At 45.5% G+C, this 140376-nt stretch overlaps 9 protein-coding genes and 1 long non-coding RNA gene across 14 annotated transcripts; 4 read left to right on the forward strand and 6 right to left on the reverse strand.

The window, feature by feature from the left end:
* Window positions 1-421: 421 nt before the first annotated feature.
* Window positions 422-3516, reverse strand: cldn10a (claudin 10a). Its single transcript, XM_076723687.1, has 5 exons — window positions 3297-3516; window positions 1985-2146; window positions 1766-1847; window positions 1578-1682; window positions 422-542 (listed from the first exon to the last, which is right to left on the reverse strand). Exons 1-5 carry the CDS (start codon window positions 3514-3516, stop codon window positions 422-424), a joined length of 690 nt encoding a protein of 229 aa, XP_076579802.1.
* Window positions 3517-7484: 3968 nt separating this feature from the next.
* LOC143315768 (ATP-binding cassette sub-family C member 4-like) lies at window positions 7485-26973 on the forward strand. The gene is made up of 31 exons (XM_076723159.1): window positions 7485-7694; window positions 8261-8371; window positions 10708-10828; window positions 11302-11526; window positions 11764-11853; window positions 12961-13124; window positions 13459-13584; window positions 14446-14695; window positions 15090-15197; window positions 15334-15423; window positions 15537-15728; window positions 18159-18253; window positions 18711-18797; window positions 19312-19408; window positions 19893-20090; window positions 20839-20976; window positions 21136-21173; window positions 21261-21358; window positions 21442-21588; window positions 21838-21917; window positions 22154-22304; window positions 22398-22517; window positions 22593-22703; window positions 22824-22924; window positions 23157-23504; window positions 23682-23771; window positions 24094-24266; window positions 24435-24540; window positions 24997-25131; window positions 25214-25678; window positions 26578-26973. Exons 1-30 carry the CDS (start codon window positions 7621-7623, stop codon window positions 25301-25303), a joined length of 3954 nt encoding a protein of 1317 aa, XP_076579274.1. The 5' UTR covers window positions 7485-7620; the 3' UTR covers window positions 25304-25678; window positions 26578-26973.
* A 272-nt stretch (window positions 26974-27245) lies between these two features.
* On the forward strand, window positions 27246-33276 carry LOC143315694 (uncharacterized). Its single transcript, XM_076723025.1, has 8 exons — window positions 27246-27319; window positions 29139-29338; window positions 29606-29731; window positions 29965-30105; window positions 30210-30288; window positions 30429-30657; window positions 30812-32469; window positions 32572-33276. Exons 2-7 carry the CDS (start codon window positions 29175-29177, stop codon window positions 31150-31152), a joined length of 1080 nt encoding a protein of 359 aa, XP_076579140.1. The 5' UTR covers window positions 27246-27319; window positions 29139-29174; the 3' UTR covers window positions 31153-32469; window positions 32572-33276.
* An 816-nt stretch (window positions 33277-34092) lies between these two features.
* On the forward strand, window positions 34093-38703 carry LOC143316253 (uncharacterized). The gene is made up of 7 exons (XR_013076272.1): window positions 34093-35729; window positions 35882-35938; window positions 36273-36453; window positions 36650-36694; window positions 36804-36868; window positions 37577-37656; window positions 38563-38703. It is a non-coding gene; the product is annotated as an uncharacterized LOC143316253 (long non-coding RNA).
* Window positions 38704-39467: 764 nt separating this feature from the next.
* Window positions 39468-50989, reverse strand: LOC143316247 (ATP-binding cassette sub-family C member 4-like). The gene is made up of 31 exons (XM_076724104.1): window positions 50782-50989; window positions 48660-48770; window positions 48385-48505; window positions 48035-48259; window positions 47870-47959; window positions 47550-47713; window positions 47338-47463; window positions 45303-45552; window positions 44948-45055; window positions 44764-44853; window positions 44486-44677; window positions 43965-44059; window positions 43773-43859; window positions 43508-43604; window positions 43144-43362; window positions 42900-43037; window positions 42653-42690; window positions 42458-42573; window positions 42229-42375; window positions 42060-42139; window positions 41826-41976; window positions 41597-41716; window positions 41384-41494; window positions 41186-41286; window positions 40901-41092; window positions 40667-40822; window positions 40492-40581; window positions 40223-40395; window positions 39948-40053; window positions 39685-39819; window positions 39468-39564 (listed from the first exon to the last, which is right to left on the reverse strand). The coding sequence occupies exons 1-31, from the start codon at window positions 50871-50873 to the stop codon at window positions 39547-39549; spliced, it is 3939 nt and encodes a 1312-aa protein (XP_076580219.1). The 5' UTR covers window positions 50874-50989; the 3' UTR covers window positions 39468-39546.
* A 1996-nt stretch (window positions 50990-52985) lies between these two features.
* Window positions 52986-58852, reverse strand: timmdc1 (translocase of inner mitochondrial membrane domain containing 1). Of its 3 annotated transcripts, none has more exons than XM_076723026.1 (8): window positions 58672-58852; window positions 57202-57533; window positions 56515-56680; window positions 56323-56411; window positions 55965-56032; window positions 55226-55304; window positions 53795-53905; window positions 52986-53699 (listed from the first exon to the last, which is right to left on the reverse strand). In XM_076723026.1, exons 2-8 carry the CDS (start codon window positions 57510-57512, stop codon window positions 53549-53551), a joined length of 975 nt encoding a protein of 324 aa, XP_076579141.1. In that variant the 5' UTR covers window positions 57513-57533; window positions 58672-58852; the 3' UTR covers window positions 52986-53548. The 3 variants fall into 3 exon arrangements, with proteins under 3 accessions (XP_076579141.1, XP_076579142.1, XP_076579143.1); XM_076723027.1 differs by having other exon boundaries at window positions 58305-58839; XM_076723028.1 differs by having other exon boundaries at window positions 57202-57595; window positions 58672-58759.
* A 156-nt stretch (window positions 58853-59008) lies between these two features.
* Window positions 59009-73932, reverse strand: poglut1 (protein O-glucosyltransferase 1). 2 transcript variants are annotated; one of them, XM_076723655.1, is made up of 11 exons: window positions 73755-73932; window positions 73297-73387; window positions 72990-73133; window positions 72744-72879; window positions 72528-72649; window positions 62852-62911; window positions 62542-62641; window positions 62356-62414; window positions 62095-62262; window positions 61947-62003; window positions 59009-61867 (listed from the first exon to the last, which is right to left on the reverse strand). In XM_076723655.1, exons 3-11 carry the CDS (start codon window positions 73079-73081, stop codon window positions 61711-61713), a joined length of 951 nt encoding a protein of 316 aa, XP_076579770.1. In that variant the 5' UTR covers window positions 73082-73133; window positions 73297-73387; window positions 73755-73932; the 3' UTR covers window positions 59009-61710. The 2 variants fall into 2 exon arrangements, with proteins under 2 accessions (XP_076579770.1, XP_076579769.1); XM_076723654.1 differs by having other exon boundaries at window positions 73847-73923.
* Window positions 73933-74393: 461 nt separating this feature from the next.
* LOC143316308 (calsequestrin-2-like) lies at window positions 74394-80442 on the forward strand. The gene is made up of 10 exons (XM_076724194.1): window positions 74394-74873; window positions 76280-76364; window positions 76620-76720; window positions 77382-77490; window positions 78174-78247; window positions 78544-78720; window positions 78836-78890; window positions 78974-79074; window positions 79237-79311; window positions 79398-80442. Exons 1-10 carry the CDS (start codon window positions 74532-74534, stop codon window positions 79605-79607), a joined length of 1329 nt encoding a protein of 442 aa, XP_076580309.1. The 5' UTR covers window positions 74394-74531; the 3' UTR covers window positions 79608-80442.
* A 2259-nt stretch (window positions 80443-82701) lies between these two features.
* Window positions 82702-122083, reverse strand: LOC143316223 (vang-like protein 1). Of its 2 annotated transcripts, none has more exons than XM_076724030.1 (9): window positions 121949-122083; window positions 113319-113587; window positions 107072-107198; window positions 95550-95981; window positions 94869-95044; window positions 88939-89072; window positions 85942-86089; window positions 85582-85816; window positions 82702-85454 (listed from the first exon to the last, which is right to left on the reverse strand). In XM_076724030.1, exons 2-9 carry the CDS (start codon window positions 113387-113389, stop codon window positions 85194-85196), a joined length of 1584 nt encoding a protein of 527 aa, XP_076580145.1. In that variant the 5' UTR covers window positions 113390-113587; window positions 121949-122083; the 3' UTR covers window positions 82702-85193. The 2 variants fall into 2 exon arrangements, with proteins under 2 accessions (XP_076580145.1, XP_076580144.1); XM_076724029.1 differs by having other exon boundaries at window positions 88912-89072.
* Window positions 122084-132114: 10031 nt separating this feature from the next.
* LOC143315717 (helix-loop-helix protein 2-like) lies at window positions 132115-134325 on the reverse strand. Its single transcript, XM_076723056.1, has 2 exons — window positions 133739-134325; window positions 132115-132931 (listed from the first exon to the last, which is right to left on the reverse strand). The coding sequence occupies exon 2, from the start codon at window positions 132890-132892 to the stop codon at window positions 132521-132523; it is 372 nt and encodes a 123-aa protein (XP_076579171.1). The 5' UTR covers window positions 132893-132931; window positions 133739-134325; the 3' UTR covers window positions 132115-132520.
* Between the last annotated feature and the right edge of the window lie 6051 nt (window positions 134326-140376).

Below are 140376 nucleotides of genomic sequence, written 5' to 3' on the forward strand. Positions count from 1 at the left end.
AAAAATGCAGTACAAATACTTTGACGTCTGTTGCAGCCTCCTTTAAATGTTGATGTTGAATTGGCCTTTGACTCCAGGGATAGAGAACAGAGATTTGATATGTGTCCAGTGACCAGCTTGTTGAAGGTGACCGCAGACTTTGAACAGTGTTTTGTGCCAAATCAAATTTCCTGCCCTAAAAGAAAAACCAGCTTATCTTTTACATACGGGCCAGTGACAAAGGTGTCCCAAAAAGCTGCTGTATTCAGAGAATCTGACCACTTAAAATCAACAAAATATGTACACTATTACACTTTCCAGCCATAGAGTTCATAAAAGTAAAAGCTGCACTTGTTTTTACTGCTGAAATGTTTTCTGGTGACCACAAACTTTGATGATAAATCCCACAACCAAGTCCCTGAACACCAACATTTGATTAATTTCACACGTAGGCGTTTCTGCCAAACTGCCTGGACGGCTCTCTCTGCAGGCTGTTGACTGCTTTGCTGTGCTTGTTGCGTGTTGTCACAAATGATGCGGCTCCACTGTAGGAGTATTCAGCTCTGCAAAAGCCAAAAAAATAAAAGGACCCTGAAATCAAGCCCCCTTCGGTATGCACGACTTACGTAGAACAATCAGTGAGCAAACATGTCATTTCAAAGCAGGGATGCAATGTCAAAATGCCTCTCAGCTTTCTTGCTGTATCCACAATGTAACCCCAATAATCCGCCTGTAAGGCACAACTGAATGCTAACATCACCATGCTAACATGTCCACAATCACAATGCTAACCTGCTGAGGTTTAGCAGGTATAATGTTTACCGTGTTTATGATCTTAGGTTAGCGTGTTAGCATGCTAACAAACCGTTGTGTGGGGATGTAATTTCAAGAGCGGTTGTCTTGACACAGTTGTCAGCCATGAAATCTCTGGAAAAACCTATTTCCTCCCTCTTTTCTATAAGAATAAGAGTCTGCAGTCATGCTTGCGGCTCTGTAAGGCCATACAACTAAATGCTATTTAGCATATGCTGCTAGTGTGGCTAAAAGGTGTTCATCCCCATTTCATATAACTTTAGTTGGACAAAGAATCCTGATGAATATTTCTTTATGTCTTCCCTGCTCTCCATTCCTCTTAGTTTTCTTGCTTTATCCACGATATAACTGTACACTAAGTAGGAGCGACTGTTCACACAAAGGATGGATGCCGATGAAAGAGAAGGCTGGCATTCTTTGCCTGATGCAGCTCTTCCCTATAGGTGCCCTGAGTCAAGGTGACTTTCATTTCGAAAAGATCCTTATTACTCGACTTCAACAAAGGAAACATTCAGCTGTCCACGGCTGCACAACTAATCAAAACCACGACGAAGCAATTTGCCTCGTAGGTTTAGCAATTATGAGACAAGATGTTGAGAGAGATTACTGGATGTTTTCGACTGTAACGTCTCTCCATCGCAGTTAAAGTAATCATTCAAATTGCCCGATAGAGTTAGCAACTCAGCGCAGTTAGAGTCCGTCCTAACCAGATTTCCTCTAAGCCCGTGACAGATGTGGGATCACATTGTTAGCATCCAGCATGTCAGAAAAATCAAGCCACTTGCCTGATGCTGAAGCCTTCAGACAGGGAGAGACAGAAGACGAGTCCTCCGAGGATACACAGCACAGATCCAGCCCAGCCAATGAAGAGAGCTGCTCCCAACTCGAACCTGAAGGGTGGAAGTGAAAAACGAAAAATTACCACTGGAGCTCCTTTCATCCAAACGTGGTTTTGATCTGCTTGAATACTAACTTCTGAGCAACGAAGAGGGGGTCAAAGAAGTCGGTTGTGATCCTGTGAGCGTATATGGAGCAGGCAGTCATGGAGCAGAGGCCTGCAGACAGAAGCAAGAAGATTTCTGCTTTAAATTCAGAGCAGAAGGAGCTGATTTTATAATTAATTTGAGCACTAATTCCTCCCAAAGTTGGATAGCAGCGTGACATAGAGAAAGGTGAGCGGCAGGGGCTTTACCGCTGAGAATGAAGTGGAAGCCAGAGAGGACGGTCAGGCGAGCCTTGGTGGTCTCCGAGCCTCCTATTTTCGTGCACTTCATTCCTACCAAGGCGAGGATGGCACCAAAGAAACCCAAACACACAGAGGCGATCATCAGACCCCGACACACCTGGATATAGGCTTCATGACAGAGACAGAGAGCCACTTAGCTTAGCGAAAGGACTGGAAACAGGGTGAAACAGCTAGCCTGGCTGTGTCCCAAGTTATCGAAGCTCTATGGTTCACTAATTCATACCAGAACTTAAGATAAGTTAAGTTAGCTAAACTGCAGCTGTTTTAAGTGAAAAGGCTTTAATAAACCCAAATGTACTCCAAATACTCAGCACCAAGCAAAAAACAGAAATTGGCGACGAGCTGGTGAACATAGTGGAGCATTTAAAGAGCCCGATTTGTTTCCGAGGAGCAGGTGGAGACCAAACCAGAGCTAAAAGGAGAAAAAGTGCCAAACACAAGCACAACTTCAACTGAACGCTAATGTGGCTTTGTTTCTACTGGACCACATCACATCAGCTGAAAGGATGGTGATAAATCGATGGTGTCTTCAAGGCTCAGTTATTAAAAATCAGTTATTGTAGGTTTAAAGTTATTTCATTTATTTTAGGGGTTTTTAGAGGCCAGGGGAGGTGAAAGGGTCTCACATTTCACAAGAAAAAAAGCTTTGAAATTAGCAAAAAACTGTGACAGATTTATCTCAGCACATTTTAGGAACTAAAGCCTTGAAGGAAGAGGACGGGGGTTTAATGGAGTTTAAATCTGTGCTGGAGAGCCCAGCACTATATTTTCAAGTGACAGCAGATAACAAGTGGGATCTTTGAAACTGCACCAATGTCTCAAATTGCCTCAAGACATTAGAATTAGAGCATCTACAATCAGTGCTTTTCCTCATTCTTACTAGCAAGTAATAGGAAGTGACAAGTGACCTCTGTATGACTGTATGACTTTCTCAGATTGCTTCATTCGGATCCATTAGGAGGTCATATCAGTCCAGCTCGGCTCATTCCCTGAAATATGCCTCTGGTGGCCTTTAGCTTTAAATGTTTGTGCCCCGAAGCCAAAGTCGGAAAAGGAAATATCAAGTTCCAAGTGCATCTGTTTACAATGGTGGTCATTCATCCAAAAACAACTGGTGTTTTTGGGCATCAGTGTTTCAGTCAGATGTCGCAGCTCCTCTGAAAAATGCACCAGGACTGATATATTTCTGTTTGCTCTCTGGCTCTCTGAGAAACTCAACATCACACACTGCCACAGCAATCGTCCTCTCAGAACTCACCATCCAGAGCCAGCATCGAAGGAAAGTCCTTGCAGTTGGACACACCAGTGGAATCAGTCACACATGTTTTCCACAAGTTGGACCAGAAGGTGGCCGTCGTGATGACCGTCCCGTCCACGGAGGACACCTTCCAGTAGTCTGTAGGCAAGGTGGACGACACCAGGATCCACCCCGAGATGGTCAGGAGAAAGGCAACAATCTCTGTTGCCATGTTGCCCATTTTCTGTGGCGTGGAGGTCCGGAGTGGGACAGGACGGAGGTCTTTCCCTCTGGAGTGACAGAATGAGGTGGGAGGGTCGGTCCAGGACAGGTGCGTCAGCAGGATTCTACGTCTCAGCCAAGCATCTACGCCCGAGAACCAATACCTTTAAGGACATGTCAGTCACTGAAGCACAATCAGTTGTTGTGTATTGTGTTTGTGTGCGGTGGTGACAGGGGTGCGCACACCGGTCATCACTCCACACGGCGTGCACAGGGTCTGCAAGCGGATCTGCAGGAGGAGGAAGCCTTTAATTGAAAGGATCTGAAAAGTCTTTGACAGGGAACAAACACAAGATGAGGAACAGAGATAGGAGGCATTTCCACGTTGGACTGAATGAATGAATGAATGAATGAATGAATGAATGAATTATCTGGTTGTCTTCTTTTTCCATTTCAGTTTATTTGTTCATGTTTTGAATCTCTGCACCTTGTCACAATGCGGCATCAGAGTTTAGTGATCCAGGACTTCAAATCCTAATTAAAGCAGCAGCAGCTCATGAAGGCAGTGCAACTTGTCAGACTGTGATTCTACGCTGCTTTTACAGAACGATGGCTCCATCAAGTGGTAGAAAGGAGAGCACATTGTTGCATCGGTGATTATAATCTAGTGCAGTGCTTCCCAACTTTTTGCTGACTTCATGACTTCTGTTTTTGTGCCCCCGGGCCTGTGTTTTACCCTTCGCTGTTGTCCTGTAATCACCACTGGTGGCCACAGGGGTCACTGTTCAGCAAAAGTCATATAAAGTCTCACTTAAATGCGTTAGAGCTGCCTCAGGTTGGTGTCACGCCACTATATGCAGTGGTGGAAGAAGCACTTGGAGCATTTAGTTAAGCAAAAGTAAGCAATACCACACTCCAGACAGCACAAAGAGTACAAATTCCTACTTTGAGGTTTTGGCAACAGAGAGTACTCAGAAGTGAAAGTACTCATTGTGAAGAATTTGGTTTAAATTATTATATTTTTGGGTCATGTTACCTTTACATGTCAGCAACACTATGATGAGTTGGAGCTAACAGGAAATACTAAATTGTTCTTAATGTAAGTGCACTACTTAGTGTGTACTTTTCTTGTAAAGTCCCTCTGCCCCCTTCCACACAGAATAACACCATTTCTTACAGTTTATGTTTATCAGCGATGCTATATTTCGTTCTGTGGTGTCTTTGGTTGTCTTAACAGCACACTTCAGCACACATCATCTGACTGGAGGATTTCATTTAGTACTGTAATGATCATGACCCGAAACAAGCCGGGGAGGCTCAAGTAAAAGCTACCGCCACTGGCTGAGTTACTGAATGATGTAATTTCCTCTGGAAGTGAAACAAGCTGATGACAGATGTGTCTCAGTTCGATAGAAAGGGTTGATTACAGCAATGAGTTTTAAATGTGGAGGAGGGAGGGTCAGAGTAAAACTCAAATGGTGAAAATAAATTTCCAAGTAAAAGGCAAGCGTGGCAGCAGAGGCAGCGCTCTGAGCAGAACCAGGCCAGGCGCTAATTAATTAAGGTACTAATCTTTCCTGAAAAACTGTTTACAGAGTTGCGGTTTTATTGTAGAGCCTTTTTCAAACGAGGATTAGATCTAATCTCTTTTTGTGGAGAAAGGGGGATTGTTTCCGGGGCAAATAATTACCCAGAACATTTCCAGACACTGTTATCTTCCCCACTGACCCTGATCCCGGGGTGCTTTCAGGGGTCACAGAGTGGGCACATTCGCCGTGCGCCCATATTCATCGTCCCATGAAAACTAAAGCCAGGTGTTTTACTGTCAGTAAACAGCAGCGCGAAGGTGCTGAGGGCATTGTTGGCTAAATCTCCAGACAGCTGATACCTGGATGGGTTTCCATGGTCACTGTCGCTGAGCAATCTCAGAGGGGACTCTAATAAACCTGCTAATGAAAGGGAGGCAGCTGGAACAGCCTGTTCTCTGTGTTAACTTGTTGATTACACTCCATTTTGAGCTTGAGTTTGATAAACTGGTGATCCAAACGTTTCCATTGGCTGGTAAACACAGTCTTTTTCAAGAGCGGCCCAATCAAAATCCACGTCCTTGTTAAACCTGCCAAAGACCAGGCTGTCGGCATTGTTGTGAGCGTGCCAGTATGCTGATGTTAGCATTTAGCTTCAGTGCCATTGTGTCCATGTTATAGCCTCACAGAGCTGCTAGCATGGTTGAATCTTATTCTTTTTTTTCTCGCTAACATTAGCTTTGGTTGATGAATTTATGTTTATGTATGCCTAGTTAGCATTTTCATTTGCATCATGTGTCGTCTAAGTCTGCGGCTTCCTGACCTCCCTATGACCTGCGTTTTATCTCCTTATCAGTTTTTATACTGTTTGTAAAAGTGAAATATGCCCTGTTGTATCTCCGGATGTGTCTGTACTGTTTTGTATATACCGTTCATGGTGAAGCCAGTCCGTTTGGACTGACAAATGTTTTCACACAGTGCAAGGCTAATTGTAATAGTTTACTCCATCCGAGCAAAAACAATAAGACATGCTGCATAAATCCACAGTGTCTTTAAATTGAAAGTTCTTCCTTTGTGCTCATTGAAGGGAGAAACGAACCTGGCATCATGTGAGGAAAAACTAGGCCTATCACACGCCTGGGGTGGCATGGGAAAGGAGTGTTGATCCTCTGCAGATGAATGTTATTGGGCCCAGTTCAGCTGCTTGTGATAATCTCCTGCTGGCTTTCCTCCTTCAGCCAGTTCCCAGTCGGAGCTAGCTAAACATCAACAGCAGGATAACGTGTGGGGTGTGGGGGTCAGGGGCAGTCCAGTCTGTTATCATTAGACTGTCAGCGTCAGGATAATAGTTTACCTTGGTTACATGTGACTGGGTTTCTCTGAATGTTTCCTTGAGCATTGAAAGGGGAGAAGGAGGGTGAGGGGAGGTGGAAGCAGGGAGGAGAGGTGGGAGACGTTTTAGCCGCTCCGCTCGCTCCCAGGTCTTTTATTTCAGTGCAGGAAACACCTGCAATGTGTCAGAGAGCATCTGTCATCTCAAGCCTGCTCTTTATTTATACGATATCCTGTGTGTGTGTGTGTGTGTGTGTGTGTAAACATCACGTGTGTCTGTGTGTTTGTACAAAGGCCCAGAAAGATGGTTGGAGAGCAAGCAAACAAAAATTGATCTTTTGGGAATTCTTATGCAGTCATTTCCTTTACCGTGGATTAATTATGATTAGAAAATTGCCCAACAGTCTGAAATTCAAGTCAAGTCAAGCTGCACATGTTGGGTTTGGCACGCTGCACTTCCTCTTATCCAAAGTGACACACATTACTCTGTTATTCTAAGATTAAGTCTGGCAGTGAAGCTACATGACTGTACAAATGTGTGTGTAAGACAGACAGTTGTGAGGAACTGGAGATTTTCCCAAGCAATACTGATGAGATCACACACCTGACAGAAAGCTTGAACACCTTTATAACTCAGCACTTCTTCTCAATGACAGCTGTGATGTCACTCACTGAATTACAGAATTACGGCACACCTGTCCCAATAATTAAACATGAGCTATAACACGTGTCATTGGCAATTATGCACAGTCACGTGGGAACTTGTGCGTTCAACAGCGAGTTCATGTGAATTTCAGGTGTTTTTAAAACACATTTTATTCCCACTTTGTGGAACAGTTTACCTGTTTTTATCCACAAAGCTGTCACGTGATACCGCACATCGTGGCAGTAATTCCAGCCCACGCCTCAGTCAGATTTTTGCAAATAAATCAAGGTAAATATGACTCAAATTAGTTTATGCGGAATACGCAGCGGTGGTCTAAGCCAATCGCTTGAGCGCAGGGTACAAAACGGAGCCAATGATGAGGGGCGATCATTCTTTTCAACCAATCAGGTGTCTCCGGGGCCGACCCGCTCAAGGTGTTTTTTTTTTTTTTTCCTTTTTTATTCTCTTCAGAACAGCTAGCTCGTGCAGGTCAGAGAACACGTAACGCGGAGGACCGACCTAACATGTGTGCGCCCCGAAGTCACGCCACATAACCCGGAGAAACACTTTTTAAAAGGGGAGAAAGTTGAAGGGAAGTACCTTGAAAGTGCGGACTACCATGGACGAAGTCGGTAAAGCTGACAAGACCAACCCGGTAGCGACGGCGGGCTTTTTATCGAAGATATTTTTCTGGTAAGTCGACAGAAAGATAGCGGTTGGAAAACGCTGCTAGCTAAGTTTCTGTTAGCGGGGAATTCAAACGCTCGCGGACACGGTGTGTTAGCTGACACGTAAGGTGTTTATTAGCCGATTTACTCCGCCGTGAAACGGACAGACACTCCGTGCTCGTGATGTTGAGCTTACCCCAAATTTCACATGTGACAAAAGTTGTTTCACTTTGAGAGGAGACCACTGATTTCCCCAGTTTGTGCAATGATGGTTTCCTGTTGAATCACTGGCTTTGGTTCCTCATCTAATGGGGCAGCGGGAGACGAAGTGTTGTGTTCGCTGTCCATCAGAAACACGGGTCACACTGGCTGCTGTCATGCTAGAAATGACAGCACACTTTACACAGTCCATGTAAAGAGTATGAAATCACACATTAAGTCACATTAAGGTGTCGGACACGTGTTCGTGGTTGTAGCACTGCTCTCATGTCACCAATCATCTGAATAAAGTTATGAATCCTTGGTGGACTGTGCTCCTCTATCTCCATGGCAGCTCTCCTCCTGACTCCTCTGATTTTTTTTCTCCGTCAGGTGGCTCAATCCCTTGTTCCGCATCGGATACAAGCGCAGGTTGGAGGAGGATGACATGTTCCAGGTGCTTCCGGAGGACGGGTCGGAGACACTGGGCCAGGACCTGCACAGGTAGATGCCTTCAAAGTCACGTCACTTAACTTAAGGTGCCTCCAATTACACCTTGCCTCGCTGTTAAGCTGTGTTGAACCTCAGTTCGTGGCGAAGGTACCACCACTCTGAATCACTTGTGATTAAAGATATCTGCAAATATCTCAAACCTTCTCAAGGCAAAAGATGTCCCAACAAAGAGATTAAAAGTGGTTTTGGACTAGACGGACTGCTGCTGTAGATAATCAGACCAGCGTCACTGGAGAGACGGTCGTGTTGTGTGTATCAGGAAATAAAAGATTTGTTATTCTCAGTGTTCCTTTTGAAGAGCTGTCAATATAACGAAGCACGCCGTCACTGCGAACTCTTCATCATGAGCTCCTTTCCTTGGCAGAACAGCCAAGGCCGGGTGTCACAGTTGTACGATGCACACCTCAGATATCTAAAGATATGAGTTTTGATGAATTAAACAGGACTGCAGATATGTGTAATTATCATTTGGTAAATGACACAAGCTGCATTATGACACCTACGACTGCTTATAAAACAGCTCTCTCTTTTCACCTGTTTTTGAGCTTACAAAGCGTTTTCAGACTTTTCCTGCTGGGGACAAAAACTACTACCTCAAGCAGAAGATGCTCCTTATCCTCAAATTAAAAGGGAACCCTGAAATACGAGAAATACAGAGTGAAAATCCCTCGTCTGCAGTTCTTGTCTGTCAGTCTTTCACTTTTTTCCCATCAGGCTCATGTATGTGTCCTTAAGGTCTAACAAGCGTGATCAATGCGTCGGCTTCCTCATGGAAAGCTGTTTATTTTTATTTTATTTAACTTTGAATCCAGTGTCAACATCCAAATTTTCTTGCGAGCAGTCTTCCTCAGCCTTTTCTCAGCTAGACACCTTGCAGCTGACAAAACAGGCCAAGCAGACTTGAAGAAACGTGTTAGGCAGCAACATTAATTAGGCAGCCCTGAATGGAGTCAGTTCGAAGATAAAGTCGTTGTCACTGTAATAACTCTCCAGAGATTTAAAATCCTTTCTCTGCTGTAAACCTCTGTGTCATGTTTTGGCGTTTATATACAGTGTTCTGTTACTCAAACTGGATTTGCATGGTTGTATTCCATTGAGTCACTGGTACCCGAATAATACATATTGCAAACACATACAGATCAGTTGTTCCCAGCCTTTTTAGCCTCTTGGTCTCTTGCCTACTTTCCATCTCCCCTCTGCCCCGGCGCTGTTTTCTGTGCTTGTTTATCTGGTTAATTTTAGTGGCTTGAGGAGAGAGAATGAATGAGTGATTTACAAGAGAAATAAGCAAACATTAAGATAAAGTCTGGATTTTGTGCAGCAGAAATCTGTTTTTTTTCTGCTGTAATGTTCAAATCCTCTCATGACTTCTTGCGACCCCAGTGAGGGTCCCAGTCTCCAGTGGGAACCACTGGTGTAGACAATCCAGTGAGTGTTAAAATGACTTGCTCTGATGTGTGCAGTGTGCCAAGACTGAACCACAAGAAGAGGTTAATACTTTGTTTCTTATAAAAACAAGTTGTAATTCATAAATAAGCTTAAAGGTAAATGGTGGGTGCAATAATCACCCTTGTCAACTCAAGTCAAACATTTCCAGTGTTATCAGGTTACTCAGGCTGTGATCTTTAACAACTTTAACAACAGGAAAACAGTCTGTCAGGTTAATGAGGAAAACGTTTTTTACAACGTGTGTGGGAGCAAACAGTGGAGGCCACGTATGGTTAGCTTCCAATCCTCCAGATGGAGACCAGTCTGTAAATCAGTCTTCTTTTTACTAACAAGTGAATTTCCCCAGTGTGGGATCAGTTGAGTCTAGTATTGTTAGAAAAGACCCAAGAAACAATGATTATATCCTACTAGCAAGTGTTTTTGTGTGTGTATCCAAAGCCTGGTGTGCCATAGAGTTCCACTGTTGTCCAAAGAACTCTTGAAAACACATCAATGTGGATTAATCCGCCACTGAAAATAGTCCCCAACACATTTTTATGAATGAAAGTCTGTTGGAGCACCTACGTTTTCCATAGCAGCTGAGCGGGGATGTGATTTTTGGGCCATGAAAGCACCTCAGCTTTGTTACTGAAAGCACCCCATCCCACCCCAAAGACTAGGGGCTGTGGATATGAAGGGTGTCGTAGCAGGTTTGAACTTGACCGCAGTTCGCCTGACTATTATCACTCTAGCTGTCTTCCATTAAGTGAAAGGGAAGCCTCTTTTTGATTATGCAATTATGTGAACGCTGCCTCTCCAGGCAAGTCCGGACTTGGCCGGATGCAAGGCTCCACTGCTTATTACGCATGCAAAAATAACATGGCACCTGTATGTGACAGATACTGGGATCATGAGGTCCAGCTGGCTACCAAAGAGCTACGGCAGCCTCGACTCTCAAAAGCCATCATTAAGTGCTACTGGAAATCATATGCAGTGCTGGGATTCTTCACCCTCATTGAGGTAAGTGTGTTGAGCTTTGAAAATGAGCTGGAAAGGGCAAATAATGTGTAACAAAGCAAGATCGTTTTTAACTTTACAAGCATTTGAAAAAAGCAGACCAGATGTGAAGCTACATGTCCGTACAACCCCGATTCCAGAAGAGGTCGAGACGCTGTGTGCTGTTCACATGCAAGGACGGGGCGAGGTTCACATGATCATATAAAAGATATGAATACGATGCCTCGAGACAGTTTGTTTGCAAATGATCGCATCCTGTTATTTAGTTTTGCACAACTTTTTTGGAATCAGGGCTGTGTTAGCAGCATATTTAAGACAAAACTAACAGATATTTAAAAACAGTTCGTCCAAGCAGCCAAAGCACTGCCCCGTTCAACAGGTTTTGATGCGACTGTGCTGTGGTTTGTAAATAATCGTCCACTGTAGTCAGCGCGCGGCGACCCTCACCCTTCTTCATCTCCCGTCCTGCATATCAGGAGGTCATCAAGGTCGTCCAGCCCGTCGTCTTGGGGCAGATGATTCTGTACTTTGAAAATTACGACCCAGACGACACCAAAGCTTTTCACGAGACTCTGGGCTACGCAGCGGGCTTGTCCATATGCACCATCGGCCTGGCACTGCTCCATCACCTCTACTTCTACCACGTCCAGAGAGCGGGCATGAAGATCAGAGTGGCGATGTGTCATATGATCTACAAGAAGGTCAGTAGGAGGACAACTTACCTCGCATGTGCAGCGTACTGAAAGTAAATCCTGAATTCTTGTCCGTGGCACAGCCTGCCAAGTTCTGTCGTGTAATCCTTAAAGTAGTGTATTTGAGACAAAAGCTGGATAACACGATATCCTTTGAATGGATTTGTTGAAAAGCTCTGAAATGATTTTCAGTTTGCATTTCATGCCTCTGTCTTTCCGCTGACGGTGATTCCCGTCTCTCTCCAGGCTCTGTGTCTCAGCAGTTCAGCCATGGGAAAGACCACCACGGGCCAGATTGTCAACCTCCTTTCCAATGACGTCAACAAGTTTGATGAGGTACATGAAGTTTAAGGCTTTTAGCCACCATGAAGCAAAAGGGCTGCTGGTTCTGCTGCGAGGCAACAATAGCACACACATGCAGTGCAATTAAAGTCGAGTGTTTGCATGTCTGCATGTCTCTCTCCTTATTGAAAATGCCTTAAGGGGGCAGTTGCAGACTTGTCACCAGAGATGTTGTACGTCTCAGGGTTTACTAAGGGCGTGGCATCCTTCACTCTGTGTTACTTGTGTTTTATTTTCTCTTATGTTTATTCATCATCTTTTAGATCTGTTACACTCATGCTATTCAAGCTGAAGATTGTGATGTAATTGTATGAAAGTAAGCCTCATAGTTTCCCTCATGTGGAAATGAATTGTTCTGTGAGCTTCTTTTATTAATTAATTTGCACAGTAAAAACACAAGCAAATTGTGCAGGTGAGATCTAGAAATGTAGGTCTAATTCTAGACCTGCTGCTCACCTGGATGGCTCACAATCCGTTCAGACTATTACCTGGATCATGTTATTTATTACGTGTGAGAAGACGCCGCTGTCTGGTGCCATAAACTCGAGGAACGCTCGTCAGACGTATTTTTTACAAGTCGCCACTTATGAAGCATTTGAGCTCTTGGCGGGAGACACTGTTCTGGTGGGTGTGGCATACTTTGAAGCGTGTATGGTTGCGGCGTCTCACATCAGAGCTTTATTGACTGCGTTCAGTCACTGAAACAGTGGCGAGCCTCTCCTAGCGTGAGGCTCAGGCTTGATCGTGCTCTCAGCCTTTTGTGGCAGCAGACCCGGCTCGTCCCGCTGGAGTGTTGTTTCGATTTAATCAGTAGGTCAGAGCCCGCTGTGAAGTCTCCACAGTTTCTTCAGGTCATTTTGTTTCTTGGCAGAGGAGCTGTTAATTAGACATTACGCCATGCCGTCCTGCTGGTTTGGATTAAAGTCTTTTGTATGAACCTGTCAAGTGACTCTGCCGCTCGCTGTAAAACCTGCCCTGGGCTGAATCTGTGGAGATGATTACACATACCTCTTCAGAGCAACCTTGGATCTGAGTGATCACTCTTTGAACGCTTTGTTTTCCTGATCATTGTGCAAATCATTCACGATAGATTCTTAACAGGTCACCATCTTCCTGCACTTCCTGTGGGTAGGGCCCCTCCAGGCAGCGGTGGTCGTGGGGCTGCTGTGGATGGAGATCGGTCCGTCATGCTTGGCAGGCATGGTGGTCCTCATGTTCCTGATGCCTGTGCAGACCCTGTTTGGAAGGCTGTTTTCCAAGTTCAGGTTAGCCCACATTATCCTCTTTCCAGTATGTTTTTTCTGTTTTAAGTCTTCTTTAAAGATGCCTGTGTTTTGGATTCCTTCACCTGTGATTCAGCAGGTGAGCCTGCAGCCTGTCGAAATGATTGAAACCAACGTGGTGCCAAATGACATTGGCACCAACCGCATGCGGTTACACTTTTACAAAGCACGAGCATGAGTAGGCCCACATTAAAGAGGAGATGGCGGATGGCGTCATTCTGTGTAAATTCTCTCTCTAAGAATAGAAAAAGTTGGCCACACCGGCTCTATGCACTGTTCCCCCCTCTCAATGTCCGCCCTCTCAACTTCTTTGCAGGAGTAAGACGGCCGTTCTGACGGACAACAGGATCCGCACAATGAACGAGGTGGTGTCTGGGATTAGGATCATCAAGATGTACGCCTGGGAGAAACCCTTCGCTGCTCTGGTCTCTGATGTCAGAAGGTAAAAACATGAAGGGTCTTGTCACAGAAAAGATTTTTAAGGTGATAATGATGTTTTGGGTCATTAGTCAGCATTGTTGGTGATGCTGTTGGGATATGTCGTTTTTAGCTGCTGCACAAGTAGCACATGTTGTTTTGCATGCCAGATTGAAGCAGAGTGGAAACCACACCCAGCTGGTCCTGTGCCAGTCGGGATCTGAAGCACGCCCACCGCTTTCAACTGGGTGTCTTTGATGTGCGATCCACAGCGCTAGGCTAATCGATGTTTAGAGGAGCTGCTTACCACTGCACTTAAAACATATTTCAACGTAAAACATCCCATTTACGTCTGTGTGCAGCCCGCATTTCAGGCAGAACCAGTTACAAAAACCACACACAGTGAAATATGAGATTCATCATGGCTGTCAGTGGGCTGTTGAAACAATCCAGTGTGTGTGATGCAATAATAGCGTTGGCATCTGCTGTATGTTTTCCCAGTGCCGCGGGCAAATCTGGCAAGAAAACGCTGCTAATCTGTTCCAAAATTAATTATAAAAATGATTTGACAGTGATAAATGATGAAATATGCATCGCATGCTTGCCAGCCCTGTTGAACTCTATGCCCCTCTCCCTGCTCTTCTCCTGGAGTTTCAATTCCCCTGTTCCCACTGGCTGTTCCCGGTGTTGCCTCAGGTAGACAGGAGGCAGGTATTAAAATCCTCTTCTGCCAGAGGCCTCATACCTTAAATTTCCCTCTACTGTCAAGAAGCAGATTGAATTTGTTGGCAGGACTCGGCTGTTCATTATTCCCATCCATCCATGTGTGATTGTCCCAAAAGTGAACCTGGTCATGTGACTGTTGGATCTCTCTGTGTCATCTTAGCAAAGAGATATCCAAGATCATGAAGAGCTCCTACCTACGAGGCCTCAACATGGCCTCCTTCTTCTGCGCCAGCAAGATCATCGTCTTCGTCACCTTCACCCTCTACGTCCTCCTGGGAAATACCATCACGGCCAGCCGTGTCTTCGTGACCGTGTCCTTGTACTCAGCTGTGCGACTCACCGTCACGCTCTTCTTCCCCAGTGCCGTCGAGAAGCTCTTCGAGAGCCGCGTCAGCATCCGCAGGATTCAGGTACGCTGCTGTTGGCCCCTCTTTATTAAAAATGGAAGGAGGGGAAAAGACCTTGCTTCCTAATTGTAAGATTAAAACATGAGCTACATTATTAGATGGAGGCTTGGATGACTTTTGATATACTGGTCTTCAGTCAGTCTTTAAGGTCTTGTCCCATCTCTCTTCAGTGAAAGCAGCTGTGTAGATGCAGATTAAAGTCTAACTGTCTCCCTCCTCCTCTTGTTTTTTTATTAAGATATTGTTAGCTTTAAATGTAATCATAAACCTGCAGTCATGAAACATCACGAGTTATCTGCATGAACGCTGCAGCAAACGACCAATCATGGCCGAGAGCTTTTGATATAGCCTTGTTATAAGCTGGCGCTGACTCTGTTTTAATTTTTTTATGGTCAAGGAATTCTTGTTGCTGGATGAGATTGAAAAAAACCACCCTGCACTGCCACAGGATGAGAAGAAGGACGCCTCAGTGGAGATCCAGGACCTGACCTGCTACTGGGACAAGGTCAGACATCTTGTGCTTTATGCTTTGTGCGCAGTGCAGCTGTGTTGTTAAAGGCATAAAGAACAAAAAACAATGTGCATACAGTAGTTGCATCTTTTCTGGGTTATTATATTATAATGTCTTGTGCCTCCTGCAGAGTCTGGATGCTCCGTCGCTGCAGAACATCTCCTTCACTCTGAACTCCAATAAGCTGCTGGCTGTAATTGGACCGGTGGGAGCTGGAAAGGTCAGTCAGTGAGTCGATGCCTGAGTAAGAACAGTGTTTGGATGGAGTAGTTCAGGTAGTTTGTGTGCATTGTTCAGCTCATGTTTTATCTTTGTGCCTGCGTGTCCGTCCAGTCATCACTGTTGAGCTCCATCCTGGGAGAGCTGCCTGATGAGAAGGGGGTGCTGAAGGTCAAAGGTCAGCTGACCTACGCCGCCCAGCAGCCCTGGGTGTTCCCAGGAACCATCCGCAGTAACATCCTGTTTGGGAAAGAGCTGAACGCCAAGAAGTATGAACAAGTCATCAAAGCCTGCGCTCTGAAGAGGGTGAGAGATTGTTTAATTATTGCTCAGAACTGACTCATTACATAAAGAGAAAAGGTCTTACACAGACTTCACTCTGACTACAGTCAGACAAGACTGACTAAATATAGAAAATGTAGACTCTGTACACTCAGAGAGCAGCGCTTTGTCTCACACAGCAGGCTCTCTGTTCAGCCTGGCCTTATCAGTCACTGGGTAATAACACTACTAACAACACCAGAGCAGAATATTTACTGCATAATGAATTGCAGGCATAAAAAGATAAAAAGTAATGATGCATTCATGCCAGAGTTACAAATACTAACCACAACATGACGACGGCTTTCATAGGTTTTCCATCCATAGGTGGGAGAAAAGTTTTAATGAAGCAGCTTCTTACTGTGAGTAGCTGAGGTGTTTTTGCCATCTTTAGGACACTTTTGGAGGTTTCAACCACGGCCGGAGGCATCATGTTTTTGGGTTGTTGGTCCGTACTTCCGTCTGTCCCATTCTCGTGAACGCAGTGTCTCGGGATTAAACGTCCATTTGAACTCAAGGATGAACTGCTCAAAGATGGAGCTCACTGTGACCGACGGAGCACATTTTCGGCCATAACCATAGAATTAATCCACTAATAGCACTTAATACCTCATTAAGTCCCTTCAAAGGCAAAGGCATTCAACCACGAGGCGGCAATTCAAGTTTATTCTGCAACAGCAAACATCTGCTCTGTAAATATGAATGTGCTGTCCTTTGAGGAAAAATTCATTTGACAGGATATCAGTAACAGTTCTGTCAGTGTAGACCGAGATCTTATATTGACAGAGCAGCGTTCGGTCACAGGCCACAGACTCTGATCAACAACCCTCATTAGCTTTCCTGTTTGTTTACTTTTTCTCTCCAGTGGAAGTGCTTGGGGTCAAAATCCTCTCGCTGCAGAAATATGGTCCAGATGAAGAGGCTAGTTCCTCCTCGTTAGCGTCAGAGAAACTTCCACCATTGCTTCTTTCTCACTGTTGTGGACCTGTCCCTTATATGTCAATGTATCTGTGAATATATGTTCTAAACAAATAATTAAAGCCAAGTTTTCAGGGGCTTTAAGATGACCCATGGATATTCAGGTATTGATATTATCTGACACGAGCTGAGACTATGAGTCTGTAAGTCTGTACTGTATGTGAAGGGTGGTGTGGAGAGCAAAGCGTCTTAAAGTACGAGCTGCCTCCGCTCTCTCACGTGTCCGACCAGCAGAAGCTGTGTCCAGTAAATCAGTCACCTGTGAGTCTGACTTTGTCCATGTGTAATAAGAAAATAAACAGTGTGGTTCTGACGCAAACCAAATGCAACGATCATCTTCTTTTATTGGGCCCGTTATGGTCTCGTTTAATGTATGACTTATCCGTATTCCATAAAGCATTTCCCTCCTTTAATATGCGGTTATCTAATGTTCAGTGGCAACGTGCTGTGTGACTCCCGTTCTCATGCATGTGAGTCCCTTATCGTCAGTTTGTGCATTGATTTGAATTAAAAGCTGATTTCCATTCACTTAACTGATTATGGACCCTGTTTTCCCATGTGCTTGTGTCCAAGTGACAAACAGTTTATGAAGGTTTTTCCAGTATTGAATGAGAGCGCAGCAGCAAGAGTAAGATCCGTTTAGTTTAACCAGACACAGGCGTTTTATCACTCACCAAAGCCACCAGACTCCATTCACAGAAACAGTGATTTAATCACCATGAGACACACTTCAGTTAAACCTTCTGGGCTCATCTTTTCACTACTCCAACAATTATCTCTCACTCTGGGGTGACTGAAGTGAACTATAAACTCACTTTTCAACAAATTGGCAGAAAGAGGGCGGACGTCAGAGAAGCAGCGGCGTGTAGGGCCGGAGTATTTTCATGTCTAACTTGTGAATTATTTTCACAGGACATTATCTGTGGAGAGATTTAAGTATGTCAGACTTCAACAGACTTTCCCGGAAGAAAAACCCAAACAAAACAGTAATAACTGCACACGGGAAAGTCTGGTACACACAGTATACACATTTATGTTTGCCATTTTTGTTTGAAAAATTACTCCACCTGAGTGCAGCGGCAGCAGCAGCAGCAGTATTACACTGTAATGCATGTTATTCCCATATTTCTGTAGGATTTAGCTGACATGACAAGAACCTGTTTATTCAAGCTTGTAGAAGGGAAGATAATGATTATGATTAATGTCTAAATGTGTCTAAATGTCCAACTCTAAGTGTCCTGAACTTCCTCGCTGACATTGTTCTCATCATTGCGACACAGCTTCATCTCAGTTTCCTCTTTTCTGCTTTCATGCTTTCAAAGAATCATGTTGTTGCTCCTGACCTCCATTAAGGAAGTGAAGGCCTGTCATTTCACACCGCTCTTTAAAATATATAATAAAGTTCGGTGTGACCGTCCATTCTGTCCATTTGTGCAGGACATGGAGCTGCTCCCAGAAGGAGACCTGACACTGATCGGGGACAGAGGAGCCACACTCAGCGGGGGACAGAAAGCTCGGGTCAACCTGGCGAGGTCAGAGCAGAGTCCATATCCATGAAACAGTGTCAGATACCTAGAAATATAATAAAAAGAAAACAATATATTGATATGACTGCAGACCTGTGTCCCACTCCTTAAATCTGTTAGACGCTACATGAGCTGCTACGAGTTTTAGCACAACATGAATCAGCTAGTTTTAGCTAACAGGACAGCTGCCTATCATCAGTGTAACAAAGCTAAAATTTCACCCCAGTGAAGGCTCAGCACAAGAGATGGGTGCAGAGGAAGAAGGAATATCTGCACGTTAGCAGGACACTGAGTGCCAACAACATCCATGATGCAGTCCAAGAGAATAGAAAGATCTGCTGTTTCAAAGGCAAATAGTAAGCAGCAAGTGAACGGCAACAGCTGAAACTCTCCGCGTGGTGTTGTAGCTGCATGTTGTCTTGCGTAACTGTGTGTGTGTGTGTGTGTGTGTGTGTTTCGTCAGGGCTGTGTATCAGGATGCAGACATCTACCTCCTGGATGATCCTTTAAGTGCTGTGGATGCTGAGGTCGGGAGACACCTCTTTGAGCAGTGAGTGACTATATGTAACCGGTTCGGTTTGCATGGTTTTTCACTTAATGTGTCCACATGCTCTCCTATCAGAGCAGCAGGTTAAGGTCTCACATGCTGTGAAACCACAGTGGGGGGGGGGGGAGTACTAAACTGGAAAGTACTGGAGTGTTCTGGTCATAGAGAACCACAAAGCTGGAGCAGAAAGTTCTCGTAAAAAGAGGGGCGGAAGTGTGTCTGCATTGTTGCATAATGTCGCCAAGAAGATCAAGAAAAGGTTCACAGTGTTTGAAAGAACTGAGCCTGAGCCAGGAAGAGGTGCGGTGCTGCTAGTGTCAGGTAGACAATTGAAACTGGCCCCACTCTTCCTGTCGCACCGTTCCTCTTTGACAATAGTCAGTCCGGAACAGTAAGGCACACACAGAAAGAAAAACAAATCCCTCATACATGTACTGTGTCTGATCCTAACATACTGCTAAATACATGCATCAGTGCTAAAACCTGACATGATCTTCACTGTATGCTCTTGATTCAGGTGCATCTGTGGCATGCTGAAGAACAAGCCTCGTATCCTGGTCACCCACCAGCTGCAGTACCTGAAGGCGGCCGACCAGATCCTGGTCCTCAAGGAGGTTGGTTCCTGTGTAGCTGGACTTCACTCCATGTCCAGTATTTACACTCTGAAGAAAGACATGCAGCAGATTGCTTCACTCATGCTAGAACCACTCATATTCCTTCGTGTTCTCACATCAGGTCCTTATCATCTTCTCTTCCTGTAAAACAAAATATGGTGTGTGTTGACGCAGGCTTGAACCAACCGCTGTCACAGTGTTGTTTTATTTGGACTTGAAGAGAAAGTGCAGCAGTCATTCATTCATAATTAATTCTCTCTTGGTACAAATGAAATCTGAGCGGTCCAGACCTGCCATATGAGTCACGTACAGGTAGTTTAAGTAGGATATGGAAATCAACATGGCTGCTAATTTACAGAGAGCTTCAACAGCTTTTTATACAATTCAGTAATTCAGACTGCATTTAGCATTTAGATGTTGGCAGTGTGATGTGAACACAGCAGCAGCAGATGTGCCGTTTCCTAACTCCGTGTCTACACGTCAGGGTCACATGGTGGCAAAGGGGACATACACAGAGCTGCAGCAGTCTGGACTGGACTTCACCTCCCTGCTGAAGGAGGAGGAGGAGCAGCAGCAGCAGCCCACGCTAGACAGCCCCACCAGGAGCAGAACTCTGTCCCAGAACTCTGCACTGTCACACACCTCCTCTGTGCACTCGGTCAAAGATGGAGACCAGTTACCGGTTCGTACATCATTTCTCCTCTTTCTTTGTCTGAGACCGTCTTCTGAATCCTGTGGTGTGTGTTCAGTCTTTCTGTGGTTCAGGGGGGAATGAAGTGTGTAACTGCCATCAATTGAAGTCAATATGGTTAAAGGTAATATTTGTCTTTATCAAGCTGATACCACGCAAGTGTTACAAGGCAACAGGACTCCTACTTCAAAGTGGTTACAATCAATATTTATACTATACATCATAGTATAAATATAGCATAGCATACTACATCATAGTATAGTATGGTTTTCTATAGCAGAGTACAGTATGATATGGCGTAGTTTATCATGGCTTAATATAGCATAGCAAAGCATGGTTTTAGTATAGCATAATATAGCATAGCAGAGTATGGCATAGCATAGCACATCATGGTATGGTATGGTATACCACTGCAAAGTGTAGTGTATCACAATAAATCAGTAATAAGTAATGAGTAAGACGGCTCCAGATGAATGGCGGTGTTGCTCTGTGACTGCATCAATAAGCAACTGTTTCCTAACAAGTTCACCATAATAACAAAAAAGGTACATCAGTGTTATGTTTGCAGCCTGTGTCTGCTGCCCTCAAGTGGCCAAAGAGGGTAATAAATCAGCTGTTGCAGGTTTAAGCTGACAAACCCTTGGAAGAATACTTTGATTTCCCTGTAAGTTCAATCAGATTTATTCTGTGTGGCTGTCTTGTTGTTGAATATGTCCTTTTTCTGGCGTTGTCCACACAGGCAGAGCCGGTGCAGACGGTAGCAGAGGAGAGTCGCGCTCACGGAACCATTGGAGTGAGTCTGTACGTGAAGTACCTGAGAGCTGGAGCCAGCGTGCTGGTCCTGGTCATTGTCATACTGATGAACCTTCTGGCTCAGGTATGCAAAAAGCCCAGCAGAGGCCGGTCATGAATGTCATTTCACTTTCTGCACGTTAGCTCAGTGAGGACATGTGAAAGGAAGTTTGCACGATGAGTGAAGGTAAGAATGAGCGCATAAAGAAACACACTGACATATTGTTCATTGTTTACCTTCTAGGGAGCGTACATCATGCAGGACTGGTGGCTGGCTTACTGGTAAGTAGGAAAACCACTAGATGAACAAAGCATCTTGTAGATTAACATTCAACACAACACACATGTTCTAACTTTCTGACTGAATAGGGCTGACGAGCAGGAGAAGCTGATTCCTACTAACACCACCATTGTCCAAAACGTCACCAAAGAGCTCGATAGAGACTTCTACCTGGGAATTTATGGAGGTAATCTGACGTCACATGTCGTCATGTTACTCTGCTGTACACACTGTACTGTTTCAGCAATAACCTGCTGTTTGTTTTTCCAGGTTTGACTCTGGCCACCATCGTTTTTGGATTTATCAGGAATTTGATGCTGTTCAACGTGCTGGTGAGGTGCGCACAGTGTCTGCACAACCGCATGTTCTACGCCATACTCAGAACGCCTGTGCGCTTCTTTGACATCAACCCTATTGGTAAGCGAATTTAGACATTACCCTTAGTTCATAAGAACATCTTTCTCATATTTTGGCCATTAGTTTAGATGTGTTTCTCTGTAGGTGCTTGCCTCCTCAAAGTTGTTTCATCTCTTTGAAAGGCAGAAATCCTTGCCAACATTTGAACAGCCAGGTTGACCTTCATTAGAGAATTGTTGGGTTACTCATTACGAAAAAAAGCTTGTATTATTTCCACAGTATGATATTCTGTATGTTCTCTCATCTCAGGAAGAGTCCTAAACAGGTTTTCAAAGGACATCGGCCAGCTGGATTCGAACATGCCGTGGACTTTTGTGGACTTCATTCAGGTGAGGAGAGATCTCAGAGCACTAACACAGCCTTTCATTACATTTTGTTACAGGAGTAAGTGGATCCATTTACTCGTATTTACAGTCAGCATTATTATGTGAGGCCTATAGAAGACTGTTGAAGTCGAATGAAACGCTTCACAAACAGCACGAGAACAAACTGGAGTTAGGACGTTAGCATGTCGAACAGTAATGTGGTTTCAAATCTGAGCTCGTTGTTTGTTTGCTCTGCGCAGGTGTTCCTGCAGATTCTGGGTGTGATCGCTGTGTCGGTGTCAGTGATCCCCTGGATCCTCATCCCTGTGGTCCCCCTCCTTGTCATCTTCATCTTCCTGCGCCGCTACTTCCTGCAGACCTCCAGAGACATCAAGCGCCTCGAGTCCACCAGTGAGTGTCCCGCAGTGCAAGCATCATGGCTAGAACGTATCTGTGTCATGACAGCAAACCATAATATGTGCGCGCTGTGGTTTTCCCCTGCAGCACGGAGTCCAGTCTTCTCCCACCTGTCCTCGTCTCTTCAGGGCCTGTGGACGATCCGAGCCTTTGGAGCAGAGGAGAGGTTCCAGAAAGCCTTTGACGCCCATCAGGATCTGCACTCAGGTCAGCCTCAGCACCGTCCATCAATAAGACGCTTTTGTGAGCCGTGTCAGTAACGTGCGTCCTTGTCCTGAACAGGGGCCTGGTTCCTCTTTCTGACCACCTCTCGTTGGTTCGCTCTCCGCCTTGACGGCATGTGCTCCATCTTTGTCACTGTCACCACTTTTGGCTGCCTGCTGCTCAGAGACCGTAAGGAAGATTTTCAATCTGTGAACATGCGACACGTGAATAATAAAATGTTGTTCAATGTTGACTGAAGAGTTTGTCCATTGCAGTAACACATGAAATGTCTTTTCCTGCTTCTGTCAGAGCTGGATGCCGGCTCTGTTGGCTTGGCTCTGTCCTACTCTGTCACACTGATGGGTATGTTCCAGTGGGGTGTCAGGCAGAGTGCCGAGGTGGAGAACATGGTAAGATACTCCTTTTTGCACAGGGGACATCAGCTGGTACGTCTCTTTGCACTGCTGCAGTTGTGGTAGACTACTGTTGAAAATGGTGATTAATACGGGGGGAACATGCTGAGATAAAGACAGAAGAACCATTTATACAACCTCTGTGAGAATATGATGTACAGAAATGTGACAGAAAAAATGAAAGAAAAAGATGTGAGATGAATGTTTGCTGCATCTCTCCTGACTTCAGATGACGTCAGTGGAGAGGGTGGTGGAGTACACTAACCTGGAGAATGAAGCACCATGGGAAACCAAGAAACGTCCTCCTCCTGATTGGCCCAGTAAAGGCCTGGTGACCTTCGACCAGGTCAGCTTCTCCTACAGTGACGACGGACCGATGGTGCTGCATGGCATGAAAGCGATGTTCCGAGCCAGAGAGAAGATCGGCATCGTGGGAAGGACGGGAGCTGGGAAAAGCTCCCTGGTCTCAGCTCTCTTCCGCCTGGCAGAGCCTCAGGGGAAGATCTACATCGACGGTGTTTTGACCTCTGAGATCGGCCTCCATGACCTGCGCCAGAAGATGTCCATCATCCCTCAGGTGAACAGAAGCTGACACAATGAATTCCATTCCATGAATTCCAGCGGTTGTCTGTTATCATTTTTAAAATGTTTAAAATTACTGGTGCCTGCACAAGGTCAGTGTAGAAAACAAATGTATTCAACCTTGTTACTGGTGTAACATCTGACACCCCCCTCCCTGCCTCTTGTTTTCCAGGACCCAGTGCTGTTTACAGGCTCCATGAGGAAGAACTTGGACCCTTTTAACCAACACACAGACGAAGAGCTCTGGAACGCTCTGCAAGAGGTCAGTCACCAGAAAACATCACAGACAATGAGGAGCACAGGCAAGATTGAAATCGTCTTAACTCAGATCAAAGTACAGACTTCAAGAAGCTGAAGGAGGAAAATAAACCAAACTCCCCTCATCTCTCTGCACATGCCTCCACTGGGGACCCTGATACATCATGTAATTCTAGTAATTTGTCTGTAAAATGATTTTACAGACCCGATAAATCAGAGCAGTAGCACAGACTGTCGGGAGGAGGCTTCAGTCCCGCTCGTCATGGAGCAGCAGACGATTGCACACTCGTACAGTAACGTGCTGAGCTTCTCCACGTTCCCCACAGGTGCAGCTGAAGGCTGTGGTGGAGGAGCTGCCCGCTAAGCTGGAGACCGTTCTGGCCGAGTCGGGCTCCAACTTCAGCGTGGGCCAGAGACAGCTGGTGTGTCTGGCCAGAGCCATCCTGAGGAAGAACCGCATCCTCGTCATCGATGAGGCCACGGCCAACGTGGACCCCAGGTACTGCTGACACCGCTCACTCCAGTACAGAGCAGGTCACTGCACCAAAATGGAAATACTTCAAGGAAAACTCACACTAACACCTGTTTTTTTAGCAACTGCTTTATTGATGTTACATGTGGTACAACAAGCTGCAGCTGAGGACGTGTCTCTGACGTGTCTCTGCAGGACGGACGAGCTGATCCAGAAAACCATACGGGAAAAGTTCAGAGACTGCACTGTGCTGACCATCGCCCACCGCCTCAACACCATCATAGACAGTGACAGGATACTGGTGAGCCCCCCCCCACATTCATGTAGGCCTCACTGAGTGTTTGAGAGCACAGAGTGTCCCATCACAGTGTCTCCTATAGACAGGTGTGCAGGAAACACAGCAGCATGCAGAGCGCTGTGGTCAGAGGAGGTGAATCGAACACTCGGCTGTCAGTTTATTAAGTCAGTGCAGCTAAAAAAGCATGTTTTCGGTACATTGAAAGCATATTTATCCACTTGTCCACCCTGAGGACAAAACACCCAGACACAAGCAGAGCAGTGTAGTTTATGCAGCGCAATGCAGCGAGGAAAGCACAGACTTGTACATGGGACAACACAGGAGAGCCAACACCTCGACATCTCGAGGACAAGGGACATTCCCTTGAGGATGATGATGTACAATAATAATACCAATAATGTGCCTGAAACAACATGGCGTACTGTTTACATGCAAACAAACATCTGGTTTTGTCTCCAGGTTCTAGACGCAGGGAAAATTCACGCCTATGACGACCCTTACACCCTGCTTCAAGACCCAAAAGGCATCTTTTATAAAATGGTGCAGCAGACTGGCAAACAGGAGGCAGCAGCTCTACATGAGGCAGCTAAGCAGGTGAGTTTCACCCTCTGAATCACTTTGTACACCCTCTACTGTGTTTGCTTGGAAGCGAATCTGACGGTCGATGTCGTTTCAGGCTCACGACGGCAGAGGCCATCCCAGCATTTCAAACGGACACGCGGAAACCGCAGACGGTAACTTGGTTATCTTTGAGACGGCTCTGTGAGCTGCTGCCTCTCCTGAAGACTTGAGAAAGCGTCTGGGCTCGTACTGCGCCCCTCCAGCCTGTGGTGAGATTACACAGCACCTGGACAGAGAGGCCTCAAGCTGTTTTTGAGGAGAGCGTGAGGATCTGGAGATCCTCCAGCGCGCCGCCTCAGCGCTGCTGATCCGTCCAACTACATGCCCGTTATGCTGTCGTTCCCATCGAGCTGACACGGCTTGGAAATCACTGCTGTACAAACTGTTGGCATAGATCACTATTTATTTTCTATGCTCAGTACTTATCTCGAGTTAAATTGCTGCTCAGTATACTGTTGCCTCGGAGAAATTACTTTTAAATGGTCGCATAATCCTTCAACAACTAAGTGCCTTTTTTACGGTGGCCCTGAAGTGCAAAACGCTGACGCAAAAGAGAAAACACGAACGCAAAAAAGAAAACACAAACACAAAAGAGAAAACACGAACGCAAAAGAGGAAACACAAACACAAAAGAGGAAACACAACAACATTAACTCTAACAGAAGAGGTAGGTACCTTCGGGTGGCATGACTTGACGCTGATTGGACGACGTCTCCTGAACAATCCAGCTTCCTTTAAACGACTCTTCAGTGTACGCAAACTTATTTTAATGTTGTGAAAAGTTGACAGCATATCTAGTATGACGTCATATGTATGCCCGGCATCAAAGTACTCTTTGATAATACCAACTAAGTCTGAATCACCAATCGCGCTCATGTTTTGAAACCGATGCGTTGAGGTAGGTTTACTTCCTGGTAAAGAGACGGGCAGTGACGTCGTCCAATCAGCGTCAAGTCATGCCACCCGAAGGTACCTACCTCTTCCGTTAGAGTTAATGTTGTTGTGTTTTCTCATTTGCGTTCGTGTTTCCTCTTTTGCGTTCGTGTTTTCTCTTTTGCGTTCGTGTTTCCTCTTTTGCGTTCGTGTTTTCTCTTTTGCGTTTGTGTTTTCTTTTTTGCGTTCGTGTTTCCTCTTTTGCGTTCGTGTTTTCTCTTTTGCGTTTGTGTTTTCTTTTTTGCGTTCGTGTTTCCTCTTTTGCGTTCGTGTTTTCTCATTTGTGTTCGTGTTTTCTCTTTTGCGTTCGTGTTTCCTCTTTTGCGTTCGTGTTTTCTCTTTTGCGTTCGTGTTTCCTCTTTTGCGTTCGTGTTTTCTCATTTGTGTTTGTGTTTTCTCTATTGCGTTTGTGTTTTCTTTTTTGCGTTCGTGTTTTCTCTTTTGCGTTAGCGTTTTGCACTTCAGGGCCACCGTACTTTTTTAAAGGTTTGCACATGTGTTAATTTAACCAATGATAGACTCTATGTGTATCCAAAGTTGCCTTTGTGTTTTTGTGCGCTGTTGCACAGCGCTAGTGATTACCAAATCTGACATGACACAGCACTTTCTGTGATCTCAGTAAAAATGCATTTTGTACGTTGATGTGCTGAATTTTCCTGACATTTTAAGTTTTTATACTTTGTGTTCACTCCACTGACTTCCAGGTTAACAGGGAGGCATCAGGTGGCAGTCTGCTCAGCTGCTGCAACTGACACACTGCAATCAATTACTGTTCCAATTATGAGACTTTTTGGTATTTACTATCTTACATGTTAATGCTTTGTTGTTTCAACTTGTCCATTTTTGTTTTGTCAAATGTTGCATAAACACCTACAAATCTCACTGTGGCCATGTCCTTTGGATCAAAGTAGAAATACAAAGAGTTTTACCGTGTTAAGGGATATCTTCTGGTTCTTGCTATTGTCTGGTAAGAAAAAAACATGACCAACAAGACATGGACCAGAGCTTAGGTAAAAATGGAGAGATCTTTATGAGACGGGAGTTCATAAGAACAAAGCACATTGTGACAGTTAGTTTAAATCTGTCATGTCTGTTCAATGACGTCAGATGCTCCAGAATGTTTCCTCCAATGAGGGAGCAGCACACGCACGCGCGTCCCGCCTTCTGTTCCCAGTGCAAAGTTTGTGTTGGTGTCTGTTACAGCGGTGACGCAGCTTCAGTTTTTCAGGTAAAGTAACGCCGTTTTTCACCTGTTTACTCTTTAATGCCTCTTTGCTCCTCTTGTTATTCGCTAACCGCCGTTAGCTTGTTGCTGTAAAAACAGCAGAAAACTTTGAAAAGCGTCAACTGAGAAGCAGCAGCTCACAGCGGCGCTCCACCATGTTGGATTTGGGAGTGTCGAGCAGTGACGGGTTTAAACTAGGGATGCACATTTTGGATTTTTTTTATGACCGTTAACCGACGCCCTTTAACGATTAATAACCATTAACCGATAAGATTTAAATGCCCTTCCATGCTGCCATTCCGACATACCACCATCCCGAAATACCGCTATTCCGACACACAAACGTCCCACCATTCCGACAAGGCTTTCCATGTAAGAAAGGTTGGAATCAGAGAGTCACTGACTCGGCGCTGTCCGGTGTTGAACTGCAGATTTACAATGACGGCAAATAGTTAGATTCCTCATCTAAAATGTAAAAAAAAAAAAAAAAGCTACAAGCGTTAGATATAATTCACAGTACTGTAGGCTTCAATCGTCTGCTATTGCTTTTTAAATTATGTCGAGAGCGAGCGCGCTGGTGATTTCTTTAATTGTGTGTTCTGCTTCATTTCCAAAATAAAGTTTGAGCTTCTGAAATCTGATTTTTAAACAGTTCTGATGGAGCTCAATGTTTATCTGGATGATGCGGCTTCATTCCGAACAATTTTACTGTAAACCTGGACGACCCGCGACGTGTCTGGAGATAAAAAAAAATAATATTCAATGTAATGTGTGTTTTGTGCGTAATTGCATACAAGGATACACACCCTCCCCTACTGTACAACACGAAGGAGACTGGAATTAGTCAGTGACTTCAGGTGTCATCTGCAGAGCCGTCATTGATATCTGTAATATTAATGTTGCATGTGATGCCAGCGTGCATGGAGACACGCGCCACGCGTCACACTTTCTCCCGGCCATCAAGGAGGGCAAAGTTCGCTGCGATGGTCCTCCATCGTCTGATGCTGGATGCTTGTTTCTTAAGTGGTACTGCATTGTACTCGTACTACTGGAGTATTTCAGTGCTGTACCGCATAATTTGCAAATGACCTCCTCCCCTTTCCGGTCGAAATTGTCCCACACAGAACTCCTTTTTGCCCTCTTCGTCTTCGCTGTAAAGTGGGCTGTGATGGAAAGCACGTGATGGCATGTGTTGCGCCCCCATGAGTTGATTGAATTACGTAGCTTAAAAACAAAATTGACCGTTAGTATTAATCGGTTAGAGTTACTGTTATCGGTTAACGGTTAAACGGTTAACCATGTGCAGCCCTAGTTTAAACGGTGGAATAAGAGTAGAAGTAGAGCGAGTTGATGCTCAGGAGGTGAAAACGGAGTCGGTATTTCCGTGTAGCACCACTCCCTGGTGGCCGAATCAACCTGTTGAAGAGGCGGAGACGAGCCGCTGCTCTCCCGCTGGCTGAGCCTGTGAGGGCGGCTTCGCTCGGCCGGACAGCGGCTGGATAACGGCTGCTGGTGTCGGTTAATGCTCTGCCAGTAAGGTTCCACCACAGGGCTGATGTGGAGGCTATTGACAAAGACAATAAACAGCACGAAAAGAGCCGTCAGAGCTCCTGACATGATGACATGACTTTTACTTGAGTCTGAGTTTGAAAGCACATTGTTGTATTGGTACTTCTTCCTCAGTGAAGCTTCTTGTTCTTCAGATATGTTGAACTGTGTGTTTGTAGGTGAAGGTCACATGTTTGACTCTGTTGGTCACAGGAACTCAGCACTTCATTTCAATTCATCCATTGCAGATGAATGATTTGTGTTTCCTCTCCAGATCAAAGTGTGTGTGAGCTGGTGTGAGTTCAGCAGCATGAATCAGTGTGAGCACAGAGGGGAGGGAGTCCGTCCCTCTAAAACCAGTCTGTGTGGATCTGGACCTGGACTTGGACCTGAACCCAGCTGTGTGTCCTTCAGGAGTGACCGGTCAAAGGATCTCCCCATGTCTTTTAAACAGCAACATGTCTCTGAAAGACAGTAAGTTGTTCTCACTGTTAAACTCATGTTGGACAGTTTGACCTGAAATGTCCATATTTCTCCTCATGTTGTCCACTGCTGATGTTTGTCCTCATTAAATCCAGTCTGACCAGTTGTCCTGAAGTTCATGTTCTCCTAGAATGATGATGAAAGTTAGAGCAAGATGAGTATTAAAGGACATTCTGTCCCTAAACAGCACTGACATGTCCACATGGACAGTGAAAGCTCAGGATAATGGTGGTCTTGTGTGTCCTGTGTGTCTGACAGGATCTATGGCAGGCAAACCTCTGCTGAATCTGAACCTGAACCTGGACCCAGCTGTGTGTCCTTCAGGAGTGACCGGTCAAAGGATCTCCCCATGTCTTTTAAACAGCAACATGTCTCTGAAAGACAGTAAGTCCTCATGTTGTCCACTGCTGATGTTTGTCCTCTTTAATCCAGTCTGACCAGTTGACCCTCTGAAGTTCCTGTTGTCCTAGAATGATGATGAAGGTTTGAGCAAGATTAGTATTAAAGGTCAGCTTTGGTTCAGTATTTGATGGAAAAATGAAGCGATGATCATTGATCGTTTCTGAAGAAGAAAAAGTCAGTTTCCATCCCTGGTGGTATTCCTCTGTGTCTGACAGGTTCTGTGGACGTGGGCCTGAATCTCAGCCTGACCCTGAACCTCGAGTTCAACTTAGACCCAGCTGTGTGTCCTTGGCGAGTGACGGGTCGATGGGTCGTTTCATTGATTTTCAAGGAGATCAACTGTCTGGTATAAAGAGGTAAACTAAAGCTTGTGTGACTTCAGCTCAACGGACCTTCAGCTTGTCTTTGTCTCTGTGTGGACGGACATGATGTGAGCTAATTCTTCATGATTCCTCCACAGAGTCCACCAGGAGAGCTCAGAGGGTCCCAGTGCTCAGTCTGCCCAGCAGCATCAGACTCACCTGGACTCCATGTTTATGGTCTGTACATGTACAACAGCTGCTTTCACATCGACTCCATTCAAAATAATCTCCACGCTGCACTTTTTAGACCAGTGGACCATCAGTCTGTCCAACATGGATCTGATGTTTGCTTCCATTCATATCATCTTCTGTTCCAGCTGCTGGAGGAGAACATTGTCTCTTTTGTGAGGAACGAGCTGAAGAAGATCAAGACCGTTCTGAGTTCACATGACCCAGAATGCTTAGAGAGTCAGGGGGAGGATGAGGAGGTGTTGGATGGTGAGGATGAGGAGCAGAGGAGGAGCAGCAGAGAGGCATTTGTGAAGATCACGCAGCACTTCCTGAGGAGAATGAAGGAGGAGGAGCTGGCTGAGCGTCTGCAGAGCAGTAAGAGGATTTCTCTAAAGGTTTAACTGCTGGATCAGTGGAACATTCACTGAGTCTCAACAGATGGAGGGAAATGTGTATATTTTAGGACATTAAATTGTCATCTGAACTTTATCAATCACTTATTGATCTTATTTGTTGTGTCTTCATTCAGAAAGTCCTGTTGGTGTTGGTCAGAGGAAACTTAAATCTAACCTGAAGAAGAAGTTCCAGTGTGTGTTTGAGGGGATCGCTAAAGCAGGAAAGCGGACCCCCCTGAATCAGATCTACACAGAGCTCTTCATCACAGAGGGAGGGACTGGACAGGTCAATGAAGAACATGAGGTCAGACAGATTGAAACAGCATCCAGGAAACCACTCGGACCAGAAACCACAATCAGATGTGAAGACATCTTTAAACCACCTGGACGAGATGAACCAATCAGAACAGTGATGACAAAGGGAGTGGCTGGCATCGGGAAGACGGTCTTAACACAGAAGTTCACTCTTTCCTGAAACCAGAGAAGCAGGAATCTGCAGGTTTGAAGAGTTCAGGGTTTTGTTCATCCTTGACGGTCTGGATGAGTGTCGACTTCCTCTGGACTTCCACAGCAATGAGATCCTGACTGATGCTACAGAGTCCACCTCAGTGAATGTGCTGCTGACAAACCTCATCAGGGGGAGACTGCTTCCCTCCGCTCGCCTCTGGATAACCACACGACCTGCAGCAGCCAATCAGATCCCTCCTGAGTGTGTTGACATGGTGACAGAGATCAGAGGGTTCAATGATGAACAGAAGGAGGAGTACTTCAGGAAGAGGTTCAGAGATGAGGAGCAGGCCAACAGAATCATCTCCCACATCAAGACATCAGAAAGCCTCCACATCATGTGCCACATCCCGGTCTTCTGCTGGATCACTGCTACAGTTCTGGAGGATGTGATGAAGACCAGAGAGGAAGGAGAGCTGCCCAAGACCCTGACTGAGATGTACATCCACTTCCTGCTGGTTCAGTCCAAACTGAAGAACATGAAGTATGATGGAGGAGCTGAGTCAGATCCACAGTGGACTCCAAGGAGCAAGGAGATGATTGAGTCTCTGGGAAAACTGGCCTTTGAGCAGCTGCAGAAAGGAAACCTGATCTTCTACGAATCAGACCTGACAGAGTGTGGCATCGATATCAGAGCAGCCTCAGTGTACTCAGGAGTGCTCACACAGATCTTCAAAGAGGAGAGAGGACTGTACCAGGACAAGGTCTTCTGCTTCATCCATCTGAGTGTTCAGGAGTTTCTGGCTGCTCTTCATGTCCATCTGACCTTCATCAAGTCTGGAGTCGATCTGCTGTCAGAAGAACAAACAACCTACCACGAATATGCAGAGACACACTTCTACCAGAGTGCAGTGGACAAGGCCTTACAGAGTCCAAATGGACACCTGGACTTGTTCCTGCGATTCCTCCTGGGTCTTTCCGTGCAGAACAATCAGACTCTCCTACGAGGCCTGCTGACACAGACAGGAAGTGGCTCAAAAAGCAGTCAGGAAATAGTCGAGTACATCAAGAAGAAGATTGAGGAGGCTTCCTCTGTTGAGCAAACAATCAATCTGTTCCACTGTCTGAATGAACTGAGCGATCACTGTCTGGCGGATGTGTGCCAGCAATCTCTGAGTTCAGGACAACTCTCCACAGATAAACTGTCTCCTGCTCATTGGTCAGCTCTGGTCTTCATCTTACTGTCATCAGGAAAACATCTGGACATGTTTGACCTGAAGAAATTTTCCCTTCCAGGAAATAATTCTTTGTCCGTAGCCTCAGCCAGAGCCAGCCTGAAGACTCTGTAAGTGTGTAGAAAAATTGTGTATTTCGGAATGCATGACGTGCTGTTATTGATTCAAATGGACAACATTTTCTCCTTTTCTGCTCATTATTTCCTTTCCAGACAATGCTCTTATGAAGCGTTCAAGAGGATCGTTGAAAATCTCAGACCTGGGGAGTTGAGGAACAGGAACCTGCAGAATTCAGGAAATGGGCCGGTGCCGCTGTTGTCGCGTCGACGCATACCCCCAGACACCCCCGTAGCCTGGCACCTCCAAGAAATCCTGACTAAGTGTCGCGTCGACGGAGTAATACCACCTCCACGACTCCTCTTCGCGGCAGCAAGAGCCCCCCGAAACCATACAAAGACACAGCCACACCCCCCTAGCGGCTTGGCGGTGAATTGCGGAGCAACGCGTTCCCTCGACGCAGAACTATGAATGCTCAGTGACAGCGTCGGGTGTACGCCATAGGTACGGCGTCGCCGCGACGCAGTAGCATAAACCAATACAGAAGTATTCCACGGGAAGTTTTGAAGCCTTTCGCCAAGGTTCCAGTGGGCCCTGCTGTGACTGACAGTTGATCAGTTTCTCCAGTTGCAGCCAAAAATCTTGTATGTGTCAAGAAGATGCCAGTCCCTAAAGATGGAAGCTGTGATCGTTAAATTGTGGAAGTGCTGTTGACTTGAACCTTCTGTGTGTGTTGATTTGTTCCAATAAAACCTGATGTGTTTGGATGTGCTGAGTGCTTTCCAAAACAACCTATTTCTCACAAAATATTTTCATGTTCTGTGGGAGCTACAGAAGAGTCTCAAGGTGAGTCCATTTATAAAAAAAAAGAGAGATAAAAAGCAATCATGAGGACAGTGTTCATGTCTCCTCAGGCCGTCGCAGTTCACCGTAACTGAGGCGACAGGGGGCGCCTCGTGCCTCGTAACCAATCTGCCAATCTCAGTCCCACCTGTGCACCTGTGTGGAAGCTGGTGAGTGATACGCACGTTTCTTGGCTAGTTCCAAGCTAGCCGCTAAGCTAAATTGCGCTGTTTAAGATGAGATAAGTGTTGTGGACATAAACAGCTGGTTTGTGAGATGTTGTGTCATGTTGCCAGTGTGCTTTGGCGCGTGTTTTTTCATTTGTGAAATGTTGTGAAAAGATTGGTAATAGCGGGCGAACGCTAGCTAATCGCTAAGCTAATCGTTAGCCGTTTGTACGTTTGTGCCGTTTGTGTCGAGTACATCACATTTGCTGTTAAAGCTGAGGTACTTTTCATAAAACCTCGTTGTTTGTGAGGTGTTGTCTCATGTTTCCAGTCTGCTTTGGCGCGTATTGTTCATTGTTGTAATGTTTTGGAAAGGTCGGTAGTAGCCGGCTAACGCCAGCCGCTAAGCTAATCGCTAGCCGTTTGTGCCGTTTGTACCGAGTACTGTGCTGTTAATGTTGAGATACGATACGCCGATAATACAAGGAGTGTGATTCTCTCAGCTGTTCTATGTTGTTTCACTGTAGATTGTTAAAAGTTTCTAAATCTTACACAGAGATTGGATCTACAAATTTGAATGTCATTTCATCTCTTCAAATAAAACAAGTATCTTACTGTTTTCCTTAATACTCATACAGTATGTGCTTAGAATAAACAATATAAAAATTACCCTTATTTTGTTTTTTAGAAAACTCAATTAACTTATATGTTCACCTTAGTGACTTCTCAGTAGTTAATTACTCTTTGCATTTTATGCAAAAATCAACAGTTTTAGTGAATTCAACTGCAATTGCACTTCAGTCAGATATTATTTAACAACCAAGTCTTCAGTCCACTCAGTCTTCAGTTAGTTAACGTGTTTATTGGCTAAACTGATAAACCATTTATACTGATAAGAAATTGTTGAACAACAGTTGAACTGATTCTTTAACCGTCATTTTTCCTCCACCTCCAAATTTGTAGTACCGTGTTTAGTATGTTGGTTCACGAGATGAAGTCGCTCTACTCTTCTCTCCCCTTCCCTGCTGCAGCAGGACTGCTACGTAATGTCACTTGAAGGAGCGTCTGTCATCACCATGGTTACCGCTGCAGAAACTCCGCTGCATTTAAAATTTAGAAATGCCGGGGAAATGTAGTAGAGAACTGATTTTCCCCATTGGTCCTGTGACATGGAGGCGCGCAAATAGTTTTTAATTTGTTTCAACTTTGAGAAGCTTTGCTCGGCCGATGCCACCGTTACTGGAGAAGTCAGGATCCTGAGTTTGGGGGTGTTAAATGTGTTAAGATTTTATTTCTAAAAATATGAGAACTACATAACAAATATAATGCTCATATTTACAGTCTAAAACACATTAAAAATTCATTAAAAAATAATATTAGATGTGTTCAAATGCAATAAAAGAGGTGTGTGTCATATGAGCTATAATGCTCATATTTACATTATGACAGGTATAAAAAATTCATTAAAAATACTAATTGTGTCCAAATGCAATAAAAAGAGGTGAGCATGGTATCTTTTAACCACTGAGGGTTGAATCGATTTATTTTTGGATCTCAGGAGGCAGGCCGGTGTAATGAAGTGACGAAGATTCAGCGTCAGACTCTGTAAATGCTGTAGTCCTATTTTCCTCCAAATGGTGTCTTTTATGCTCCTACTGAGGTAGAACGACAGAAAAATACCTCTTCATTGTGCTTGAGTCTTCTTGTTGTTCTTAGTTGTTGCAGTTGGTTTGTTGCAGTGGTTTCCCAGCACCTTCACAGGATAGTTTTTCAAGGCTGGAGTGGAGTAGTGTGGCTGACTGCAGACTTGTCATAGCCGCTACACGCAGACCGGTGGCCATTTCTTCTTCTCTCTCTAATAACTTGCTTTCATCTGGTGTTTACTCAGTTATTACAACAACTGTACTCATACTGCCACCTAGTGTTCAGGCTGAAGCATTGAAAGTTTGAGTAAATTACTATTTCTGCAGTCGAAATACTGTATGTGAGTGTGTGTGTGTAACTGAGACAGTTAATCTTGTCTTCATTTCTCCATCCGTGGTAATAAGTTGTATTGGCTGTTTTCTCTGTTACAGGATAGATACTCTACAGATGAAGGGAAGCATTAACGCCATTATGTCGACCGTTTGCTTTGATGACAGCTTTGCCTTCACTCTGCGGTTCAACTCATGGTCCAAACCATCTCCATTGGATTTAGGTCAGGTGATCTGACAGACCCATCGCTCTAGAGGGGTAGCCATGCTGGTTAAGTGTGCCTTGAATTGTGAATAAATCACCAACAGTGTCACCGTCACCTCCTTCTGGTTTGTTTCACAATTTTTGGTTCATTCATTCCATATGTTTGGATGTCTTTATTAATATTAATTATTATTAATATATTAATACGAATCTACAATTGAGAAAATAAGACTGACACTCATGATTATTTTATTGATAGTGGTTTTATAAATTGCAGACTTGGACTCGGTGCTCAGGCGCTGGAGGCTTCAGACGCTGAAAACACAGCTCACAGGTAAAATTGAAGTGAATGATTAAAGTCAATTGGTTTTGGAATCAGTTTGTCTCTCATTACACTGCATTACACTGATGAGAGAAAGACCACCATTCCTTTAAGATGGAAGCCTTATCAACAGTTAAGATTATAATCCTGCTTTATTTTTGCAGTCTGTTTATTTCAATTTTTTTTCAGTTTTTATTAGATGATGAAGCTGATTCTAGTTACTGGAGTAGCCAGCCAATAGCCCCCTGACTGTAGTAGTATTGTAGTTACTGGCATATGCCCCTCCCATACCCCCCATCATTTAATGAGATTAATAAAATATCACCCGGATATTGTTTTTTTTCAGCATAACCAGGGGGCACACGCCAATACTGTTACCCCCCACCCTCCGCTTCAGGCGGGTATCGAACCAGGATCTGGTTCTGCCTCACTGAGGCAGGTACTTCAGGTGCTTCCCAAGCGCGAGAGATACCCACCCACGAAGCCGTTGCATCAGAGACTCTCCACTCATGGAGTTTGACTCTGAGGTGAGTGATGGCCTGTGAAGCCGTAGACTTGTGTCTTTGTAGTATTGATGGATTTTGACTGACTGTCATAGTAGTAATAGTATTGTAGTATCTGGAGTGGAGTGTGTGTGTTGTGTTGTCCATGATTCATTGAAATTTTCTGGAAACAGATGCAGGTGTTTATTCTCACATTAACTGTGATGTTTGCCTGTTCCAGGAAATGGTCATTGATGGAAACAGCATCTGCAAGTCCGACATTCAGGTGACACAAACGACAAATGTTAATGTTATTCTCACTCTGCTATATCCAATGATCCATACACAGGTGATTGTCTCTGAATAGTCTTTTTTCATTTTTTTCATTGTCACAGTTTGCAAACGCTGGTCTTGTTCAGCCGATGATGGCGGCAGCAGTGATGGCGGCTCCAGTCTGCAGGTAAGGTTGATTCAACTCTGATGTTCATGTCCTGTTGTGTCAATAAGTCCTTCATTGACTGTTCCATCAGTGTTACACGGCACAGGTCAGCTTGATGTTTTCAGGCTCTCTCCTTGGCTCAGTGGTGTCTCCTGTGCTTGAAAGCACCTGCCTCCGTGAGGCAGAAGGCTGTACCTGCCCTTCCCAATGCCTGAAGTGGGGGGTGGTTATGTGTAACTGTATGCTGAAAAAGTTGCCCCCTGGGTAACTACTCTAGATGTGGAAGTTGAAGTGAAAAAAAAACAATATCCAGATTTTATATCTATTAATTGATCTATTAATTAATCTCAATAATGGGCTTAATAAAATGTCATCTGGATATTGTTTTTTTCAGCATAACCCCCTACTTCCACATCTCCAAGTTACCCAGGGGGCAACCGCCCCCTCCCGTTACCCCCCACCCCCCGCTTCAGACATCGGCAACCCCGGGTATCGAACCAGCTTCTGCCTCACTGAGGCAGGTGCTTCCCAAGCACCAGAGATACCCACTGAGCTACCAAAGCTGTGCATGAGGGAGCCGTCACTGATGGAGTTTGACTGAAGGGCTGGTTGTAGGAGTGTCGTCTTGTAGTGAGATGTTTTATCAATAAAACATCTGTCTTTTATTAGAAGTTTTATTGATTGATCTCAATTAATGAGCTTAATAAAATGTCATCTGTTTTTTTTCAGCATCCCCCCCCCCCCCCCCCCCCAGCACTTCAAGCATGAGAGACACCCACTGAGGCCGTCACTGATGGAGGTTGACTCAAGTGAGTGATGTCATATTATCATGTTTCAGTAGTTTTATTATATTTTATATTTTATTTTTATTATATAGAAGCTGTAACAATAGTAGTAGAAGTTGTAATAGTCACAGTAGGAATAGTAGGAGTTGTAATAGGAGTAGTAGTAGTAGTATAAGTTGTTGTAATAGTAGTAGTAATAGGAGTAGTTGTAGTAGTAGGAGAAGTTGTAATAGTAGTAGTAGGAGGAGTTGTAATAGTTGTAGTAGTAGGAGTAGTAGAAGTTGTAATAGTATAAGTTGTTGTAGTAGTAGTAGAAGTTGTAATAGTAGTAGTAATAGGAGTAGTTGTAGTAGAAGTTGTAATAGGAGTAGTATAAGTTGTTGTAGTAGTAGGAGTAATAGTAACAGGAGTAGTAGAAGTTGTAATAGTTGTAGTAGTAGAAGTTGTAATAGTAGTAGTAGTAGTAGTAATAGGAGTAGTTGTAGTAGAAGTTGTAGTAGGAGTAATAGTAGTAGGAGTTGTAATAGTTGTAGTAGTAGGAGTAATAGGAGTAGTTGTAGTAGAAGTTGTAATAGTCGGAGTAGGAATAGTAGGAGTTGTAATAGTAGGAGTTGTAATAGTAATAGGAGGAGGAGTAGTAGTAGTATAAGTTGTAATAGGAGTAGTAGAAGTTGGAGTAGTAAGAGTTGTAATAGTATAAGTTGTTGTTGTAGTAGTAGTTGTAATAGGAGTAGTAGTAGTAGTATAAGTTGTCATGGTAGGGGTAGTAGTATAAGTTGTAATAGTAGTTGGAGTAGCAGCAGTACATCCATTTCACTGTAGTGTTTGACAGTGAATCAGACGGGGGGGGGGTAGAATTTATTGAGATCCTGTACAGCACAGTACACAACATGTGATACTTGACCAAACTCCTCATCTCTCTGCATGCAGGGCTTCAGTCCCATCAGACACGTGCTTCTCCATGTTCCACGCAGCTGACGGTGGAGGAGACGTCCTGAGGAACGTGATGCTCGCCGACGCCTCAAGAACTTCCAGTTTTGAAGGAAAACACTAGCATGTTTTTATCAACCACTTTTTTTGATCTTACTTGTGGTAAAATAGCTGCAGACATCACCTACAGGTTAAAACAAAAGAAACAACTGCTGCAATTGATCCAGAGAGTAGTTTGACATTTTGGGAAATTCTATTTTTTTCACTTTGTGGCAAGCTAGCGATGGTTAGCTTAGCATAAGGCTACAGAAATGGCAGGCTCGATCTATTGAGTCACTGCTCTGACAGCACTCACACAGCTATTAACACACCATTACTCCCAGTGAAAAGTGTGTGAGCTCTGCTGTTTGTGCTCCACTGATCCATTCATTCACCTCCACCACAATAAGTGACAGTGCTCAGACTGCAGTAGTTATTACTTGACTTGCCTGTAGATGAGGGTTAGGGGCCCATCACAGCCCAGCCTGAAACAACATCAAACAAATATCTAATTTTGTCTCCAGGGTCTAGATGCAGGGAAAAATTCATGCCTATTCACATACAGGGAGGAAGATCACTTTTTGGTATTTAGTCTCTTTGTTGGCCATGTTCCCATCTTCTGGACAGGCTCTGCAAAAGGCTTACTGTCTAATTAAAAAAAACAACATGACCAACAAGACGTGAACCAGAACTCAGGTAGAAATGGAGTGATCTTTATGAGAACAAAGCACACTGTGACAGTCTGTATTACAGCTTAAACCTGTCATGTTTGGGTTTCCAGCACAGAGCAAACACATGATCCTTCAGGTTAACAAGATGTGTTTGTCTCTGAGTACGATGGATGAAAGCCTCAGGTGGTTCAGGTGTTCTCACACTACTTACATCTGGACTCTGTTACACTGCAGACAAGCAGTCTGAATGTTTAGCCCAGGTGGCCTCAGGCTGTCAGGACCGCTGTGCTCCCTTCAAAAATGTGGAAAAAGATGATTTGTACTTTCAAATAACAACGCGGCATCTCACCAGAAGCACATTTTACAGACAGGAACATTTTCAGACATGTTTAATGTGGCATTTCCACCTCACCTGTTTGGCAGCCTCCAGCAAGGCAGCGGCCTCAGCCTGACCCGTCTGCTGCACCATCTTGTAGAGAGCACCCTCTTTGTTTTGCAGCAGGGTGAGGGGGCGGTCTAACTCCTGGATGGTCCCACTGTCCAGCACCTCAAAGCAGAGTAAAGACAACAATCATTAACCTTTGGTTTAACAGCTCAAAGCACAAAAACTAAAATATTTAGTGGATGAAAAGTAGTTATGACAGTGAGTCAGAAGAGGGGGGGGGGGGGGCTCACCAGTATCCTGTCGCTGTCTATGATGGTGTTGAGGCGGTGGGCGATGGTCAGCACAGTGCAGTCTCTGAACTTTTCCCGTATGGTTTTCTGGATCAGCTCGTCCGTCCTGCAGAGACACGTCAGAGACACGTCCTCAGCTGCAGCTTGTTGTACCACATGTAACATCAATAAAGCAGTTGCTAAAAAAAACAGGTGTTAGTGTGAGTTTTCCTTGAAGTATTTCCATTTTGGTGCAGTGACCTGCTCTGTACTGGAGTGAGCGGTGTCAGCAGTACCTGGGGTCCACGTTGGCCGTGGCCTCATCGATGACGAGGATGCGGTTCTTCCTCAGGATGGCTCTGGCCAGACACACCAGCTGTCTCTGGCCCACGCTGAAGTTGGAGCCCGACTCGGCCAGAACGGTCTCCAGCTTAGCGGGCAGCTCCTCCACCACAGCCTTCAGCTGCACCTGTGGGGAACGTGGAGAGCGGGTCAGGGGAAACCTGCAGAGAGAGAGTGTGTGTGTGTGTGTGGCCAACAGTGTGAGAGCGGATTGGACACCTGCCTCCTCCAGAGCCTTCCACAGGTCTTCATCAGTGTGTTCCCTGAAAGGGTCCAGGTTTTTCCTCACCGTGTCAGTGAACAGCACCGGGTCCTTTGTTACAGAGGGAGCAGAGGCCACGTTAAGACTTAAATACAACACAAGCTGGAGTCTTCAGAGGACGTCAGCATCTGTTCACCTGAGGGATGATGGACATCTTCTGGCGCAGGTCATGGAGGCCGATCTCAGAGGTCAAAACACCGTCGATGTAGATCTTCCCCTGAGGCTCTGCCAGGCGGAAGAGAGCTGAGACCAGGGAGCTTTTCCCAGCTCCCGTCCTTCCCACGATGCCGACCTGACACACAGGAAACACAGACTATGACTCAGCGTCCATCCCTGTGAGAGCAGACTGTGGTGTCATCAGATGGCTCACCTTCTCGTTGGGTTGGAAGGTGACGCTGATGTCTTTGAGGACCGGCGGTCCATCGTCGCTGTAGGAGAAGTTCACCCGGTCAAAGGTCACCAGGCCTTTGCTGGGCCAATCAGCAGGAGGACGCATTTCAGTTTCCCAGGATGCTTCACTCTTCAGCTCCGTATACTCCACCACCCTCTCCACTGACGTCATCTAAAGCCAGAAGAGATGCAGCACACACAGGTGACGTACTGGCCGTTAACAGCGCCAATGAGAAAACTGCTGAAGTCGTCACTCAGGTCTCACCATGTTCTCCACCTCTGCACTTTGCCTCATCGTCCACTGGAAGTTTCCCACCAGGGTCACAGCATATGTGAGCACCAGGCCCACCTCTCCAGCCTCGAGTCCTTCCAAACACAGAGACACCAGTTAAAGACCACACGCTTTATGAGAATCAGGGCTGGATGTGCCTGAACAGTGTTTCTGTGTGCCCACGCTGCTCACCGTCTCTGAGTAAGATGCAGCCAAATGTTGCAAAGGTGATAAATAAGGAGCAAATGCTGTCGAGGCGAAACGCAAACCAGCGGGAGGTCATCAGGAACAGAAACCACGCCTCTGACACAGAAAGCACAGAAACGCTCAGCAGACAGTGGAGGTGGTCTATGAAGAACATTATCATTCAAATTGCAAGTCACAATGTTAGCTGTGAAGGAGAACCTGAGTGCAGGTCCTGATGAGCGTCAAAGGCTTTCTGCAACCTCTCCTGAGCTCTGAGGGCTCGGATCGTCCACAGGCCCTGAAGAGACGAGGACAGGTGGGAGAAGACTGGACTCCGAGCTGCAGGAAACACGACAGAGGGGGGGTGGAAGCCAGCTTGTAACTATTTCTAAAAGCAAGAGTCAGCAGATCTTTGTGTTGGTGGGATGATTATGGTGTGAATGCGTACTTGTGGACTCCAGACGCTTGATGTCTCGTGATGTGCGGAGGTAGAAACGCCTCAAGTAGAGGAAGAAAAACATCAGAGGCACGACAGGGATGAGGATGAGAGGGATGACCGAGGCCGCCACGGCGACCACGCCAATGTTCTGCAAGAATAACTGCAAAGCACGACACACCGTGAGAACACTGAGGAGGGTTTGGGAGTTCAGAGCGTGTTCTGCGTCTGGGAATCATTTCTCACTTGATAGAAGTCCACAAAGGTCATGGGGAGCGTGGAGTCTATCTGGCTGATGTCTTTGGAAAACCTGTTGAGAATTCTTCCTACAAAGCAGGAAAAAAAGCAAAGTCCCTCAGAGACACAGTCTCTACTTCAAGTCTTTAAGTGTCAGCGGCTCTCTGAACTGGCTCACCTATGGGGTTGACATCAAAGAAGCGAACAGGTGTGCGGAGGACAGCCCTGAACATGCTGTTGTGCAGAGTCTGAGACGATCTCACCAGCCCGTGAAAGATCACTAAAGTCCTGGCATAGCCAAACACCACAGCAGCCGCGGTCAGACCTGAGAGCAAACGCAGCACGACAACCTTTAAACGCGTGGTTTGAAGCAGAGCGGAACATGACCGACTGCACGGACGGCTCACCTGAATAAATGCTGAGGTAGAACGTGAGATCGAACCGTTGATTCGAGCAAGTAGCATTAAAGTCATGTTTCACAGTGACAGCGCCGGCTGTGCTGTTAAAGAACTCCTCTTTGGCCCTGTGGGTTCACGACACAAACATGTCAGACGATAAAAGATTTACTCAATTTCCCATCAATCAACAGGTAAAACACTCACCAGTGAACCAGCCACCAGTCCTGCAGAACGTATGCAACCTGTAAATAGAGACAAATATGTTTCAGCCTAAAAAGCATTTAATGTGAAGCAGAAAGATGACGCATTAGAAAATAAAATGGGTTTGTGTTTTCATTTTATTTGCAGCTGTTGAAGTCAAATCTCTTTCGAAGGGTAAGCTCTTATGATGGAACCGTTCAAATATCGTCCATGTTCAAGAAGCAGCGTGATGCTGGAGGCCGGGGCTTACCTCGGCGATGACACTGAGCAGCACTATGAACACGAACAGCAGAAGGCTACAGTGTGCAGTGAAGTACTGGAGGTAAACGCGGCCGCTCACGTTTCCTTCCACTCGAGACTCCTCTGCCATGGCGTGAACTGTTTCGACCTGCAAGACTAGTCATTACTGCTCAGTGCAGACAGTCGAGGACAGACTGGGTCGAATCATGGTGGGATTAGTTGAAGATCAGATGTTATTCTGAAAATGTACCTACAGGAAGCTGGTCAGAGCAGCTGCTCTCAGGTGGCAGGAGGTTGCTGTTGGAGCAGTGGGAACCGTGCGAGCGCTCCGTCCTCTGGCTGTGTAACGACAGTGTGTCTGGGTCAAACGTTCGAGACCATCGATCCTGCTCCTCGTCGCTTCTCAGCAGCGACGCCACGTCGAGGTCCAAGCGCTGCAGCTCGCTGTAGCTGCCCTGAGCCACGACGTGACCCTGGGAGACAAACGCAGCTGAAGATGTCAGCGTGACAGGCAGCATATTTGTCCTCGCTGGAAAAGCGTCTTGATCGCTGGGTTTATGAGAAAATACTTGAAATGTTCAAAGCAGGAGAAATATTTCCCTCTGCCGGGGCACGAACCTCCCTCAGGAGCACAATCTGGTCGGCTGCCCTCAGATGCTGCAGCTGGTGGGTGACCAGGACACGAGACTTGTTCTTCAGCAGGCCACAGATGCACCTGATGATGCGCACACACACACACACACACACACACACACACACACACACACACACACACACACACACACACACACAATTACTCTAAAACTGTTTGACTGATAAGTAGAAATTGATGGTGGACAGACTGAATGTGGGATGGCTCTGGGACACAGAAACGGCCGCTCACTGTTCAAAAAGATGCTTCCCGACTTCAGTGTCCACAGCACTTAAAGGGTCATCCAGGAGGTAGATGTCTGCATCCTGATACACAGCCCTGACACACACACACACACACACACACACACACTCAGCATCAGTAATGTCAGGAAACAAAATTCATTTCTAGGTGGTTTCTTCTTCGTGCTTTCTGTGCTCTGACCTCGCCAGGCTGACTCGAGCTTTCTGTCCCCCGCTGAGTGTGGCCCCCCTGTCCCCGATCAGCGTCAGGTCTCCATCTGGGAGCAGCTCCATGTCCTGCGCTCAAAAACAAGGGAGGTTTACCACAAACGCAACATGCGTGCATGAGACGATATTGCTGTGGAACTGATTATTAGTGTCCCCAGCTGGAGCTGAGCGAGGTGGTCCTTTTTGTGTGAAGCACTTCTTGTATGAAAGACACTTTGAAAATACACTTTGTTATTATTACTGGAAGACCTCTGTGGATCGCTCCTCATCTCTGTTTGAGGTTAGGCTACATTAGCCACCATTAGCATAACACTAAGTGTCCATCTCACAGTGCTACAGCATGAAAAGAAATACGCTGAGTGGCATCAATATGTTTATATTACACTTCTCTATTAATCCCTTCTCAGATGCATTGACAGGGTAAAGCACACGCTCAGTCAGAGGACGTCCAACATGGCCACCAGAGGGTGTACCTACGACTGTGTTAACGCTCACCCTCTTCAGAGCGCAGGCTTTGATGACTTGTTCGTACTTCTGGGGGTTCAGCTCTTTCCCAAACAGGATGTTACTGCGGATGGTTCCTGGGAACACCCAGGGCTGCTGAGCGGCGTAGGACAACTGACCTTTGACCTTCAGCATTCCTGTGTCGTGAGGTAGCTCTCCCAGTACGGCGCTCAACAGGGACGACTGGTGGGAACACGTGCAGCACAGTTTCACACAGTTTCCTTTGTTAGTGCTCAGATGAACTGTTAATTAAAGACAGCCGCACCGACCTTTCCAGCCCCCACCGGGCCAATCACAGTCAGAAGCTGGTGTGTCTTCACTGTGACGGAGACGTTCTGCAGAGATGGAGCATCCAAACTCTGACAGGAAACAAAGAAATACTACTTTAAAGAAACCTAAGCAGCCTTTAGGCAGCCCGCGCTCTGGACAGTGACATTCCATCACTTTACTCACCTTGTCCCAGTAGCAGGTGAGCTTCTCAATCTCAATCGAGTTTTCCTTCTTTTCTTCTAGAGGTATTTCAAGGTTTCTCCTCTCAAGGTCTTCCAGCAGGAGAAAAGTCTGGGGGGGGGGGGGGGGGGTTGATGGACACACATGCTGTTACACAGTGATCCATATACTCACAGCCCAGACAGTGCGGTGTCTGTGTTTTTTTTAATCATCGCCATGCTGCAGTTCTCACGAACATTAACTCCCAAAATGAATGTCATAATGTTCTGGAGACACAACGATTGACTGTTGGCTTTTACAGTAGGTCGAGATGCAATTAAGACTAGAAACAGCTGCTGCGACTCATGAACAGAATTACCTTAATCCTGCGGATGCTGACCATCGTCTCTGACAGCTTCTCGATGGCCAGTGGGAAGAACAGGGTGACCGTGAGCTTGATGGTCCCGCAGAGGGAAACGGTGACAAACACAGTGCTGGCGGCGATGGTGTTGCCCAGGAGAACGTAGACAGTGAAGGTAACGAAGACGGTGATCTTGCTGCTGGCAAAGAAGGAGGCCATGTTGAGCCCTCGTAGGTAGGAGCTCTTCATTATCTGGCTGATTTCTTTCCTGGGAACAGACAACATATGCAGAAGAGTGAGCGCGGAGAGTTCAAGTTCCAGGAGGTTTCAGGGCTGCATGAGGAAAAAGTGGCTGCATTGGTGAACTTTGTTCAGTGCCTAAATGGTGTTTTACCTGCATCCTTAACATTTTTAAAGAGTGCTGAACAAATCCCATTAATATTCGTACTACAGGCTCTGGACTGGATGCACCATTGGGTTAATCAGTTTCTGTGTGTACATACTTGTATGTATGTTTAAAATGCTCCTCTGTTTTCAAATGAGAGCAGGCCTTGTTCTTGCAGGCAGCCCCTGACAAAGTCCACACTGTTAACAGAAGTGAATGAGCAGCGAGGAAGACGAGGCGTGCTTCGATTTGTTTTTTTTAAAGGTCTTCTGCTGTTAAAGAAACTGAGAAACGGCAGCAGATTTCTGCTCAAATTTGGAAATAAATGAGCCATTTTAGGTTAAATGAATCCACAGTGTGTGTTTGGGTGGCAAACGTCTTCAGATTTCAAAGAGTTAATGTGTAAATGAGGACGACTTCAGATGAGACTGAGCGCTACCTGTCATTCATTATCCAACACTCATCATCTTCCAGCTTGAAAAGTGGCCGTAAAAGGTCGTCAGCGCAGTAAAGAGGCTCAAACCCTGCAGCTTAATCCACTTCAGCACAAATATGTTCGCAGCGTTCAGCGCTAAAAGCTCAAACTTCAGTCCGAGCGTGATGTACTTTGAGTGCACTGTCCCTTTAAGAGGTTTCCTGGAAAGATCTGCTGTGTTAGCAGATGATGTATTAAAAGTATAAAGGGTTATCATTAACAAAGAAAAACGATGGGAAAGTTCAGCAAAAATGAACGGCTGAGCATCTCTGTGAGACCACCCAGCTGGTCCTAACACAGCAACAAGGAATGTTCCACAAGCTTATTCCAAAAAGTTGTAACTTTGATCTGAATAATCCTCTTATGCTCTCAACAGCTTAATAAACCCAAAAAGCCTCACACAATTTACATATCAGACTGGAGAGTTTGTTGTCTTCATTACAAAAACCCAGATGAAGATAGATCAGTGGATGTCAAGTCACGATGCGTTTGAGGATCTCTCTGGGAGCCGTTTGTCTTTTCATGCCATAAAGCTATTCTGTTGACGAAGACACGCAGCGTAAATCTTCCACCGGCTACTTTGAAGTCCGTTTCATGCTCACTATGGCAGACGACTAAAGCCAGTTACAGACCCTGCAGGACCTGGATTAAAAGGATAATAAAGTCTAGACTGTTCCACCACAACAACTCTTAAAAGGCTCTGAATGAAAACAAAAAATGCCTTTGACTGAGCAGCACCTGAAAGGCTTATTATGCATGTGCAACGGGGGGGAGGGTGGAGCGCTCACTTGAGGGGCCCAGCAGTGCCCCTGGCCACACTGTGTACTGAACAGCCTCTGCAGTGGCTGCGTCTGATGACAGATGGTAGTGAAGATGATGATTTCTCTCACACTCACACACACACACACACACACACACACACACACAGACAGGCTCCACAGTAAACCTCTGAATCTACCATAAAGTCTGAGTACCTCTCTGATGTCTCAGCCTTGACTGAAGAGTCCTTTCTCACAACTGTACTGAATACTGAACCACGACTGGCTTCCCAAATATTTGCGATGTCACAACTCATGGCTATAAACCTGCCTCTTAAAAATCATCCTACACAGAGAGGATTTTTGAGGGGAGGAGGGGACTTGAAACATGCCCCACTGCTCCCAGTAAAAGTAAAGAAAAGATTTAATCTTTACCTTCTGACTTCGCTCAGCAGAGCTGAGAACGGTTTCTCCCATGCGTACATCTTGATGATCCTGATGCCGGACACCACTTCGTTCATGATGCGGATTCTGTTGTCAGTGAGAACGGCTGTTTTGCTCCTGCAAACGTTGAAATAATAACAAATTGAAAAAAACTCGACCGCACTGTTAAGTGGACAGATCGGCCGTCTCATCGTGTTCCCGACCTGTAGATGCCAAAGAGGTTTCCAAACCAGGTCTGCACTGGCATCATGAGGGCGATGGCTGCCACACCTGCCAGACACGAGGCTCCGATCTCGTACCAAAGCAAAACCATGATCGCCGTCGCCTGAAGAGGTCCCACCCACAGGTAGTGCAGGTTGAGTGTAATCTACAAGATGGAGACGATGAAATGCAACGTTATCCTGAATGCAGTGATGGATTCCTCCCAGTTTGGAAACATTTGGGATAATGTCAGCACACTCAACAACATTTCTAAGTATACCGAGACCTTTCAATGTGCTAATGTGAACATGCTGTTCTGTACCTCGTCGAATCGATTGACGTCGTTTGAAAGGAGGTTGACTATTTGTCCGGTGGTGGTTCGGCCCATGGATTCACTGCTGAGGACGAGAGCCTGAAGAGAGAAACCGGGTCAGGCCGCAGAGTACGACTGCAACAGCTCACGCCATATTTCTGAACCTTGGCTGACCTTCCTGTAGATCATGTGACAAACAGCCACTCTCATCTTCATGCCCGTTCTTTGGACGTGGTAGTAGTGGAGATGTTGGAGGACGGTCAGTCCGAAGGCGGAGAGGGACATCGCAGCAGCGTAGCAGGACACTACGCTGAGACTCCTCTGGTCGTCTGGGTCATAACTCTCAAAGTAATGGATGATGTTCCACAGAAGAAGCGGCTGCACGACTTTAATGACCTCCTTCACGAGTGTGAGAAAAGACACGAGGGTCAGATGCTTTCAAACCACCGCAGCGCCGTCAGGATTCAAAACCAGCGCGTCTAACCAGTGAATGTGACAAAGGTGAAGGAGACAGCCGAACATACCAGCGAGAACACAAACAGCCCGGCCACGGCGAAGGACTTCCCGTAGCACTGAATGAGAACTCTGCTGAGTTTGGGCTTCCGGAGCTCCTTTGCAGCCTTCCTGACTTCATGATCCCAAAATCTGGAGCAAAGGGCAGAAAACAGCATGTTGACTGTGAACTGGAGCAGTGACAGACGAGCCATTCACCTGTGATTAACGGGGGGTGGTCACAACAACAGGTGTGTGTGTGTGTTAGCCAACACCTCTCAAAGGGCTCATAGGAGTAAAGGAGTACCTCTGCAGTTCCTCTCCCAGCACTTCAGACTGATCCTCTGGAAGAACGCGGTACATGTCACTCTCCTCCAGCCTCTTCTTTTGGCCGAGGTGCAGCAGCGGAGTTAACCAGCTGAGAGCAGGGAGGATTTCAGTCAAACGACACAAACACACAAGCAGTGACTAATTTGGGTCAAGCAAAAGCGCAGCTCACAGGCTTTCTCCCGGCGCTTTCTTCCATGGATGCAGTGCTAAAACAGCTAATTAATTGCTTTGTACTGATCAATCAAGGGCGTCAGATCAGCGTCGTACCTGACTCATCTCATACCTGCGGTAGGGAAAGGCAACTTGTTTAACCTGCAGCTTGAAGATGGTTGCTGTAAACACTTGACAGCTTGTGGAGCAGGTTTTGATTTGCAGGCAGATATTTTGAACATACTGTCATATTTGCCTTTGATATCAGGTTTAAGGGCAAAAACAGCAACATGGTGCTAGTTAAAGGCACAGTGTGGACGACATGGCCACCTGTTGAAGGTAACACGAACAGTTAAGCTCATCTTAACATTTCCACCGGGAGCGCATCCGTGACCGTGTGTCCAACCTCCCACCGGCCGATTTTTGAGCTTCTACAATGGGTTCACAGGCTTTGTGGTTAAATGATCTCTTTTTTGTCTGTTTTAATCACATTTATTGTTGCTGTACGATCGGGAGTCTGTTTCATTTCCTGTGTCTGCCTGCCTGCCTGGCTCAATCGGCTCCGTAAACATCGACGCATGGCCTGTCAAAAATGGACTCTGAAACAGAGACGCATTGAGTGAAATGGAACATCAGCTGCTTCTAATCTGCAATGCCAATAAATCCTCCAAACTGAGCCTTAAATACATCTGAGGAAAGCCTCATTCCTATCCTCTTTACACTGAGATGTAAGCAGGGCGGTTAAAGGTGTTTGAGTGTGACTTCCTGAATGCTTCAGGTAAACCACCAGCCTCCAGATATGCAGATTTGACTTGCTTGCTTGCCTGTTCAGGGAATCCTGCTTGTCCCTGCCTACAGCTCATCTGTGGTGTAGATCTAATCAAAACACACAAACAGCAACAAGAATGTGTGGAGCTGATCTAATCAGCCCATCCAACGCCTCTTCTTTGTAGGGACTAATGAAATGTGGTTAGGAGCTCGCAGATTCACAACTTTTAAAGCCACAAATATAAAACCTCAATCGGCTGACACTGTGCCTTTCGCTCCTGCAGACCCGTGTCAGAGTGAAGCACACTGAACGGATGCAAAGGTGGACTTCCTTGACCTGACTTGTCCCACAGCTAATCATTAACGAGGACCGTTTCTACCTCATCCCCTGCTGTGCACCACCGCGTCCTGAGGCAAAATCTAAAACGCAAAGTTTCGAAGCAGCAACTTGTGCTCAGGGTGCTAAAAAAGCGTCTGTTGAGCCATCAGAGAAAGAAAGACAGAAAGTCACCTGTCAACTCTCAGGCTTTGATCAGATAACGGCTTCATTAAAGGTTATCTACCAGCGCCGCCCGTAAACACATTCACAACTGTAACCTTTCAAACTGCAACTACTTTTTTTTACCTGGGGACGACCGTAGGTGTCATTGAGTTTTGCCTGTTACAGGTCTGCATCTCTCTGCCGTCCATGTCTCACTGAACGTTAGATATTGATTGACCTGAAAACATGCTGTGAACCCTGACTGAGGCATGGTTTCTCACCAGTGGCCTGAGTCCAGACTTGTTCTTTGTTCTTTGACGCTGATTTTGACTGTCACACACAGACTGCCGACACAGGAGGCAAAAACATTCTGATGTTTCCTTAATTAAGAAGTACTGTGCGGCTGGAACATACATTCCCCAGATAACGAGCAGAATGCACTTCAAGGGCTTGTGGGCAGAGACTTCAGCTAAAATCACTTTGCAACGGAGCTGCAACAAGTGGCTGAATGTGTCAGAATAAACTGTTTGTCTACCAAGTTGTTTTGCACCACAGCACTGATGCATTTAAGACCAAATCAGCTGACTTGATCACCACCCTCACTGTTTGGCTCATCTGCTGCCGGCGTCTTCTCAACCTCTGCTCGTTCAACAATCACAGCATGCAGCACCATTCAACACAGTAACGGAGAAGCACTCACCACAGAAAGAGCCTGGATATGAAGCTGGCAGCTGCCAGCGGAGATTGCCTGCCATCTGTCTTACGTATCGTCATGGTCGTCTGGGCATTCATTGAGGTTTGCTGCGCCCCCGCCTCAACGCAGACAACTCCACATGTGCTGGACTTCAGTAGTACTCACTCCCAGCCTCAGGCACTACATGCGCACTCAGCTTTCCTCGCGCCAACTCGGCCAATAACATCGCTGCAGCGTCTCAGGCTCGAGTCGTGTTCAGGTGCGGCTCGACGCACTGTCAATCCGAAACGGTGACAGGTGAAGGTGTCACTGTCTGAGACGATGAGACGTTGAATTTGGAGCGTGGTTGGTTGTTCAGTGAGTTTAGATAAGATAAAACGTTATTGATGCCACGTGGGGGAAATTAAGTAGTTCGACTCAGCAATAAAAAAAGGACACACAGTAAAACCAACTGTACACATTGTACTAAGAGTACAAAAACACCCTCGCCTTGAGAGAGGATGGCTCCGTGCCAGTTATCAAAAAAGCCTGTTCATCATTATTATTCATTTATACTGTTACTGTTCACTGGTAAGCAGCGTTAGTATTCTTAGTTGGCCCTTTGTTAGATTTCTTTTGTCTGATTTGCTTTCACCAGCGGGGATCCAGCAGAAAGTAAAAAAGGAGAAGAAGAAAAGTTTCCGGGTCAACAGCATTAAACTTCACGCACGCGCTATACGTTGGAAAGCCCTTATGTGCGGACAGCACTTGAAGGCGGCATCACCGATGAAGGCGTCTTCACGTGCTTTAACCGAAGTTTACAAGCGTGGGCACGTGGGATGGAGTCCAAGCAACTAGTGAGTTGAAAGTGGGAGGCGGACGAGTTGGATGGCTTTTCTGTTCCACGCGCAGGTTGTTCAGGGTGTGTGTGTGTGTTCAGTTTAAATATAGTCTAAGTATTACGTTTAAATATAGTCTGGAAACGAGGCCTGTGTGCTCAAGTATCACTACATGAGAGTATTATACAATCATTAATGCTGCTTCCATTACACACACTATATTGGTTCAGATATACAGTTTGACTGGTATTAACGCTGTCCTGTGAAAACATTGTCCTCATGCCTTTAAATGCATGAGATAAAGGGAAATCTGCACGTGCTGGCTGTGAATAACTAGTTTGGGTTGAGATAGTAGGAAAACTGTGATGTCTCAAAGCCGCAGAGATAATGTGCTATCATCACCTTTCATTTTCATTTTAATTTAAAGAGCATGTGCAGTTTCACAGAGCCACCACTAGAGGGAGGTGAAGGCCCGTTTGTAAATACTGAAGCTCTGACAGCCGCAGCCCCTCCCATCTACATTCAGCTGCGATTGTGCCTCCAAATGCTCTTGTGTGGTTTCAATTTGTGTCATTTTAGTTTCTCTATTTTATCGTATTTCTGCCATTGTGCTGCTCGGGATCATTAGAGGTTTTTATCTCTTGTGGAGAGGATGACAACAGTCTGTGCTGACATTGTTCTCATGTTGTTCCACCCAGATGACAGCGGGGACCAGAGTCCATTGAAGCCTGCAGGTTTTGACATTTTTAGCTAAGGTTTAACCAACACTGCCGCTCAAAGGGAAAAGGCCTTAAATTTAGATATTTGCATCCAGATGTTCCCCTCTCAGGGGAACTAAAAATAACCTAACTGCATGTTCTAGTGTATTAAGTTTACCTGAAGATCTGGTCACTGACCGTGCTGGAGTGCAAGGCTTCCTCAGTCTGTTTCTACTGGCTGTCCACCTGCATGTCAGCAGTCACTGCTGCATCCTGGCCCCAGCTGCTGCTGTGTCACATCTTGTTTACACCAGGGACCAAGGCTATGTTTGACCTAGTTGTTGAAAAGCCCGAGAGGCACAGTCAAAAGCACACTACACATCACACAGACATGAGAAAGAAGCCGCTTTGTAACAGACATGAACTGACGTTTGTAAGAGTCGGGTGTCGTGAACATAATGAGTAAACGTCAGGAGGTCGGTCGGTGTGAGTGTGGAGCACTTACTCACTTACCTGAGAACAGGAGATGAAACAAGGCACAAAGTTCATTTATGTATCATTTTACACAACAGACAGGTATATAAAGATTTGTCGTAGCGTCTTATCTTGATGTTTGTATTGAGATAAGTTTTCTCAACTTGATCTATTTGGAGATCAGATTGAGATTCTGATCTCAATACAGGAGACGCTGTGCTTTCAGGGTTTTTATTAGGTTGTATGCGTTACAGTGGTGACTTTGGGTCACATTAGTTCAATACTGTATCATATCAAATCAAGTAGAAATGACAAATACAATCTTAAAGTTCAGCCGCCGTCGATGGAGTCCAATTAAAGCTTCAGAATCGCAATGACAACATGAATTCGTCTAAAAGAAGCTGAACATGTGTGGTCTTTTTTGTTTTAATCAACCTGCCTCACCCTCACACAAAAAGCTGTACAGCTACAATTGTGAAGACCTTCAATCACTTCATGTGCTTCCTCACCTTAACCGTAACAAAATATCCTCATTTTCCCCAGAATGTCCTTATTCCCAGTGTCTGACACTCAACACAAGCACACTCACACCAGTGCAACCGCTGTCCCCTGAGCAGCTGGAGCTACTGACGAGCAGCGGCTTTTAACTCTGATGTGATGCAGTTTCCATTCAGTCAGAAGAGAAGGTGTGTGGAGTCCAGGCAAACAAGTGAACCATTTATCCCCACAGATGTGTGAAGTCCCACCTTCAACGCGCATTAACGGGCAGTAAGGCAGCTACTGTCATTGGCTGCCGGAGTCTTGAGTCACGTCCTCATTCAGTGGTGAACTGAGAAGTTCATGGATCCTCTGCAGGTCCTTATTGGTTTCCTCCGCCTGAACGCTGGCACTCAGATCCCCAATCAAGTCATCTGTCAGCTGCAGACGCGCCGTCCTTAGATTTGAAAGGAGGAGAGCGACTGGTGAACATCGACAGTAAAAGCTGTGAAATATTCCACAAATGAGTGAAAACAATTAAAATCTTCTAACCATTCTTTCTGTCTGAGTTCATGGAGCTCCCTGCGTTGCCTCCTCCTCCTCTCTCTGACAGCTTCTCCTGCCAGAGACTGCATGCCGATGATCAAAGCACCAGTGGGAACCCTGAGCAGAGGTGAGTTTATATAATCAGGAATTATAGAGCACATTTGCATTCAAACAACACAAAGCAGAAAAAACACTTAATACTTCTATTGCCTGAACAGTTTTTACTCCCTGCAAGCCAGACAAAAACATCAACTACTGCACGTGCATGAAAATAAAACTCAACGTATGAAACCCTTTCTCAGACACGTCCACACTGGGGGAACAGGGTATGCAAGAGGTTCCTCAAGCTCTTGGATCCTGATGGCATAATCTGTTTTGTAGCAAAGCGAGCTGTCACATTATTGCCTAAAACCTTTAACCACCTTCTTCCCACGCTTTTTTTGAAACTATAAGAAGTCTTAAAAGTCTCAGCCTCCTCTGCGGGCCTTCAAGCCCCACCCAAACCTTCCAGTCACACCTCTGCCACATGCCTGAATGAGGGGCCGATTGTGGGCTGAGATCTGGAGCGTGATGTGCTTTCCGATTAGTTCCCCGCTTTCTTTTCACCCTTTCTGCCCCCGCTGCACCTGGCGTAGCCGGGGCTGGGGCTGTTTGCACACATCAAATGCTCCAGGTGGCTGGTCCCTCAGGCAAACACTGAGAGGGGGAGGGGGAGGAGGAGGAAAAGGAGAAGGCAGTGCTAGTATGGAGCCCACAGGAGGGCAGAGTGAGGCTGAGCCAACATGGAGCTGATGATCAGAGACAATCCAAACCAGCCTCCCCAGTCTGTTACACCATCAAACACCTCAGAATCAATCTCCATTACACGATCACATTCAAATCTGTTCTTGGCTCTGCTCTGTGCGCTCAGCTGAAAGTGGCCAGACTGAAAAGTGGGACAGAGCGAGAGGAGAGGGTTGAGGAGAGAGAGGAGACTGAAGCATAAGTCCAGATCAGACTATGGTTGATGGAGATGAGAGGCTGGAATAACAGAGATGGTATAAATGGAGAGGGGCAGCTGCTGCCTTGGCCTGCTTCCTTGCTCTAGTACCCAAAACATGGCCCTCTGCATCGCACATGAGTCCCTCTGGCACTGTGAACAGAACTGGAGGTGGGGGGTGGGGGTGGGACGGGGTTCAGCTGGGCAACAGAGGGTAGCTGGGAGGGGCGCAGCTGGCTGCCAGAGTGCTCACTGCTCTCAAGCACACGGACATGAACGTGGATACATACACACGAACAAATATGCACGTCTGTAAAAAATAACAGCTTCTGACGATGTCGCTGGAATCTGTGACGACGGCTGAAAGACTTCAGGGCACAAACTACAGCATCTGTAAAAAGCTGAACATCTGGGTGATCGATGGACAAGACCGGACTGGATGCAGAGGCCAACCTTACCCCAGCGCTGTGCCGATGACTGTCCCCGCCACCAGCCCTCGCAGGCCCAGGTTGAGTCTGAAAAGGCCTCCAGTCACAGCTGCCCACACACACAAACACACACACACACACACACACACACACACACACACACACACACACACACACACACACACACACACACACCAGAGGGTTTCATTGTCATAACTCAGTGTGCTGGCATGTGTGCTCCACTCGACTATTTGTCATAAGGTTAAACAAGGATTACAAAAGTTCCATCACCACTGTCAGCAGCAGAGAGCAAACACAATCTCTGCACAATATAAACTCACATTTTCCGGACAGTGAATTTCTGAAGCCATCTTTTGTTATTCATTATTTTTATTTTATGCCTTTATTGAGCAGCTGCAGCAGAGAGATGACAGGAAAGGAGGGGAGAGGGAATGAGGTGCAACAAAGGGCCTCAGGCACAGGTGAGGAGGGGAGGTGGAGCTCATGGCTGGCACCCTAACCCTCACCCGCCCACTCATCTGGTCTCGCAAGGAAGGAAAAATGTGACTATTTTGCTCAAGTTAAAAATTCAGGGGTTGTTTGGGGCACATCTGCTCTGAGGACATGACCCACAGTGGATTCACTCAAAAAGGCTAGACCCATATTACCCATAGTCACCAGTTCACTATTCTGACTGGAGTCGCACGTCAGCGTTTGAGCCTGTCGGCTTTCCTTGGATAAATAAAGATTTAAAATATGTGTGACTCACCTCCAGCTGCAGCGTAGTGGCTCAGGGTGTACTTGTCTCGGTAGACAGACAGCCCCGTGCTGACAGAACTACAGAGGGGAGGGAACACAAAGGGAAAGAGACTGAAACCACCAGATTCAGGGAGGATGATCACTGGAAATAAAACTAATCCAATAAATACACAATCTAATATAAATTAGATTTTGCTCAGTCTTATTACAACAGACCGCAGATCGAGCTACAAACATGTGACAGCAACTTATTTGTGCAAGATGTTTAATGTCTCCTTTGCAAAAGTCCCTTTACAAACACAAACAAACAAAACTCCCTCTCAAATAAAACTCTAAACCGAACTGGTGTAATCGACTTGTTTGCTTACTTGAACAAGGTGACAAAAGCAGCCACTCTCCAGCTCCACCTCCATCCATATCTCACAAAACCACGGATCGCTGCATTGTGGGCTGAGCGCTGATTTAGACAGAAAGGACATTTAACATATCTTGCTTCCTGGAAATCCTCTGCAGCACAAATGCACACTCAGCCTATTTCCTTCATTCATTCACCCACTTACCACTGCGTCCACTCGGCTGGTGTAGATCTGCGCCTGGCTGGCTTGGATGTACCTCTGTCTGGCCTCTCGAGCTGCTGGCAGGCCTCCGTAGATACAGCCTGCGAGTGCGGCAAATACACCGCTCTTTATCACATTGGTCAGCTCCTCTGGGTAATTCTGTGTCGCACTGCAAGGAGACATGTAGAGTACTTTGAGAATCCACTCAGTGGCACCTGCCCCTCATCTTTAAACATTATTAAAAAGTACCTCTCACAATTGTTATCATATCAATCAGCAGGTGAGCCTCACAAGACAAGAGTGCACTGCATTCTAGTGTAGCACTGAGGCATCTCTGCCTCTTCCACGATGGCTCTCTCCCTGAACTACTGCTGAAAAGGTGTGTTTCGAAATAAACACGCCTTGACACCCACAGTCTCATTACTTTTGACAGGTGAGGGATTTGACAAGGCCTACTAACAATTCTGCAGCTGTCGATAAAACGTCATCAAAAAAACAAATGTAAAGTAAATTCTGCACACTTGAATATGTGACACTTGTCTTAAAAGAGGCATTACTTTCATAAAAATGGCCAAAAAAAAGAGATCCAAACAAACTTGTGTCACTTCTGTGGTGAAAGTCTCAGCTCGACAAAACATGACAAGATAATGAGTTTAACACCACAAGTCAGGAAGAAAGAGAAATACTAACTCTTTGTTAAAGAGGTCCTTGATGCGGTCCCATCCTGTGTCTGGGAATTCTGGACTGACCATGTTGCTTGGCATGCTGCGGGGAGAGGGGATGGGTGGAGAGGCGGAACTGGTGGAGGAGGAGGAGGAGGAGGGCATCTGTGCAGGCCCCACATCAGCTGCGTGGACCCTGGGGAGCAGGAAGCAGAAGGAAGGAGGCCTGGCGCTCTGGATGAGGCCCTGCAGTAGGCCGGTGCTCAGCGTGCCCCGGGGGGCTGAATCTGCCTGACGTCTCTGCAGGGCGAGGCCAGTGCTGTGCTGCTTTGGATGCATCACGCTTCAGCTGGCGCTGGGCTGCAGAAACACATGGCCACGGGTTGGGATGTTGCACTCACTACCTCGACTTGAGCTCCAACCTCAAAATAAACAGCCGTGAGGCAAATGAAATCCTGGCAGGGCTACACAGGCCGTCCAACTCAGCAGCTGTTGAATGGTGCAGTCATATCAAAACACACTGGGCACACAAGCAGACTTTCTGGGAAAGGATTTCTTTCTCCACTTCAAAATGAGTCATGGAGCTTTTCATTTACTGCTGGGACCCTCAGGTCCTCTGAGCAGGCTGTGTTGGCTGGTCCAGGGTCAGAGATAAATATCTGTAGCTTTACTAATTTGACTTTCAAAGACTCAGGAAAATTATAATCTCTGTTGTTAAAAATGATATGAGAGCAACAACTGTGAAGCATTCTTGTTAAGATAAGAGTGAATGATAAGTATTTCAACATGTGCCGCTGTATGTCCTCACTTGCTCTTGATCGTCGTACCAAAAAAAAGTCGACGAACCAATAATTTACATTAGCTTTTGCCCAGTTAAGATAACAACATCTCAGCTTACAGCTTCACACAATATGAACAATTGCCTGCTTTTGTTTGTTATCATTTTGAAATGTTTTACATCGACGGTTTATCCATATTAGCCGAGCGAGGTTAGCAAGCTAGCACTCATTAACAGTGTTTTGGCGTGTGGTCATTTGACATGGGCATTTGTAACTACCAGTGTCATCTTATAGAACACATTTCTCACTGACAAAAACTGTAAATATGAATAAATAATGAAAATAAAGTCACCTGTAGACCGAGAACTGTCTTAAACGGCGTCCTGCACAGCGTTCGTTCACTTGCTGATTTTTCCTCAATCAGCTTGATTTCGCACACCTGTGTCAGACTGACTTTCCACTGCTGTTAGCTAACTGAAGCTAGCTTAAAAGCTCACCACTCCTATTTGCGGAACATATACCTACCTACTTTACATTTTACTAGCTACTTAAACGTAAAAGTAAGGTCTGAATGTCAGTCGCTTGTTTACATGCCTCTGGTCGTCAATAAAGTGCAGCTAAAAACGAAAATTATCACGTCTGTCCGATAATGGGAGCATTGCCGTTAACACCTAGCATGCTATTAGCTTCCCTAATATCACAGCGGAAAAGCAGCTTACCAGCGAGCGGCGCGGAATTCCTCAACAATGAACGGTTTGTCTTATGGAATGCCGAAACTTTGGTTAATTCATATTAACTGTAGTTAGTGTCTACATTGCTGTTTTTCATTATTGCCCTTCTGCTGTTTCTCAACGGTGACTTTCCCCTAGCCTACCGGCATTCCGACCTTTGACCTCGGCCAGAGCGCAGCAAATACAGCGCCGCCTGTCGGTGGAGGACTGAGCGCGCACTATTTCAGATAGTAAAAAGAAGTGACTTGGGTGACTCAGTGTTTTGCATGTACAAACAGCATTGTGCAGATCATTTCTTTATTTAATGATTATTGCAGATGTTGAATTGTACACGTGTCACTAAAAAAGAAGCTCTGGGACATTTTAAGAACCAAACTGTTTATCCACATAAAAACAAAAATTGCTGCACAAGCTGTGACAACAACCTGAATGTCACACTTTGACCAGGCACACGATCACAGCTTTTTGGTCAAATCAACATACTAATGGACCATCTTTACCACAGTTCTTGACTGTAAACTATAACAACCTTACATCTGTGAGAATCTGCTTGTTCACATATGAATACTACAACATATTCAACGTTCTCCTGCATGAACTACACACCATAATCAAAAGGTAAAAACAAGTAACATGAATGTTTCTTGGAAACTCTACACATCAAAAGAGAACATGATACTCTAAAGTGATTATTGCTTTCTGTTGGCACTTAGTGTGGAATGAAATGTTGACTGCAAACACTTATTTTTGTGCTTTCAAGTTATTAAACTTATGGCAGAATCCATCTAAACGCTGGCAGACATCACCGTGGCAATAAACAAGTAAATCAAACAGAATATGGACTTGTGGCAGTGAGATTGGTGAAAGTCAGCTGGAGCTTTTTCAGCTGTCCAGCAGAGGACAGTGTGGTAAAGCTGACGTCCTGTGTGAGCCTTAACTGGTCACACAGAGATAAACTACTCAAACACCAGCCTATAATATTCAATATAAGTGATGCACTGACGACACTTTTCCCCATCAACAACAGACTCTATGTACTTGATATTATCGATCAAGCAAGTAAGTCTCACTTTTAGCCATTGCTTTTCTTCATATTAAAAGAACCTGGGTGGATATGTTTTTGGGTTTTTTTTAGGTAAATATTTAAGCTATACATCACGACAGGCTGTGATATGCGCTCATTATACCACTTACCACTCATTTTAGCGTTACCAATAATGGCAATATGAAAGAGGAATACACAATAATTTTCATGTAGTTTTTAATTAAAAAGAAATACATATTATCTAATAAAATAGCCCCGCGGTGAAAAAAATAGTCCCACCTCTCCGTGCGTTAGCTCTGCTTGTCGTCTATTCGTCGCCTTTTTTTCTGGAGAAAGTCACTGCTCAATCAGCTCTAACGTTGTTAACCCTATCTGGAGGTGAAAGTTAACCTTAAACATGTGAATTCAACTCATTTAGTCTATTTGTTAACGTTGTTCAAACACCGCAGCAACTTTCTTCTACCTGCTGTAACAGTTTGTTGTCATGGAAACATTGTTGCTTCTCTGACAATCAGCCTGTAACGTAAACATGCGAGCCCCCCCCCCCCCCCCCCAGTTTACTATGAGTGAGTGTTTTTTTTTTTTTTTTTTTAACAGTTTTAGCTTTGAGTGATCACTGACTTTATTAAGCGACTATATGTGACATCGCGGCAGACACCTGGAGACGCAGCAGCGGCATCTGAATATCATGACTTTAAAAGCACCAAGTTACTTGCCTCAACGAATTTCGTTAGTAAATAATGTGAAGAATTGTAAAATATCATTTCCATGAGGATGTTCAATCAGACAGTGACACACCACCCTATAGAGCCCTCAGTGTCACAGTCTGATCCTGACTGACCGTGGACATGTTTGAATGTTAACGCCTTAAAAAATAGACATCAAACCGGATACTTTTTGCTGCCTGCTGTAATAGGTGGTTGTTGTCATGGAAACACTGTTGCTTCCCTGAAGTGGAGTGAAATGCTGTGATAAAGCTTTTTAGAATAGTAGCTGTGGTATACGCTCATTATATCACAGTTAACAGCCAATCAGATTGCCGGATTTCACCTTTCCGTTTTATAATAATGATTAGATCTTGGACAGTCGACGTCACACTTTGCAGCACTGTGATTCAAGTATTTAAAATCAGAGCTCTAGCTGCTCTACAGCTGGATGTGCAATAAGTTCTTTAGAATTTGGTGAGAGGTCTACAGGGAAAGGTTACAAGGCCGCAAATGAGTCCTTGAAGGTCACTGAGGATAACACAGCTGAGCTTCGAATACAAAGTCAAAACAACTAAAAAACAAAACAAAAAAAATCCACGAGAGGTCTGATTTTCATGACAATCTGGGACGCCCTGCCTGGATGTGATCAATGTTACACACTCATAAAAGACAGATTACTACAAAGTATGGTCAAAATCGAAGCAGCAGAGGCCGAGCTATCCTGACTTTTAGTCATTAGTGTGGGTCAAATGCCAATAACAGTGGATCCTACACTTCCCACAATGCAACTTGGCAGATATATTTCACCCTAGACACCCACTTCTTTCAAACCCCACATCCCCAGTGTACACAGACTTTCTGTAAAAAAAAGTCTCCAAGCCCAAGCCAAGAACACCCCGATGACATCACTGTGACATCATCAGGGTTATTTTCGAAAGTCTAAAAACACAGCTCATGTGGATCTTACTTTGCTGGTGTGTACAGACAGCAGCCTAAAAAAAGAGAATTTATTTTTAGAAGAAAGTGAGCAATGACTCAGATCTGTCATAAGAGCCCCCTGGTGGCAGCTGTAGGTATGGCAGCATCCACAGAAAACACACTAAAACGACACTATGGCTGTGTGACGCTAAGCTACGTGCCCTGTCACTGTCACTCCTGTAAGGACGTACGGTCCAAAGTTGTTGTGCGGAAATCATATGTAGTGGTACAGTGATTACATTCATTATTGAGAGTTTCCCTTCACTAAAGCTGCCCTGGTCCTGCAGAGCGTCTCTCCTACAGCTCCGTCTTGCTGGGTCTGTGGACAATCTGGCTGTACTCCTTCTTTCTCTTGGGTTTGTAGGTGAGAAGATGGCTGAACTCAGTGAGGAGTCTCTCCCAGTAGCAGGAAACATCTTGCATCCGCAGGTGGTCCAGGATGAATTCCTTACCCCTGTGAGGAGGGAGAGACACACAGAGTCAGACTGGCTCCTCAAAAACATCCAAATCAATCAGAAAATGTAATCTGTCACCTTGTGGAAATCTCCTGTGCGACGGCATCATTCTCTTTGACAAACTGCAGTAGCTCCCTGAGGAGACAGAACATGTTAATACATACAACACAAAGGAGATTCAGACCAGCCAAATCCAGTGGTGCAATAACAGAAAGCAGCGTGGCACCTGACATCAGAGAGATCCTGTTTGACTGGGATGTAGTGGACCCAGGGCTTGAGCTGAGGGTAAAAAAACTCCTGCCATTCGTCACCGACATGAAACACCAGGGAACCACAGAGGAAGAGATGTTTGAAGCGGAAGCTGGCTGCCACACCTCGGAAGTTGAATAAATATCTGCAAAGATGTGAATAACGATAAGGAGGAACCGTCAGAACTGCTCAGACGTGATGTGTCCATCATCATCCCTTCATCCGAAATTTAGCTTACTTGTATTTGCAGTGATCAACCAGTGGGATTTCTTTGGCTGGGGGTCTCCCCAGGGTGTCCTAAAACAGAGAGAGAAACATGGGCTGGTAGATCATTAAGACTGACTTTCACATTGGTTTTTTCCTTGTGACTCAATATGAACAAAAGTATTCGACCCTGGAGTGGTGAGGGTTCAGTATGACGCACCTTCTCAGACTTCCAGGCCTGGTTTTTAGTGTACTCTGCATCCACCAGGTCTGGAGCTTCTCTGGACAGAAGAATCAGGGGGTCACGCTCTGGACTGGTTCTATCAAAAAAGAAATAAATGAATAAAAAAATCAGAGAAAGCAAACAATTAACATGGATAATTAATAGTCAGTTTTTGTTCCACAGCCATCTGTGGTCAGAGGACAGCCGAGTGACGAGTCTGTTCCAAAGAAGATTAGATAACCAACATGAAAACATTTGGATTGTTGAATAACATCACCTAATTAATTATAAATGGAACAAGACTGACCTGGAGCCTCTGAAGAATCCTCTGGACTCCTTCTTCTTCCATGGCCACTGTGCTGCAGACCTTACAGAAAAACCACACGAATTTCCCATGTGTTTCATATGTGGTACCACATGTGGTACCACATATGAAACACACGCGTGTGTGTGTGTGTGCTCTACCATATAGAGCACATTTGGAAAATGTGTTTCCACATGTTGTAATATGTGGTAACGTGAAGCGCACGTAGCAAACATTTTACCACGTTGCAACATATGGAGCACATGTGGAAGTCATGTTCCCATATGTGACAAATACTGCACATTTTCAGGGTTTCACCATAACATTCTTGAAGGTGCCGTAATTTGAGTACTGACAAACACAAAGGTTCAGCAATATTGATAAATACATATGGAATCTGTATAAAGGCAATACAAACACTGAAAAGATGGTAGGCATTTAGGAGTCTTTTATTTTGACTGAATGAGTGAGTGAAGCTGGACTAAAGGATGAAATAATGACACCAGATGCAGTCTTGAAAGTAATGCAGTACTGTATGTATTGAAAGAAAATTCACAATTACAGGACTGTAACGTCCACATGTCACAGGCAGTCATGCAATGGTACAATATAATATTACCTGAAGAAATCAGACTCTATCAGACAATTCCATTTACAGGAGAAGTTCATACTTTTTAAAATACATGTTTACTCATTACCACTCCCATTTAAACATACATGAAAGCTAACACTGCTAAGGAAACACCATAGCATAACACGCAACCTACGCTGAATTCTTGCTAGTCACTGTAGCTTCTCCAAAGGGAAGGGCAAGGCAAAGGATATTTAGTTGGTTGTAATCTGCAACCTCATTACCAGATGTCGCCAAATACTACACACTAAACCTTTCAATAATTCAAAATAGGGGACAATGCAATAGACATTGAAAGTCATATATGGGGTGGACTGCACTTTCCAAAGAATCTATGGACACAAGAATTTTCAGTGGCATGACACACGGTTCAACAACACAATAAAACATGGATGTGCCTTGTAGGCAGACACTTGGGGACCAGCTCTGCAGTCTGAGAGGCCAGCTCAGACATCAATCTCGCTCTAAATTGTTTGGCATTAAGCAAATTAAACACCCATTATCTTTTCTATATACTACACATTTTTCTGACACTTGGCAGACACCTAGAGCAGTCAAATCACTAAATTCAGATGGTATTGACATCACATGCTTAATCTGGCACCTAGATTCACCATATCTACCTGGAAGAATGCATTTCAAAACAACGGGAGCATAAAACAAAAGAAAAGCTCGCCATTGTGAGGCATTCCAGTAGGCTCTGGTTGTGGTAGATCGAGGCAATCTTGTGATGTTGGATGGAGGTTGAAAATGTGTCTTTTTCCTATCTATCTCATTGATTCTGGTTCCTATATACCAAGGCTCTCTATGGTAAGAACTATCAAACCACAGGGTAGACACTTGTCTCATCACCCCTAAATCAATGCAATGCATGGAGTCAACAATAAAACCAGAGACAATGTCAAAAAAAGGCAGCGACATCAAAGGAGTGGGCCCTTTCACCCCAAAGGTTTCCCCAACTGCTACATTTCTTCCGTATTCAGTCATATCTGTGTGACAGCGTTCAGTTACTTCTTCCTGATAAGGATATACTTGAACATATCCTTTACCTTTCTCGACTCCATCTCCTGGATGAAGACACCAGTTGCAGCCAAATTTCCCATTGAATTGCTTGACATTTTGAAATGCAGCCTGCGCTACACTATCACATGAACAAATCACAGCATAAACATAAGATTTTACAATCTTGCCCTTCAAACACCACTCAAAACCCGCTGAAGCAAGAGATTTCATTTCACTGATAAATGGTGTAAAAAACAAGGAGATGGATATTTTTTTTTTACACCAAACCATAGTCCTGTTAAAAGCATGTTCTTTTTCCTTATATTAGGTGGGAGCTCATTTATATAACATAGCAAGGGCCAGATAGAAAGAGGAGGATTTGAAGATTGGTACACCATCTGAGTTAAAGGTGAAGCTAAAAGAGTAATCTTTTTTCAAATCTGAGCCTTTGCACAGCTGTTCATACAATTTCCCATCCATTATATCTGAAATTGTGTCCGGGTTTGTAGGCCGAGTCTTTCTGTAGTTCAATGACTCTCCAAGATTTAAAGTCTCTCGGACATGTTTCAGTTGACCGACAAGGAGTAAGGTAAAGAAAAAGTTACCATTTTTCATTAGTTCATTTTTATCAAACACCTGATGGCAAGTCTTGCATGCATTGTTTTCCAAACCACAAAAGCAGTTAGGGCAATATACATGAAAATCATATTTCCCTGTTTTGAAAAGTTTTTTGAGCAGATATTTGGTGGATGGCAAGAGGCAATCTCGTGGTAAAATAAGTGTCAAAATTTGGAGAAGTGTTTGCAGACCATCTTGTGTCAATCCCACTGTTCCAGCAAAGGCCATCAGAAGTAGGATGGTTTGTCCAAGAGTAACAGATGCTCCTCTGTACAGTGGGGACCTCATCGTGCCATCATTAACCTCAAACAAAAAACAGGACCCCTATTAGTTATAGCTCTTGTAATATGTGGTTAAAGTAGGAGATGTGATCGAACCATTTGGCCTCGTGGCAGCAGAGGCAAGAGCAGCCCCACCCCCACCCTCTTTCAGAGGCAATATGAAATGTTGTGACATCATAAATTAAACTGCTTGCTATTGGTAGAAGAATCAAGAATCTGGATTCGAGCTGTGAAGTGTCAGGGGGCTGCCGTAAAATATCAACTAAATATTGACCATTGGTTCCACACGATATTCAGAACCACTGTTTGTTATGAGTGATAAGTGCATTATCAGAATATACTGTCATTATTTGGAATCCTGCTCAGCCATTCCCAGTGCCCATTCTGAACTAACTATGGTACAAGGACAAAATGTTTGATGGCTCTATTGTGCAAATTTGGGATATACTATAATAAAGATTATCCATCTGCATGTAGTGTGAACCACAACAGCTCATATTTTACAGGAAGTGATTGAACTTCAACAAGGACTTGATTCATATCTCTAATCAGACTGGTTTGCATCAAAAATGATCTTACCATGCGCTGTCTCTGCCCGTGTGGTCGTCAAGGGACTGCTAGGGGGAAACAAAAGGTAACAATATTTATTTTATATTAAGTGGTGCTTAATCTTAATCATTATGAGAATACGCATGAGAAACAGTAAGTGAGCCTACTTTTTCAGGTTCATCGTTCATCCTCCCCTGTTCTTCATCACTGTCCTCTGTAGTGTGTCCAATGGGTTGCTAAAAAAAACAAAAAAAAACAAAAAACATTTTGTATAGATAACTCACTACTTGGCTTCATAAGCACCCCTCATGTCTCATGTTTGATAACATGACCAGGCTGACCTCTCCGAGCAATGGCAGAAGACATGAGGTGTGCTTATGAGGCCAAATATTGAGTTACACAATGATTTCTGAGCTGTTAAGCTGTCTAAAATGCAAACTCACCTTGAAGTCAGAGTCCAAACTTGAACAAGGGGCACTGTCTCTGCCTGTGTGGTCGTCAAGGGACTGCTAGGGGGAGACAATAATAGGTGGCATAGCTCAATGCAGTAATTCAGTTCAATGAATATATGAATATTACACCTATACAGTGACCCTTGAAATTGCCCAGCATGTAAAAATGTCATCTTACCTCTGGATGATTCCTTGCCATCTTCAGTCAAATCAGAATCAGAGCTGCATAGATGTTGGTTATTACAGTTTAATACATATTTATATAAATACCTCAAACACATCCATAAACAAGATTAACAGGACTTCATACTGATATATTTATTTACCTGTCTCCACCAACGTTGGGATATGAAATAAAGTCACTAATATTAGGTGTTTTGGTATGTGGAACTTGCAAACAAAACAAATATCTCAGGTAAACCCCTCATATTATACAAATCTTTAACACTTTTTACACACATTTGGCTACACACCAATGGAAGCTAATGTGTAGCAATGCTACTAACGTTACTGCTGCTTAGAGATGGACAATTTTAGCTGGCCTAGTTATCTTAGCAAGCTAGCTAGGTTTGAATAAAAATAGCTGGCTAAGTTTGGCTATGATGATTCACTTTCTACCACTGGCACCATTACCAATTTTCTCCATGCGATATTTTGTAGTCCGGGGTAAGGGCTCGTTGTCATCTCGCAAATACCTTCTGTACATCCTCTTTTTCTTAGGAGAAGGCGCCATTCTAAAGGCCTGGCTTAGCGGTCCTCTGTAACTCTGCTACATCCCTTCCTTCCGATTGTGTGGGCGCCAAACAGAAGCTATAGATGACGCGCGGGGAGACTTTGCAAGCCCGCCGAAAAATCTGATTGGCTCTGCTTTGACTGTCAGTTGCTGAGGTGAAGCTAAAAAAAAAAAAAACAGAGGTAAAAGCGTATAACCTACGTTAGCAAAGGGACAAGAAAGCCACTATGTACGTGCTAATAAAATGGGTAAAAGAAAACAGAGTAAGTGTGGGATTGGAGAGAAATGTTCAGGACAAAAATATGTTAAGTGACCCAAAGAGGATTGGCCTGGTGCAACATGGGGCGGTTGGAGCAAAGCCACCTAAAGGCGGCTGGAAAGCTTTTCCGGCCCAGATACTCAGTGTAAAAGGTGAGTGAATCAATTATGAACATGTAATTTAACGTTAGCGGTAGAAGTATTTATGATCAGTTGCACCCATCTTACCGTTATGTCAAGCAACAAAATGGTAACGTATTGTAGTGCTCTGTAGGGAACTTGTTAAAGTTGCATCTCCATTAGGTTGGCTAACAAAGTTAGCTAGCAAGATACTTTGACCGCTAACTTAGCTAACCTAGCTACAACGTACATACGAGATCACAGCATAACCTTACACTATCATATTAATAACAGCTAGTTAGGCATTGTTGACTATGTTAGCTAACCTCGCTATAAAATAACCCCTAACATTGTTTCCATCGAACAAAAAATACATCAACAGGCTGTACATTATGACCGTTTAGCTCGCATGCAATTAAAAATATATGCGAACTGGAAAAAATACCTCCTCGCCCAGGTGATCGCTGAGATTGCAGGCGATGCTACCACAATGTTACATCAATATTCGTCGTTCTTTAAGAAATCTGTACCGTTTTGTTTCATGGCGTTCAGGCGTGCAAAAAACTACTACTCCCTGCATGCAATGCGAAGCTCAAGGCACCAATCACAGCTCAGCTGTTATCGCGTTGTTGGCAGTAGGCTGGGCTGTCTCCTCGAGCTGTCAGTCGAGTGATGCTGTGAGTTGATGTGAGAGAATTTAGAGAAATGAAGTCGATTAGCTTTTATTTCGCAAAAGTTAGCAATAGTAACGTTAGTGTTACGTGGAAGCCGTCCAGGACGTACGTGTAACGTCAACGACAGAAGTTGTCGACCCACGTGCAGGCTAGGGTTGAGCCGATATTGTATATCAATTCAGTGTTAAAATAATGTAACGATTTAAGCCCCACCCATTTCCGTTAGGCCCCGCCCACTCCGAGTCCACATACGGATACAGATTATTGAGATGGTTGAACAGATACAGGTGTTACACTATTGTTGAGAGATGTGCTCCTAAAATAGTCTCATATTTAAATTACTTACCCAATAATGAAGGTGTTATTGCAGGATGTTCAAGCTCATTTATACTCCCTCCTGTCTTCTCCTTTCCCTTGCAATTGCTTGCTGTTATATCAGACTACAACTGCCACTGAGGAACGTGGTCACTCTGACGATGAGGATGACGATGACACACCTCAACAGCAGAAGGTACAGAAATGCTGTCCAAACACATGCTCATGTTCTTGTTTCTTTTTTTCAGTTACCTTTTAATTATTCGGATTGCTTCGATTGTGACATAATTCACTGATGATTTGTTGTCTATGTCATACATTTATCATTATGCTTTTACAAACTTGAGTATGTATACAACTTCAAACACTTTTGGGCAGTACACATGTTACATTCAGTCTTATACTCATCATCATAACTGCTGACCGTTTACACCCTTCCCCCACACACTTGTTTTTCAGATTTTTCAGGAGGACACATACCGGACTCTAAAATGACCAAAGGTAAATGTAACACTTAGTTCATATTATTAAAAGTACAGCTAAGGGTTTTTTTTTCCTTTTTGGAGCTGTTTATTTTATTCATTTATTTTTTAAGACAATGGAAACAGTGCGTAAAATAGGCCGCAGCACCCAAATGATTGTTGTAAGAGGTCTCAGTTATGCTGTGGCTAAGCAGCAAACTAGGCAGCAAATCATGGCAGAATCAGCAATTAAGGGAAAACCAAAAAATGTTAACTTACTGATTTTCTGCCTGTTATCATTGGTACTTATTAAATTAATTGGTGGTGCCATAAGTGGCCCCAGTCCTACACAAAAATGTTGCACATCCTCTGAAGTCTGCAGATTCCAAAAATATTAGTATATTCACTCTATAATCTTCCTATCATCAGTAATGTTTCCAAAATTCAGGTACCCATTCAGTTTGAATGAACAAGTGTGACAATTTTTCAGCCCTGATTTTGGTGTTGCACTTGTTGGTTTAAAGAAAGCAATTTGCTTCAAAACGTTTCAGCAGGATTACAACACACATTCTCCACTTGTCCCAACCAGAGCAACAGATAACAGATATACAACTTATTTATTTAATATTACCCTAGGGTTTAGATTCTTTTTTTTTTTTTTTTTGTCCTGTTGTCTTGTTGTCCTGTCGTGCTTCTGCACCTACTGTTGTCTTGTCTATGCCGGGACAGTGTGAAACGCAATTTCAATTCCTTTGTATGTTAAGTACATGTGAAGAAATTGACAAATAAAAGTGACTTTGACTTTGCGATAACAGAGAAGCACCGATTTTGGGCTTACAGTATATCACATACTACTAAAGTTCTCCGTCCATTTAAGCTTCTTCTTTCATTATCTTCTCTTTCTCTCCTGATAGATGGACTACAGAAATGATCTAAAGGAGCTCCAAGAGAAAATAAAAGACAAGGATAAGGAGATCAGGCAGTTGAGAAGGTTGAACCTTTAACTGCAAGAGGGTAAGTATGGAGGGGAGCCCTTGCAGTAACCTTGAACCTATTTCCATGACAAAATTATAGTAACAATGCTATAACTATATTAAGTGACAACTCTGTAGCAGAACTGGCCTGTAAGTGACCCTCTTCTCCCTCTTTGCATTCCTCAGGAGAAATGGAGAACTCAGGCAGAGACAAGATGTCTGGTTGAAGAACAACTTTTCACATTCTTTCAGGGAACAAGAGTCACTGATAACACCTTCACTTCAACATTTCCATCTGCTCAGGATGTTCTCATGGAGGTGCTAACTCTTTCTTGATAGCCCATGGGAGTCAAGGACAATAAAACTGCCTGGATGGACGAATGCCATGTCTCAAAGGAATCTACAAACCAGATAATGCAAATGGGTTGTAAATTAGACATTCCGGAAGCAAACTGTGCTGTATGTCTGTGTGCCTTTTTCATAACCTACCAGAATAACTAAATCTCTATGTTTGATTTAACTGTGGATGTTTTTACATCACTAAGCTCGCGATCTGTATAATAACAATGCTTTTCTAGTGTTTCTAACTTACAAGATGATAAAACTGTGATTTTAACTATCCCAAAAAGTTTCTCTGAGTTTCTACCGTGGAACCATACCGCCATCTAGGGGTTCATAGCGGTTAGGTTGAATGTGCTTCGCGGGAGACATTTATTAATAAGTAACTATAATAGCGATAATCATTTCAGCAAATGTAGTCTGCCCTTCTTTATTCCTTCATCATATTTAAGTAGTTATACCCTTAGTCATCATGTTTATTAGGATTAGTATTAGGAAATATTATCATGTTTATTGTTGAATGTTGTCATTATTCACCCAAGGTGTCTGACGCATGCTGTGAACAATGTCGAAATGCCATTGAATATTGATCATTTAAAATATATTCGATTGACCATAGTGAGAAGCAGATGAGCCCCTCGTATGAATCATTAATTAATTCTCGTTCTGTGAGGCAAAATCACGTTGCGCGCCTGCGAACCATCCCACATGTGTGACGGCCTATTGATTAGACACGCCCTGGAGCACGTATATTGGCTGCAGCATGTAGTGGACACTCAGTTTCAGTTTAGTTATGTTAAGCTAGTAATTGGTAAGCATGCCAGAATATTCCATTCCATTCCATTAATTTCTGATAATGGACACCTCGTCGGGCATCATCCCTTACTTCATTCCTTACAGACCATGTCAAAAAAGTTCACGGAGCCATCGGCGACACTGAAATCAAAGCCTGCATGGCACAAAAATTAAAAGACACCAGGAGATGAGCTGAGAGGGAAACAGGGTGACCTATTTATACTGTATATGCAGTAGAATTCATAGAATCCAGTTTTGGATGGTTTCTAAAGGGCCTGCTGTGGTATTTGACTAGTCTACATAGACCAGACATCACCTGAAAATAACAGAACCAATCCTGTAATCCAGATAGAAGAAAAATGAACCTTTACTTTGATAGAAAAGACTGGTGTTTGTACTGCCCTCATCTTTGATTCTTTCAATGCCACAACAGGGAGTCTGCTGGAGGATACACAGAGGACTGAGACTACACAAACATACAATACACACACACACACACACAAACACACACACGCACGCACACCTGCACACTAAGTTGTTAAAAATTCTTTAAGAATTGTTCTGTTCTTACATTTCATTGTTTGCAAATAAACACTACTTGTATCACTTATATTTGTTTTAACTACTTTATTTCTTCTAAAATTCCAAGACCGAATATTGAACACTGGCCTTTGGATCGTGCACCCTGCTGGCTGGCACCTCTTCCTTTTATACCACTAACAGATAGCTTAACACGTTAATGGCTTGCCCTTGGTGTCAAAGGTTGAGTTTGAGTCCTGGGTGATGCTGTGTAAATGAGCTTCATTTGCTGTAACTTGTTTTCCTCTTAGATGACATCTGCCAGGCACATCCAAGACTGCCTGCAGTCCTACTTTAGATTTGTGTTTTGTGGGTTTAAATTTTATATAGGAAATGTAAGTACTAAGACTATTTTGTATTGTACACACACCCACTTGGTTTCACATGGGTATTTGTATGGGTTTCACATGTAATAACCTGAGTTTCACATGTAATAACATGGTTTTCACATGGGATTCACATCGGAATTTACATGGGTTTCACACATTACACCATGAAAAATGTTCCAAAACCACGTTTCCCATGTTTAACATGTGCAAATCACGTGTTCCACATGTGCAATATCACATGTGAAATTCATGTGGTTTTTCTATACCGCAACACATTATATGGATAAGATGCCCTGAAGATATGGACTTCATGAGCTACAAAGTATTATTGTTCAAGTGTTCAGTTAATCCATTTCAGATTTTGTAAATACTCGTTAAATTAAACGGCAAAAATATGAATTGAATGTTGTAAAGACAACACATCTGTGAGGCTATAAACTCAAAAATATCCAGTTTACTACCACAGAAGACAAAGAAGACCTGCAAACATTCACATGCAATACGCTGGAACGTGTAAACTGTGGTATCAAAGCTCTGTCTACACTTATCCATCTGACATATGACCTTACTTTTGAAGGTCATCCCTCATCAGATCCCATCTTCCCAGTCCTGTGGGGTATATGGGCCACACGGCAGGCCCGCCCTCCCAAAACGTCCATGCAGGGTACATGATGTCCTGGTAGTCTGCCGTCTACTCAAATCAAACACACACATGTCAAAAACACTGCGTTCAATAAACACTTGCGTGTTTTCAAGTGCGTAAAACTAGTAAGCTGGAGTCTGACCTTACTGAAAGAGAACACGGGCAGCGTCGGCTGCACCCAGCTGGGGACTTGAGGGTAATCCCTGACATTTACCACCATCTCCAGGTCAGGTAACCTGTCGATCACTTCCAGGATGAAGTGCTCCACCCCGCTGCACCTGAAAACAGGACAGAGGATGACACAATATAATCAAACGACTGTAGTAGATACATATTCTGTCTCAGTCTGTTTTGATTAACTGGGAGTAAATGAATGAGTTCAGTTTACCTGGCAGGAAACATACAGTTGTGCTCTCTGTACAACTTATGTCCAATGATCTGGTAGTGGGTGCCCACCCCTCTTTGGAGAGTCGCAGCCATGACATCCTCAGAGATTTTCCCTTTGAAAGGCCGCAAGTCATGTTGAAGGACACTGACACACAAAGAGAGTGACGATCAAACCCACGTTGCGCAATGAATGCTTAAAAAACCTGAATCTGCACAGTGTTATTGCAGCAATAACTGCTCGTCTGATTGTGGGAAATCTGTGTTTCAGTGTATGAGGACATGCAGAGACAGACAGACATCACACCCACCTTAGATGGCAGCTACAGTTGACGGGGTTACACGGCGTGAACCCTTTAACAGCATCAGAAATCTTGTCTGTCAGTTTCTTCCATTGTTTCCCTACAAATGATGCCAAATGGTGTCAGAATAGATTTTCATATTGAACAAATCTTACTATTTCCCGCTGGGTCAGGACAGAGGGACTTACTGGGCCAGGACCCCCATTGAGGACACCCCAAAGAAAACATGTGTTACTGCTAACCCACTTAGCCTTAACAGACTTATTACCAACATCGCGGTCAGCCTAAATAAATTTAATAATTTCATCTATTAAAAATCTTATTGGCTATGTTACCGTAAGTAAATGTGCTAACTTTTAGCCGCAAATCACGCAAACCTTAAAGTTAGCTTATTTGAGTTAGCTCGGAGGGTAGTTAGCTAGCTTGTGATGAATGACCAACGTTACACCAAAAGTTACTGTAGTTACCTCAAGGAGATACAGCGAAACGAAGAGCAGCAAAGTTTTACTACCACTTCTAAAATGGTCTCACGGGTCTTATTTGCTTAAAAATGTATTACCTGATGCCGGAACCAAACACAAATCATAAACTTGCAGCACTATTAAAAGCCTCCACAACCAAAAGCGCTCCATTTTTCTCTCTATCCTCCAGCTTGGTCTGAAGTGGAGAAACAAAGCGGCGATCTGTGATCTATTACTTCTGCCTGAATGCAGTCTTTACGGTAACACGCACCGCGAAATTCATTTTCAGGGCAAGATCAGCTACCGTAATGTTTGGAAGACCGGTCCAATTGGCATTAAAGGGAAAATCTGTCTCTTTTCTGCCAGACTAAACCAATCAATCAATTCTTTATTTTACAATGCAGATACCCAAGCCAACCACCTTTCCCTTGATATGCTGTTTAAATGGCTGATGAAATCCCCGACAGCTTCTCTGCTCTGATTTCAGAATTTATTTCAAGGGCGTGAATGACTATCACATGGATGATTCGTCCTATAAATGGATTGTTGAGGTGAGTTTCTCAGTCAGGGAGAGAAGAGGAGGAACGGAGGAGACCCTCCTGGGAGATATGGGGCAATAAGACTGAGTGACGGAGAGAGGAGGAGACAGAGGACAGGTGGAGAGGGAGAGATATCGAAGGAGAGCAAATGAGAGATGCAGAGAGAGAGAGAGAGAGAAACAATAGTAATTAAATATTTGTGAGAATATTTCATATTTGCTTGAGAGCTCATAATCTCCTTTGTATGATATTTATTGTACTCTTCAAGTTGGGCCTTGAGAGGTTCTTTGATTTCTCTGCAACTTTCACTCCTGCTTGCAAACACCTTCAGCACTCAACAAAAATGCAGCAAATGTGGCTTCCTCTACTATCTGGCCTCTGCCTTGGCCTGGTTTTCCTTTGCAGCGCCGAGGAAGGACTTGAGTTCCCTAATTTTGACGGGAAGGACAGGGTGCTGGACATCAGCGAGCGCAACTACAAGAAGGCTCTGAAGAGATACGACCTGCTGTGTCTGTTCTACCACGAGCCACTGCCTGCCAACAAGGGCCTGCAGAAGCGCTTCCAGATGACAGAGCTGGTGCTGGAGGTAAGGAAGAGGGTCTACAGGGGTGGGAAGAGAGGGGCCGAGGACACGGTCCCCTAAAAAACAGCCATCTTTCTACATTTCACAGAGCAAACTCAATAATTGTTAACCTAACCTTCCCTCTGGCAGGTTTATCCTTTATCTATTTGATAATAATGCAGTTGTGAATAAATGGGGTTTTAATGAATTAAGTCTGCAGTGTCCTGGAAACCCTTTGGCTGTTGCTGTTGATGGTTTAGAAGTCTTTTAATTAACCAGCAATTAATCAGCATCGTCATTGCGAGCACATTAGCATGCTGATGTTAGCATTTAGCTCAAAGCACCACTGTGCACCACTGCAGCATGGCTGTAGACTCTTAGCCGTGTTCTTTGAGAAATACCATAAACAATCAACCTAATTATCAAAATTGTTAGCTGTGTATTTACAGCTGATTGATTAATGACAAATCCATCACTTTCCAGTCAGGCTGGCCCAGACACCTGAATCAAAGATCTGATGTCACTGATAAGGTAAAAATGTCTCAATAAGCCACAGCTCAAAGCCTCACCGCCCTGCTCATTTGACTCGAACCTGTCATAACAAGTCATCGTGCAGTCGGTGCGAAAACCAGATACTGAACACCTCTTTCTGCCTCTGTCTGCCTGACGTGTAGACTGTCTGCTTAACCACACAGCGAAGTGAAGCAGGATTCATAGCTGTCAGGCTGTCACAGTTTGACGGGCAGAGCTTCACCTGCACAGGCTCCTAACTGGCAAGCAGTGATTTTAATCCCATTACATGCCCTCCTCTGTGGCTCACACGCATCCAGGGACTGTTTCTAGGTCATTCTGTTAATTATAGCGTGTTCCCAAAACGCCTTACTATCAGGCCGTGAACTAGAAATGAGTGGATGTATCCCTGCATCCCTTCTTATTTGCGAGTTCAAAGTACGAGAGACTCATGTTGACTTTGTTAGCGCTCTCTCACCTTTTCACACACACTCTATCTCTAAATCTGCTTTCCTTCCTCAAGAACCGCGAGCTAAAAGGCAAGCAGTCCTGGCTCACAGCTTCCCTCTAACAAGACAACTCCGCAGGGGGCACACACCTCGGTAATGAAGGGATTTATGGATGGAGACAGCAGCAGCTGTGGATGCCAGGTCACACAGACAGCGTAGAAGTGCCGAGCTAAATGCACAGTGCAGAGTGGGGGGTGCTGGTGTGAAGTGTTGTGATCCACAAACTCTCCATTAGTGAGATATTTCTGTGCAGTTCTGGGCATTGACAGGTACAGACTGATGACTGGGGCTACATTTAAATGCTGTCACTCCCCACGTTTTGTGTGATGATAAACTCGTTTAAAAGGGCTGATTCCTGCCTTTATTGTAAAAAAGCCTCATGCTGACTGACATTTGTGTGTGAACACTCAGCTCACAGCTCAGGTCCTGGAGAACAAAGACATCGGCTTTGGGATGGTGGACTCCCAAAAGGATGCCAAGGTAGCCAAAAAACTGGGTAAGACTCACGTTTTTATTATCCAAAGTAGCCTATTACCATATCAGTTCCATTACTGTGTGTGCTAAATGTTTAAAATCGGATTTTGCTTTTATTCCAGATCAGTATCTGCTATAAAATCCCCTCTTATGCTTTCTTGCTGTGCCACAATACTGACTTCTTTTTCCCACTCTTTGCCTGTAATGTTGTGTATTAAAGCCCTCAAATGAGCTTTTTGAAAGTCATATACAGCTCTCCACTCCTGCTGTTAATTAGGTCTGGAGGAGGTGGGCAGCTTGTACGTCTTCAAGGACGACCGCATCATTGAGTTTGATGGGGAGCTCTCATCAGACACGCTGGTGGAGTTTCTGCTGGATGTGAGTGGACAATCCAATTCTTCAGACGTGTGATCTAAGTTGAGAGAAGACACCTTCCAGCAGTGAACTGCAGCCTCATTAGAACTCCTGTAAATGATGTATTTCACAGTAACACAAGGTTAAGCAGGAGCAGCTTTAACGCCAGTTTCCCCCGAAGGTGGAGATGAAGAGAATAAAGTGATAATCTGAGATGTTGTCACATGAATAATTTGACATTTTGGGTAATAGAGAGAGTGTTTTTCCTCATTTAAATTTTTCCTTTAACTGACATTTTCATTGTTGTTTAACATAGAAACATAGAACCGGGTGATGTAACGAAGCACAACACGGCGCCACAGCTGCTGAATTCATCCAATTTAACCAGAATTTAAAAGCTCTGTGATTAGATGTCACTTGGTGAAATGCACCATGGGAGTTGAAGTTAACTTCTACCTCAAAGTTTTTATGCAGAGATTTAACAGGGACAAATGTGTGTCCAGCAAAGCCATAGAAAACAGTTTGGACAGAGGGAGGCTAGCTGTTTCCCTCTGCTTCCAGTCTTTATGCTAAGCTAAGCTAACCCGGCTGCTAGCTGTAGCATGAGAGTGGCATCCATCTACATCTATTGCTTTATGTTTTGCTGCTTTGCAAGTGAGACTAGCAGTGTGATGTCGCCCCCTAGGTGCTGGAGGACCCAGTGGAAATCATCAATAGCGCCATGGAGCTGCGAGCCTTTGAGAGGATGGAGGAAGACATCCGCCTCATTGGCTACTTCAAAGGAGAAGATACATGTTAGTTCACCACTTCGTTCATTCATGCATTTGTGTTCAAAAGGACAGGGAGTGTGCGATGGCTTGAAAATACATCTTGGCCCCTAAAAGTGTCTCTCTCTGCTCCCCAGACGCTAACGGGTTGAGCAGGCTAATGGACATTACCATGTAGCCTAACTGGCTGCTGAAGGGAAACCTGATTCCAGACTGTGGCGCTCAGTCCTCCTGAGAGCCTTTAAATAGCTTCTGGTTCTCTGTCTAATAGGTCAAACTGCAATTATAGTTCCTCTCAAAAAAAAAAGGGAGAAAAGGGGAGACAGGGAAGATGCTATCTGCTCCGATATGACAGTGGCATGAAGTTTCATTACGGAGCCTATTTCTGTCCAGCGATGGGTTGGTCCTTGGCGGTGACCTTGCCGGGAGCAGAGCCAGGAGCGCGTTACAAGCGTATAAAACTGTATTAAGGGAGACTTTGTTACTTGGGTGAAGTCAGTACAATCATGATTGGAAATTGAATGAAGCGACTGAGTTTCACTGCTTGCCTTCCTGATCACATATTGTAGATTTGGCTAAGGATGTGACCAGAATGTCAAAGATGAAGCTCCACACTTGTGTTTCACTTTCTCATCTTTGGTTTTAGTCCTTCTCTCCTGAGTCCCTCATCAGTCTCTGTCTCTCGCTCTGTCTGTCTCCCTTTGTCTCAGACTACAAAGCCTTTCAGGAGGCCTCAGAGCGTTTTCAACCGTACATCAAGTTCTTTGCGACATTTGATAAATCTGTGAGTATAAAGTAGGAAATGAAGTCATAATCTGGATTTACTGCGTCCAAATGATCACATATTGGTGTAAAACCCACTTTTAATCCCTCTTTAAAGGCAGTAATAGTTTGACATTTTGGAATATATTCTCTTATTCTCTTCTTATGTAAAACATGTTTATTAGAAAATGATTTCTTCTAATGAAATCCTTCAGATTCTTTGTTTGACGAGCTTCATCCACTCATTAAACAAACCCCCTTCATTATGTCCTCCACCTGCCGATGGTAATGAAATCCTGGCACGCTGTGTTGCTTTAGGTGGCCAAACATCTCTCCCTCAAGATGAACGAGGTGAATTTTTATGAGCCGTTCATGGAGGAGCCGGCCATCCTGCCCGGCAGACCGCTGTCAGAGATGGACATCGTCGAGTTCGTCAACCAACACAGAAGGGCCACTCTGAGGAAGCTCCGGGCAGAGAATATGTTTGAAACATGGGTGAGTGGGTGGCTCCTCTTGCCCCTTGTGTTGGGTTGAGGTGCCACATCAGGACAATACATACATATATAGGGCTGATTTTACTGCTCCTGTGCCTTAAACTCTCCTTTTTTAGGAGGACGACATGGATGGAATCCATATTGTTGCGTTTGCAGAGGAGGAAGATCCAGGTCTGTGCTGCTTCTCTCTCGCTTTCACGGCTGTTATTGTCGTCAGCACCTGATGGTGAGCGCCTTTGCTCTGTCGCCCCCAGATGGTTATGAGTTCCTGGAGATCCTGAAAGACGTGGCCAGAGACAACACCAACAACCCGGAGCTGAGCATCGTCTGGATCGACCCCGATGACTTCCCTCTGGTTCTGCCTCATCCTTGGCTTTCTATTTATAACAAGAGTATCAAAAATCTTTGTCTAAATGGGTTTGACAAACAATACCAAGTTCACCAATTTGAACATATATTCAGATGTAAAAGAGGTCACTGATAGGCTAACCTGACCCGGGTTGTCTTTCCCCTCCAGCTGACGACTTACTGGGAAAAAACCTTTAAGCTGGACCTGTTTAGACCTCAGATCGGTGTGGTCAACGTCACAGATGTGAGTAACGGTTCCAGTCTTAGACTGCAGCCAAGTGAAGTGTTGATTCGCGTTTACCTTGACTTTCTCTGTGCCTTGCGTTCCAGGCGGACAGCGTGTGGCTGGACATGTCCAACGACGAGGACCTGCCCACCGCCGAGGAGCTGGAGGACTGGATCGAGGACGTCCTGTCAGGGAGGGTGAACACGGAGGACGACGACGAGTCTGCCGACGACCAGGACAACCTCGACAGCTACGTCACAGAGAGCAGCTCCGAAAGCCGCGACCCAGATGAGGAGGATGACAGCGACGACTAACCTGAAGGGTTATGGGTAATACTGAACACATCGGTGACATTAAAAGATGTACGGTCTCCCAACCTGTATTCTAGACTCTGTAGACTGTGGTTTAAATAGTTAGGCAGATTAAAGGTCATCATGGGACACGTTTGGCCCAGTTTATGATAAAGTTAGCACAGTGCCTGAAGCAGAAGTTCTCCTGTTCTCACCAAGGATCCAGATATCCACAGACTAGTTTCATAGATTCAGGCCAGATGCTACGGCTAACGTGTTAGCAAACAGTTTCCTGTTTACACATCCATCACACATGGAGCAACATGAACGTGAGCCCAATATTCACTCCACTTCGCTCTATTATGGTCTCCACCAACTCCTATCCTGCTACCAGCTAGCTGCTAACTTTTCCAGGCTGCTGTCTGGTGCTAGCGGGTAGCGTGAATGGGTTATTAGTGAAAACAGCTTCCTGAAATATGTGAAGACCAGAGCTGCGAGAGTGAATCCAAACATTAAATTAAAGCTCCGGCCGTAAAACCAAAAGGATAAAAAGTGCAGAGCCTGGTGAGCCTATCACATCACACAGATCTTAATATCAAAATAGAGATTTATAGCAGCTTTAAGGTTGTCATGATCGATTAGATAATTAAGAGGAAACCTTTTAGTTTGTGTGTTTGTGTGTGAAAATAATGTAATAGTAATGTTTCTGTTCCTTTAAGGAGAAAAGTGGTTGAATTTTTCTTTTTTTGTGATTAATTCAGGGCAAAATAAAATGAAGAGTGATCCATATTTAATTTTAAAAGACTAAAACCAGACTTTTCATGTAAAACAGTGTAATAATAAAAGTACACAACAACTACCTGCACTTCTCTTAATGTGAATCTGCTGTTTTGAGGTGTGTGTGTGTGTGTGTGTGTGTGTGTGTGTGTGTGCGTGTGTGTGTGTGTGTGTGTGTGTGTGTGTGGCCCTCATTACGACGGTCCAGACTGATGCTCCAGACAGCAGATTGGCACCATCTTCTCTCTCAGTCAAGGAGCGTTTTCACCTTAAATTATTCAAACATCAGTGAATAATTCAGCATCGTTATGCCCCCTAATGGGAGACGGGACCTGGACAGTGAGGCTGGGGGTGAGACGGGCTAAAACGCCGCCCACCAGGGCCCACCAAACTGCATAAGGCGAGGACACACACGCACACACTTCTGCTGAAGCCACAACACTGGACATGAATTAATAATACAGGGCCATTCAAGAATCATTATTCCCCTGGAGGTGGATGTGATGCGCTGTGTAAACAGGATGTTTGTACCATGCTGTGGGATTTACACATAATCCATACCATAGCTGAGAGAACATTCAACTGTGTGTGTGTGTGTGTGTGTGTGTGTGTGTGTGTGTGTGTGTGTGTGCGCACTTAAACGTGACCCGAGGCGAGAAGACATTTCACACTCTCTCCTGAGGAAGAGGAGGCAGACAGCGTCGATGTTCTGCAGGGCCTTCGGGTTACATAATCCTGTGAATGTCATGTGTGATGGTGTTTTACATGAACACTGACTAAAAGGAGGGCAGGAGGACGGATGTCTCACACACACCTCCTCACTCCCAAGAGAGGAAGGATGACAGCAGCGTAGTGGGTGTGAGGGTCAACGTAAAGCAGCCAAGAACAAAGAGCAGACAGGAGTTAGATGGAGGGAAGATTCCTGTTCAAGCGGCTGGAAGAGAGGGTTTCCTCTCACGCCTCGATCTGCACATAACCAAGTCATTACCAAACAAACAGGGAGGCAGGATGACGGGAAGAAAAACATTCCATTTAGATGCAAATGCTCCTCATTTTCTTCTCCGTCCACCTCGTCCCGGTCCTGCACGGAGCGGTCGGGTGCGGGAGGGGGGATTAAGCCGAGGACAGATGAGTTCCGACAGGCGGCTTGGCGCCCTGAGCTCGCGGTGGGATGAGGTTGTTTGTTTCCAGCACCGGACACTGACACTGACATTCATTTACCCACGAGGCCCGGCCGCGCTGCTCTGACAGGCTGATGGCAAGCCAATTACCACCGAGCTGCACGACAACAAAAAGCCGCCAAAATAAGGCCAAAAAAGCTGAAATTTTGCTGCAGCGTGTCACAGGTTTAATGGGCAGCGACAGAGGGGAGAGTCTCCAGCCGGGGCACCAAACTCCTGCATACAGAGATGCTGAGGATTAAGTTTGGCAAAATGGGACAGAAGTAATGAAAGACAGTGTAGACTGAAGCTACAGCAGAGGAATTAAAGGAACATCCTCTGCAAAATGGATGCAGGAAAAATGGATTCTTAATCATCAACGCTGTTTTCAGGGAAAGCCAAGAACAGCTGTGGATGCAATCATCTTATTCTATTCATTATCTTTGAGAGAAGTTAATTAGCGTTATCTTTAGCTTCCCTGCTGAACAGTTTTTGGGTTTTATTTTAGGAAGTCCTTTGGAGTCATTGGAGGTCTGAGATATTTTCTGGGTTTGTATTCCAACCAGCATTCAGACGTTCACACCTTAACTTCACTTGTTTCTAATATATTGAGGCATCTTTAAGGCTTCTCTGCACGGTTTAAGGGGTTTAAAAGAGGTAAAACCACCTCAATGGGGGCTGTATCATGTCAAGATATTTCAATTGATTATGTGCACAGTTTAAAGGGTAATTTTAGGAGTTCTGAACCCCTCAAACCAAACAGTTAGCCAGTCAAAACAATAAAAACTGAGGCTATAATACATCACACAACAAGCCTCAACAGACCACAATGCAATGCAGGCTTCAAACATGCAGGTTAGAGCTCACAGGCCTCACTTTCACAGGTAACTCCAGCATTGAAAGGCATTCTGGGATATGTAGGAAATCACAAACAGGTCAAAACAGAAGAGCAGCGAATCACAAAACAGTGCATCAACACTGGTTTACTTGCTCCACACGCATTATAAACTCTTTTAGCCAAGTGTTCCCACTAAATACCCAAAATGTTAATTTGGCATCTGGACACTGTTTGAACCTGTGGAGCAGATCTGTACTGTAAAAAGTGTCAGCGTCATAAAACCGACAGCTCACGAGAAACAAAAAATGACCTTTTGGAGACAAACCAACACGATCCCACAGAGCAGTTTTACAAATGTTCATAAAAATGTTTATTTCTTGTTTTACAAATGCTAACGCCGTGAGACTGAAACCTGTCTTACACTGCGACGTCACGTCTTCATCATAAAGCCGTCCAACAAAAACCACACCATGACAGAGGAGTGTAACCTGGCATCAGCGTGACAGATGGCGGTGATGTGGAGGAGAGGGGAAAGGCTGCTCATGTGAACTGGAATGGCAGACACACACGCACACACACACACACACACATACACACACGCACACACACACTCACACACATGCTTGTTTACATAAATAGGTACAGTGTAAAAACAGGAGGCACAGTCACATTGGGATCATACAAAGTTCATCCGTCAGCAGGTACAAAATATGACCAGTGGCAGGAGCTTAAAAAAAGATCTTTGCTGCTGCAGGAAACAGCAACGTGTTCCTTTCCAGGTGGTTTAAAGTTACCAGTTTACAGTGAAAACGAACAGTATCTTTATGGTGTCTGTGAAAACGTGTTGCTGCTGCCCTCAGGCAGGCTGTCAGTGTTCGCTTTACCAGCCAGGGGGCAGCAGGGGATAACCGTGCTCATCGCCGCCACCACACGTTTGTTCTTCAGGAGTGAGATGAACACGAGCTCAGCGGGTGAGTTGAGCAGATCAGTTAGGACAGAGACATCGGATCTGAGCACTGACGGGATCTGAAAGTGTCATTTTAGTGCTTTTAGCTTAATTTCACTGGATTTGTCTGGCTTCACTTCAGACCTCGGGGGTTCACCGTGAGCTTGTTTGTCAGACAGCAGAGGAAAACCAGACGGTCCAGTTGGGAGGGAGGTTCCGCCCTGCTGCTGTTCTCACTCCTGATACACACTCACACTTTCATCTGTTACGTCTTCTGCTCGAACAAGCAAACCCCGCGAGCCCCGGAAGATGAAGCCGGACTTTAAATGCAGTAAACTCTCAAACAGTGGCCTTTAGGCAGCCATTCGTCCACAGCACTAATCAGAACAGCGTCCTACTTTGCCTTTTCCTCCTCAATGTTACGCTGCCATGAACAAAACCCAACACTTCCTCCAGAACGTCCACGAGGTGTTCACAGCGTGAGGCGTCCCGATGGCCTAATGCTGAAGGTGATCACGACATCTCGTCTCTCTGCTGTTGACTGCCACATGGAGGCAAATATGAAAAAGTCTTCCTTTACAGGAAGGCTTTTAATGTGAAACACATCAGGAAGTGTTGTGTCCCGTTGACAGCAGCTTAACACTGAACTCATGTAACACGACTCTGCTGTTGTTCATACTGGCCGTGCTCATGTGAATACCAGTTTCTATACAGGTTTTAGATTTTCTGGGGGTAGTTCTGCTTTAACATGATCAGTAGTACTTCTTATTTCTGACATCGCGGCTGCCTCTCCTCCTCGCCGCCTTCCCTTTCCATCATGTCAGGCAGACGCGGCGGACATGAAAGCCCTGAGAAGGTTACTGAGCAGATGAGGCAGGGCAAATGTTTTTGGGCATGAATCCACCTCTGAGCGTCTCTTATGATCCACTTCATTCTGTGTTTAACATGGCATGAGTGTGTTGTTCCCAACTGGAGTGGAAATATTTCTGATTTTGCTCCATTGCACCTGGAGAGGAGCCGTGGACCGACACACGCTCACAGCGTGCCACTTTGGCTGCTAGGATTAGCACTCGAGGGTGCTACTGTACGCCTGAGGCTGGACATGAGGCGGGCTGGACGTTGACAACTCAACTGTCCAGAGAGTGTCTGTCCGGAGCTCTGCAGATGTCCCGAGGCAGAGATGATGAAACAGTCCGACATGCTTTTGAGCAGGCTGACATCATATGTTCCACCCTTTTCAGGCATATTCTTCTAATTCATAAACATCCATAAATGTGCACTGAATGCAAAGTATGACTGAAGTTTAGTTTCATCTCTCTGCCAAATGCATTTAAGGAGAGCGTGACATCCACAAAGCACCTGAACATGTTCAGATGTAGAGGAGACGGCAGGCAGGACGTTTGTTGTGTGTTTCCATCAGGCTTCAAATGTCCCACCATCGCAGTCCTGAGTGGTTTGTCTGTCCCATGAAAGTAAAGGAGTGAGCAAGACATCGAAGCGTCTGTGAGGATGTCAGAAACCTTGAATGCTCCCATCGTGTTGGGCTACAGCATCTCAAACAGAAAGGAACGAGTGATTGTGTTGACACAAAGTGACACATGTGCATACACACACACACACACACATACACACACTGTGTGTGCACGCAATCCGTGTCCGAGGCATCCGAGTCAAACCGCCGCGAGCGTCATCCGGCCTCAACTCTTTCTCTTGATTTCATTCAAATCAAACATGAACAGATCAATATATTCAAACATGTGTAATACATATAGATTCATATATAATATATAAAAAATCCAAAAAAGTGAAAATAAAAACTGCAAACCCAAAATGAAAACATTTGAGAGCAACGAAACAGGGCGAGGAATAAAAAAGGAAAAGGTGGAGTCCTACACGGAGGTTTCGGACTGTAGCCGCAGGACAAACTTGTGCGACTTGGGGTCGATGTATTCCTCCGACATCTGGATGTACGGGATCCTCTTCGACGTCACCACCAGGCTGAAGTCCACGCACTTGAGCAGGAAGACGGTGCCGTCTTTCAGGCCGCTGGTGACCGACGCCTCGCTGATCAGCGTCCACTGGCGGGCCAGCCAGTGGTCCCGGCTGTACTGCAGGGTGGGACCCGGGGTCAGGTAGCTCTCCAGGAACGCCTGGAATAAATGGAAATACAGGTTTGTCTTGAAGTAACTCACATCATGTAGTAGTGAGTCTGACTCTTCCTCAAATCAACAGCCTAATAAAACCCTGACTGCAGACGTCGGCGGCGCGTGCTCTGACCTTGGGCGTCATGTTGTTGGTGATGCAGAAGGCCAGGTGCTGCTGGATGCTCTCCATGCTGTGGCAGTGCTGCTGCTTGGTGGTCCTCAGGTACTTCTGCAGGGCGCGAGCCATGGATGGGAAGATGGCTTGTGCCGCCTCTCGAGGGTCCATCACGTCCCCTGGAGCTTTCCTCTGCTCCTCCTCCTGCATGCGCTTGATATGTGTGAACGCCTCCTCTACTGCCACCACCAGGCTGGGAGCAAACACAGCAGAAGCTCAGGTTAGAGTCTCATGATGCAGAGATCCAGTTTGTGCATCACAATGGAGACACTCCTCTTAGCTCATTGGTAGAGTTTCCCAACAGAATGCATGAATTACCGTGCTTTGCGCTTGCGGACACGCCTCTCGTGTTCAGCCTCCTCGTAGTACAGCTCGTTGTGGCTGGTGTCTCTGCGGCGGGCGGCTGCTGCGATCATGGCTCTGGACTGGGAGTGGGCCAGTCCCGCTGCAGCGTTGTTCCCCGGACCTGTGGGGGAGCAGATTATCAATGCACAGAAACCTTCCTTTTATCACCAGCAACATCAAAACCACAGCAGCTGATGTGGTTAGCCACACCAAGTTCTACTTCTTAATTGTTCCAAGCACTGTGATCATTGGAAAACCTAAAAACCGCTGCTCCGCCACGCACGGCTATTGATATTCAAACATTCCCTTTGCTGCTCTGCCTTAGGAGCCACGGTGCGTCCAATTAAAGCGTCTCGGGCCGCTTCAAAAGTTTACATTTTTGGAATTAGGGTAGGAGGCTGCTGATGAATGCTGCCTGATGTTAATGCAGGTTAAAAGAAGGCAGAGCTGGTGAATTATTAATGCGGGGCAGGGATCGTGCATGAACAGAATAATTCATGGACGAGAGGAGGGAGTTTTCAACACGCCCTGCTCTGGGTGTTACTGCACTTAGGTGGGATTTATAGGTGAGACTGTCAAGCTGAAAGCCATGTGTTGAATGTCAGGACTGGGCACATTTTTAGGTGTTTTTAAACAACAGTATGGAAGATTTGAAAGGCCTAAATAAAGAGCAATCGAACAAAGAAACACAGTAAACATTGTTATATGTGTCTCCTGTCACGATTCAAAAGGTCAGTTGGAGCTAAAAAGACAGTTATTTATATTAAACTGTGCTCTCTGATGCACTGACCTCAGACCTCTCTGCACGCTGTGCGGCGGTCTGTTAACGTTAGCTGCTATTTGAAAGCCTTACTCTGAATCTCCTGTTGCAGCTTCAGCCAATATGAGGGGCTGCGGCTGCAGTAGGAGTGCCAGCAGAGCAGCAGCTTCTTCATTTACGGTGCATAAATGCATAAAATAATAAATAAAGTAGAGCAATTAACATCAAAATGTAACATTAAAAGTAATGAGTTGCATTAAAACTATTCCAACAAGTCCAACAGAGTCAGAGAAGCTCCTCTGAACACGTTTTTATACTGAATGTTCCCTCTTTATGCATAGAGGAAGTGTACCAAAACAATGCAACACATGTGAAAAACGATGAATTTTAAGGTGGCATGGAAAATTCATTCAGCTCGAACTTTAACTAACCTTTTCAATGGCGACACGTATAACAACGTTCATTGTATTTCTTCCGTATTTTAGAGGATTTCTTTGCAGAAAACATCCTTTATCCGCTGGGGCTCATTTCCAAATATTTAGAGCCGAAAAACCAATATGGAGACAAAATGGCTTGTCAGGAATCATAAAATCACCTGAGCCCATTTGGACAGAGTGTAATTGAGTGTTACGGCCGCTTCGCGCTCCGGGCTTCACCGCTCCTTCATCAAGATAAGATTATTGTCTGTCCCTGAGTTCGACTTATTTATTACAATGTCGGTGCGGCTGTGGAAAGAAAGAAGGAGTGGGAAGCGAAAGCTCCAGACAGGAGAGCCGGAGAGGTCCCTGAGCCGCCGCTGCAGGATCCAAATGAAGGAGGATGAGACACGAGAGAGAAACGACACGACCGGCAGCATAATAGCTATTGATTTATCAGCCTTCCCCCTCGAACCTTCGAGAGGAGGCATCAGAAAGGAGGAAGACGAATGGAGGCAGAAACAAAGAGGGACTCAAGTTCGTGCACATAAGTGAAGCTTGAGTACACTTAAGGGAGAGTGATAATTTAACAGAGGGTTTGTGTTACATCCAGCCAGCTGCTGGAGGGACGGCTGAACTTCATCATCAACCTGTGGCGTGCAGAGTGAGAGGAAGAGTGAGCGCATCCACGCATTCAGTGATTGCAGCGTGAGCTCCAGCAGACGTGAGCGTGCTTCAGTCAGACGCAGCATTGCATTTACTTACTGTCCAAAAGGTAGGCTTTCAGTTTAGCTCTGAAGACATCTTAAAAGATTAGCGTCAGCGTACAGAGACACATACGGAGAAGAGAAAGTCAACGTTTCGGCGGCCGAGTCGCTCAAATCTCATTCCCACCTGCTCAGAGGAGTTTTCAGCAGATATCAAATAGCCACACTTTAACACGTCAGCTACAAATCACCTGTGCTCTACATCGCTGTCGACAACTTTCCAATTATGATGCGTTTGTGGATCAATTTCCTTCCTTCCTTCCTTCCTTCCTTCCTTCAGGCAGCCATTTCTTTCAGCACATTCCAGTACTGTATGAAAATCAACTTGCACAGACTTGAAATGTGCTTCAGACGGTGATCTGTCACAGGGAACGACTCAGAAAAGCAAATTACTGTTGTGAGCTAACGCGGCTGATAGCTGTTTTGGGAAAAGAAGAACAAAAAATGCCAAAAATTCTGCTTCCAGCTTCTCAAATGTGAGTATTTGCTTAAGATAAATGGATTAATTGAGTGTCAATGTGACGCTGAAATGATTGCGAACGAATGGCTGTCAATGGAAGAAATGAATCAAAGACCTCTATGAAAAATGGTCATGTGATGTTAAGTCTCTGTAATGTGTAGTTAATGGACTAAAACATCAATCAATCAATCAATCAATCAATCAATCATTTTTTTTAAGCTAAAATGCCAAAAAGTCACTTGTTCCAGCTTCTCAAACGTGAACATCTGCTGGTTTTCTTTCCTTTCTTCTATGACAATAAACAAAATATCAGCTGGGAAGTTGCAGCATTAACACTCTGCATTAAGTAACATTACACACTCCAACATAAATAACCTCGTTACAGCGAATTTACAGAGAAAATTATGACCTGAGCAGATGTTTTGTTGGAGAAGGAGGGAAAGAAGAGCAGACGTTTGAAGCTGAACCACACGAGGACGCGCAGAGAAACCAAAGCACTGACAAAGACACAGCATGGAGTTCAAAGACCATCCCACTCACCCTCAGCGGGGGCTGCTGGGAACTCACCATCCACGTTGTACACCTTGAGGCCGGCCAGGTGCTTGGCTGCACGGGACTTGGAGGCGGAAAGCAGCGCCGGGTTATGGACCGGGAAGTCACAGTAGTAGTGCTCTAAGATGGCCAGAGCTGCTCGCTGAATGCTGGAGAGGAGAAGACGGAAGAATTCGAGATGAGCTTTAGCCATGGGAAATATCCGAGTTCAAACCCGGGCAGCTGAACGGCAGCGCGAGAGGCTGAGACAAAGAACGGCAGCAAAATTAGCCACAGGACAGTTTTGACTTGTAGTACAAAATACGAGGAAATCCCTGCAGTAATCCTACAGCCTTTGTTACTGAACACAGAAAAACAGTCGAGAAGACAGAAGGCAAAAACAGAGGGAAGCATTAGCCCAGAGATCTTTTCTGGCTTTCTTTGAAAACTTGCTACGACTAACAAAATCCGTCTCGTATATCTGGAGGATGCAAGTGTCATCTGCTGAGCGGCAGCAAGGAGGTGGAAGGTTTCGGAGTCCGGCAGCAACGTGGCTCCCACTTATCAACAGAAGCTAAGAAAGATAAAACATAAAAAAGAAACTACATGTGGAGAAACGGAGCGGGGAAGGACTGAAGGTGGCGCTGAGTGAGAGGAGAGAACCACAAGGTCTGACAGGAAAACTGCAATTAATGCGTTAGAGGGAAACTCCCAGACTTCTGCATTTCCTTGCTGCCCTTTTAACGTGATTCTGCTTCATAAACAGCAGCTCCTCCTCTTCATCGTCCATTTCTAGGATGTAAACTGCTGTAAACCACACACACACACACACACGTTTAATTTGGATTTGAGAGTCTCAGTACAGAACACACACGCAGGTTTCAGGCCTGGTTTGGGACAGAAAAGATGCGACTCCTCGCTCGATGAACAGCCTCTGATCTCAGATCCTCACTGTGATCCTTCACAGTGAGGATCTGAGAGCGTGCCAGGTCCTGTCCTTACAACACAAGACCAGGACTGAACCAACTGTACACAAGTCGGGTGTTTTCACATGTTGAACGACATAAATCATTGGCTCTTCTATAATACACTGCCTCCTTTTCCTGGACGTGGGCTTCATTGGAGGATAAAGAGAGATTATTTTACTTTTGAAAGAAGATTCAACACTCTCTCTCTCTTATGAAGGAAAAGGTGTTAAAGTCACTCTTGTTCAGTTCAGTGCGCCTTTGCTGCTCCAGCCTGACTTGGTCTGGTCTGACCAGCAGCTCATGTCAGCTGCTGTTAGCAAACTTTAGGTAGATACTGTTGTGTATTTCTAACACAGACGTCCAAAGGAGAGTGAACACAGGACTTACATTCATCTGGTGGACACTGAAATGACTCCATATGAATGCTGTTGCTCTTTCTTCTAGCTAACAAATTCAACCAAAATAATAACGGCTGCAGCCTTTATGACCTGCGCTCGGATGGCAGGAGGACAGCAGATGCTGACAGCTGCTAACTGACCCACAGCTCAGCTGCTTCACACTGGACCCTTTTCATTGTGTGTGTGCTCATGTGTTTGTGTCCATAGGTGTGTGAGTCCTCCTCACTGTGTCCTGTTCTTTAGGCCACGAGGGGAGAAAACTCAATACACATGAACACATGCTAGCCTGCAGCATGCGCTTCCTATTATGCCAAAGAGGGATCACAGCGCGGCCCCTGAGCCGCTCATGACAGCACTTTGAGAGCACCCTTGTAACTTCAATTTCTCTGAACAAATCCTGCATTAAATGACGGCCCCGATTGAAACACCACAGACAGACAGAAACCACCCGGGCGCCCAATCAGCATTAAAGCATCATTCACTCTGACTGCTTTGCCATCTGCTGACAGTCACATGTGCAAGAGCCGACAGTAGCATCATGACAGGCGACGCAGTTACGAGACAGATGTTCAGAGTGGTTCGCAGACCAAAAATAAACATCTTTGAGAAGAATATAGTGGCTGTCTGTTCGTGCTGATTTGTAGAATTTCACCTCATCTGAAGAACAAAGATGGAAAAAAAAGGTTTTCAGTGCCTCCTAAAAAGCTCACATCAGCTCACCAGCTACAGCAAGTCACCAACTCGCCCTGCAGCTATAATCACTGAGCTTCCAAGAAGGTATGTCAGAGACATCATCATGAGGGAAAATGACATCAAAAATGACAAATAAATAAAGGCTGTTTTGTCCTGTATCCCACAAACAGGCACTTACTGCATACTGAGCACTTGCTTGATTGTTCCCAGGCCCTTTAAATTGGCCAGAACTCAATGATTTCAGCAGCGGTGTGTCACTCAGGAGTCAGATCGCTGCAGAGAAACACATCATAGGATGTCGTTCGGTGTTCATTTCCGTGGGGAATGTGATAGTGGCTCCCTTGGTTAACTCTCTTACATTAAGCATTCAGAGCACTACAGACAGGACCATTGTTTAGCGGCCACTTGTGTAAGTGATGAGTCAGACTTCCTGCTGCTGCCCAACTTCGATCAATTATTAAGCCGAGCAAACATGACACAAAACCGTTCAAACGTTCGCTGCAGCATCTTTGTAAACCAGTTCCCCTCGAGACCGAGGTAGTGGACCATTGTCTTGTCTGAAGCTGCTGCTCTGGACTGACCAGTCAGGGAATGTAAACTGGGAAGTCCCCAGCTGTGAATGTGTTTAACCTCCACCCCCCTCTGAAACAACTCTCCCCGGCTGTAAGGAATGCATTCATCTGACAAGGGGACAAAAACGGCGTCCTCTGGCCCTCAGATTGGCATCAGAGGACAGGCAGACCGAGACAAGCCGTCAGGGCCAAGAGCTGGTCTCCATTATGATAAGGACCAGAAAAACAGGAGCGTGAGCAGCAGCTGCCTGCTGATAGAGGTACATGAGATACATGTTTGTGGCTACATCTGAATGGAATCTGTCATTTGCATGTATATGGTGCAATTACCCGAGCGCGCACGCACATGCGTGTCCATGCATGTGTGTCAGACTGACCAGATGCTGTGCTCCAGTCTGCAGGGAGCACTAATTAGCTGTGTGTTTACAGTCACAGACGGACAACAGAGCGAGGCCAGGCCTGCTGCCGGCCAAGCAGGGATGAATGGCACGGCTTACAAAGGACAACACCCCCAAGGCAGCCAGCAAACACACCAGCACACACACACACACACACACACACACACACACACACACACACACACACACACGCACACACACACACACACACACACTACAGAGGCTGCATACATGACATACAAAAGAGTATAAAAAGTGTTACCTCGTGAAGAATGGCTCACAGATTTAGTGTTTACTCACAACTACATTCATCTGCTCACCTCATCCCCGCCCCCCCCATGCCTGTTTCCTGTGCAATATAATTTCAGTCAAGAGACACCTCAAGGAACTGACTGTTTATAGCAAATGCTCATAGATTTGAAGGAAAAGCCTCTGCACTGAGAGCTCTGAGAGGGAGCCCTCAAAGTTTCCGAGCAGCAGCGCAGATTCTGCTGGGAGAGCTTTAATGAACACACATCAGAAGATTACATCGGTGATAATAAAAACACAGCCAGTGAGGGGGAGGCCGGGGCGGTGGAGGGTGGCAGGAAACAGACTTAGCATGAGTGAATCAGTTTGTCCACCAGAGAGCACTGACAAGTTGATTTTTGAGTAAAATATAGACAAGTTCAGGTACTGTACATGCACTTCCTGTTATCTGTTCAACTGCACGTTTAGCTTCTTTTACACTGCACATGTTACACACATCCTGCTGTTTATGCTCTGGATAACACAGCCAGCAGCATCTGGTGAGATTAGCTGCATTTCATTGCAGTTAATTGAATTCACTGTGACCTTCTGATCAATGGAAAACGCACTCATCCTGACACGCTCTTTCAACGACGACGCAGTCCACCTGCAAAACTACAGGAAGACAAAACCCAGAGCAGATATTGGACATTTCATCCATCCTGTCACACAGGAGCTCAGTGTATCAATCCATCATGTTTTATTAGTTGCCTGTAAGTGAGCCTGTATGTGAGACGGGGGGCTGCATATTGATAGCAGGGAGCGACGGGACAGCTGCTGTGTTAAAAATGGGATCTTCCTGTTTTTCCTCAGAGACCGTGCGGTCATAAAAACGTGGTTGGTCTAGTCTGAGCTGTTCTTTCCTACACACACACACACACACACACACACACCTCAACACACACACGCCTTCCCTTTCTTTTATTCCCACATACATTTTAAGGATTCTTCAACACTACCCTCCCATTAACTATTAATTCCTGGCTCTCTGTTCTCTTCCACCCGCTCCTGTAGCGCTCTCCTGGGTCTTCCCTCTGTACTCCACCCTCTGTCTGCAGCTCTTTTCTGAGGAGTTTCCTCTCTGAAGTCTTCCCCACCCTCTCCCTTTTTTCTCCTGGCACGATTTCCTCTCCCTATCAGCCACTTTGTCTGCGCGCCTTCTTGTCTCTGCGTTTTCTTCCACCTCTGGCACAACATTCAATCTCGCTCTCGTCTTGATCGCCGCTCTTTTCCTTCAGGCACGTCCCTCGGTTCCTTGACTTTCCCGAGTCTTTCCTGGACAAATTCCTTTGTCCCATTTCCGAGTATATAGCCAGTGACTTCCCTCTTCCTTTCCCATCTCTCTCACTTGAGGTGTCCCAGTTTCTATCTTTCCATCTCGCCCACACGTCCTCTCTTTTCCCTCCCTTTCATCCCCCCACGTTCTCCTCGTCTATCCTCCAGTCGCTCACGTCAACTCTAGCTCTCTTTACCCTCCGTCCCTTCCTCTTACTCCTTCTGCCTTCAACCTCTGCATGCACAGCAGTCATGTGGGGACTGCTCTTAACGCTAACAGCAGCCCCTCCGGTCATCAGAAATATGCGCCTGCATGTCTTTCCAGCCTAAATTACAAGGCGGAGCTATGACACCTGATAATTTCCCACCTCCACCTACTCATACAGCGAGGTTTTACACTTTTTGCCATCATTATTTCCCAGTGTCAGCTTCAGCTAGCTCCCATAAATCTTTTTGGCACCTTCTCCGTAGCAAGCCTGAACACACAGCTTACACTCTCCTGAGAGCAAGTCAGCCACCAGACATTTGAGGATAAATCTGTCATTATTCTATATTTTCTTATTGCCAACAAATCCCTTGAAGAGACCGACACCAAACTATGGCTGATATATTGTATTCTTCTGTCATAGAGCTCCATCGTTGTCCAAGAAAACACATCAATGAGCCACACTGTTGCACTGGTTAGCATGTTACACCCTTCTGCTGCCTTAAATACTCACTACAGCACTAAATGTGGATTAATCCGCAGCTGAAAATAGTCCCTGACAAACACACTATTTCCTCCTGTTGATAAAAACTACAGTGAGCAGCTATTTTAGGAAATTACTGAGCCTTTGGAAAGAATCAGTGTACACTCAGTTGCCAGTTTATTAAGTACAAAACTAATGCAGTCCAACACAACTGTCAATCAATCCTACCTGCATGAAGGTTGCAAGGTTCAGTTTTTGTTGAAACTGTATGAGAGAGCCCTCTAAACCAGTTTCAACAAAAACTGAACATTATAATAAGGCAGGATTTATTGCAGGACTGAATTAGACTGCATTAGTTTTAGCTACGTGTACCTAATAAACTGGCGACTGAGCACGTACGCATGACTCATATTTGAAGATTTACGTCTTCGGTTTGAATGAGTGGGCCAAGAGCAGAACACTGTGAGCACACATTGCTTACTTTACATAAGGCGAACGCGGCATTTCTCCTGGCTGTCGTCGTGATGAAAAGACTGAATAATTGCCAGTGTGATAACTTTCCAGGGCTGTAAAATCCCGTCTTGTAGTAATACAAAGCGTTGTACAGAGATTTGGTGTCCGATAAGCCTCCAAAACACACCAGCAGCACTTCGCCCCACCAACGCAGCCTGAATGGGCCTCTCACCTGAGCTGTCCCAGGTTGTAGTGCCTCATCTCGCCATCCGTGGAGCGAGTGACGCACACGGAAAAGCACGGCTGGAGCTGCCGGAGCTCCAGGAGGACGATGGCCAGGTAGTGGATGAAGAGCAGAGCGTCCACGAGGGACACGGCGTACTGCACGATGCCCTGGTAGTTTTCATCCTGTGGACGATGACGTTTTATGGGGTCATATATACGTAGAGCAGACACACAGAATACTGAATATACACACTACATGAATGTAAAAAAAACAAGTATAAAACACTCCTGCAGGGCTAAAGAAAAGAGATCGCACGCATGTAAGACAACATGTAGAGCATATGAATATTTAGATGCATTTCAAAGGATTGCAAGCTTTCGAGACGTGTGTGTTTGCCTGTGTGTGTTTTCCTACAAACACTCTGAGCGAGGGACCGACAGGAATTATAAATTATGACTCACACAGTAAACACTGAGCTTGGGGAAACCAAATATGCTGTGTTTTGGTTGTTTGTGATTGTGTTGAGCTCCTAAAAGCATTAAAAATGAATGTGGCTGCAATATATGAGACTGCTACTGGAAATACTTCTCTGTGTGTATATTTTTAGTCAGAGTGTGCACTTACAACAAATGATAGCTATAAATTTTCATGCCTGCCTTCCCCTCTCTGAACCTTCCCTGAGCTTACCTGTGAGTCGAGTATTCTGACTCCGTAGAAGAGCCAATAGGAGACCACAAAGAGCAGCACCAGCACAGCGAGCAGCGCTCGGAAAACAAACACCCGCGGGAGGCCGGCCCGTGGCGGCCTGAAGAAGAGCGCCCAGACGGCCAGCAGCAGTATGAGCAGCTTGAAGGCCACGGAGATGAAGAGCCCCTCGCAGGCTGTGCCGCAGCTCTGCAGCTTCTCCGGCCAGAGGAGGTGGGGGAGCACCAGGAAGGCCAGCGGCGTCAGAAACACCAGCAGGCCCAGGATCACGGCCAAGGTCAGGGTGAAGTAACGGCGGCAGTCCAGCCCCACGCTGTCCTCCAGGTCCTTGGTGATGCGAACGATGTCCTCCTGAGAGAGGCTGTGCTCTGACGTGCCCGTGACGGCCGTGGTGGTCTCGCCCCAGTTGTCATCCTGGAAATATGGAGGAGGAAATCAAACCAGGATTTACAACCAGGTCTGGCTAGTGATGAGTCCAGTGTTTGATTTTGAAAAAAGATTTTCATCATTTCTCCTTTTAAACCTGCATGATGGACAACATGAAATATTATATTCAGGGACAGGAGGAGAGTATGTTGTCAGCAATAAACACATTTACCAGTTTACTTCAGCGTGACCCTAAAGACCACTATGCTTCAGATGATGCCTGAGAGGAAAGGAGATGTTACTTTACTGGAATGCTATGTATATTTCCTTGCGTGGAAAGGACTATGCACAGAGGAAAAGAGGCGAGTGAGGGATGTATTTACGGGAATTGAGACGCACCCGATGACTTCAGCAGGTCTAGCAAATGCAGAATAAAAAAACCACAACAATAGAGTGGGGTTTGGGCCAAATATAGCTACTCTGCTCAAGGGGAAATGTGAGAGAGGGCATCAGAGGATTGAAAATGTTAGAGGAGAAAGCTTTTATCTGAACTGTGCTCCTGGAATACAGTTTGGTATCTGACTGTGCTCCATGCGAGTGGATTCCCTTTACTGTAACATGTTCCTTTAACACATCGCTCTTTGTTTGTTGACTGAAACGTCAGCTCACAGAAAGCAGGGGAGGTTATTTCCAAGCACGTGAGAAAGAAAGGAATAGAAGATAGGAAGTGGAAAAAGTAAACAGAGTGAGCTGCCAACCGGGCTACACACTGACGTCTAGGTCCAACTGCATCCGCAGATAATGAAGGTCAGTGGTGTCAGAGCGGAGCCTTTAGAAAAAGAAAGATAAGAGATTTCTGCACTGCGGTCGTTACAAGCAGCTAACGTGGCTCTGTGAGCGGCTGAGTGCTGGCCTTACCAGCCAAAAAAAAACCAAAACAAAAAAAAAAAAAAAACAGACAATGAACTGCCATCAGCGTAAAACACTGAGAAACAGGTTTTTCCATCACCAAAGAGGTGTTTACCAAAATGCAGCACCGTGCTGGATGAATCCTATTTTAAGGATTGTATCAGTGACATTAGCCCCACATTAGCAGAGAGGGGATGGTGGAGGGGGTGCACTATGATCACTTTAAACTGCGGGGGGTTGGGAGGTAGAGGAGGAGGATGGTGCAGTGGGACAGAGAGTATCCCAGTGGCCTCAGGGGTTAAAACAGCAGAGAACAAGATGAAGCAGAATAAAGGGAGGACCCAGGCAGTGCTGCTCAGGTTGTCTTTGAAGCTAGAAGGAAGCTGAAGAAAGAAGTGTCTACTAATAATAGAATTCTCATTGCTATACAAGATATCAATACTGTGCACACACATAGAAAAACCATCATTGTTCCATTACTTTCCTCCCACATCCTTAAGGTGTTATTACAGGATATTCTGGTGGTATTCTACATTTTTTAAAAGCAAAACCAGCGATGAATAGATCCCACTCTGATCCTCTGCGCCATTGTCCAAAAACTTAAAAACACACCAATGAGCCTCACGGTTGCTCTGCATCCTGGCATGTTAATCCACCTCTGAAAATAGTCCACAACAAATGCAGCTATATTTGTGAAATCTCCCACCCACCTGAGCCTTTTTTTACAAAGACCTACAGTCTACAGCCACGCTAGCAGCTCTGCGAGGCTGCATTTAGGCACAGTGGTGCTCTGACAAATGCTAACATCAGTATGCTAACATGTTGACAGTGACAAAGCTAGCAATGTTTAGCAGGTTATTATTCAAAATTATTTTACAGCAGCAAACAAATGAAAACCAGGGATGATGAACCTTAAACATGATGCAACAGTTTCTATTCATAGCAGCGCGATCATTCATGTTAACCGTTGACTTGTCGGTCTAGATTTTCAGACGGTGTCCGTGACGAGGTCCAGCACTCCAAACTGTCTCAGTTTCATCTGACCTTTGACATCACAATGCGGTCGTAAATACTCCTCTCACTGTCTGCACTCCTTTAGAAAGAGCCGAAACATCACGACCGGCAGATCTGATGAGCAGTAAACCAGACAGTGGAATGCACGACGTGGGTTCAAAAGGCCAAACGTGTCACCACATCCCTGACATTCAGGTGTGCCGGAGAAGACAAGTGTCTTCATCTCTTTTATAAACGCAGCACAGACAGACAGACTACTCATCTCTGCATGTTAATCCCTCTGTTACTCTGCTGTGAGTGAATCACTGGGTAGCATACAGAGTGCTGGGGTCAAAGGTTAACTTTCTGATCTGCTCATTTGCCATCAACAACAACAGGGCTAACGCTAGCTAAACCCCCACCTTTGAATAATGCAGGCCAAACATGTAGCACTGAGCGCATGGGAACTGTTGATGGACCCAATGGAACGGCTAGTGCTAATGTTAGCAAGCGAGGCTAACTAGCTTCCAATACAAACTTAACAGGACATCGTGTCCTCCCCAGGTTTTTAAACAATGTTACAACAAATATGTCCAAAAAACCTCTTATGCTCTTTTGGAAAAAGAAACATGTATAATAGCTCCAGTGTCGTCACAGTTTACAGTTCCTTTCACATTGGATTTAAAATCAGTAATTCCTAAAAAAAATGATTGTATCTGACAGAATAAAGTCTGAACCCAATGCAGCATACACACACAAGCATAAACACATATTTCAGTCTGGTCGATATGAGCGGAGATTGTTTTTGAAACAGAACAGCGAAAGCCGCTTCATTAATAATGAGAGAGGCGGACTGAGGAGGCCCTCAGCCTCTTCACACAGACTCACATGAAGCAATTATAGCCTACAGAGAACAAAAGTAAGCAAAACCTCATTATTTTCATCTTGAATTTGCAGAGATAAGTGCTGCACAAAAGGCCAGAAGAATCAGATAGAGGGAGATTCACACATCATCAGGGGCGACAACTAGCTTACACACAGGGTTTTACATGCAGTAACATTTTAAATATATAGTGTTTAAATGCTGTTCTGAGTAAATATGACACAGCTGAACCGTGCGGTGTCGAGTACAGGACATCTTCCTGTTCACTGACTCCTCATCTTATCTGAAACCGTCCGCCTGGTGATGACAAGCATGATCTGTGTGTGTGTGTGTGAGAAAGGAAATCAATAGGCATTAGGTGTAAGGAAGAGTGCCTCTACTCGGACTGCAGTGTACCTTAAGAACACCCAGGGGAGGCATGAATCACTGCCTCTCATGCCGACACTCATCAGCACTGATCGGCCTTGTTTCCTACCTCTGAATAACACACTGTTCAAAGAGTCCTTTAAGGACTCGCTGCTCATGGCTCCAAACAAAAAAACACTTACAAACAACACGCATGTAAATATCACTATTACCTGTGAGCATCAATAAGTGTGTTAGCAGAATATTACCTGATGTTTCAACTACTTTAACATGAATGTGATGCTCACTCTGGCTCAATGCTAATGAAGTTTGTGATGCTGCTGTTGTTGTTGGATCCTTCCTACTGTACCTGGGCTTTCCCTCTGCTGGCACGGCTAAAAATAGACGGTAGTGACCCACATTTCCTCACGGGATTAACCAATCACCACAGGCTGATCTGGTTCAGTACCAGCAGCCTTGCAGGAGGCCCAGTCCCATTCATCACATGAAAACAGGCGAGACGGAGAGGAACAGCGGAGAGAGAGGGAGCAAAGGCAAGACAGAGATGTTCGATAACGAGACAGCCAATTAAAAAGAGGAGAGGGATTGATCCAGAGAGGGAGGGACAGGAAGGGCAGCGGCGGTTCAAGGGCCAGAGTTGATACCACGCAGACAAACCAACACGTGAAACCCTCCTCTCAGACCTACATGTGTGTCACGAATATCCGCACTGCAACTAAACACCTGTCAGGTCTACTCTTGTCCTACGTCTGCAGTGATTTACTCAACCCAGACAATGTTTTACAAGCAATTCTTCTGCTCTGGGAGGAGCTGAGGCGTTCCGGGAGAAGCTAAACAGCATGAATAACGGCAACATCCGATATGACGTGTGCTCACATACCACTGAGCAAGAGGAGAGAAGAGCTGGGGCGAGAGAGGAGTGTTTTAAAAAGGCGGATTAAAATGAAAAAGGGTTCAAGACCATGTAAATCTACAGAATACATGGGACAGAACAAGATGATAAATCAAATTAGTCAGTTAGCTTAGCTAAGCATACAGGCTTAAAGAAGGGGAGCTAGCCTAGCTCTGTTCACTGCACACTCTGACGACTTCCAGCCTTTATGCTAAGCTAAGCTAACCATCTCCTGGCTCTCGCTTCATATTTAGCGTACAGACATGAGATCGTAACCCTAACTCTTGGCAACACAACAAATATTTCCCAAAATATCAAACTACCCACTTAATAAGTCTCAGTGAACGAGGCAAAGTAAGCAAAAACACACGTCTTAAAATCTTTGCCATGACTCCGGCTTCAAAACAAAAGCCTGGTCATTTTTCCAGCCGCCTGCAAAACCAAAAGAAAAGAGGGCCTGAAAATGATGTAATTATGCAATGTAATTATTCCAGGAGAGCAAAGCAAAGAAAAATACTGCGTCTAACAAGAGCAGTAATGTACCACTAAGGCAAGCACCCATAACAGGAAATAAGTCTCTCCACGACAGCCACCCAGCAAAAGATCCGGAGCAGTGAAAGCGGTCGAGCAGTTTGAAAAGCACGGCGAGGGCGGTTTGATAAGACGCAGAATGTGCCATCAAAGTATGTCTTTCAGGAAATGTTGGCAAGGTTTGCACGCTAAGTGCTGCAATACGATACAGTAGGTGATGGGCTTTAAACACATCGTGAACTGCAAACAGGCGCTTGTTTGGATCAGGCTGCGTTACGACGGCTGCCTGTTGGGATTGGAGGGACTTCCTGATGGTATGGGCTCTTGCTCAGAGGTGAAACAACGGCTCATTTTTAAAACCAGCTTATTTGCGCACACTGACCTGTAGGAAATCTTTAAGTCTTCAGCTGGTTCATCATGAAAATACACTGAACTCTCTAATGACCTGAGCCCCGAGCCACATTTCTGTCCAGTGAAAAAGACAAGTAGCTGAGCAGTGAAGCACTGATACCACAGCAAAAGATGCAACACTGTGTGTGTTTGCACGCGTGTGCAGGTAGCACTCACAGCGTGCACTAACACGCTATGTCAGCCAGTGTGCATTTACAAAGCTTTCAGCAGAGTGTTTTCTCCACCTGTGTATAAATAACAGCTATTGTCTCTCACAGTAAATCAAATGTCCACTAAAAGCTTGTTTTCTGTTGCACGAGGGCTGCAAACAAAGCCCTCTCGCTCAGTGGGGGAACAAGTGCACTCTGCTCACTCCTGGGAGGCAAGGTGTGTGTGTGTGTGTGTGTGTGTGTGTGTGTGTGTGTGTGTGTGTGTGTGTGTGTGTGTTTGTGTGAAATATAGCAACACACATTCCCGAAGAGCTCTTCACAGCCATTTAAAACCACCTTTGTTCAGGACGGACAGCGCGCGAGGCTGCCAAGAACTTGTCAGGACAAGGAGAGGAAGCACTTAGAAAGTTCCCCGGACTAATTGGTTGAATAGAGGAGTGATTGTGTGACAATGGCAGACTGACAGCTGAGCAGCGCTTGATTAAGACGTAAATTACGTGTATGGTTGAAATGGATCATTCACTCAAATGTCAGGTAACCATGAGCTGAATATAGACCTTCATATTGAACAAAACGCAGAATCTGGTGCAACGATTATGTCGGATTCGAGAACAAACCTGGGCTGCAGAAACTATTTCTGAATTGTAATTTTATATCTCCATGAGGGCTGCAACTAATGATTATTTTCACTGTATCTGCCAATTATTTCTCAGTTAATTGAGTTAGCATTTGGTCTACAAGCATCAGAAAACAGCATGTTATCCATTTGGACCTCTTGGTCTTACCTGGCTGGGTTTAGTTGCTGGGCCAGAGCTGGCCACCGGAGGCGAGTTAGTATTAGAGTCTTCTTCTATGGTGGTGACAATCACTTCCTTTATCTCCTCCATAGACTCGCAAACTTCAAGCACCTGCAACACTTCAACTCCCGCCTCCATCATCGTTGGCGACTGCATCCCAAAGCCCTCAACCACCAAACTTCAGCTCAGTCCAGCTCGTACGACCATTGTCTCCGTACTCGGCTGCTGCTTTCCATCCCCTGATCCATCCCAGAATGTGTGTGCGTGTTTTTGACCTCCCTGACTCTCCTGATCTGCAGCCCAGCCCCGCTTTATCCGCCTTTATATAGAAATCTCTCCCATCATGCCTCAGGAGGCATTGTATGGGACTGTGCGCTCACTTGCCACATAATGTAAGGGGCTTTATGGAGAAAGGCAGAGAGCGAAGGAGCGTGGCGAGAGGGGAGGGAGGGGGGGGGTGAGGCGATCACATGGGATGTCCTGACAGCAGCGGGAATGGATGGATGGAGAGATGGAGAAGGAGAGGAGGAGGGGGAAGAGGAGAAGAGGAGTACAGGGAACAAACATCTGATTACAGAGAGAGCAAAAACAAAACAAAAATCAGGTGCCATCAATTTACTCAAAGAGACGTGTCTCTCCCGTCCTCCCCCGTCCTCTCTCTCTCCCTCCTCCCTTCCTTTTATCCATCCTTCCCTCGAGGCGTCTTCTCTCATTCTGCTCGTTCTCTGCTCGTTTCTTGCCTCAGCACCACTCTCTGTCAATTGCTTCTGACCCAGTGAGCACTGTGGTGTCGCCGTGCTGCCGCTGGCCAGGCTAAGTGTGTGTTAATGTGTGTGTGTGTGCACGCGCATGTGTGGAAGGCAAGACAAAACCTGTTCGACCAACCAACTGATCTACAGTAGAACAACAAGAACAACTTAACAGTGTCTTAAAGGGATGAATATGATGATGTCCTATTGATTTCTTATTGGTGACACTCTGGTGGCCTAAAGACTAAGACAACGACTCTTTCTATCTTCTTTCAGTTCCCTGATTCGCCCACCCACAGAGTTTGCAGCCTGGCCGTGGCAAGCAGCTTACAACAAGCACAGACACACACACAAGCAAAGTCCCGGGATAACCATGAAGCTTGGCGGGAACTCCGTCTCACAGGAGACTGAGCCAGGAAGCACTCACCACGGGGATGAGATCCCAGACATGAACGCAAGCGCCGTGCCTCTTCCGAGAGCACGGCATGGCCGGCTGTGAGTCGGAGGGCGGCGGAGCTACCTGCGCTGCAGTCTGTCAGGGAACGCCTGTCAGGAGCGGTGCCGCTGTTACCACGCCAAGGTCCGAGCGAGCGAGCAGCTGAGATCACAAAGCAGCTGAGTTTAATCACACTGAATGAACTGAGCTGCAGGGAGGGGAGAGTAAGGTGAAGCAGTGGGAGGCCCAGGGGATCAGCACTTTGTTGAATCCTGTAAGTTCCCACTTCAGTATGGTTGGAAACAACATCAGCATGCTGTCTGTGGTGAGCACTGATAGAGGAAAGGAATCCGAGTTTGGATACAAGAAGACACAGAAGAAGAACTCTTGATTCATGCAAATCAGACGGTTGAAGAGCATTTTGAGCCAAATTACCTTCCACTGCATCCTTGCCTAAAGCACTCAAACACCATACTGATCCACACCAGGAGCTCCCTCCTCTAAAATGCACATGAACACCTAAAAATAAAGCCAGCTCCACTTTCTCTCTCCATTTGTTGGGATAGGACGGTGATAATACTCAAAGAATGCTTCGTGGCTTGAACATATCACATTTCTCCTGCTTGACACCTCATACAATGCCACACCACATCACGCCGCTAAGCCGAAAAGCAGCCATGCTACACTGACCTGAGCGTCTCCAGTCCAGCTCTCACCATCCACTCCGATATCCAGTTTCACACAACAATAACAGCAGGATAAATTGACCCAATTACTCCCATGATTTAGTGTCAGTCCACCTGTAGAGGGTCAATGCTTCAGCCCAGGCTATACTCACCTCTGCTGTCCTTTACAAGCACCCGGCCAACAAAACACAGCAGAGGCTCACTTCCTGTGACTGATCCCACTCGTTCCCACCTAAAGATTTTGTTGCAGACGAAGCACCTGAAGAGTTTTTCTCACATTCATGCATTAGCATACAGCCTGGAGCTTTGCCTGCCTCTTGATGTTGGAGCAACCTGCTGGGTTCAAACATATCAAGCAATCTCAGGTTACACAAAGAGCCACGACTGTCCACCACCAGCACCTCGAAAGCTGAACTCAACATATCACTACATACATATCACATATCATTTGTTTAATCAGTACAGAAGTGTAAAACCACAGTAACTTTCAGGCATCGCTGCTTGTCAGCTGGACAGAAATCCCCTGTAAAATGATGTTTTTACGTTTCCAGTGAGCTTTAGAGGTTCTGGTTGGTGGACTTATTTTGTTTCCCCTGCTCACAGTTGCTTTCATAGGTCTTCTGCGCTTGCTGCCAAGTTAAAAAAAAAGAAACGCACACACAAACATCATCTCTTGACAGCAGGCAAATCCTCTGCACAACTCTCCGGCTGGTTCGGTGCTAATCTCAAATCTCCGGCCGTGTTTCCCGACACATTCACACGCAGAGAAAAACCCCTCTTCTTTTCGAATTCCTGTGGTGAGGCACCGCAAACACATCACAGCCATGAGAAACTTTTGTGCTGGATTGTGAGGACATCCCTGCTCAGAGCGATGTGCTGCTCTGTCAGCCAAGACTCTGATTAAGTCCCAGCAGTGGAGTAATGAGCGCAGCACTGCACACAGTTAGACAAGGCTGACGCACAGAGACACAAAGCATTCACATACAGGAGCATATGTGAGACAGAGTGCATAAACACACACACACGAGGATTTGTGCTGAGCCTCTCTCAGTGGAATTGGTGGCCCTGATTACTCAAACTAAAGCCAAACACTCCCCGCCCTGTCATCAGCACTACTGCAGGCCACGGCATGAATAAGACATGAAGAGCAAAATACTAAGGGTGGCTGTGCTCTGTGGCAAATCCTGTCATGTGTTAAAATTAGACACACTGCACATACAAAAAAACACAGTCGCACATACACGGGCGCTGCTAACGAGTCCTGCCACAGGGGGAGACGAGCGCCAAGTAGGTCAGTAAATGACGGTGAACGCTGCGGCGTCTGCGCGTGTTTGTGTTTGTCATCTTTTCCCTTCAGCGGGTTGAGACGAACACTTGACGCAGGCCACTGTGCCAGACAGTTGTTTGGCTAAAAGAGCAGGTCAGTCTTGGGTAAGCCAAGGCCGTCTGCGTGCTAACATCTCCATCTCTGTTTCCATTGAACGCATTTGCCAGCAGCAAGTGTTGACACCCCTGCTTTCACAGCGCGCTGGAGGGAGAACCGCGCATTTTTCTCATTTTCACAAGACAGAAAATAAATCAAGTGCTCAGCAAAGATTTCATGAAAGCCCCGACTGATGGCCTCTTTGAGCGTACGCACACAGACAGAGGACAGAGTGCAACTCTAAACCGTGAGATCAAATCAATGAGAAAACAAAGCTGGACAGAAGCTTCAGGTGTCACTGAGTGAGCAAGGAAGAAAGGCAGAATGCTACAGTGGGAAGCAACCTGTCCAGGTTTGAGTCTGTTAACGCCAGTTGCACAGTTATACAAGTATGGTAAAATGTGTTCGCAATAATGCACCAGAGAAGATACAGATTCCAATACCTCAACTAAAAACTGACTTAATAAGGTATTAGATTGTTGCATCCCTGTAAAATGAATCCAAGCCCTGTTTGGCCCAGTTTGAGACAGTCCCAAACAGGGCCAAACAGGGCTAGGCTGCTTCACATCCAACCACGCACACACTGGTGATGTACATTTTTATGCTGTTGCTGTAAAATGTGCCAGAAAACATGGGAAATACCACAAACTATGTTTACCATCTGTGGCATCACCATCAAATAGCAGAGTGCAATTGCTTACAGTCTCAAACACCAGCAATTAGACCCAACCACTGGAACAAGCAGTGAGGCATTCCCCTGCAGCTAACAGCAACATAAATGCTGTTTCCAGAATTAATAACACATCACACATGAAAGACACGGCGATGACAGCCGCTTTAAAGAAACTTCAGCATTTTATCATTCGTTTAAAAAGCCCCAAATTTGGCTATAATTCAACCTGGGGGGAAGAAACTATTACTTAACATTTGTCTTTCTTTAAGGATCATAAAAATTAACTGTGCTTTGGCCCAACAATAACACAGACCTAATAAACTGGCGACCAAGAACTCATGTATCCCTCAAGTGCTACAGTGGATTTCACGTCTTAACATGCCAACCTGCAGCCAACCTGCCCAGCTGACACGATGCTATCTGATCGACCTGTCTTTTATTTGTTCTGCCTTTTATCTGAATCCAAGAAACACAATCATACGGCTGCTTGCTACATGACATTAAAATGAGTCAGACTGTCTGTTTGGCAAGAACAACACGTGTGAACCAATGGCCAAACCAACACATCCTGTTGCCTATGCATGACCTTACGTTCAGCAGACGCCGGAGTTGTTCCAGTTTCCTACCTTATATTTCTCTCTTATCAAATAATCCATCACATAATCCATTTTCTGAGCTTGCACTCGCTGCCATCAAAGCCAGCATGATTTCTGAGGGTAGATTTGATTTTTAACTCACAGTCAAAAACAGCTAAGCTGCTGTTTTGGCTTGGTCCATTTTGGCGGGGGCCGCTGAAGCTACCTTGCGCAGGAGCACATCATCGACTGACCCGCTCCCTGCAGGGAAATACTATGTTTGCATCTGACAAAGGGGATAAAACAAGGTTGTACAGACCAGAGAGGCAACCTGCTGCATCCATACCCTGCAGCAGATCTCTGTCAGCGGCAGGTTTCCTGAAAGTGACGGCCCAGAACTCACCAAAAGTGGACTGGTCCTTCTGGCTTTTGCCCTCAAATACCAGATGGCCTCTCCCAGCCCAGGCTGATTATCATTCCAACTCATTTTGACAAGCGACTGATAAATCTCCTGTGCTCTAAATCCCTTGTAAATCAGACTAGCGCAGTTATCTCATCGTGTACTGGAGGCGTCCATAAAGCAAACTGTGAGGATACTTTGAGGTGATTCTTTATGTTAAAGAGGCCTCTGGAGTGTTTCGGTGCAGTGTTGCGTTCAGGCCTACCTGGACCTGCTCACCCCGGACGGCCGAGTCGCCCAGCAGCGGCTCTGCAGGCGGCGTGTTAATGGTTACAGACTTCTCCGAGCGGCTGTCTTTACTGCGGGACTTGTGGCGGTCCCGGCTGCGCTCCCTGCCAAACAGAAGCAAAAATCATGGTTAGCGTAGCGCCGATGTTGCCCTGAAGAGCTGTGAACAAACTTGTTCTAATTGTGAGTCTCTAAACTTTATGGAAGGAACCCTTTCAGAACCAAACACGGGTGTGTTTTTGTCTTTCTTCAGTCTCCGCGCTCCGTCTCTGAGTATAATCTACGGCGGCCGTAAAGATTCTGCCCTTTGACTTTTCCACGGCTTTTCCATTTGTCCTATTTTACAGCAGAAGAGCTTAACGGACACAAAACAACAACATGTACATACAACATGTTTGTTTGTATGTACATTAGAAACAGACTGTACATACAAACAGGAGCAGGGACCAGCTGCTGTTTCAGTCAGATAAGAGCCGAACAGCTCGCTGTGTGAAGGTGGAGGAATTAAATCTGTTTCAGTCTCCGTCTAATTTCCGATGACCGAATGGATATAAAGCCCGAGTGAACTCTGCCCCACATAAACCCCTCCACTACATCCTTCCTATGTCTGCCCCCCCCCCCCCCCCCCGTCTCTGCATCAGTGCATCACTCTTTCTACAAGGTCCTCTGTCCCTAACATATGAGCTCCATTAGCCAGACTTACCCCTGCACTTATAGCCCTAATCCTGTATAGAGCATGAACGGCAGGTCCCCCCCCAGCCTCCACCCAGCATTGCCATCGCCACATGGCACAGTGCCCACTCTGAAGCTCCATTACCACAGATTAATCTCTCATCTGTCTCCCTCCCCCTCCGGCTGCTGACATCTTGGACATAGTACATACAGTATTTTAGAGCACACACGTCAAAACGCTGCTGAACTGGTTACACAGAAGGGCTGATTTGAGGTTTAATCCAGCAAAATGCTAAATATCTTAGTTAAATTTGAGTGACAGCAGCTGTATTTCCCCGGTGTTTGAGAGCTGCTGGAGGGTGCTGAGACTGAATGAGGGACAGACAAACACCAGAGCCACGCTGTCAGATCTCATATAGATATTACATGCTGGAGATGCTGTAAAGAGATTACTGGACAAATATATTGGACGTCCAGTGAATGAAAGAGACGTCATACAGTCTATTCCTGCTGCACGTCTGAAGAAGACAAAAGACATTTCTAGAAGCTGTTGTCTTGTGAATGCTTATTGAGTTTGCTGCTGTCTCTGAGCATGTTGTTTCACGGTAATCACTTCTTTTGTAGGAGCGGCACGAGAACAGAAGTGTAACAAATCAAATTTGCACAGCGCGCTCTCCATTAAGGCACACTTTAGGTTTGAAGATGACTTTTTGGCCACTTGTGTGGATTTACAAACAAACACAGAGCAACACTGGCATTAATGACGAATGTAAGTCCGACATTCGGTCTCTTTTTTTAGCTCGGGTCTGGTCTCCACAAACATCAGGCTCTTCAGACAGCTAGCTTCACCAGCTAGCTGCTAACTCTCTCTGTGTGCTGTGAAATAAGAACCATTGCTCTGAACTCTAAACGACACAACACAACTCATGTGACCCTTGAATACTCTCTCACACGCTAACAATTCATAAGCATAAAGTGTAGGATATCCTGTCTGCAGGAGGAAGAATCAGGATGATTGACAGCTGCGGAGCTGCGACAGTCATACATTTGCACTGGATCCAAGTGTTTGGATTAAAGGGCGTGAACGAGTCCGCTTTCCGCCTCTATTCTTGTACTTCCTTTTGAAAGTGGACACAATTTCCTCCCAAAAAAAACCAGCAACTATTGTTTCACATCTGCACAAAGTAAGGGAGAGCTAATTTTCAATAGCCCGCAGCCACTTCTCTCACTGACAGAGTGACTGACATAAGCTTATCTAATGAATCCAGGAGATTAGGAAGTTGACGTAAGCCTTTAAATATATTACAGCTATCATTATTCCTTTAAACATTATGTCGTGATGGTTATTCCAGCGGGAGTCACCATCACTCAAAGACTGCCAGTGATTACGATTATTAACTGGGGAGGAGTGCTGTAGGAGGGGGACACAGAGGACGGGGTGGGGGGGCAGCATGGCTCATAAAGCAGCGATCCCACCTCACAGCCATCAGCAGAATAACAAGCAGCTCTGGGGAAAGAGCAACAGCTACAGTAAGCAAAGAGTGCAGAAGAAGAAGAATTCAGAATAATTGAACAATATATTCAGACGTATTCTGAAGGAACATTAGTTTGAAGGGTTACAGGTGACGTTAAAAAGAGAAAACATGAACGAGTAGCACATCAGCTACTGTGCTGTGGATGCTAACGTTAGCGGATCCGTCCTGCTCTTTCTTGGGACCCCAGCTATCATAAAATATGAACAAATTATCACAGTTGAATGAGTGAATGAGAGTGAAGGAAGACAGGTTTTAGGCATGAATCACTGCCGATAGCTCACAGTGTGATAACCAGTCACATGTGCCTCGTTCTGAAAAGACTTAGAGCACCCAGTGTGTGACTGTGCGTCTGAACACACAACTCATGTTATGTGTGTCCCAGCGAGGCATGAGTCACCGTGAGAGTCAAGGACAAAAGGTAAAGTAACACCTGGTTATCGGCGTGCTGGTGAGACTACAAATGTGTAAGACAAAGGTGAGAAGATGAAGAAGAGGCACTTTGAAATGTGCCGTTGTGGATCCACCCGGACTGGAAAAACAGACCTGTGGGTCTGAACAGATCGGCCTCTGTCCACCAGCCCCTCCCCTCCCCCAGCCTGTTTTCTCATTTCCCCCTTCAGCAAGCTTCTGGGGTGATGTGGAGACCTCGCTCCCAACACACACACACCTTCCCCCTCCTTCCCATATCCTCTTCCTGCTTCATTAGCATGCAGCCGGCTCGTTGGTATTCCAACAGCGCGCCGCGCTATGATTTGATTAATGGAATTTGACTTCCAGCGTGGATCCCTGAAACGGGTACGGCTTTTTGGAACAGCGAGGATGGGAGGGGAGGGAGGAGGGGGGTCCTGTGAGGGCAGAGATGCCTGGTGAGCTGAGGCAGAGTCCTGCCAATTAGGCTCTGGAAGCCCGGTTTCCCTCGAACACCTGAGGATGAGTGTGGCTGCGATCGCATTCTCCACCTCACACGGAGGGAGAGCGATGGCAGGGCGGCTACTGAAGAGGCACAGCCAACTAGCATGGCACGTCAAACTGTCCGCGGACCAATTTGTTCCCTCTTTGCCTGGCAGGGCAACCCACACACCTGCGTGACACACAGCTTTGTGTCAACGCGGCCATCTGAGCCGAGGCGCCGGTGGACGGTTCAGCCTCGGCCAAATGGGTAGAGCCGTGGAGCCAAATAAAAACTGACCAAGCGCACACTCGGTTAGGTCGTCTCAAAGCCATGAACGTGTTGCAGAGCAGGGGAGGGAGGGTGAGAGCGGACAACCGATACATCAGCGCGTGATGAGGTTGTTAAAAAGAAAGCTTTCTCAGTCATGAACTTTGTTTTTCTGTTTGAACTGATACTCCATCAAATACAGTCAGCACGGTCGTATGAGGCATAAAGTGACACATAAATGGTCAGACACAGGCCTTCCAATGCAATGTTGGAGAAGTAGGAAGAGTCCTTCAGCTGCCGAGGCTGGCATATTTGAAGCGTACTGGCGTTAAAGTACTACATCCTGAATATTTTTCTTCCAATCTGAGGGCGTAGTGAGAGATCTTCACACTTTGCTATCACAGAATTCAGATTAATTAGGCCAGTTAAATCAACTTCAACTTAAAAATCTATCTACATAAAACGTCTCCTTTATGAGGAGAATCATCCAGGAGCCTCTTAATGGTATCAGAACTGTGAGCGAATCGGTTGAAAGTACTCACTCAGTCCCGTGCGAACACTGCGTGCTGTCCTATAATTGGAGTTATACCAATCAAAAGAACCAATTTTCCACATGAGCAGCTGCTAATATGAGATTTGCAATTTTATAATCATTTAAACACTCAAAATTGACAGAGTGGAGGAGCCAAGCTTTGGGTAACTTTGGAGAGAAAAACTGAAGTTAAGCAGCTCAGCTCACACGCTCCTAAATGTGGTTAAAACTAACACATAGTATGGCAGAGATGTAAGATACTGATAATAATCTGTGCTGGTAGAAAAACAGAAATCACAATAAGCCTGTCTGATTCTTCTGATTTACCCAGCGAGAACCATTTAAAACACGCAGCCTCATTTGAAAGTCAATGATTATGTACTGCACTGAATAATGTATGGAAACAGAACACACACATGCAAACATGTCAGCCTCTTTGCCACTTCAATAAGACCTGTGGTGATGGAATATTATGGCCAAGGCGTGAAAATCACATGGACGCCCTTCGCTCGCAGATTCTTCCTCAGTACAAAAATGCATGGGCATCACTGCAATATCCACAATTAAGACTGCTCTCTCAGGCATTGGTGTTTCGCTCTAGTGCAACTGAACACGGTCAGAAGGGGATAAAACGCTTGCAAATAAAGAAATCGGTGTCATCAGCTTGTTTTGTCTCAGCTTTTGGCAGGAAGTCACATCCGCAGACAGAGCCGCCGCTCTGCCATCACTGAAGAGCCAGGGGAATTTTTGGTGGAAGTATCTTGGACACCGGCGGAGGATTATTTGACACAGGAGGGGGGCGAAAAGCCAACTATGAGAGGAAACAACTCCAAATACCCTGTACCGTCTGTTAATGAAAAACCTCAGCCAATCCCATCCCAATCCTCTATTATATTCTGACAAATTGTGTTTAAGGCTGACTCACACACACGCACACATACAAACAGTGTGTGTGATTGTTTCAGCGGACGCACTCCCACGTGCCTGCATCTGTTCCCGGCATCAGTGTAATTAGACAACAGTGATCCAGAGCTGTCTCACGCGTGGCACCCCTCGGCGTAAAAAGATTACCTTCATATGACGACGGCGAGGGCTTTCAAAGGCAACAATTTTTTTGTTTTTGAATATCAAATTAGAGGCCAGCCGGTGGCTTTGGCACAGTCATGGTGGGAGCAGAGGAGCAGAGGAGCGGAAAAGGCACTTGGCGGGAATGCCCATATGTTCCTTCCCAATTTGCTGTCACTCACTTGAAAGGCTTCAGAAACAGCACAGAAGCAGGGGATAGTAACTCCCACCACCACCTATTTCCAAAGCGCCACCCTCTCCCCCCATCTTTGATTCCAACCCTTTCGCTCTGTGTAACTTTGAGCTACAAGGGCACATTCCTGTCCGGGGGAATGCGAGCGAGTGGGGAACAAGTGATACGCCTGCGCCGACCCATCCTCAGAGAGTAGCAGGGAATCCATTAAAGATGGGGGGAGGAGGGCGAAGGCGACGCAGAGGAGAGGTCAAGAACAAACCAGAGCAAGGGCAGCTGCTGCATTCATATCAGGACGGACACATGGGAGCAAAAAAACGGGCACGATGAGGAAAAGGACAGAGATAAAAGGCGTGAAGGGGAAAAGTGTGCAGGGGAACGAGACAGAAAGAGGTCGACGACGTGAGACTCAAAGTCCTTTAAACGGCAACAGGTGGCAGCAAGAGAGGGAGCGGCAGCAGAGCACCGACAGAGATATATGGCGAGCAAGCAGGAGGGGGCCATCAGCGACATGGGAGGGGCTGTTGTGGAACAGGAGCCTCCTCCTCTCATCTCCTCCGAGGCTCTCGACATATCCGCTGAGCCATCAGTCAGTCAGGCCTCTTCAGCACCTGTCTCCCGCCGCCTTCCTGAGGCCTGTCAGCCGCAGCCATTTCACTGCTGACAGACTAATGCGCCTACACGAGCTGAGGCTCCACACATGCAAGCCAGGGAGGAGGACGCAGGAGAGGTGGGGGCGTGGAGGCGGACGGAGACACAGAGGGCGGACATGAGTAGGGACGGTGGCCGAGGTTCATGGGTATTGGAGTATTTAGAGCCATCCGCTAAAATGATGAACAAAACGTGATTTCTTGGATAAAAAGTTGAAATATGTGTGATCATCAAGGCTCTTTGCTGCCCTTTTTTCTTCTTCTTCGGTTTATTTTGTTGCCATTTGGTGCTTTGTAAAGGACATTGGGCAGAGAGGGGGATCTGCTTTAACTTGCACACTGCACAACACATACCAACCCCGACTCAAAGCAGATACAGAGGAAACAGAATTATTGACCACCCAGGATTTAGTCTTACCCGTGCCTGTGGGATCCCCGGGAGCGCCCGGAGTAGTAGGAATAGCCCGAGTAGGTGGACTCTGTGTCCATGGTGATGCAGTCCTTCCCAGGCAGCTGGGCCACGGGGGTGAGGGGGGCAACTCGGAGGCCGCTCGGCTGGACCGCTGGCAGACGCTTGTTGCGCTAGAGGCGATCAATCGGCTCGCTCAAGAGGCTGACGGAGGTGGCGAGCTGTCGGCAGTCAGGCTTGAAAGCGACCCTGGGGGCGCCCGGTGAGGAAACATTAACCTGGAGGGAAGGCAGACAGGAAATTTGAATTGAAAATGTGAAAAATCTGGGAAACCTGCCCAGATTTGACTGTTAGAGGCAGGAGGAGCCAACTGTCTGAAATGGAATGAAGAGCAGTCATTAAAGGCTTTTTCATCACATCTATTTCGATGTGTTTGCGCCGCTCATGCACAAATGCTCAGGTGTGCTTGTGTTTATCTGCAGCTGCATCACAATCAGTATGTTCCAGCTCCAAACGTGCAGTGACAACACTCGACGTCACAGGCAGCTCTCAGGAGGTTACAGCTGAGCGTTCCAGATGAAAGAAACACAGCGACCGAGAAACAGCAATTTGCTCTTATTCCCACACGGCTGACAACTGCTGTTCAGAGGCCGCTTCGAGTCTCTGACACACAGCAAACAATTTAAGCTCGACACTGACGAGCACTGAGATGACGAGCGCAGCCGGAGTCTGGTGGAGATAAAAGGTGCTTTTTCACGGGAGGAGTTCAATAAGATGCAGGTGCTGCCAGTTTGGGCGTCTCAGGGAGTCGTGACAGCAGATGATAGTCAGGAGAAAGAAGGTCCGCGTTCGCCTTCAAGTCATTACTTTAATAAACGGGTGATTGTATCAGAGAACTACATGGTGAGTTTTCATGTGGATGGACGTGCTTCATTTGAAGATGATGGAGCTTCTACTACTGGCACTACGACAAAAAAATGCTCTTAATAACACTGATTATTAGCATGGTTAGCTATTGTTTACACATTCAAAGGCTCATATCATGAAGAAATGAATGAAATGAGTTGATTCCTGGATCAGTCATATAAACTCTGGGCTCGTTATCTGCAAATCTAAATACTTCACTACACTAACAGGCAGATTTTCTGCAGCACTTCCTGTCGAGGCTGAACCATGCTTCTTTGGGCTCCAACACGCACACAGTATGTATAAATAAATCAAAACAGTTAATTTTGGCGTTCCCATCTGATGACGCCACAACCAGACACACTCCAGTTTCACCAGCCGTGATGCACCAAACCAACTTCTGCAGATGCACACTCGAAACTAAAAGCATGCAACATTACTTTACGTGAACTTTACTCAAAGTCTTTCCAGCTGGGTAGATGCTTTCATCCTGAAGCACTTAATAACACTGATGCGTTGGGAATGAACTGGACGTCCATTAGGTAATTTCCAGTAAATCAAGCGGCATTCTTTCCCTAACAGGGTCGACATGCAGTAAAAAAGCTGGTGGCACCGTGTGCAGATGCAGCTCATGCATCAAATAGTTTGCAATACCAAAGACCCAGTAAAAGCCCACAGGCGGACGCCACGTACGGTCCCCGGGCAGGTGGATGCTTTAAAGACTGCAATAAGGGATGTGGTGGATGATCAGAGGACGTTTATTGAGTGCGCCTGATTTGGTGTGGTCAGAGTGAGCGAGCAAAGACGGAGGCGTCTCAATGAGATAAATTCGGCTCCAAAGAGTCAGATTAAAAGCACACATCTGAGTGCCTGCACAAGGGGAGCGAGGGAGAGAAAAGTGAGTCATGAGTAGCTGGAGGCATGCCATAAACACACTCGTGTATCACACCTGCATGACACACACCGACACTCACTCACAGCTCCTCAAACAGCTCTAGGTGAGATGAAAAACACGAGGTGTGAAATACACAGGTAGTTAAACCTTAACTCAAAAAGACCTAAATCATATTTATGCTTCGAGAACACTCGCTCCTCTGTGCATGTGCACTTCGAGCCAGCCCGCCTACACTTGGCATTAAACAGCCATGAACCGTACACGGAGAGCAGCCGACATTAAATCAGAGCTGATATTAACCAGAGGGCTCTCTCCAACAACACTCCGAGGTTAAGTGGCGCCATGTTTGGGATTAAAGTTATATATCAGCAGTATTTTAAGTGAAGTATGAACACATTTCTATTTTGTAATATCTGCATCCATCATCCAGAGTGCTTCAAACGCCTCCCATCTCCTCTTTCATACCGCCACTCTGCCCCGCCGCAGTCTGAGGCTGCAGAACGCCTCCGATCGAAACTTGCCCTGAAACTCTCAGGAGAGGCTTCGAGCACAAACACAAAGATTTATGGCTGATTTATGGCTCCGGTCGCCTTAAAGGTGGTGAGAAACTGAAGCAAAGACATCCCTGCTTTTCTACATTCACAACCCCGGGAAAAAAAGAGTCACTTAGCCAGATTTAGTGCACAAAACACAATCCTTATCTGCCACTTAGAGGGGAGCACAAATCACCGGGTCCAAAAATACTCTGTGGCACAAAACATCCAGCCTGACCCAGTTCTGAGGAGCGTGGCGTCGGCACATCTGTGAGTGACTCTGTTGTGTGTGGATGTGTGTGTTGTACGCATGCTTGCGTGACTGTCACACACTCCTGCAAATGCTTTGAAGGTTGCGCAACTGCATATTTGGATATGCTCGTTCTGCAAATCATTTTTAAATGTCTGAATCATCCTCACATGGTGACAAATCCTCCCTCAACTGGTTCTCCTCAGTCTCACTGCCAGCCAGCTGCTTCGCTGATCCCACTGAATACTTCAGTGAAGCAGGGGTTTCCAACAGCCTTTGTAGCCATAAGAAACGCTTCGATCCTCTTGATCTACAAATGCCTCCAACAGATAACCTTCTTTTCATTTATACTTATTTCGGTAATTCAGATATGGACCCATCCCAAACCTTACAGCAGGGGTCTCAAACTCCCATTATCCAGAGTGCACTGGTCTTGTTGCTCTGCAGTGGAGGCTTACTAGGTAGAAAACACCATGTTTCATCCTGCTGAGGGAAACAGTCCACATTTTGGGATATATGCATGTGAACGTTTGGCATACAGACATGAGAGTGGTATCAATCTTCTCATCTAAATTTCAGCAGGAAAGTCAGTTTAAAACATCTGAAATGCCATTTTTATGCTTGGATTCTGCAGCTTTTCACTTAAAAACAACAATAAATCCTTAACAGTGGGGCGTCATAAAACTGTACTGTGGGCCTGGTGGTCTGGGGGGGGGGGGTGGGGGGGGGGGTGCTCATTCTCTACAACAGGAAATTACCAATTTAGTAATAACTGCCAAGCAAGCTGAACACAGCCACAGAGGCATTTCCATCACCTGTTGTAATCCTCTTAAAGGCGAGGGCACGCAGTTAAATCAGGGATTAATAGGGTTAAATGAGTGCGTGGTCCACGTTCAGTCAGAGTGCAGCCGCCAGCAAAGACAGCCGTGAGGTTAAAAGCTGATCGATTACTTCCTGCTTCAGCGTCTTTCCACTCAAAATGCAGGACTTACTGCGTCCACACGTCCTCTCTGTTCACGCTGAGCAAACTGTGCAGCGTCGTCCCGCACATGTACTACACCCACCCAGCGAGAGGCCGGGCTCCGAGGTCGACGCCGCAGTGAAACAGGATATGTGGCTGTCCTCACATGTGGTTTCTGTCTTTTCCACGGCAGAGAAAATTGGTAAGTGGAACCACTTCAAGTTTGCAAAGAGAGTCCGAGGCTGAAATAGGAATCCCCCCCTTTGGAAGGGAGGGAGCCCTGCTAGATTCTTCACAGTAATCCAAGACCCCCGCTGAGCTGCCGGCTTGTCTGTTTGTCCTGGCAAACACTGGCAGCGAGGGCCGAGAGAGGAGGAAGAGCGACATCGTTGCAGAGATCAAACATGGAGGGTATGATCTCTCACAGGGCCATTTTATTCACTTTGTGACCATACGGATCATTGTTCAGGAAAACTTCTGCTGGAATACAACACCTGGGCCTTTTACTACAAGGTTCTCCAACAAAACACTAAAAAGAGTTTTATGAAAAATGAATAAAATACAGCAAAGCTAACAGGTGTAACAACCTGAGCGGAGGCTGAAGGGACGGCGACAGAACAAACATCCAGCGGCCTGAAATGGGATCGCAAACACACAACCTTACGTAAACAGCCTGAGAAAATACTTTCATCTGTGAGCGCAGAGCTGGAGTGAAGTTACACTGGGGCCACGAGACATCTGCTGTCGGCCGCCATAAACAAATCAGTGCTGCCCGGCTGCACCTTTCACATCACGTCCAATGAAAGCATCAGCGTGCTGCGTGGCCACATTCAACTATCAACGGCTCCAGAGAATTCATGGAGATACTGACGCTGTGACACCCTGACTGTGGCTGTGTGTAGTCTAACAACTCCAACATCATTATTCTCAATATTTTCATTTTCAACCCACTCTATGTAGAAAATGGACGTTATCTCATCACATATTACAGTCCATCAGGCTGGCAGGTAACGTCATTCTGCCATCCTGTGTTATCATTTAATAAGGACATGATCAAACACAAATACCTGATTATGAGCATGATCAGCAGAGAGCTTGTATGTCACAAATGATGTTGAAATGAGGTCGAAATGGGACAAAAACAGGCGTCTCGTACTGTAAGATTAATGCCGGACGGTGACAGATCCACACGCTGATGCACTTAAATGTCACCCACGTCACAAACAACAGAGACAGTTGAAGAAGCAGGTCTTGGTCTGGTTGTTTGGAACTGGACGAAACAGGCAAACACAGGAGGATTTATCTTAAAAAACCTGATTGGAAGTACTCGTTACAGTAATTTATGAGGCCGACCTTTCTGAGGCTGTTCAGGAAAAGCCCAGAGAAGCACGTGGCTGACATGACACACTACCTCCTGCACTTACCGGCCCCATAACACACTGACCAAGACTCAAATATTCAGTGAAGGACGTCTATTGTAGTGACTGAGCAGGAGTCAAACAAGGAGCAGGGGGCGGACTTCCAGTGTCCATGTGTCCAAGCGGAAAATTAAGCATCTAATGAACCAGAGAAGATGATCCGTTGTGTTTTCATTCGAAACCTCCTTTCAGGCGAGCCGTTCATCCGTTCTTCCTTCTTTGCAGAACAGCAGTGCAAAGACCCCTGCAGCTCATTCACACTCTGCTGTGATTAATCCTGAAACCCCACCGCCTTTTATGGCACGTCTTTGACTCCTGCACCATTCCAGCACTAGTTTTGACACCCATCCGCTACGGAAACAACAGCGAGAAACATAATAATCCACAGCGAAGAAGAGTTCAGGTTTCTCCTCATCGGGGCTGATTTTGTATGCAACACGTGGTCTTGGAGAAACGCCAGTTTGAGCAAAGATGCTATTTAAAGCTCATCAGTGCTTAGAGCTCATGGTGTATATGACTTATGTTTACTCAGTGGAAAAGCTCTCCAACATGCAAAACGGGGGATTAACACATAATTACCAAATGAGTTATTCTGGATAACCAGGCGGTGGGATTTGGCTGCACTTTTGACATAATCTGTTGAGCATATCTGCTTTTGTCACTCCTAAAAATGAAATTAGCCTGCTCTGTTCCCTCCAGCCGTCAGCGTGGAGCTCAAACGTCTGATTCGCTGACGCTTCTCCCTATCACCTCATCCACGACGCCCTCGCAGCTCTGCCTCTATTATCACCATGATAACATGTCTCCTCGCGCCATAATAAGAGACGACCAGCTCCCGCGACATAATGACTTCACTTCAGCTCGAGCGAAGGTAACCCTGTGACGGCCGCAGTCATGAGACATGCCGGGACATGAAGGCGAGTCACTCTGGAAGTCTGGCCGGGTCACATGCTCTCTCTGTTGCTGTCCATGACGGAGTAAATTAGGGTCATTAATTCTGTGGAATTCAATCAACATTCCCGAGTGACACTTAAATTAACCCCTACGGTGTCCTGGAAGACGTGACTGAGGCACATGGACGCAGAGAGACAGTGAGACTGTGACAGGGGAACAACAGCGGGCTCAAACCCAGCCTCTGTGAGCGTTTAAAGAGGCTGGACCGTGTTAACATGCAGGCTTTCAGTTTCCTTCAGTATGTCTGACTAACACTGACTCCACACGCTTGATTCACACTGTTAGCCTTTACCTGTTGCTTCTTTGTGCTGGAGTTACTAGGCAACCACGATGAGCTGACCTGAGTGGTCAGTCAATAAACCAGCTGTGGATGATTGCATTAGCCGGAGTGAGGGAGTCTAGCTGTTATGAACGGGGGTTTTCAAAGTTTCGGAGGATTAAAAGATGCCGAATTATCGACCAGCAGCTCCTGTTTGCAGTGTGCTGATGGATGTACGGACAGCCATCACTGGATTACTGTGACACTGAAGAAAACTCAAAAATGTCATGATTCTCAGGCAAGCTCTGTAATTATGAGGCGCGTCTTTCTTCTTCTCTCCTCTACTTTGGCAGCAGAAACAGCTGACTATAACAGATTTCATTCATGATGGTCGCTTATCATGTGACAAAACAAGCACCGTGGAAAACTGATGAATTATATTTAAATAATGTATTTACATTCCACACTCACTCTGGACTATTGATTGGAGCTGCATGAAAAAGGTCACTCCTATTTATAGCCATGCTTTTAGTGTTTGGACAATACTCCTAATGTGTGGTTATATTTCATTTATTCCACCTTGGTGCATGTCATTTTTTGCCCTTTTTCTCCCTCATACAGCAGTGAGCACAAACCAGAAGCTCAGACGTCCAACAACGACCCTGGAACCTGTTCATTTAAATGCTTTCAACTGCTATTAACAATCACGGCGACGACACACCTCACATCCAAGAGCTCGGGACAGGTGTCGTCACTGCGACCGTGCTCTCTCTGCAGCTTTTTCTGGGGCTGAAAGTGAAGGGGAATCGCACAACTCTCAAATGTTAATCTCCTCCAGAACTTACAGGACTTCCTGATAATGAGGGTCGTGCAAAATTTATGGAGAAGAAGAAAAAGTCGTCAGCATTCAGCACTGCTCTGAGCTCTGGATGTAGGTTGATGTAGGTCTATGTCACCACGATGCCTTTGCTCAGTGTCGGCTTGGTGTCACCTGTCTACTACACAGCAACAACATGTGGACAATACACCTCGATGTGACTCTGATGTCTACATTAAGAACAGTCTATAATATTTGTGCACTTCAGAAGTGATTAAGATGTTAACAACTTTATCATCTATGACAATAATATGACTAGAGAAAGTCTTTGCTGACTAACTGATTATTTTGACAGTTGATTAATAGTAATATTTCAGACTAAAACGTGAGGATTTGCTTCCTTTCTATGTTTCATATCATGGGCTCTTTCTACGTGTCTTTTTCTGACATTTCATCAGCAGACCAAATGATTCATTGCTCAGGAAAATGATTAAATTATAAAGAAAATAATCCTTGGCCCAACAAGTCACCATGTTGTTTTTGTACAATAGTTTAAATAAAGTTTCTTCCATCAGACGTCACACATGGGTCAAATTCAAACCAGTTAACGGTTATGAGCGCGTGCCACAGCAGCACCTGCTTATCATTTCTGACCAGTATTACTGATCATGGGGGTCACTGCCTTTTTAATTTATTTTAATTAAAGTCAAATCCTGCGGAAAATAAGACAGTCCGCCCGCAAGGAAGGGTCATGTAATAATAATTTAAGGAAAGTCTAAGAGAAGAACAAACGTCTCGCGTTATCACCTATCTGCCTGGCGGAGCTCCAGAGCAGGTTTACCCGCCCAGCCCCTACCTGTGACCCGGCAGGCTGGCGGACCTCGAGGCAGGAAACTCCCTGGTTCCGCCGTGGCCTCGAAAGCCCCCCCTCTTGGTCTCCCTCACCTCAACAGCCTATTCATGCGACTACTTGAAAGCCAAAAGCACAGCAAACCGGTGGTTTCAACCGGGGTTTGGTACGCTTTTCGGCTTCCTGGTTGCTCTCAGATGCTGGGGGGGCTGCTACCGTGTATCCGTCCGCGTCAACTCTACCGCCGCAGGTTACAGTTTACAGCTGAGCTGCGGTGCACCAGCCGGGGTAATGCGGATCAAGTCAACCGTACGGAACAGAGTTGACTTTTTACGAGGTCTCACAGTGGCTCAGGAAGTTTCTGGCGGTGAAAGGCGCCGTAGAAATGTACATTTGACCACACTGACACTGCAACAAACTCGAAAGTAGAGCGAAAAATTGACAAATGCGGCTCACTTCCCCGGTGTGGGGCTGTGCGCTGGTCTGACCGCAGTTTGAGGGCATTCACATGAAGTTGAAAGCGTTCCCTTTCATACAGGTAGGCAAGACAGCAAGGGCGTGTTCCCAAGTCTTTCCCTCAAAACACACATCCAGCCTAACATCTGAACAACAGCCTTTGTTCCGTGTGTGTACAAGCAGGTAGACACGGTAATGTGGATTTTTGTAGCCTTAACGAATGAAGACAGGACGTTAAAGCCTGTCAGGCAGAGCTCCACACACTACTGAGCCCGCACACTAACATCTGCAGAATACATATGACCGACACTATCTGCCGCGTTATTAAGACATAACTCACCCTTTGTCGGCGGAGATATCATTCCCCGTGGTTGATAATTTATCCAGAGGTTATAAAATACTTTGCCCCACAGCACACGGTAGGCTACAGTAGGAAGCAGCCCTTGGTAACCGTAGGAATCACCCTGGCAGTCAGGAATTTCACAGGGGGCAGTGCTTCTCGGCATAAGGGGTGTAGTACGCAAACATGGCGCTAGGGGGATGTCTTCAACTGGAGAGCCCCCAGTTTGCCACAGCCAGCGTTACAACCTACAAAACACGAAGAAGAAGTGACCCGCTGTGTTTCCAGGTGGATTACTCCAGATGTGCTGTTCACAGGAGTGGGAATTACTCTAGTGGTTCTCAAAGTGGGCACCCAATGAGAAGTAGTTTAAATTATCTGAACCATGATGAGCTTCCAAACTAGTTATTAGGTCACGAAATCATCGCACATTTACACGTTTTAAACTCAGATTTAAAGGTTTACAATGTAAGAAACTGGTCACCTGTCGTAGGTATTCCAAACCACAAGGGGGCAGCACATCATCAGAGGAAACGCTAACTGCTGCTCTCTAGAGCTTAGCGGTAGCTATCTAGCGCTAGCTAACTGCCGTTAGCTAGTTAGTTAGCTCAGTTAGCTGTGCAGCGAGTGGCTGCAAGTTTATTTTGTTTATTTATTAGACTAAAAGCTTATGAAAGTAACAAAATAGCTGTTTGCTTATATCTGCCAGCTGAAACTACAGATACAGATATTACTACAGACTATAAGTTATACTATAAATTACGGGGCAGGGCAGGCTGGAGCTAGCTGGTTAGCATGCTAGCTTCAGTAGATATCTCTGCAACACAAAACACTGACTGCAAACTTATTTCTTCACATTTACATTCATTTTACGTTTAGTAAGCATTTGATCATTAATTTTTACTCCACATTTGTACAAAATTCAGAAGAATGAGGGTTAAAGGTACAGTATTCATAATTAAAACTTTAATCAATTACCTCTGCCTTCTTGCAGGTCAGCCTGTGGAGAGTCCACTAAAAAAAACAGCACATTTTAACCCATAAACCCCCACTGTCCTCCACTGCTTCCTTTTTAAATATTAAACTCACAAAGTTCGATTTTTTTTTATGTTTAGACACAAGCAAAAGCACCATTCCTTATTCTCCTTCCACCCACTGGCTGGCAGTGTTTGTGTCACAGCTCATGGAGTTGAAAAAGGTAAACAGTTGTCAGTGATACAGCCACTCACTCAAAGACACAACACAGCCGAACGATAGCAATCTGGTCTGGACACAGTCAATGAACGAGACACAATGAAGTCACTGAGGCCTGGAAGCAGCTTCTTACAAGGAAATATAAACAAACATTCCTCTTTTCTGTCAGATAACTTCTAGAATATTTGATATTCTGCGCTGACCTTCTCCTGCTGCTAAAACCGCCGTAACTCACTAAACATGCTTTGAGTATTACAGAAAGAGCTTCGGGCACTGAGGTGAAATACAGGAATGTTTTATTTGCAGAGTGTCTCATGAGGAAGAGACTTTGTCACTTTGTTTAGTTTAATAGTAGAATAAAATGTCTGTTTAAAGGAGTGGCGTTCAACCTGGGGGTCAGGACCCCCCTAAGGTGTCGCAAAAATAAATCTGAGGGTCACAATACTATGAACTGCAAAAACGTTCATGCAAAACATGTTCCTCTCATTTTTGCTGTTTCTTCTTGCTGGTTGGGAGCAGCCAGAGCAGCCCAGGTGCTGCAGGGATGACCTTTGTAGGCTAACCTGGAAGTTAGCATCGCATTGGTCCCTGTGACAAAAGGTAAAATAGGCTCAATACTTACACACTTTTATCAGGCTGATAATTTTCATGAGTGCACACACGACACTGCCTCTCATCCAAACATCCAAACACACACACACACACACACACACAGACGTACCTCAACCCATACCAGGATCTCCATACAATAACTGACATTTCATACGCATCCAAACTGTATATATAGTCAACTATTTCCTTTCTTCCCTCGTTATTACCTATTGATTATTTATTTTTCAATATCTATTACCATTATACTTTACTACTATACACACAGCCCACCTCGAAAAACACGTGCCGTATTTAACACATTTCCACTAAAACATTTGGTAATTAAACTTATTTTGTTATTATCATAATTATTATGACTATTGTTTCATTTGTGGGTTTTAGGACTCATTGCTGTTAAAGGTTGCAGGTTTGTAAGAATGCTGCTTCTTTAGGTTTAGACATAACTTATAATTCCTACACTATGGCTCCTTTAACCTCAAAAAGTATATCTGATTAACTTGAGGTTACACAAAATCAATTACAGCACACATCCCCACCGATTGATTTCACATCTCTCTGTTATTGCTGCGTTTGTCCTCTATCGTGTCAAGAGACAAAGGTGGCGGTCAGGCCGGCTTCAGGCTCCAAACACACGGGAAAGTTCAAACCACAAGGCAACAGATGCCTCCAGCAATCACACAGCTTTGTATGAATCAATATTTCGTCCTCCTCTGAACTGCTTGCTTACTCTAACACACTCCACACACCCTTAGATATATCTCATCCCCTCCAGAACACAATGGAGGTCATGACTGGGACACGACCCCTTTCCCTCCCCACGGAGAGCCAAATAAACACCGGTGCAGTGTCAAGGATGGGGGATGGGAGATGGGCAGGGGTGAGTTTAATTCTCCTTTAGTGATTGTATGTATACGACTTTTATGAAACAAAGATATGTTTGTGGTCTGAGCATGAACAGTCTCAACATTAACTCGAATAAGATTTCAGAATTCAGCAGTTAAACATCTAAAAATGACTTTTCATACAGGCTACTTGTTTTTTAATCATAGTTTAGCTTCATTTTCTATGGAGAAACATCTCTTTCATGCTGATTCCCTCCCAGAATATCTGTGTCAGCAGCTTTCAAGCATCGTAGTTTAACATTAGTGCGCCACCATGTGGCACTTTTCCGCCATCACATGACCTGAGCTTGAAAATGTTCATCAAAACTCAACTCCCCCGTTTAGCTAATGGACTAATGAATGGTTTTGTTTTTTACACTTTGAGTGTTTTAAAATGAATAAGAAATCCACCTCTTGAGTTAAATCACAGTGATTTGTGTTTGTCCGGTGTCAATCTGCTTGTTTGCTCGTTTGTTCAGAAGTAATTTTGCAATTTTAAAAGTAAAAAAAATAAGAATAATATTATGAAGAAATGACTAATTCAAACTAGTTTTAAAATAATAATATATGATCTATACCACATAAGAAACGACCTCCATGTCCGGATGTGTGAATCAATCAGCTGCAGTGAAAGCGGTGAAATCAGATTACACAGCTGACTGAGAGCGCGAGGCTTCCTCGTAGGCACGCGCGTCGTGTGACGGCGAGCAGCAGCAGCACGTGCTGTCACTTTTTCATGTTTATTCAAAGTGGGAAGCGCGCGCGCAGATGGCCCCTATTGAGAAGGCGAGGTGGGGGCCCCTGAGATCAATTCAATTTGGTGTCCGGAAGATGGATGGATTCCTCCCCAAAGACACGGAGTTTATGAGTTTAGAGAGGTTTTTGGTAAATAGAGGAGAAAAATGAAAGCGCATTAAAATGAAGACGAAGTGGGAAGAGATGCAGTTTATGAGACCGCACGCATGCACACACATACACATATTCCGTCTGCAGAGGGATGAACGAGAGGTTTTTCAGGGCGTCTTCACAGTCAGCCAGATGAGACTCTCTGTTCAGGGGCCAATTACGCTCAGTGTGTGACAAATTAGGCTTAAAGGCCCAACCCGCATTTTCAGAGTACGTATGTTTACTGTATGCAGTGGTTAAGAGCGGCTCATGGAGACGGAATGACTAAAAATATGTGGGAACTGTAAATTTATAGGTTTCATTTTAAGATGCACAACTTTTTTTTTTATCTCAAGCACTTTAAAGAAAAAATATCAGAAAAATATCGTAATACAAGAAGAGGTACAAATGTACTCACTGACATAAATAGTAACTGTAAAGTTGAGACAAAAATAGTGACAAATAACCAAGGCTGCATCACCAAAATGGGGAAATGGCCCCTGACCCTCAGGGGCCCTTAAGGCCTTAAGTTGATGAGCTCTTAACTGCAACCCTGTGTAGTACTAACATACATCACTAAAGTACTGAAATGATAAGGGGCCGTAAGCTCTTGCATTTTTAGCTAGCTCCTAGGGGCCCACAGCTAGCAGGCTGAACAGGCCCCTGGATATAATGTGGGGAGACAATTAAAATAAATTTTAAAAAGCACTTGAATTGTAAAGTAAGATTGGTGCAAAATTCAGCGCTTCCAGCTTCTCATATGTGAGTATTTTCTGGTTTTCTTTGACTTTCATGAGAGTAAGATCTTTGGGTTTTGTGTCTCTGGGACCTGAATAACTCACGGGCTCATGGAGAAAATAATCTGTAGATTAGCCGATTGTGAAAACAGTCATTAATTGCAGTCCTAATGGACCATTCTGCTCTGCAATCATGATAAAATGAGGGAATTAAGATCAAGACGGGGCAGCGATGAGCAAATAATTCATTTTTCAGCCATAATAACAGAGGATTAAAGTTGAGATAATTCTTCCTTAATGTCTTTATGATTCAGTAATTATAAATCTGCATCTTGGCTGTGTGTGTGTGTAGGTGTGTGTGTGTGTGTGTGTGTGTGTGTGTGTGTGTGTGTGTGCCCTCTGAGACTCCAAAAAGGGACAGCAGGATGTTGAATAAACTCCTCTTCTGACTCACGCTGACTCACAACCAATGAGGCGTCCACAACAAAGGCCCGAACAATTGGATTTAAAAGATCTTAACCAAATTGAAACCCAATGAATATCCGCGTTTTAACTCGCCAGATTGGGCCGTGTGCCGGGGCCTAATGCATGCACACACACCTCATGACAGGCCGGCGGTACAGATGGTCCGAGCGTGAGCCTGAATGAGAGGGGGACCATCCGCGGCTGCTGACGCATTGTTGGGGGACGTCGTCTTCAATACAGCACTTAATGAGAACAGACTGACTCTTTCTCCCTCCCATCCCCTCCCCTTCTCCTTCCTCTGTCCATTCTATTCCTCCCCCTCCTCCTCCTCCTCCTCTCTGATTCTCCACTTCTCCTCTCCTCTGCCCATTTCCATCTGTTTGGAGACAAAAGGCCACGAGCCAGCTCGAGCCCCGGGACCCTGCTGGTGAAGTAGGCAGGGATAATACGGCCCATCCCGGGGGCTGCATTTCAACACATGGACCAGGCTTTGTACTTCTGCACACGAGCACCCTTCATGCTGCACACACACACACACACACACACACACACACACACACACACACACTCACAGGGATGTGCATGCTTCACGCACTCCCACAAACACACACCTCGATGAGAGAGGCGGGGGGGGGGGGGGCAGAGATGCAATATTGACGGGGGAGTTCTCGCCTTGAACATGAACACTTCCATAATACCCGACGACATGGAGAATAAAAGAGAGGGCGAAAAAATGAGGCAGCACAAAAAGCCCAAATGTTGTTCCTCGCACTGCGAACATATGGCTGTTTGTTGTCATACTCTTTCTGTCCAATTTACACAGAGCTAGTGAGCTCTCAGAATTAAATGGGTGTGTGTCGAGCGCCGTGTGTGTGTGTGTGTGTGTGTGTCCTCCTCCTGGCTTTGAGTATACCTGAATGATGATGAGGAGAAGGATGTCCAAACATTGATAATGGCCGCTGTATAATCCCCTGCTGTCTGCACACACCTCCTGACATATGGTCACTCCGCGGCCTCCACCATTACATAAGCCCACAGTGCAAGGAGGGTGGGGGGTTGTGGTGAAACGTGGTACTTTCTCACACGCACACACACACACACACACACAGAAGCATGCACCGGCCACACTGTCAGCCAGGCTGTTCAGTGCCCTCAGCAGTTTGGGCTTCGCCTGTCACTTTTCTCTCCCCTGCCCCTTCTGGGGGTTTGTAAAGAATAAATTGAAGAGGACTGATGCTGCGGAAGCTTTTGGGATGAGGAGCACAAATGGCCTTGTAGTGCTCCACGGCGACGTGCAGATGGACTCCTCCATTCAATAAGCTTGAGCAGAAGTCTATCTCCACGCCATGCCAGAATCGCAGAGCTTGTTTTGTGTTCTGAAGAGGACAATCTGTTGATGCAACATATTGGCGTTCTTTTCTTTCTTTTTGTTTTGGTAAAAGCCTCGGCGGGGCTGTCTGAAATATTGGGCCAGTCACGTTTCAATGTTCTAATGAAAATCGAATGATTAGCAAACATTTGAAGTGATGTGGACTGACGCCGGTGCCAGTTTCGGTTTTATTTTGCGACTCCTGTGATGGTTCTTCTGCTGAGAGACATGTTTCTGTTACTGTGCTATCAGACGGCGCGCCAAGTGACTCGTCGAGGCGGCGCCGCTGCGTGTAAACTCAAGCGAAAGAGGCTAGAAGAAGCAGAGTTTCTGCCGAGGCCTGAGAGCAGACAGATGCTGAACTGAACACAAACACGATGGCGACGCTCCTCTTGTTTCTGCTCTATAGACGCTCCTCTTTTCCCTCTGCTTTTGGTCTCCACCCACACAGATATTTGGCCCTTTAGCTTCTAAATGCTCCGCTGTGTTCACCAGCTAGCCTGTAACTGTGTCTGCCTGCCGTCTGCTGCTGAGTAGGTGATGCACGGCGGGTTTTTAGAGCCGTCTTTGCCGGAAACAGTCAAAAACGACGCCATGAGAGCAGTGAGGGTGAACCGAAACAGTAAGATTGCAGCTAAACAACGAGCTGAAACTCACTTTGAAGCTCCATGAAGCAGATTCAGGCGATAGTTCACTGTGTCAATTGTCATTTGAGCCTTTGCTATTATAAAAATAGCAATTATAGACACTGTAAAAGTGCTATTTTTTGGGCTTTTGCTAATGTTAGCCACCAGCTACTGGTCATACCAGACCAACTGGTGCTGCGGCAGCAAAACCCCTGAGTCACTTGAATATGGCAAAGGTGTGTTGTGTCACTTATGAATTGAACTTTTCATCCCTAAGAAGAGGAAGGTGTTATTTCTTCTTTCAAAAGTTACAGTCTCGCTTTAAGTTTCTCTCCAAAATGTGAGCCTGACAAGTAAAAGCAGCCTTGTCAACGTACAAACTTTGCGTGGGCACAGCGAAGGTAAGAAGAAGAAAGTCAGCCAGGTGACTGACAAACTGACAGATGCCAAACAGAAAAAAGACGAGACACAGGAGGCCCTTGAGCTGAAAAGGAAAGGACATTTCATGCTACCTTCAGTCTCCACAGATAAAAAGATTTGCTAAAACCGCTGCAGCTGCCACCTCAAGATAGATAGATAGATAGATAGATAGATGGATAGATAAATAGATAGATAGATAGATGGATAGATAGATAGATGGATAGATAGATAGATGCATAGATAGATAGATAGACAGATAGATGGATAGATAGATAGATGATAGATAGATAGATAGATAGATGATAGATAGATAGATAGATAGATAGATAGATAGATAGATAGATAGATGGATAGATAGATAGACCTTTAATCATACATCTTTGACATAATGCATTCTGTTGCTCAATTGGAGCAGATTAACTGTGGCATTTCCAGGGTGAAGGGTTCGATTCCCACTGGGGCCAGCCGTGCTTGTGAAGGAAAAAACAGGTTCACTCATGATAATCTAATGAAGCCTGGATAAAAGCATTCGCACATCCTCCGCGTCTCCTCTTCTGCAGCTCGTCTACAGGCTTTTTATAGCGCAGTCGATGGGAAAAGGCGTCTATATCACAGATGAATATAAATATTTGGATCTTTTTGTTCATACCATTTGGCAATATTACATCTCGGCGCTCGCTCGCTCATAAATTTCCATCTCTCCCATCCCTCCTCTCTCCCTGGGTTTCCCACGGGAGGTGCCAGACGGCCAGTAATTTGGTTGTCTTGGCTCGTCTGGAGTAACACCTGCCCCCTCTCTGGGGAGGCAGAGAGCCTTTCAGCCAGGAGCACACATGTAGGCTACCACTGCCTTTAGCTGCTGACCACTGTGTGTGTGCGTGTGTGTGTGTGTGTGTGTGTGTGTGTGTGTGTGTGTGTGTGTGTGTGTGTGTGCAGGGCGAGTTTTCTGCTATCTGCATTGGTTTGCACTTATTTCACCTTGCCTTGTGTGTGTCTGTGTGTGTGTGTCAGTACAACAGGCTAAATGTGTGTGTGTGTGTGTGTGTGTGTGTGTGTGTGTGTGTGTGTGTGTGTCAGTACAACAGGCTAAATGTGTGTGTGTGTGTGTGTGTGTGTGTGTGTGTGTGTGTGTGTTCAGGAAGCCATTTGAAAGCTTGTGTGCTGATTTGCATGAGAACTTATATCACCTCCGACCACGTGCGTGTGCGCAAGCGTTCTACGTGAGCGTGACCCTGACGTCACCGTGCGCCGCGTCCATCACCGCGATCATCTGAATATGAGCTGCTCGCTCATTATTTTCTACATTCAAAACAAAAAAAAAAAAAAAAAAAAAAAAGTTTCAAGACAGGAAAGGATTTTTTTTTCAAGTATTTCCGTTTTAATTAAAAATAACACCGGAAAATATGAAAAGTTTGTCCATTAGAAACCAGCTGTCACGATACCTCTACTACAAAAGATCTGCATAAAGCAACAAGTAGCCTACACAACCCTGAAGAGACAAAAAATCTTTGGATAGAGGATATGTTTTTTTTCTTCTTCACTATAAAATTACTTATTGAATTTCGTCATACAAAGCAGAGACAAATAAATAAACCGATCCATCAAAGTAAAAACATCAAAACATTGAGGATAAATTCAGGCTATTTTTCGAAATTATTAATATTATTTTTTGGTAACAGCAAAAAAGAGGTTTGCCTCTGAATGGTGTGATAACCCCTTGGTGGTAGAAACTGTTTGACATAATCATTCTCCACATGATGACACTATTTGTCATTTTTTTAATCGAATGATTTGTTTTTTAAGCAGCCCAATCCGTATTCTGAGCAACCTCTTAACACAACAAATCAGGGAAATAAACATTTATGGGGCCGTTCAACCCCATCTTGAAGTGCTTATCGTTGCTATTGATAGACAACAGACGTGACATTAAAAGCCCAAATTAAAAAAAAAAAAAAGACATCAAACATACATCAAACGAATAAGTTATGCTATGGATTAACAGAAAGTGCCATTTTTAAGAGAACACCATCACTTTCCAAGTTCAATTTCACAGCCTAAAATATAGAAGCAACAAACAATATACATTTATACAAAAAGACGCCAGCCTATGATATCAACATAAATAAATCAGCCTTAAATATTAACACAATTAAATAAATAATCCATACACTTTTTTAAAAATGATTAAGGTCACAATTTTATATGTCATAAGTGGCACTTACGCATTGAATCCTTTTTTTTTTTTCTTCCTTTGCGGAAAACATCGTCTAAACTAGATCTAAAGCAGCTATCTCGTTTACATCCTTTCGTTTCGATCTGAAAAATGCCCCAGTGTTTGTTTCATGACACCTCGAAATGACACAGTGAGGAGGGGGGGCGCGAGGGGGGGCTTTTTTTTTTTCTTTTTTTCTTTTTTTTTTTTTTTGTATATTCATGACATCAGGTGGGATTAAACTGATCAATTGTGGATTTAATGTGGAGATCAAATTAAAGTTTCTCTGAAAATTTCTTTTTGACATTCATGATAACCCCCCACCACACACACACACACACACACACACACACACACACACACACACACACATTCTCGCCACTGGATGACTTTTTGGGGAGGGGGGGCACATGAAAGCCCGCGGGCTCGCGCAGCTCATCCTCCCTCACTGTATTAACGGAAAAAGGATCTTTCTTCTCATTATTGCATCTCAAACGACTCGGCGCTCGTTCAGTGGGCGTCTGGGCTCAAAGTGGAGGCTTTCACTCCGAGCAAACTTCACGCCGCAGTCAGCAACACCGGACTCAGACTGGGGGGGTCAGCTCTGTCAAATCAAGGTATGGCAAAGTCCCAGCATCCGGGAACAGGTGGGCGCCAGATTGATGAATAGATTTTGGCCCTGAAGGTTGAACTGGTGGACTTCTTTCTTTTTCTTTTTCTTTTCTTTTCTTTTCTTTTCTTTTCTTTTCTTTTTTTTTTTTTTTTAAGGATGTCAAGTTTGTTAGTGTGGTGTCATTAAAGATTTAATTAAAGTCCTTAAAGTCAGAGCTGGGAGCTCGCGTCACAGCCCATATGTGGCCTAATGAGCCAATCAGGAAGCTCAAATCTCGGGGAAAGTGTAATTTTTCTGTCTTCCATGAATTATTATTATTTTGACTCTGTGATTTATCTCAGGAGGGAGCTGGCTGTCAAGAATAAAATTCATGACTTTTCACCCGGAAATGGATAAAATTTAAAGGTTTGCGCAAAAATCTCAGCTGTGGGAAGCTCTGAAAACATCAGCTTTGAATTCCCCGTCATCAGTCAACCTTGCCACTGGCCAATTGACGCCCAGCACGCGCTTGAGTCCAATCTACCAACCCAGCCGTTTCTGTCTCATTGGGGGTCACTTCTAGACATCCAGCACGTGATTGAGATAGGAGATGTAGCATATAGCCAGTCTGAGGATCTCGATCTTAGAGAGTTTCTTGTCTGGGGGCAGGGTGGGGAGTAATTTCCTCAGCTCCGCGAAGGCCACGTTGAACGCCTCCACCCGGATCCTCTCTCTGGTGGCGTGGGCCGAGCGGTACTTGGCCGTGGCCCTCCGCCTCCTCCTCTTCTCCTCCCTGCTCAGGGGCTGGTCGGCTTTGCACTTGGCCCTTTCCTCGCCCTCCGCCGGCTCGTCCGAGGCGCAGCCAGCCGACTTGAGGCCGTTGAGCATCGTCTCCGGGTCGGACTGAGTCCAGGAGAGGTCCGCCTCAGCCTGGTCCGGGCTCAGCATCATTTTTACTCTCGGTGTTGGCAGTCACTCCTCCTTAGGAAGCTGCAATGTGGACAAGACCAGGAGTTAAAACATTGATTTGAGCTGTTCTCTCCTTTCAAAAACCTGATCCCCACGCAGCCCAAGGTGAGCTGCACCTGCGTGCTCTGAATTTCTGCCGTAAAGAATTTCTGCACGAGCCTCTAAATACGTCTGATCGAAACTCACACAGAATATTAAAAAATGTCCGTTAAATGTAAATGTTTTGGGTGTTTTCTGCCATCCTGGGGCCCCAGTTTGAGAAATCCCACAGCGGGCGCTTGTTTGGGTGCCGGGGCCCCCCATAAATCCAAATGCAGTCGACATTCGTTGCATAATAACATTAAACTCCATAAATAATGAATGGCTCGAAAAAGTCGTGTAATGGTTAATTTATCAAAGCCTGAGGCCTCAAAAAGAGCCGAGCAATCGGTAAAAACACGACATTTGTAAAGTGTCATTTTAGATTTCTGCTTCATTTTTTATTTGTTCTCCCTTTAGATAAAGATAATGTAGGTTGTGATCATTTATGAAGGAGAAACTCTCCTTTTTTTGTGAATTAACATAATCAGAATTGGCCATCTGTCACAGTGTGATGAACACATCTGCTTGGCTGAGGCCACAGTGACTTGACAGCATGGAGGCATAAGACGGCAAAAATAATGTTGACATCTGCTGGACATGAAATCAGTGGAGCTGTTCGATTTCAGAGAAGCAGGAAAGTAAAAATAATAAGAAGGAGTGGAGCAGAAAAATACACACACAGGTGATGGAGGGACGAACATTTTAAAACAAAGTGTGTGCAGATTTTTTCCCACATTTGAGACTCACCTTGACAAAGAGTTGGGAGGCAAAAAAAAAAAAAATGTCTGGAAACGAACTTAAAAAACGCTCTTGAGCGGAGCTTCAACTCCAAATTAACTCATATTCCACCGAGCAAACAACCATCAGGTGTTACACGGATGAGCCTCGCGGAAACGAGAGATGAAGAGGATTCAGAAAAAGAAACTAGTTTCACTTTTTCAGCCCGCGAACTTGCAGCGTGGGCATCACACGGGGCCGAGCGTCAAACAGTCCCGAAGTGAGAGGAACACGATCAGGCGGCGAGAGGAAGAGGATGATGAGGGTGGGAGCGGGGATCAGTCAGCGCCCCGTGTGATCCCGGCGATGGAGAGACAATAGATGAGGTGGGCAGATAGTGGAGAAAGTGCGGCCGGGGCTACTCGTCCATCCGCCTGTGGAAGATGGAGATAAAGGGGCGAGATAAGCGCGGCTCGCCCGTGTCACGGAGGCAGCGGATCGGAAGCGGCGCGCAGATAATCCGCCTCTCTGCGTGTTTTCCTCCAGTCTTTCTTCCACCGAGTGTCATATGCGAGATAAGATCCAAACGATCCCGACTAATAAAGGCTCACTTCAGGGACGGAGGGGATGGAATATATTTGAGGAATGGTATTGTCTAACACCGCCCCCCTCCCTCCCTCACCCTCCGCCCCCCCTCCTCTCTCTCTCTCACACACACACACACACACACTCACAAACACACACCTCCTCCCTCCCTCTCTCTTCACGCCCCTCAGCCCTCAAGCGCTCTCCTTCCCGTGGGAGTAGTGGGCAAAGGGAAAGCAGAGATGTGTGCATGATAAAGGATGGCCAAAAAAAAAAAAAAAAAATTAAAGAAATAAATAAATAAGTAAAATACGTTGTGAGTTTGCGCACGTGCGCACTGTCTCGGTGCATAGTAATGATTAAAAAATTAACTCCAAAAATGATTTTATTTTACTACCGTCGTAATTAGATAAGATAAGATAAGATAAGGGATAATTTTCCCCAGTGGAGAACATTAATAATAATACTAGGAGGTGAGGCTTTTTTCATCCTGTGGCAGCTGGACACTGCTACACCTGTGGGTGGGACTGCGAGGCCTTTACTTCCTCACTGGCACACCTGAGTCACACACCTGAGGAGGAGCGGTTGTGTCATTTGATCTGTATCATTTTTCCTTTTGTACACACACGACACACATCAACGTTTTCTTATTTGCTTCCTCGTTTTCTTGTAATATTAAAAATTTTTTCTTCTCATCTTTCCAATATATTTGTGATCCCTGTGATAGTTTTTGATGATATAAATAAGAGTAAAAGTACCAGTTCAACAATATCAGGTAAAAGTACAGATGTGTTATCACTTCAGTGCAAAGTATCCATCATTATCTGACACTGATGCATCAGTGTGTTCACTGCTGGAGGTGCTCCAGGTGGAGCCAGGTGAACTACTTTATATGCAGTTCCTTAGTTCAGTCCAGTGGTTCCCAACCTATGGGTCGGACCCCTCCAGGGTCACAAGGTAGAGCTGGAGGGTCCGGAGAGGAGAGACTGGGAGTCACTGGTGTATTCTTCAGCAATACGTCATATTTTATGTTTTAATATGAGTCTTTGATGTTAGATATGAATCAGTAAGGTAACAAGTAACCACAGCGGTCAAATAAATGTAGTTTAAGTGCAACATTTCCTTCTGAATTTCAGTGCGAAGTGGCATAAAATGCAATCACTCACACGCTGCTGCTAATTTGTGAGGAACACGGTCATTTTCCCTGGATGTGTGCGCTTATCCAGATGGCTGTGGCTACACCTATGGGTGGGACTAACACGTCCTGCTGCCCCCTGCTGCATCCGTCACACAATCAGGTGTGCAAAGATGGTTTTTCAGGCTCATGGAAAAGCAAATCTGATCAAATTCAAAATAATTGTTACGCTCTAATAATACATTTCAGGTGCTGTTGCCAAAATATTTGAGAGCAGACTCTGAGTCCTGTGTCAGCTGAGGAAGAGCCAGTTTGGGCTTGAAATGTACTTTTCTTAAAGCAACAGGAAGAAATGTTCCCATTTTCCTGCACGCTGTCTTGCTTACTGCAGGTTTATCTGCTGGTAATTTCATACGATCAGCAGACGTATCATATTTTACTTTTATTCAAGTCCTGCTGCCCACCTGTCACACACGCTCAGAGATACAGCCTTTCTGGCTCTGGGATCAAACTGACAGTATTTTTAACGCTGTAATAATGTAGATTTATGTGTTTTGACGTTGCCTGTATTTATCCACGGACACAAATCTGCAGGGCCAGAGCGACAATTTTTAAAGAAATCTTGACCGAGGCTTCTCTTCCCCTCTCTTTCTCTTCCTCCACTCTTCCCATCATGCATCCCTGTGCCCACTGGCACCACCAGCATTGGGTCAGGAGGGCATGGTTCCAGAGGAGGGGCAGTGGCCAGTGAGTGTGGGGACTAGCTGCGCCTAACGAGGTGATTAAAACGATAAGGGGAAGCACGGATGACTTGCCGTGGCCCGCAGCCACCGCCATGCTTATTGCCACCACACACACACACACACACACACACACACACACACACACACACACATAATGTGAGGGACAGGGAGAAGTACTACAACAGTGCCAGAAGGACCATATCAGTGAAGGCTCAGCATGCATGTGTGTGCGTGTGTGAGAGAGAATGTGCACATGTGTGTGAGATGACGGACAGCTCGCCTTGGGCTCCGGCCGGGTCCGTGGAGTGTGTGTGACACAGAGAGACTCACAGCGGGGTGTATCGGAGACATGTCAGGACCAGAAGACAGAGGCCTCCTGACAGCTGGAGCCCACGGACACACACAACACACACACGGCCCACCACCCTAATTGCTCCACAGACGGAGAAGTGGAGATGCTTGGTGGTCTGCGTCGCCCGGACCCCTCCTCAGTCCGTAAGGCCCTCGGCCAAAGACATGAAGGACCCCTCCAAGGCTGTTTTGTTTGTGCCTGCTGCAATTACATCCCCCAGCTGATGTACTGACTGTGTGGACAGGGAGGCAAACTGCAGGGTGGTGCAGTCACCAGAGAATGGCCGTTTCAGTCAGAAGGATGACGTTTGCTTTAGTCATGACGTTTGCTGGGAAAAGACGTGCTGTTTGAATGCACTGAAGCTCACATGAAGTCATACCTCTGCAGGAGGAAATGACTGTCGTGACACACAGGCAGCAATCGGACGTAAGACTGTGTGAACATTAATAACACGATTGAGTATTTTTTTATTTACAAGGCTTCATCTTGTAGTTAAGGCTGCTCTGATCAATATTAACAATGAATTAAAATGACAACTTGTGTGTGAAAAATTATACTTGCAGTGACAAACCCACAGAGAAACACCACCCGACGCTGCGGTTCAGCTCAGCGGAGCGTTTTCAGCATCTTTCAGTGTTTTTGTTTCATGTCTGCAATGTTTCTGTTTTGGCAAAGAGCAAAAAGGCAAAGTTAGCTGCTTGCTGGTGAGCGTTTAGCAGCTAAAGAGCCAAATGTTTGCTTCAGGAGCAGGTGGAGACCAAAAACAGAGCTTAAAGGAGAGTGAATGCTGGAAGATAGAACGTCTGCGGGTCCTTTGAGTTCAGAAAAGATAAGGTCACAGATCGCTTTGTGTGTATTTATCTAATAAAACACGCAAGCTGATGTGAGCAAACCCTCTCCATATTCAAGGAAAACGTTTATCTCTAGTCTCCTTTTTATTAATTTTGCAGCAATGTATAATTTGTCATCGACGTGTCTCACAAATATGTAAAAACACACACAGCGTACTCATTGAGCGCGGCTGATCCAGCAGCCTATTGACGACTGATGCTTTTCACACAACTCAAAGAGATCACTATTGTTGCATTAAAGGAATATTTCAACCCCAAGGCTGCGTGATGAAATGTTTCATTTCGGCTCTTCCAAGCTATTGAAATGAACAAATCCAACTTGTTACACCTGTAAAAAAAAACACACAAAAGGCTGCATTTATACATTTCAGGGTGAAATGTTCCTTTAAAAAGACCACTTTAGGAACACAAGTTTAGTCTGGGCTGAAATGCCCTCTCGCTGTGCTTCCCATAATCATTCAGAACTGGCAGACACGCAGGAAGCAGCACACTGATTTGTGCTTATGATTATTCTTTGCAGGGCTTATATCACCAATGCAGCTGAGGCCTAATATTGCAGAGTTTTTGCAGAAATAAGATGCAAATTTGAAACCTGATTTTTTGGAAAGGATCCAAAATTTAAATACTTTAAAGAGCGTAAAAATCCCCTTTTTGTGCGTGTAGGTGGTCGTCGTTTTGAAGGAGCTGTCATCAGGAAGCGATGCCACTCTGACGAGACGCCTGCGATGGAGTTATTTCTCTAATCAGTCAGAGCTCAGTGGACCCCACAGCTGTCTGAGCCGCTTGTTACAACAAAAAAACACCTTGAACTTGTGTCACATACTCCCACCTGTCACCCATCACGCACTCACACACATACACACAGTTTTGAACATTCGGGGAGCAGTGGGATGGAGCTGTGAAATGGGAAGGATTAGTCACTTTGTCAGGAGATGTATGAGGCTTCTCTCAGGTGCACGGCGAGCCACAGGGGGCATCCGGCACCGGGAGAGGGGAGAGGGAGGGAATTAGAGGCTGGAGAGAGGAGCAGAAAAATGAAAGAGTGCAAAAATGAAGACAAAGTGCGAGAAAATGGCATTTGCAAGACACAAAAAGGAGAAAGTTGTGGCGACTGAGCATTTAGTCCCAGAAACTCTAAAGCTGACAGTGATGTAGCTCGACTCGTCACATTTGCATCACTTCCATCACTGCGACACACACGCACAGGGGAACACTCTGGGCAGTGTGTGACCGCCAACTCGCCCATGTGTTGTGTTCTGTCTTTTCTTCCAGGGTAGCGAAATAGGCAGTGGCCTGGACCCTGGCCTTGTGTGCGTGCGTGTGTGTGTGTGGTAGAGGAAGGGGGGGGGGCGGGGGAGTGTCAGTTCAGGCCTGAACAGGAGGTGTGGGATCCAGAAAGCTGGGGGTCCCATGTGAGAATGTGGCCATCGTCAGCGCTGCCGTGGCAGGCCTCGGCACCATCTGTGCTCCCAGCAGGGCGCCCAGTGCGTTCTCCGCCACCCAGACACATATGGACACACAAAGGTGCTCACTTTCTCTCGCTCTGTCGCATGGACGTGCAGGCGCACACACGCGCACACACACACACACACACACACACACACACACAGTGGGAGCAGATAGAAAACACTTGGGAGCGAACAGTGAGAGATGGGAGGAAGGATGATGAGTTTGTTGATTGTGCAGCGAACAGGATGATAGCGTCTTGTTGATGATGCTGACATAAGTGTGATGACTTCAGAGAGCAGGAGGAAGCGTTATTAGTCAGCAAACGACCCAGCTGTGCTCGGCAGTTCACACAAAACCACATGTTTTACTCCCTCATTACACGGAAAAACTTATGCCAGCTTACATTCTTCATAAATAAAGATTACCAGTTGTTTGCATTTCACATGAAGCCTTTTCAAGTCATAACCTGCTTCAGCAAATGTGAGCGACTTCTTACATTTTACACTCATCATCGTGGAAAAATGCTTATTATGCTGCATAGCTGATTCTAAATCAGTTCGCCATCGGTCACTGTGATACAAAGTGGAGTTTTAAGCTGAAATAACGAACACGTTAACCAAATGTTTCAATCAGCGGGAGGAGTAACAGGACGCCTGGATCCTTCTTGGTAAGGAGTGAATTGTGCACAGCTAACGTCACATCAGGTAAGACACGACAAGCTTTGATCAGCTGTGAAGTCCCAGCTGACATTTCTTCTCTCATTGCTCTGCACAAGTCTGAGTTCCAGCTTTCAAGTAATAGACAGGTCCAGTTTGGACCGGTGAAGACTCTGGATCCGGTCCTTGACTCCATTTCTTCCCCTCCTGTTCTGCACAGACCTACATTTTCAGTCTCCAGCGCCTCCCTTACCTCTTCCTCCTGCCTGCTGACCCTCCTGTCTTGGCCCCCAGCCCCCCCTCTCAAGCTGCACCTGCCTCATTTACCGAGTAGCTGAGCTCTCCTCACCCACCCCGCACCTCCATATTCCTCATACCTAGCACCCCGGCCGGCTGCCCCTCTCTCTCTCCCTGTGGCCCCCAGCCTCCCCCAAGTGGCCCCCGTCGCTCCATCCAGGGCTTCCAGCTGGCTGATGAGTTCATTAGGCCCAGAGCTCTGCCAAGGAGCATGGCGCTGTTCGGGCCAAACCAGGAGGCCATCAGGGGGCCCCTGGTGGTCATTGGGCACAGACCGTAGTCATTGGAGGCAGGACAGAAAAGTCCCAGAATGTCCCAGATGTCGATATTCAGGCTCTGTGTCCGCTCTTGGAGCCGGAAACTGTGATTTTGAACATTAGCAATCTGGTTTGGGGCTTGTTTCTCCCCGAAACTTCAGCGGGAAGAGCGCGAGGAATCGTGGTTTGAAGGGGTCCACATAAACAATGAGGGAAACAGATTTCTAATAATCCCCACAGGTCGCAGTGACATCTGGCCCCACACTTGAGCGTTGGCTCAATTAATTCGGAAAACACAAAACAAAAAGCGCCGGGGGCAAAGATCTGGGGGGACTTAACAGGC

This window comes from Chaetodon auriga, chromosome 23, assembly GCF_051107435.1.
Source record: "Chaetodon auriga isolate fChaAug3 chromosome 23, fChaAug3.hap1, whole genome shotgun sequence".
Taxonomy (NCBI): domain Eukaryota; kingdom Metazoa; phylum Chordata; class Actinopteri; order Chaetodontiformes; family Chaetodontidae; genus Chaetodon; species Chaetodon auriga.

Bases quoted from the DNA above. Each gene is read 5' to 3' on its own strand.
- LOC143315768 (XM_076723159.1), top strand. From the start codon at position 7,621: ATGGACGAAGTCGGTAAAGCTGACAAGACCAACCCGGTAGCGACGGCG. The intron at 15,198-15,333 runs GTCAGACATCTT...TGCCTCCTGCAG, and splicing joins TGACCTGCTACTGGGACAAG to AGTCTGGATGCTCCGTCGCT. The intron at 25,132-25,213 runs GTGAGTTTCACC...ATGTCGTTTCAG, and splicing joins TACATGAGGCAGCTAAGCAG to GCTCACGACGGCAGAGGCCA.
- LOC143316223 (XM_076724029.1), bottom strand. From the start codon at position 113,389: ATGGACACAGAGTCCACCTACTCGGGCTATTCCTACTACTCCGGGCGC. The intron at 86,090-88,911 runs GTGAGTGGGATG...GCTCCCCCACAG, and splicing joins CCCAGCAGCCCCCGCTGAGG to GTCCGGGGAACAACGCTGCA. The intron at 85,455-85,581 runs GTCAGAGCACGC...CATTTATTCCAG, and splicing joins CCAACAACATGACGCCCAAG to GCGTTCCTGGAGAGCTACCT.
- LOC143316308 (XM_076724194.1), top strand. From the start codon at position 74,532: ATGATATTTATTGTACTCTTCAAGTTGGGCCTTGAGAGGTTCTTTGAT. The intron at 77,491-78,173 runs GTTAGTTCACCA...CCTTTGTCTCAG, and splicing joins CTTCAAAGGAGAAGATACAT to ACTACAAAGCCTTTCAGGAG. The intron at 79,312-79,397 runs GTGAGTAACGGT...CTTGCGTTCCAG, and splicing joins GTGTGGTCAACGTCACAGAT to GCGGACAGCGTGTGGCTGGA.
- LOC143316247 (XM_076724104.1), bottom strand. From the start codon at position 50,873: ATGAATGCCCAGACGACCATGACGATACGTAAGACAGATGGCAGGCAA. The intron at 43,038-43,143 runs GTAGGTACATTT...CTAGTCTTGCAG, and splicing joins GCTGCTCTGACCAGCTTCCT to GTCGAAACAGTTCACGCCAT. The intron at 40,054-40,222 runs GTACTGCTGACA...GTGTCTCTGCAG, and splicing joins ACGGCCAACGTGGACCCCAG to GACGGACGAGCTGATCCAGA.
- timmdc1 (XM_076723026.1), bottom strand. From the start codon at position 57,512: ATGCATCCAAAGCAGCACAGCACTGGCCTCGCCCTGCAGAGACGTCAG. The intron at 53,906-55,225 runs GTAAGGTTGGCC...ACCTCTGCTCAG, and splicing joins GTCATCGGCACAGCGCTGGG to GGTTCCCACTGGTGCTTTGA. The intron at 53,700-53,794 runs GTTAGAAGATTT...TTCAAATCTAAG, and splicing joins GAACTCAGACAGAAAGAATG to GACGGCGCGTCTGCAGCTGA.
- LOC143315694 (XM_076723025.1), top strand. From the start codon at position 29,175: ATGAATCAGTGTGAGCACAGAGGGGAGGGAGTCCGTCCCTCTAAAACC. The intron at 29,339-29,605 runs GTAAGTTGTTCT...TGTGTCTGACAG, and splicing joins CAACATGTCTCTGAAAGACA to GATCTATGGCAGGCAAACCT. The intron at 29,732-29,964 runs GTAAGTCCTCAT...TGTGTCTGACAG, and splicing joins CAACATGTCTCTGAAAGACA to GTTCTGTGGACGTGGGCCTG.
- poglut1 (XM_076723654.1), bottom strand. From the start codon at position 73,919: ATGGAGCGCTTTTGGTTGTGGAGGCTTTTAATAGTGCTGCAAGTTTAT. The intron at 73,134-73,296 runs GTGGGTGTGATG...TTTGTGTGTCAG, and splicing joins AACTGTAGCTGCCATCTAAG to TGTCCTTCAACATGACTTGC. The intron at 62,912-72,527 runs GTAAGGTCATAT...TTTTTCTGTAAG, and splicing joins ATGAGGGATGACCTTCAAAA to GTCTGCAGCACAGTGGCCAT.
- cldn10a (XM_076723687.1), bottom strand. From the start codon at position 3,516: ATGGGCAACATGGCAACAGAGATTGTTGCCTTTCTCCTGACCATCTCG. The intron at 2,147-3,296 runs GTGAGTTCTGAG...TCTGTCATGAAG, and splicing joins TTCGATGCTGGCTCTGGATG to CCTATATCCAGGTGTGTCGG. The intron at 1,848-1,984 runs GTAAAGCCCCTG...TTCTGTCTGCAG, and splicing joins CTTCCACTTCATTCTCAGCG to GCCTCTGCTCCATGACTGCC.
- LOC143315717 (XM_076723056.1), bottom strand. From the start codon at position 132,892: ATGATGCTGAGCCCGGACCAGGCTGAGGCGGACCTCTCCTGGACTCAG.